Source organism: Amphiura filiformis, chromosome 3, assembly GCF_039555335.1.
Source record: "Amphiura filiformis chromosome 3, Afil_fr2py, whole genome shotgun sequence".
In the NCBI taxonomy this organism is placed as follows: domain Eukaryota; kingdom Metazoa; phylum Echinodermata; class Ophiuroidea; order Amphilepidida; family Amphiuridae; genus Amphiura; species Amphiura filiformis.
Window position 1 is genome coordinate 30,010,506 of NC_092630.1, and position 101,297 is coordinate 30,111,802.

Sequence of the window (101,297 nt, forward strand, 5' to 3'; positions counted from 1 at the left end):
TTTTTTTATTTAAATCATCTAATTTTATTAGATTTTATTATTCTTTCCTTCTTTAGCCTCGTTTTCATTTTCTTACTGTGACTAACTATAGGCTAACCCACATACTCGTAGGCCTACCTGTTTGTCCTCATTTTGTTTTCTTTTTTAATTACAGTAGGCCTACTTTTTAACACACATCTTTTCCCCGTATTTATTACGCCTACGGTCGGTCGTTCACCCGTATTATCATTCATTGCGCGACTCTGCGTCGTTTACGCGCGACACGGCGTAGTGCTGCGTTACCCGCGCGCTATCGCTGCGCTACGCGAGCGGCAGCATTAGATACGCCCGTACGACGCGCACGGGCTAGCTTGACAACTGACTTTTTTGTTTACCCAGCATAGCAACGTACCACATTTTCACTGATTTTGAGGCCAATTCTTGACCGTTTTCAACCAAATAAAGTTTAAACACGTTCCCGTATATTCATCGATCTCCCGTATGAATTTGGCGACATTTGGATCGAAACTGACGGAGCCTTTCCATGATACATAGATAGATACATAGATAGATAGATACATACAACATTTCCCTATTTATAGTAAGACTAGCTAGGTGAGTAAATGGGAGCGTTCACTAAAACGGGAGGAATTACTGAACAGGTAGAATCATTGAAAAGGTAAATTTCATTTATCTGAGTCTAACCCTCGTTAAGCCTAAGTTTCCATTTTAGCTTCTTTCTTTCTTTTTAGTTTCTTCTACATGGGCCAATTTTGTTCCATTTTTTAAAAACATTTTGCTGCTAAGCTTGCAAATTTCCGTTACCATGTTTTTTATTTACTCAATCCCGTTCCCATTATTTTCTAAATCTGTCCTTTCTTACATTTCCCTGTTGACTTCATTTTTTATTTGCTGCTTAGCTTGTGATTTCCCGTTTTCATGTTATTTATTTAGTTCTGTCCTCAGTTTAATAGCTTTTTTTTATTTAAATCATCTAATTTTATTAGATTTTATTATTCTTTCCTTCTTTAGCCTATTTTATTCCCGTTTTCATTTTCTTACTGTGACTAACTATAGGCTAACCCACATACTCGTAGGCCTACCTGTTTGTCCTCATTTTGTTTTCTTTTTTTTAATTACAGTAGGCCTACCTCTTCATGTTGTTTGTACTTTTAACACACATCTTTTCCCCGTATTTATTACGCCTACGGTCGGTCGTTCACCCGTATTATCATTCATTGCGCGACTCTGCGTCGTTTACGCGCGACATGGCGTAGTGCTGCGTTACCCGCGCGCTATCGCTGCGCTACGCGAGCGGCTTGGCATTAGATACGCCCGTACGACGCGCACGGGCTAGCTTGACAACTGACTCCTTTTTGTTTACCCAGCATAGCAACGTACCACATTTTCACTGATTTTGAGGCCAATTCTTGACCGTTTTCAACCAAATAAAGTTTAAACACGTTCCCGTATATTCATCGATCTCCCGTATGAATTTGGCGACATTTGGATCGAAACTGACAGAGTCTTTCCATGATACATAGATAGATACATACATAGATAGATACATTAAAGTCTTATTCAGATTCCCTTTTACAAATTAAGCGTACTGCTAGCCGTCCAGCGCGTATTATTTGCACAAGGTCCAATGCACACGCTTGACGTCGCGCGCGTATACGCGATGGTTAAGCTGTCAAATGAAATCTGAATAAGACTTTATACAACATTTCCCTATTTATAGTAAGATTCGCGCAGAGTAACCGCGTGTTTTAGGATTTTTTTTCGCTATATCTACTGAAGATAGGCCTAGTATTTAGAATCTCATATAGTCCCAAATTAACGCCTAACGGTAAAAGTTATAATTTATCATTGCGCACTGAATCCTCCCATTTTGCCTTCTGAATCATCATCATCTAGAACGCGTGTTAGGCAATGTTATTTTGGAACATTATTATTTTGAATGTTTTTTGCTTTCCTTGCTATCTTCTGTAGATAGCATTTAGGGCCTTGATTCATACCTCTAATTTTTTTTATTTATGTTTAATGATTTTTTTAATGTTATGACTGTCTACCGAAGATAGCAATCATGCCGGTTTTATATGAGACAAAACTTAATTTTTTGCGTACTGAATGAATCATCATTGTTTTTTGTTTTGTTTTTGTTTTGTTTTTGTTTTGTTTTTGTTTTGTTTTGTTTTTTTTGTTTTGTTTTTGTTTTGTTTTTGTTTTGCTTTTTTGTTTTGTTTATTATTTTCTTTCCTTCATGTTCCCAATAATCTTTGCTATATAAGTGCCGTTTTAAATTTTGGCCAACTTCTTCATTTTAACATTTCTTTATAGCTTTGCATTCGGCCTAATGCCGATTTTCTTTCCTAGGCGCGCGGCAAATTAATGCCGTTTTACCGGCCCCGGGATTTTGCGCACTGAATCCTCCCATTTTGCCTTCTGAATCATCATCATCTAGAACGCGTGTTTGGCAATGTTATTTTGGAACATTATTATTTTGAACGTTTTTTGCTTTCCTTGCTATCTTCTGTAGATAGCATTTAGGGCCTTGATTCATACCTCTAAATTTTTCTTTATGTTTAATGATTTTTTAATGATATGACTGTCTAACGAAGATAACAATCATGCCGGGTTTATATGAGACAAAAGGTTTTTTTTTTCGTACTGAATGAATCATCATTGTTTTTTTTTTTTTTTTTGTTTTGTTTTGTTTTGTTTTGTTTTGTTTTGTTTTTGTTTTGTTTTGTTTTTGTTTTGTTTTTGTTTTGCTTTTTTTTGTTTTGTTTATTATTTTCTTTCCTTCATGTTCCCAATAATCTTTGCTATGTAAGTGCCGTTTTAAATTTTGGTCAACTTCTTCATTTTAACATTTCTTTATAGCTTTGCATTCTGCCTAATGCCGATTTTTTTTTCTAGGCGCGCGGCAAATTAATGCCGTTTTACCGGCCCCGGGATTTTACGCACTGAATCCTCCCATTTTACCTTCTGAATCGTCATCATCTAGAACGCGTGTTAGGCAATGTTATTTTGGAACATTATTATTTTGAATGTTTTTTGCTTTCCTTGCTATCTTCTGTAGATAGCATTTAGGGCCTTGATTCATACCTCTAATTTTGTTCTTAATGTTTAATGATTTATTTAATGATATGACTGTCTACCGAAGATAGCAATCATGTCGGGTTTATTTGAGACAAAAAGTAATTTTTTGCGTACTGAATGAATCATTATTGTTTCTTGTTTTGTTTTCTTTTGTTTTTGTTTTCCTTTTGTTTTGCCTTTTTGTTTTGTTTATTATTTTCTTTCCTTCATGTTCCCAATAATCTCTGCTATATAAGTGCCGCTTTAAATTTTAATAACCATAAATAAACTTCAATCGAGAGAGATTGTGCTGAGGGAACACTCTGTGAAAAGATTGAAAATTTCACTCTAAAAAGATTGAAATTTCACTCTTTGCAGAGTGAAATTTTACTCGTATGGAGAAAAATATGTGATTTTCACTCTTGGTAGATTGAAATGTCAATCTTTTGATTGACCCGAAGAGTCACTCCCAGGAGGATTGACTTTTTCACTCTTTAGAATTTAGAGAGTAAATCCGCCTGTGAAGCGGTTTCCGGTAAAAGTTTATCACGCCTATAGTCCCAAACTTTGCATAAAAATTCTGAAAAATCGGTACAATATTAACAATTTTAGTGTTGAAAATCGTGTTTTACTAGAACTTGTGAATGTGATCTCTACAAATTTGAAAAGAAAATGCAAAATTTGAGTGATATTTACAATTATGTGCGCATGAACAAACGAGGTCATAACGCGGTTAGCAGTCGGATGTAAACACGGCGGGAAAATGTGGCCTTTTTATATAGCACTCATTTTCAGCAGACAAAAACGACAACCAACGGGCACTTAAATTTGCGCTATCTACAGTTGATAATAAAATCACACGAATCCAACAAACACCAAAATGACATTAAACAGATAGAGAAATGTAAAAGCTTTATTTCAAAGTTTGTTTCAGCGTCATACGGTATTCGGTACTTCAGATATTTCAATTTTAATATTACCCATGTAAATCAATGCAGGAGCTCTATAGACACCGGCACCAGAATCGAGCAAATTACGGCATGTCTCGACACATTTTCTTTTAGTATAAAAATCGGCATTAGGCCAACTGCAAAGCTAAAAAAGAAATGTTAAAACGACGAAGCTGACCAAAATTGCTATCTTCAGAAGATAGCAAGCAAAAAAAAATAATAATAATAATAATATTAAAAAACAAAAACAAAAAAATTATTGCCTAGCACGCGTTGTAGATGATGATGATTCAGTACGGCGCGAAGCGGCAAAACTGCATTGAACGGGGTTGTGCGCTCAGAGAAAAATTGGCATGAGGCCGTCTGCAGAGCTATAAAGAAATGTAAAAATGACGAAGCTGACCAAAATTTAAAACGGCACTTATAAATCAGAGATTATCATCTGCCTGGTTCTCTATTTTTACCTTCTTTTTTTTGCAAAAGGTAATTTTTTGGGTACTGAATGAATGATCGTTGTTTTTTGTTTTGTTTTGTTTTGTTTTGTTTTGTTTTGTTTTTTTTGTTTTGTTTTTGTTTTGTTTTTGTTTTGTTTTTGTTTTGTTTTTGTTTTGCTTTTTTGTTTTGTTTATTATTTTCTTTCCTTCATGTTCCCAATAATCTTTGCTATATAAGTGCCGTTTTAAATTTTGGCCAACTTCTTCATTTTAACATTTCTTTATAGCTTTGCATTCGGCCTAATGCCGATTTTCTTTCCTAGGCGCGCGGCAAATTAATGCCGTTTTACCGGCCCCGGGATTTTGCGCACTGAATCCTCCCATGCCTTCTGAATCATCATCATCTAGAACGCGTGTTAGGCAATGTTATTTTGGAACATTATTATTTTGAATGGTTTTTGCTTTCCTTGCTATCTTCTGTAGATAGCATTTAGGGCCTTGATTCATACCTCTAATTTTTTCTTTATGTTTTATGAGTTTTTTAATGATATGACTGTCTACCGAAGATAGCAATCATGCCGGGTTTATATGAGACAAAAAGTAATTTTTTGCGTACTGAATGAATCATCATCATTGTTTTTGGTTTGGTTTGTTTTGTTTTTTGTTTGGCTTTTTTGTTTTGTTTATTATTTTCTTTCCTTCATGTTCCCAATAATCTCTGCTATATAAGTGTCGTTTTAAATTTTGGTCAACTTCTTCATTTTAACATTTCTTTATAGCTTTGCATTCGGCCTAATGCCGATTTTTTTATCTGGGCGCGCGGCAAATTAATGCCGGTTTACCGGCCCTGGGATTTTACGCACTGAATCCTCCCATTTTGCCTTCTGAATCATCATCATCTAGGACGCGTGTTAGGCAATGTTATTTTGGAACATTATTATTTTGAATGTTTTCTGCTTTCCTTGCTATCTTCTGTAAATAGCATTTAGGGCCTTGATTCATACCTCTAATTTTTTTCTTAATGTTTAATGATTTATTTAATGATATAACTGTCTACCGAAGATAGCAATCATGTCGGGTTTATTTGAGACAAAAAGTAATTTTTTGCGTACTGAATGAATCATTATTGTTTCTTGTTTTGTTTTCTTTTGTTTTTGTTTTCCTTTTGTTTTGCCTTTTTGTTTTGTTTATTATTTTCTTTCCTTCATGTTCCCAATAATCTCTGCTATATAAGTGCCGCTTTAAATTTTAATAACCATAAATAAAATTCAATCGAGAGAGATTGTGCTGAGGGAACACTCTGTGAAAAGATTGAAAATTTCACTCTAAAAGATTGAAATTTCACTCTTTGCAGAGTGAAATTTTACTCGTATGGAGAAAAATATGTGATTTTCACTCTTGGTAGATTGAAATGTCAATCTTTTGATTGACCCGAAGAGTCACTCCCAGGAGGATTGACTTTTTCACTCTTTAGAATTTAGAGAGTAAATCCGCCTGTGAAGCGGTTTCCGGTAAAAGTTTATCACGCCTATAGTCCCAAACTTTGCATAAAAATTCTGAAAAATCGGTACAATATTAACAATTTTAGTGTTGAAAATCGTGTTTTACTAGAACTTGTGAATGTGATCTCTACAAATTTGAAAAGAAAATGCAAAATTTGAGTGATATTTACAATTATGTGCGCATGAACAAACGAGGTCATAACGCGGTTAGCAGTCGGATGTAAACACGGCGGGAAAATGTGGCCTTTTATATAGCACTCATTTTCAGCAGACAAAAACGACAACCAACGGGCACTTAAATTTGCGCTATCTACATTTTCCGCCGTGTTTACATCCGACTGCTAACCGCGTTATGACCTCGTTTGTTCATGCGCACATAATTGTAAATATCACTCAAATTTTGCATTTTTTTCAAATTTGTTTTGTTTTGTTTTGTTTTTTGTTTTGCTTTTTTTGTTTTGTTTATTATTTTCTTTCCTTCATGTTCCCAATAATCTTTGCTATGTAAGTGCCGTTTTAAATTTTGGTCAACTTCTTCATTTTAACATTTCTTTATAGCTTTGCATTCTGCCTAATGCCGATTTTTTTTTCTAGGCGCGCGGCAAATTAATGCCGTTTTACCGGCCCCGGGATTTTACGCACTGAATCCTCCCATTTTGCTTTCTGAATCGTCATCATCTAGAACGCGTGTTAGGCAATGTTATTTTGGAACATTATTATTTTGAATGTTTTTTGCTTTCCTTGCTATCTTCTGTAGATAGCATTTAGAGCCTTGATTCATACCTCTAATTTTTTTCTTAATGTTTAATGATTTATTTAATGATATGACTGTCTACCGAAGATAGCAATCATGTCGGGTTTATTTGAGACAAAAAGTAATTTTTGCGTACTGAATGAATCATTATTGTTTCTTGTTTTGTTTTCTTTTGTTTTTGTTTTCCTTTTGTTTTGCCTTTTTGTTTTGTTTATTATTTTCTTTCCTTCATGTTCCCAATAATCTCTGCTATATAAGTGCCGCTTTAAATTTTAATAACCATAAATAAACTTCAATCGCGCGAGATTGTGCTGAGGGAACCCTCTGTGAAAAGATTGAAAATTTCACTCTAAAAGATTGAAATTTCACTCTTTGCAGAGTGAAATTTTACTCGTATGGAGAAAAATATGTGATTTTCACTCTTGGTAGATTGAAATGTCAATCTTTTTGATTGACCCGAAGAGTCACTCCCAGGAGGATTGACTTTTCACTCTTTAGAATTTAGAGAGTAAATCCGCCTGTGAAGCGGTTTCCGGTAAAAGTTTATCACGCCTATAGTCCCAAACTTTGCATAAAAATTCTGAAAAATCGGTACAATATTAACAATTTTAGTGTTGAAAATCGTGTTTTACTAGAACTTGTGAATGTGATCTCTACAAATTTGAAAAGAAAATGCAAAATTTGAGTGATATTTACAATTATGTGCGCATGAACAAACGAGGTCATAACGCGGTTAGCAGTCGGATGTAAACACGGCGGGAAAATGTGGCCTTTTATATAGCACTCATTTTCAGCAGACAAAAACGACAACCAACGGGCACTTAAATTTGCGCTATCTACATTTTCCCGCCGTGTTTACATCCGACTGCTAACCGCGTTATGACCTCGTTTGTTCATGCGCACATAATTGTAAATATCACTCAAATTTTGCATTTTCTTTTCAAATTTGTTTTGTTTTGTTTTGTTTTTGTTTTGCTTTTTTTTGTTTTGTTTATTATTTTCTTTCCTTCATGTTCCCAATAATCTTTGCTATGTAAGTGCCGTTTTAAATTTTGGTCAACTTCTTCATTTTAACATTTCTTTATAGCTTTGCATTCTGCCTAATGCCGATTTTTTTTTTTCTAGGCGCGCGGCAAATTAATGCCGTTTTACCGGCCCCGGATTTTACGCACTGAATCCTCCCATTTTGCTTTCTGAATCGTCATCATCTAGAACGCGTGTTAGGCAATGTTATTTTGGAACATTATTATTTTGAATGTTTTTGCTTTCCTTGCTATCTTCTGTAGATAGCATTTAGAGCCTTGATTCATACCTCTAATTTTTTTCTTAATGTTTAATGATTTATTTAATGATATGACTGTCTACCGAAGATAGCAATCATGTCGGGTTTATTTGAGACAAAAAGTAATTTTTTGCGTACTGAATGAATCATTATTGTTTCTTGTTTTGTTTTCTTTTGTTTTTGTTTTCCTTTTGTTTTGCCTTTTTGTTTTGTTTATTATTTTCTTTCCTTCATGTTCCCAATAATCTCTGCTATATAAGTGCCGCTTTAAAGTTTAATAACCATAAATAAACTTCAATCGAGAGAGATTGTGCTGAGGGAACACTCTGTGAAAAGATTGAAAATTTCACTCTAAAGATTGAAATTTCACTCTTTGCAGAGTGAAATTTTACTCGTATGGAGAAAAATATGTGATTTTCACTCTTGGTAGATTGAAATGTCAATCTTTTTTTTTGTCTCTTAGAGTCACTCCCAGGAGGATTGACTTTTTCATTTTTTTGAATTTAGAGAGTAAATCCGCCTGTGAAGCGGTTTCCGGTAAAAGTTTATCACGCCTATAGTCCCAAACTTTGCATAAAAATTCTGAAAAATCGGTACAATATTAACAATTTTAGTGTTGAAAATCGTGTTTTACTAGAACTTGTGAATGTGATCTCTACAAATTTGAAAAGAAAATGCAAAATTTGAGTGATATTTACAATTATGTGCGCATGAACAAACGAGGTCATAACGCGGTTAGCAGTCGGATGTAAACACGGCGGGAAAATGTGGCCTTTTTATATAGCACTCATTTTCAGCAGACAAAAACGACAACCAACGGGCACTTAAATTTGCGCTATCTACATTTTCCCGCCGTGTTTACATCCGACTGCTAACCGCGTTATGACCTCGTTTGTTCATGCGCACATAATTGTAAATATCACTCAAATTTTGCATTTTCTTTTCAAATTTGTTTTGTTTTGTTTTGTTTTTGTTTTGCTTTTTTTGTTTTGTTTATTATTTTCTTTCCTTCATGTTCCCAATAATCTTTGCTATGTAAGTGCCGTTTTAAATTTTGGTCAACTTCTTCATTTTAACATTTCTTTATAGCTTTGCATTCTGCCTAATGCCGATTTTTTTTCTAGGCGCGCGGCAAATTAATGCCGTTTTACCGGCCCCAGGATTTTACGCACTGAATCCTCCCATTTTGCTTTCTGAATCGTCATCATCTAGAACGCGTGTTAGGCAATGTTATTTTGGAACATTATTATTTTGAATGTTTTTGCTTTCCTTGCTATCTTCTGTAGATAGCATTTAGGGCCTTGATTCATACCTCTAATTTTTTTTCTTAATGTTTAATGATTTATTTAATGATAGGACTGTCTACCGAAGATAGCAATCATGTCGGGTTTATTTGAGACAAAAAGTAATTTTTGCGTACTGAATGAATCATTATTGTTTCTTGTTTTGTTTTCTTTTTTTGTTTTTGTTTTCCTTTTGTTTTGCCTTCGAGAGAGATTGTGCTGAGGGAACACTCTGTGAAAAGATTGAAAATTTCACTCTAAAGATTGAAATTTCACTCTTTGCAGAGTGAAATTTTACTCGTATGGAGAAAAATATGTGATTTTCACTCTTGGTAGATTGAAATGTCAATCTTTTGATTGACCTGAAGAGTCACTCCCAGGAGGATTGACTTTTTCACTCTTTAGAATTTAGAGAGTAAATCCGCCTGTGAAGCGGTTTCCGGTAAAAGTTTATCACGCCTATAGTCCCAAACTTTGCATAAAAATTCTGAAAAATCGGTACAATATTAACAATTTTAGTGTTGAAAATCGTGTTTTACTAGAACTTGTGAATGTGATCTCTACAAATTTGAAAAGAAAATGCAAAATTTGAGTGATATTTACAATTATGTGCGCATGAACAAACGAGGTCATAACGCGGTTAGCAGTCGGATGTAAACACGGCGGGAAAATGTGGCCTTTTTATATAGCACTCATTTTCAGCAGACACAAACGACAACCAACGGGCACTTAAATTTGCGCTATCTACAGCCGTGTTTACATCCGACTGCTAACCGCGTTATGACCTCGTTTGTTCATGCGCACATAATTGTAAATATCACTCAAATTTTGCATTTTCTTTTCAAATTTGTTTTGTTTTGTTTTGTTTTTGTTTTGCTTTTTTTTTTGTTTTGTTTATTATTTTCTTTCCTTCATGTTCCCAATAATCTTTGCTATGTAAGTGCCGTTTTAAATTTTGGTCAACTTCTTCATTTTAACATTTCTTTATAGCTTTGCATTCTGCCTAATGCCGATTTTTTTTTCTATGCGCGCTGCAAATTAATGCAGCTTTACCGGCCCCGGGATTTTCCGCACTGAATCCTCCCATTTTGCTTTCTGAATCGTCATCATCTAGAACGCGTGTTAGGCAATGTTATTTTGGAACATTATTATTTTGAATGTTTTTTGCTTTCCTTGCTATCTTCTGTAGATAGCATTTAGGGCCTTGATTCATACCTCTAATTTTTTTCTTAATGTTTAATGATTTATTTAATGATATGACTGTCTACCGAAGATAGCAATCATGTCGGGTTTATTTGAGACAAAAAGTAATTTTTTGCGTACTGAATGAATCATTATTGTTTCTTGTTTTGTTTTCTTTTGTTTTTGTTTTCCTTTTGTTTTGCCTTCGAGAGAGATTGTGCTGAGGGAACACTCTGTGAAAAGATTGAAAATTTCACTCTAAAAAGATTGAAATTTCACTCTTTGCAGAGTGAAATTTTACTCGTATGGAGAAAAATATGTGATTTTCACTCTTGGTAGATTGAAATGTCAATCTTTTTGATTGACCCGAAGAGTCACTCCCAGGAGGATTGACTTTTTCACTCTTTAGAATTTAGAGAGTAAATCCGCCTGTGAAGCGGTTTCCGGTAAAAGTTTATCACGCCTATAGTCCCAAACTTTGCATAAAAATTCTGAAAAATCGGTACAATATTAACAATTTTAGTGTTGAAAATCGTGTTTTACTAGAACTTGTGAATGTGATCTCTACAAATTTGAAAAGAAAATGCAAAATTTGAGTGATATTTACAATTATGTGCGCATGAACAAACGAGGTCATAACGCGGTTAGCAGTCGGATGTAAACACGGCGGGAAAATGTGGCCTTTTTATATAGCACTCATTTTCAGCAGACAAAAACGACAACCAACGGGTACTTAAATTTGCGCTATCTACAGTTGATAATAAAATCACACGAATCCAACAAACACCAAAATGACATTAAACAGATAGAGAAATGTAAAAGCTTTATTTCAAAGTTTGTTTCAGCGTCATACGGTATTCGGTACTTCAGATATTTCAATTTTAATATTACCCATGTAAATCAATGCAGGAGCTCTATAGACACCGGCACCAGAATCGAGCAAATTACGGCATGTCTCGACACATTTTCTTTTAGTATAAAAATCGGCATTAGGCCAAATGCAAAGCTAAAAAGAAATGTTAAAACGACGAAGCTGACCAAAATTGCTATCTTCAGAAGATAGCAAGCAAAAAAAAATAATAATAATAATAATATTAAAAACAAAAACAAAAAAATTATTGCCTAGCACGCGTTGTAGATGATGATGATTCAGTACGGCGCGAAGCGGCAAAACTGCATTGAACGGGGTTGTGCGCTCAGAGAAAAATTGGCATGAGGCCGACTGCAGAGCTATAAAGAAATGTAAAATGACGAAGCTGACCAAAATTTAAAACGGCACTTATAAATCAGAGATTATCATCTGCCTGTTTCTCTATTTTTACCTTCTTTTTTTTTTCCAAAAGGTAATTTTTGCGTACTGAATGAATCATCATTGTTTTTTGTTTTGTTTTCTTTTTGTTTCTTTTTGTTTTTGTTTTGCTTTTTTTTTTATTATTTTCTTTCCTTCATGTTCCCAATAATCTTTGCTATATAAGTGCCATTTTAAATTTTGGCCAACTTCTTCATTTTAACATTTCTTTATAGCTTTGCATTCGGCCTAATGCCGATTTTCTTTCCTAGGCGCGCGGCAAATTAATGCCGTTTTACCGGCCCCGGGATTTTGCGCACTGAATCCTCCCATGCCTTCTGAATCATCATCATCTAGAACGCGTGTTAGGCAATGTTATTTTGGAACATTATTATTTTGAATGGTTTTTGCTTTCCTTGCTATCTTCTGTAGATAGCATTTAGGGCCTTGATTCATACCTCTAATTTTTTCTTTATGTTTTATGAGTTTTTAATGATATGACTGTCTACCGAAGATAGCAATCATGCCGGGTTTATATGAGACAAAAAGTAATTTTTGCGTACTGAATGAATCATCATCATTGTTTTTGGTTTGGTTTGTTTTGTTTTTGTTTGGCTTTTTTGTTTTGTTTATTATTTTCTTTCCTTCATGTTCCCAATAATCTCTGCTATATAAGTGTCGTTTTAAATTTTGGTCAACTTCTTCATTTTAACATTTCTTTATAGCTTTGCATTCGGCCTAATGCCGATTTTTTTTTTATCTGGGCGCGCGGCAAATTAATGCCGGTTTACCGGCCCTGGGATTTTACGCACTGAATCCTCCCATTTTGCCTTCTGAATCATCATCATCTAGGACGCGTGTTAGGCAATGTTATTTTGGAACATTATTATTTTGAATGTTTTCTGCTTTCCTTGCTATCTTCTGTAAATAGCATTTAGGGCCTTGATTCATACCTCTAATTTTTTTCTTAATGTTTAATGATTTATTTAATGATATAACTGTCTACCGAAGATAGCAATCATGTCGGGTTTATTTGAGACAAAAAGTAATTTTTTGCGTACTGAATGAATCATTATTGTTTCTTGTTTTGTTTTCTTTTGTTTTTGTTTTCCTTTTGTTTTGCCTTTTTGTTTTGTTTATTATTTTCTTTCCTTCATGTTCCCAATAATCTCTGCTATATAAGTGCCGCTTTAAATTTTAATAACCATAAATAAACTTCAATCGAGAGAGATTGTGCTGAGGGAACACTCTGTGAAAAGATTGAAAATTTCACTCTAAAAGATTGAATTTCACTCTTTGCAGAGTGAAATTTTACTCGTATGGAGAAAAATATGTGATTTTCACTCTTGGTAGATTGAAATGTCAATCTTTTTGATTGACCCGAAGAGTCACTCCCAGGAGGATTGACTTTTTCACTCTTTAGAATTTAGAGAGTAAATCCGCCTGTGAAGCGGTTTCCGGTAAAAGTTTATCACGCCTATAGTCCCAAACTTTGCATGAAATTCTGAAAAATCGGTACAATATTAACAATTTTAGTGTTGAAAATCGTGTTTTACTAGAACTTGTGAATGTGATCTCTACAAATTTGAAAAGAAAATGCAAAATTTGAGTGATATTTACAATTATGTGCGCATGAACAAACGAGGTCATAACGCGGTTAGCAGTCGGATGTAAACACGGCGGGAAAATGTGGCCTTTTATATAGCACTCATTTTCAGCAGACAAAAACGACAACCAACGGGCACTTAAATTTGCGCTATCTACATTTTCCCGCCGTGTTTACATCCGACTGCTAACCGCGTTATGACCTCGTTTGTTCATGCGCACATAATTGTAAATATCACTCAAATTTTGCATTTTCTTTTCCAATTTGTTTTTTTTTGTTTTGTTTTTGTTTTGCTTTTTTTGTTTTTTTTATTATTTTCTTTCCTGCATGTTCCCAATAATCTCTGCTATATAAGTGCCGTTTTAAATTTTGGTCAACTTCTTCATTTTAACATTTCTTTATATCTTTGCATTCTGCCTAATGCCGATTATTTTTCTAGGCGCGCGGCAAATTAATGCCGTTTTACCGGCCCCTGGATTTTACGCACTGAATCCTCCCATTTTGCTTTCTGAATCGTCATCATCTAGAACGCGTGTTAGGCAATGTTATTTTGGAACATTATTATTTTGAATGTTTTTTGCTTTCCTTGCTATCTTCTGTAGATAGCATTTAGAGCCTTGATTCATACCTCTAATTTTTTTCTTAATGTTTAATGATTTATTTAATGATATGACTGTCTACCGAAGATAGCAATCATGTCGGGTTTATTTGAGACAAAAAGTAATTTTTTGCGTACTGAATGAATCATTATTGTTTCTTGTTTTGTTTTCTTTTGTTTTTGTTTTCCTTTTGTTTTGCCTTTTTGTTTTGTTTATTATTTTCTTTCCTTCATGTTCCCAATAATCTCTGCTATATAAGTGCCGCTTTAAAGTTTAATAACCATAAATAAACTTCAATCGAGAGAGATTGTGCTGAGGGAACACTCTGTGAAAAGATTGAAAATTTCACTCTAAAAAGATTGAAATTTCACTCTTTGCAGAGTGAAATTTTACTCGTATGGAGAAAAATATGTGATTTTCACTCTTGGTAGATTGAAATGTCAATCTTTTGATTGACCTGAAGAGTCACTCCCAGGAGGATTGACTTTTTCACTCTTTAGAATTTAGAGAGTAAATCCGCCTGTGAAGCGGTTTCCGGTAAAAGTTTATCACGCCTATAGTCCCAAACTTTGCATAAAAATTCTGAAAAATCGGTACAATATTAACAATTTTAGTGTTGAAAATCGTGTTTTACTAGAACTTGTGAATGTGATCTCTACAAATTTGAAAAGAAAATGCAAAATTTGAGTGATATTTACAATTATGTGCGCATGAACAAACGAGGTCATAACGCGGTTAGCAGTCGGATGTAAACACGGCGGGAAAATGTGGCCTTTTTATATAGCACTCATTTTCAGCAGACAAAAACGACAACCAACGGGCACTTAAATTTGCGCTATCTACATTTTCCCGCCGTGTTTACATCCGACTGCTAACCGCGTTATGACCTCGTTTGTTCATGCGCACATAATTGTAAATATCACTCAAATTTTGCATTTTCTTTTCAAATTTGTTTTGTTTTGTTTTGTTTTTGTTTTGCTTTTTTTGTTTTGTTTATTATTTTCTTTCCTTCATGTTCCCAATAATCTTTGCTATGTAAGTGCCGTTTTAAATTTTGGTCAACTTCTTCATTTTAACATTTCTTTATAGCTTTGCATTCTGCCTAATGCCGATTTTTTTTTTTTTTTAGGCGCGCGGCAAATTAATGCCGTTTTACCGGCCCCGGGATTTTACGCACTGAATCCTCCCATTTTGCTTTCTGAATCGTCATCATCTAGAACGCGTGTTAGGCAATGTTATTTTGGAACATTATTATTTTGAATGTTTTTTGCTTTCCTTGCTATCTTCTGTAGATAGCATTTAGGGCCTTGATTCATACCTCTAATTTTTTTCTTAATGTTTAATGATTTATTTAATGATATGACTGTCTACCGAAGATAGCAATCATGTCGGGTTTATTTGAGACAAAAAGTAATTTTTTGCGTACTGAATGAATCATTATTGTTTCTTGTTTTGTTTTCTTTTGTTTTTGTTTTCCTTTTGTTTTGCCTTCGAGAGAGATTGTGCTGAGGGAACACTCTGTGAAAAGATTGAAAATTTCACTCTAAAAAGATTGAAATTTCACTCTTTGCAGAGTGAAATTTTACTCGTATGGAGAAAAATATGTGATTTTCACTCTTGGTAGATTGAAATGTCAATCTTTTTGATTGACCCGAAGAGTCACTCCCAGGAGGATTGACTTTTTCACTCTTTAGAATTTAGAGAGTAAATCCGCCTGTGAAGCGGTTTCCGGTAAAAGTTTATCACGCCTATAGTCCCAAACTTTGCATAAAAATTCTGAAAAATCGGTACAATATTAACAATTTTAGTGTTGAAAATCGTGTTTTACTAGAACTTGTGAATGTGATCTCTACAAATTTGAAAAGAAAATGCAAAATTTGAGTGATATTTACAATTATGTGCGCATGAACAAACGAGGTCATAACGCGGTTAGCAGTCGGATGTAAACACGGCGGGAAAATGTGGCCTTTTATATAGCACTCATTTTCAGCAGACAAAAACGACAACCAACGGGTACTTAAATTTGCGCTATCTACAGTTGATAATAAAATCACACGAATCCAACAAACACCAAAATGACATTAAACAGATAGAGAAATGTAAAAGCTTTATTTCAAAGTTTGTTTCAGCGTCATACGGTATTCGGTACTTCAGATATTTCAATTTTAATATTACCCATGTAAATCAATGCAGGAGCTCTATAGACACCGGCACCAGAATCGAGCAAATTACGGCATGTCTCGACACATTTTCTTTTAGTATAAAAATCGGCATTAGGCCAAATGCAAAGCTAAAAAAGAAATGTTAAAACGACGAAGCTGACCAAAATTGCTATCTTCAGAAGATAGCAAGCAAAAAAAAATAATAATAATAATAATATTAAAAAACAAAAACAAAAACAAAAAAATTATTGCCTAGCACGCGTTGTAGATGATGATGATTCAGTACGGCGCGAAGCTGCAAAACTGCATTGAACGGGGTTGTGCGCTCAGAGAAAAATTGGCATGAGGCCGACTGCAGAGCTATAAAGAAATGTAAAAATGACGAAGCTGACCAAAATTTAAAACGGCACTTATAAATCAGAGATTATCATCTGCCTGTTTCTCTATTTTTACCTTCTTTTTTTTCCAAAAGGTAATTTTTTGCGTACTGAATGAATCATCATTGTTTTTTGTTTTGTTTTGTTTTGTTTTGTTTTGTTTTTGTTTTGCTTTTTTGTTTTGTTTATTATTTTCTTTCCTTCATGTTCCCAATAATCTCTGCTATATAAGTGCCATTTTAAATTTTGGCCAACTTCTTCATTTTAACATTTCTTTATAGCTTTGCATTCGGCCTAATGCCGATTTTCTTTCCTAGGCGCGCGGCAAATTAATGCCGTTTTACCGGCCCCGGGATTTTGCGCACTGAATCCTCCCATTTTGCCTTCTGAATCATCATCATCTAGAACGAACGCGTGTTAGGCAATGTTATTTTGGAACATTATTATTTTGAATGGTTTTTGCTTTCCTTGCTATCTTCTGTAGATAGCATTTAGGGCCTTGATTCATACCTCTAATTTTTTCTTTATGTTTTATGAGTTTTTAATGATATGACTGTCTACCGAAGATAGCAATCATGCCGGGTTTATATGAGACAAAAAGTAATTTTTTGCGTACTGAATGAATCATCATCATTGTTTTTTGTTTTGTTTTGTTTTGTTTTTGTTTGGCTTTTTTGTTTTGTTTATTATTTTCTTTCCTTCATGTTCCCAATAATCTTTGCTATATAAGTGTCGTTTTAAATTTTGGTCAACTTCTTCATTTTAACATTTCTTTATAACTTTGCATTCGGCCTAATGCCGATTTTTTTATCTGGGCGCGCGGCAAATTAATGCCGGTTTACCGGCCCTGGGATTTTACGCACTGAATCCTCCCATTTTGCCTTCTGAATCATCATCATCTAGGACGCGTGTTAGGCAATGTTATTTTGGAACATTATTATTTTGAATGTTTTCTGCTTTCCTTGCTATCTTCTGTAGATAGTATTTTGGGCCTTGATTTATACCTCTAATTTTTTCTTTATGTTTAATGATTTTTTAATGATATGACTGTCTACCGAAGATAACAATCATGCCGGGTTTATATGAGACAAAAAGTTGTTTTTTTCGTACTGAATGAATCATCATTGTTTTTTGTTTTGTTTTGTTTTGTTTTGTTTTGTTTTGTTTTGTTTTGTTTTGTTTTTTTTTGTTTTTTTTTTTTGTTTTGCTTTTTTTGTTTTGTTTATTATTTTCTTTCCTTCATGTTCCCAATAATCTTTGCTATGTAAGTGCCGTTTTAAATTTTGGTCAACTTCTTCATTTTAACATTTCTTTATAGCTTTGCATTCTGCCTAATGCCGATTTTTTTTCTAGGCGCGCGGCAAATTAATGCCGTTTTACCGGCCCCGGGATTTTACGCACTGAATCCTCCCATTTTGCTTTCTGAATCGTCATCATCTAGAACGCGTGTTAGGCAATGTTATTTTGGAACATTATTATTTTGAATGTTTTTTGCTTTCCTTGCTATCTTCTGTAGATAGCATTTAGGGCCTTGATTCATACCTCTAATTTTTTTCTTAATGTTTAATGATTTATTTAATGATATGACTGTCTACCGAAGATAGCAATCATGTCGGGTTTATTTGAGACAAAAAGTAATTTTTGCGTACTGAATGAATCATTATTGTTTCTTGTTTTGTTTTCTTTTGTTTTTGTTTTCCTTTTGTTTTGCCTTTTTGTTTTGTTTATTATTTTCTTTCCTTCATGTTCCCAATAATCTCTGCTATATAAGTGCCGCTTTAAAGTTTAATAACCATAAATAAACTTCAATCGAGAGAGATTGTGCTGAGGGAACACTCTGTGAAAAGATTGAAAATTTCATTCTAAAAAGATTGAAATTTCACTCTTTGCAGAGTGAAATTTTACTCGTATGGAGAAAAATATGTGATTTTCACTCTTGGTAGATTGAAATGTCAATCTTTTTGATTGACCCGAAGAGTCACTCCCAGGAGGATTGACTTTTTCACTCTTTAGAATTTAGAGAGTAAATCCGCCTGTGAAGCGGTTTCCGGTAAAAGTTTATCACGCCTATAGTCCCAAACTTTGCATAAAAATTCTGAAAAATCGGTACAATATTAACAATTTTAGTGTTGAAAATCGTGTTTTACTAGAACTTGTGAATGTGATCTCTACAAATTTGTAAAGAAAATGCAAAATTTGAGTGATATTTACAATTATGTGCGCATGAACAAACGAGGTCATAACGCGGTTAGCAGTCGGATGTAAACACGGCGGGAAAATGTGGCCTTATTATATAGCACTCATTTTCAGCAGACAAAAACGACAACCAACGGGCACTTAAATTTGCGCTATCTACAGTTGATAATAAAATCACACGAATCCAACAAACACCAAAATGACATTAAACAGATAGAGAAATGTAAAAGCTTTATTTCAAAGTTTGTTTCAGCGTCATACGGTATTCGGTACTTCAGATATTTCAATTTTAATATTACCCATGTAAATCAATGCAGGAGCTCTATAGACACCGGCACCAGAATCGAGCAAATTACGGCATGTCTCGACACATTTTCTTTTAGTATAAAAATCGGCATTAGGCCAAATGCAAAGCTATAAAAGAAATGTTAAAACGACGAAGTTGACCAAAATTGCTATCTTCAGAAGATAGCAAGCAAAAAAAAATAATAATAATAATATTAAAAAACAAAAACAAAAACAAAAAAATTATTGCCTAGCACGCGTTGTAGATGATGATGATTCAGTACGGCGCGAAGCGGCAAAACTGCATTGAACGGGGTTGTGCGCTCAGAGAAAAATTGGCATGAGGCCGACTGCAGAGCTATAAAGAAATGTAAAAATGACGAAGCTGACCAAAATTTAAAACGGCACTTATAAATCAGAGATTATCATCTGCCTGTTTCTCTATTTATAACCTTCTTTTATTTCCAAAAGGTAATTTTTTGCGTACTGAATGAATCATCATTGTTTTTTGTTTTGTTTTGTTTTGTTTTGTTTTTGTTTTGTTTTTGTTTTGCTTTTTTGTTTTGTTTATTATTTTCTTTCCTTCATGTTCCCAATAATCTTTGCTATATAAGTGCCGTTTTAAATTTTGGCCAACTTCTTCATTTTAACATTTCTTTATAGCTTTGCATTCGGCCTAATGCCGATTTTCTTTCCTAGGCGCGCGGCAAATTAATGCCGTTTTACCGGCCCCGGGATTTTGCGCACTGAATCCTCCCATTTTGCCTTCTGAATCATCATCATCTAGAACGCGTGTTAGGCAATGTTATTTTGGAACATTATTATTTTGAATGGTTTTTGCTTTCCTTGCTATCTTCTGTAGATAGCATTTAGGGCCTTGATTCATACCTCTAATTTTTTCTTTATGTTTTATGAGTTTTTTAATGATATGACTGTCTACCGAAGATAGCAATCATGCCGGGTTTATATGAGACAAAAAGTAATTTTTTGCGTACTGAATGAATCATCATCATTGTTTTTTGTTTTGTTTTGTTTTGTTTTTTGTTTGGCTTTTTTGTTTTGTTTATTATTTTCTTTCCTTCATGTTCCCAATAATCTCTGCTATATAAGTGTTGTTTTAAATTTTGGTCAACTTCTTCATTTTAACATTTCTTTATAGCTTTGCATTCGGCCTAATGCCGATTTTTTTTATCTGGGCGCGCGGCAAATTAATGCCGGTTTACCGGCCCTGGGATTTTACGCACTGAATCCTCCCATTTTGCCTTCTGAATCATCATCATCTAGGACGCGTGTTAGGCAATGTTATTTTGGAACATTATTATTTTGAATGTTTTCTGCTTTCCTTGCTATCTTCTGTAGATAGTATTTTGGGCCTTGATTTATACCTCTAATTTTTTCTTTATGTTTAATGATTTTTTAATGATATGACTGTCTACCGAAGATAGCAATCATGTCGGGTTTATAATGAGACAAAAAGTAATTTTTTGCGTACTGAATGAATCATCATTGTTTTGTATTTTTGTTTTGTTTTGTTTTTGTTTTCTTTTTGTTTTTGCTTTTTTGTTTTGTTTATTATTTTTTTTCCATCATGTTTCCAATAATCTCTGCTATATAAGTGCCGTTTAAATTGTGGTCAACTTCTTCATTTTAACATTTCTTTATAGCTTTGCATTCGGCCTAATGCCGATTTTTTTTCTAGGCGCGCGGCAAATTAATGCCGTTTTACCGGCCCCGGGATTTTGCGCACTGAATCCTCCCATTTTGCCTTCTGAATCATCATCATCTAGAACGCGTGTTAGGCAATGTTATTTTGGAACATTATTATTTTGAATGTTTTTTGCTTTCCTTGCTATCTTCTGTAGATAGCATTTAGGGCCTTGATTCATACCTCTAATTTTTTTCTTAATGTTTAATGATTTTTTTAATGATATGACTGTCTACCGAAGATAGCAATCATGCCGGGTTTATATGAGACAAAAAGTAATTTTTTGCGTACTGAATGAATCATCATCATTGTTTTTTGTTTTGTTTTGTTTTGTTTTTGTTTGGCTTTTTTGTTTTGTTTATTATTTTCTTTCCTTCATGTTCCCAATAATCTCTGCTATATAAGTGTTGTTTTAAATTTTGGTCAACTTCTTCATTTTAACATTTCTTTATAGCTTTGCATTCGGCCTAATGCCGATTTTTTTTTATCTGGGCGCGCGGCAAATTAATGCCGGTTTACCGGCCCTGGGATTTTACGCACTGAATCCTCCCATTTTGCCTTCTGAATCATCATCATCTAGGACGCGTGTTAGGCAATGTTATTTTGGAACATTATTATTTTGAATGTTTTCTGCTTTCCTTGCTATCTTCTGTAGATAGTATTTTGGGCCTTGATTTATACCTCTAATTTTTTCTTTATGTTTAATGATTTTTTAATGATATGACTGTCTACCGAAGATAGCAATCATGTCGGGTTTATAATGAGACAAAAAGTAATTTTTTGCGTTCTGAATGAATCATCATTGTTTTTTGTTTTGTTTTGTTTTGTTTTTGTTTTGTTTTTGTTTTGCTTTTTTGTTTTGTTTATTATTTTTTTTCCATCATGTTTCCAATAATCTCTGCTATATAAGTGCCGTTTAAATTGTGGTCAACTTCTTCATTTTAACATTTCTTTATAGCTTTGCATTCGGCCTAATGCCGATTTTTTTTCTAGGCGCGCGGCAAATTAATGCCGTTTTACCGGCCCCGGGATTTTGCGCACTGAATCCTCCCATTTTGCCTTCTGAATCATCATCATCTAGAACGCGTGTTAGGCAATGTTATTTTGGAACATTATTATTTTGAATGTTTTTTGCTTTCCTTGCTATCTTCTGTAGATAGCATTTAGGGCCTTGATTCATACTTCTAATTTTTTCTTTATGTTTAATGATTTTTTTAATGATATGACTGTCTACCGAAGATAGCAAGCATGCCGGGTTTATATGAGACAAAAAGTAATTTTTGCGTACTGAATGAATCATTATTGTTTTTTGTTTTGTTTTGTTTTGTTTTGTTTTGTTTTGTTTTGTTTGTTTTTTTGTTTTGTTTTTGTTTTGCTTTTTTGTTTTGTTTATTATTTTCTTTCCTTCATGTTCCCAATAATCTCTGCTATATAAGTGAATCCCCCCATTTTGCCTTCTGAATCATCATCATCTAGAACGCGTGTTAGGCAATGTTATTTTGGAACATTATTATTTTGAATGTTTTTTGCTTTCCTTGCTATCTTCTGTAGATAGCATTTAGAGATTATTATCTGCCGACTGTTTCTCTATTTTTACCTTCTCTTTTTCACCTTTTTTTTTTATAGCGCAGCATATAGGCCGAATGCCGATTTTTTTTCGCAATATCTACTGAAGATAGGGCTAGTATCTCATATAGTCCCACATTAAGGCGCCTAACGGTAAAGGTTTATCACGCCTATAGTCCCAAACTTTGCATAACAATTCTAGAAAATCGGTACAATATTAACAATTTTAGTGTTGAAAATCGTGTTTTACTAGAACTTGTGAATGTGATCTCTACAAATTTGAAAAGAAATGCGAAAATTTGAGTGATATTTACGATTATGTGCGCATGAACAAACGAGGTGAGAACGCGGTTAGCAGTCGGATGTAAACACGGGAAGATGTGGCCTTTTTATATAGCACTAATTTTCTCAAAATGTTGTAGTCATTTTTAAAAATGTTATGCAGAATTTTGTTCTAGTTAAGATGATATCAAATATATATTTCAAAGTTGGACGTAACTCGATTGATGGCCAAAACGCGACCCCTATTTAGCACGTAAAGTCTCTGGAAAGCTTTTTTGTGGTATGTACCCTTTTATCTCAGCAGAAAAAAAAAAACGACAACCAACGGGCACTTAAATTTGAGCTATCTGCAGTTGATAGCAAAATCACACGAATAAAGAAAACAGATAAAGAAATGTAAAAGCTTTATTTCAAAGTTTGTTTCAGCGTCTACGGTATTCGGTTCTTGAGATATTTTAATTTTAATATTACCCATGTAAATCAATGCAGGAGCTCTATAGACACCGGCACCAAAATCGAGCAAATTACGGCATGTCTCGACACATTTTCTTTTAATATAAAAATCGGCACTCGAATGCAAAGCTAAAAAAGAAATGTTAAAATGACGAAGTTGACCAAAATTGCTATCTTCAGAAGATAGCATGCAAAATTAATAAATAATAATAACATTAAAAAAACATTGCCTAGCACGCGTTGTAGATGATGATTCAGTACGGCGCGAAACGGCAAAACTACATTGAACGGGGTTGCGCGCTCAGAGAAAAATCGGCATTGGGCCGACTGCAGAGCTATAAAGAAATGTAAAAATGACGAAGACGAAAATTTAAAACGGCACTTAGGCCTATAAAGCAGAGACTATCATCTGCCTGTTTCTCTATTTTTACCTTCTCCCCCTTTTTTAATAGCGCGGCATAGGCCGAATGCCGATTTGTTAATTCGGGCAGAGTAACCGTGCGCGTTTTAGGATTTTTTCGCTATATCTACTGAAGATAGCATTTAGAATCTCATCCCGATTCATTGCATCTTTCTACTCTAGAAGTAATGTTTTACATTATTTTCTCTAAATTTGTACTTCATCATGTAGCGGCGAGTTTTTTCTTTCTAATACATCAGTCCCGATCAGAAAGTTTAAAGCGATATTACAAACTCATCACATTCCGCATCTGCCTGTTTCTCTATTTTTACCTCTTTCCTCCCCCTTTTTTTTTTTAAATAGCGCGGCATATAGGCCGAATGCCGATTTCTTTTATTCGCGCAGAGTAACCGTGCGCGTTTTTGGACTGTTTTTCTCTATATCTACTGAAGATAGGCCTAGCATTTAGAATCTCATATAGTCCCAAATTAACGCATAACGGTAAAGGTTTATCACGCCTATAGTCCCAAACTTTGCATAAAAATCCTGGAAAATCGGTACTATATTAACAATAATATTGTAGTGTTGAAAATCGTGTTTTACTAGAACTTGTGAATGTGATCTGTACACATTTGAAAAGAAAATGCGAAAATTTGAGTGATATTTACAATTATGTGCGCATGAACAAACGAGGTCAGAACGCGGTTAGCAGTCGGATGTAAACACGGGAAAATGTGGCCTTTTTATATAGCACTAATTTTCGGCAGACAAAAACGACAACCAACGGGCACTTAAATTTGAGCTATCTACAGTTGATAACAAAATCACACTAATCCGACAAACACTCAGACTTGTAGTCGAGTCACTGAAAGTCGAGTCCGAGTCGAGTCGAGTCATCGAGCCCTCGAGTCTCGAGTCGAGTCGAGTCATGAAGCCTTCGAGTCCGAGTCGAGTCGAGTCATTTGAAGTTGTCAGTCGAGTCGAGTCGAGTCGAGTCAGGCCATTCTGTCGAGTCGAGTCGAGTCGAGTCGGATATATTTTGTCGAGTCATTTCGAGTCACTTCACGTTTTATATGCTCATGATACCAGCTGTCAACTTGATAGCCCAATTTGCATGAATTTGTACTTTTAAAAAAATTAAAATCCCAGTTAGAGTACATAATATTAATTTATGAATCTATGTGCTCCATCCAGTGCATTGTGGAAATCAGTACTTCAGTGCAGTATTGCCATTAGGACCCGCCATGAGTATGGGTACGGGTGCGTGTCCCGGTACGGATTTCAGGTCATGGGTAAGGGTACGGGTACGGATCCCTAGCCTTGAGTATTCAGTACGGGTCCATTCCAAAATAGGGTGCGAGTACGGCCGGGTACGGAGCCATGGGTACGGGCACGAGTATGGGTACGGAAATTGGGACTCGAGTACGGGTAGGCCTACTGGTCCAGTAGTGGTATGGAAATTGGGACTTCAAGTAGGCCTACTTGTATGGGTCCTATTATGGGTATGGGTATAAACAAATAAAATTAATCAAGTACAAAAAGAGATCAAATATTGGTGGTCATAGTGAATCTAGCCTAAAGGTGGCATATTTTGGGATGCAAGTGAAAAAACTATGTCTATGTACAGTATGGACAGCCAGACTGTGCAATACTAATTTCAACATTATATTTAGCAATGATGTAGCTTTCGAGTCTTATTATGCACATCTGGATAATTATATCCATGTTTTATTGATATTTTAAAATTCATAAACATCCCAAATTTCATTATGGTAAGAACCTCTCTATTCATTTGACTCAGATCGCTCAGATGCACAAGCCCAAGCCTGGGCACAAGAAGTAGGCCTACATGTCATGATGTGGCTGGTGGAAATGCTCACGCCAGTCAGTCACATTGCAATGTAGTTCTTCATGTGTGCAGCATGTAGAGGAGTGTATTTGGATGGGGAATAATCAAAATGATTAATAAAAGCTATAATAATGATATATATTTTAACATGATAACTTGAAATTCACCACAAAAAAGAAAGTATCTCGAAATGTTTTCCCAGTTTGCTGGTTTTTTTTTCTGTATTGATCAGTCATTGTGTGAATGAGACATGCATGTAGCATACATGTAGGGGTGTGTGCACAGGCTGTTACAATGACATGTGTGTAGCATTCATGTACATTTTGTGTAGCCAGGGCTGGATAATCAGCAATGATGGACAATGGACTTTTCCACCATGCCAAGTTTGAAGCAAAAAAAAAAAAAAGGTGGATCCTTTAGCCAGATCGACAGGCAATCATACATGTACATTGTACACACATACATATAATTTATATTTTAAGTTATTATAAAGATGCTGAGAGATAGTAAGCCCACTTTGTAAAATATAAGAATCACAATACACTGAGATGTGTGGAAGAAAACGTGCAGTTATTATTAGAAATATTAAGGTATAATTTATATTTTCGAGTCATTTTTAAAAAGTCGATTCAGCCACAGTGACTCGAGTCACAAGCCTCGAGTCATCGAGTCGAGTCATTAAATTTCGAGTCGAGTCGAGTCATCGATTCATCAACCCTCGAGTCGAGTCGTCGAGTCACCTTGCCTCGAGTCGAGTCATCGAGTCACCAAAACTCGAGTCGAGTCGAGTCGAGTCGAGTAATTTCGAGTCGAGTCACTACAAGTCTGCAAACACTAAAATGACATAAAACAGATAGAGAAATGTAAAAGCTTTATTTCAAAGTTTGTTTCAGCGTCATACGGTATTCGGTTCTTGAGATATTTTAATTTTAATATTACCCATGTAAATCAATGCAGGAGCTCTATAGACACCGGCACCAAAATCGAGCAAATTACGGCATGTCTCGACACATTTTCTTTTAATATAAAAATCGGCACTCGAATGCAAAGCTAAAAAAGAAATGTTAAAATGACGAAGCTGACCAAAATTGCTATCTTCAGAAGATAGCATGCAAAAATTAATAAATAATAATAACATTAAAAAAAAACATTGCCTAGCACGCGTTGTAGATGATGATTCAGTACGGCGCGAAACGGCAAAACTACATTGAACGGGGTTGCGCGCTCAGAGAAAAATCGGCATTGGGCCGACTGCAGAGCTATAAAGAAATGTAAAAATGACGAAGACGAAAATTTAAAACGGCACTTAGGCCTATAAAGCAGAGACTATCATCTGCCTGTTTCTCTATTTTTACCTTCTCCCCCAGCTCTATAGACACCGGCACCAGAATCGAGCAAATTACGGCATGTCTCGACACATTTTCTTTTAGTATAAAAATCGGCACTAGGCCGAATGCAAAGCTAAAAAAGAAGTGTTAAAACGACGAAGCTGACCAAAATTGCTATCTTCAGAAGATAGCAAGCAAAAAAAAAAAAAATAATAATATTTAAAAAAAAAAGCATTGCCTAGCACGCTTTGTAGATAATGAATCATGGTCGGCGGATACCGTCTTAATACGCCTAAGATAATACGCCTAACCTTAGACGTCTAAGATGCAATCTTAGACGTGTAAGGTCAGGCGTTTATCTTAGGCGTATTTAGAAGGTTTCCGCCATCCATGGCGAATACCTTCTAAATACGCGTAAGATAATACGCCTAACCGAAATACTTTAGGATTTGTACACAAGAACTTTTACAAATTATGAATTATGGACAATCCTGATGAATTTATTTACGGACAAGTATTATTATAATCAAATATCTGATTATGATATTTTAGTATAGTTTCTATTATTGTACATCATCATCGTTCGGTTTCTTTTGAGACGACAAAGACAAATTTCCAAAATGGACTTGGGTCATTGTTGTTACTAGCAGGATAACACTAGGATAACTCCCCGCTAGTGAGTAAATGGGAGCGTTCACTATGACAGGAAGAATTACTGAACAGGTAGAATAATTGAAAAGGTACATTTTATTTATATAAATCTGTCTCTTCTTACATTTCCTTTTTTTTGCTGCTTAGCTTGTGATTTATTTATTTATTTATTTAACCCCATTCCCATTATTTTATAAATGTGTTATTTCTAACATTTCCCTTTTAGCTTCTCTTTTTTTATTTGCTGCTTGCGATTTCCCGTTTCCATGTTTTTTTATTTCATTCTGTTCTCATTATTTTAGCTTCTTTTTTTCTTACATTTCCTGAATGGTTTCTTTCCTTCTTTGTTTCGTTCCCGTTTCATTTAGTTACTTTAACCCGTTGGCCTATTACTCGTACCTCTTTTGTCATTTTAAAATTTCCATTTTTCTTTTAGTACCGCTTCATGTTGTTTATACAACACACATTTTTTCCCGTATTTATTACGTCCTCTCATAGCGTGTATGCGGACGTGTTCATCCGTTATCATAATCCCGTTACCCGTCCATGTACCTTTTTGTCTTTTATTTTCTATTTATTTTCCTTCTTTCTATATTATCATGTCCACTGGTCTCTGGCTCGCAACTCGCGTGGCATTACGCACGCGGCGCTGACGCGCTGCATACCAGCTACAGTTTTTCATAACAAAAACCCCGTTTTTACCCATATTTTCACTGTTTTTGCAGCCAATTCTTGACCGATTTCAACCAAATAAAGTCCAGGCAATTTCCCGTATATTCCTCGTTCTCCTGTATGAATTTGGCGACATTTGGATCGAAACTGACGGAGCCTTTTACACAAACCACATACATACACACACACATACAACATTAGCCTATTTATAGTAAGATTCAAATGTAACATTTTGCAAATGCTCAAATTCACTTTCATTTTGGACTCAAAATTAATAGTCTTAAATTAAAAATTAAATATTTATGAAAAATTAAAAATACGTCTCAATGACCCCAATTTTTATTTATTTATTTATTTATTTATTTATTTATTTATTTATTTATTTATTTATTTATTTATTTATTTATTTATTTATTTATTTATTTATTTATTTATTTATTTATTTATTTATTTATTTATTTATTTATTTATTTATTTATTTATTTATTTATTTATTTATTTATTTATTTATTTATTTATTTATTTATTTATTTAGCAAGCACCTGGATCTCCAATCCCTAAGAAGATCATCATCACTCGGTCACCATAGACTAGTGCAAGGTCTTCATCGCTATTTCTGAGATCCAGGGAGAGTCTTGATGACAGATCATTTGCCAAATGAAAGTACAATCATAGGCATATATCATACAATTTGATAGCAAAATTGGGGCAAGCTGTCATGTGAAGAAGGTTGATGGTAGGAATGTGATTGTTCTCGGATTGTGTCCTGTACGCTATTCTTAGTTTGTCAAGCTGCCATTCACGACAAAGGGGTCAGATAACTAAAGTAACCACATTGTGGTTCAGGCATGGCTTCCAGTTTATCGTGAAACCTAATTATTTTAAGTCCTACCTTCATAATATCAGGTTTGCTGGTGATCAATGCTGGTGAGCCTTCACTGAAGAGTGGCTCAAGGAGCTATCAGAAGACTTCCATTTTATTGACATAGAAGGTTTCAAGAAAAATTGCGAAGGGTGCATTAAGATTTGTAGTGACCATGCTCAAGAGTGAGATAGAAAGAATTTGGCTAGTGCTCTTTCAAGTGCCTTGTTCTACGAACTTATTGATCGCTCCTCGTAGCTACACGTAGCTTTAAATAAGCTGCGCGTAGCTTGCTACACGTTATGACCTCGAAGGCTTCCCATATACGACGACGACTATGGCAAGCTAAGCGGCTCAGAACGTGGGACTAGCTACGCGTAGCTTCTTTCTCGTTACGTGCAGCTTATTAACCAATCAGATTCGCGGTTTTAAACACGTGGAGCTGATGTAAACATCCTCTCTCACAAAATATTACGTTGTTAAATTTTTGTAAATGAAAATATCTGTAGTATATCAGCAAAAAAGTGTATAGGTGCTATTAAAGTAATATCTGAACAGAATGATGATTGTTCTATATTTAGGGGGCTATCTTTTTCTTCGGAAGGGGGTAAGGTGTATCGGTGGTGGGAGTCGGGGGTCATAACATTTTTGATGCCGAAATAGTGAGGGCCGCAATTTTATTGACGCCGACTTTTTGTAAATTTAGGAACCCCCCTTCCGACCCATTTTACTCTCTCCATATTTACACAGTGGCATGTGATATCGCTTTCCCTGCAATATCTTTACACAGCGCTTTACATCAGTAGTACTAGTAGTTGTTGTTTGACCTTCATATCCCCTGCACCGCTAATACAGCCCGAGTATAAAGTTACTTGCTATTAAACACGGTGTAAACTTGGAAACACTAAATAAATATGCTTCTCTTGACACGTGCTGTGATTTGGCCTCCTTTACCCGTTCGTTATCTATGCTAATTCCGTAAATTAATTACAAGATAATAATTGTGAAAGAGGATACCTATAACTATACTACGCGCAGCTAACGACCCAACCACGTGATTAAATTTGACTATTTTGATTGGTCAAACAGCTGCTCGTAACGAGAAAGAAGCTACGCGTAGCTGTTCCACGCTTTTGGCCCCCTTGGCTTGCCATAGTCGTCCAGAGAAAGAGCTGCCACCTTTAATATCAGATCAGATATGGAACATGGATGAATATTTGGGAGAGGAACTTCAGAACTTCCCTGGAATATTAGCACAATGCTACGCTGAGATGGATCACGATGGCGATTGGTATAACTTTGTGCTGTTCCAAAATGAAGATGCGATACACCATTGGAGACACTCTAATGCACACCGATTCGCTGTGAGGTAAATCTCGGGGAAATGAAGGGGAAGGGGTGAGAGAAAAATCAGAGTACATGATGTTTAAAGCCGTCTTATTTGCATTCACAGCTATTTGTTACTGTATTTTCATAAAACCAATCAGTTGACATTTAATGGCATTTGAGATTGCTTGTTTATCTGCGTACACAATAAAAGTTGTATGGAATCAATCTCCAATGTTTTATCTTTCATATAATACTAAAATTATAGTTGCACCACTTCCACCGTATAAGTTCTGCGAAATTTTTGGGTCACCTTGTATTAAAGACAATAAAATCGCTTTTGTCATTACCTGGTTTAAAAGGGCATTTCGTGATCCACAGCCTCATCCCCCCCACTTTTCTCCAAAAAAATGAGATTTTTATACCTCTGGCTAAATAATGTTTATTTGCAAAATATTTCTTGCAGATTAATTTGTATAGCAAAAATATCGTCAAATTTGAATTTCGTTCTGGTATACCAGAACGAAATTACAACAGTGGCCTATGGAGCAGTGTAATACACATGATCATGCATAACTTGCAAACGCAAAATCGGAATCAACTCAAATTTTGGGAATAAGCTTTTTACGTGGATATCTACTGAGAAATGTCATAAAAAGTGGATGCTAGGATCACGAAATCCTCCTTTAACACAATATAAGTTGCTTAAATTTACACATAATAATAATCTTCGTCATTTTGTCTCTTTTGTATATTACTGTTTCCATAGTGATCTCGCACCGTACTACTATGAATCTGTGGTTATACACATGGGTCGCCTTCTTCAGGGTTTGTACAGCGATACATACCACGTAAAGAAAACTCTTTGCATCAACTACACCAGAGAAAGCACAAATAGTAAGACAAAAATTCAAAGGAGTGAACGTCACTGGAACCCCGATGATACACCATCTGCAAAATGTATATTTACTCCCTATTTGCAAAAGCTTGCAAAAGGCAATTGTTAAGAAATTGAATGGCTAAATATGCACGAGGAAGAAGCATGCATGCCTCTATGGGACAAACGACGGGCCCCGGCGACGGGCATCAACTTAACCTGACTTTGTACTAATGAAGAAATGCGAAGATCCAATCTAAGTAAACAAATGTCTGCATTATGTTATATATACATATATATTGCCTATTTATACATTTAAATAAAATCAAAACTCGGCCGGCGGTTGACCGCCGGTTCCACCCGGTTCCGTCCGGTTTGTTTAGAACAATAGAAACCGGACGGAACGGCGGTCAACCGCCGGTCGAGTTTTGATTTCATCCCTTACTCCCTATGTGCAAATGGGAATGCATAAGAACCCCAATAACTAAGATCAATAAAAGACCATTTGATTCATGGAAGCATAGATCCTGATGTATTCATGCCAAAATGACTTCCCTTCAAATTTGTTTGTTGATGTGTGTACAGGGTGTCCCTGAAAGAACCGTACCGTGGGAAACTTATTTTGGGGCAGTTTAACGCATAAACCAAACATAACTAAATAACCGATGCGGTTAAGAATATATCAGCTATCACATACTTTTTGAATTTTGACAATTCGATATTTCTGATGTCCTCTCAGGTACCACAAAAAACCCCGCGAAAACGTCGCTATCCGAGCCCTTAAGTAGAGACATTGGCTACATGTATTTCAATGGGGCTTCACTTTGTTTTGTTTTTGTTTTTTTGGGAGGGGGGTTCAACTTTTCCAATTTTTTTTCATTTCAGAAATACATAATTATAATTTGTGGCCGTACACTACGAATGAGCCGTAAAGTCGGCAAATTGTATTCTTAGTTACAGTATAAAATGTGCGTGAAGGTCGTATTCATAGGTACCTCAATTTGGTGCGACATGTATCTCAATTTGGTGCGACATGTATCTCATTTGATAGCGCCAGTCAAACACCGTTTAAACCAACCAATAATCCTATTGCTGAAGAGGATACACAAGCTTCTACCTATTTCTATAGGATCCTTAAATAGCTCTAGACTTTGGCTAAATCCTGTTCAACTGGTGGGTTACAAAGCATTTTTTCTAGGTATGTTTAACCTACAAATAACAATGAGAGGACATTTGTGAACCTCGTTGACTTGGGGATGATTTGAAATAACCGCCAATTATTACTGTTTGATATTCATTACCAGCAATGTGGAAAAGAAGACACAAGTAGCACCGAAAACAGGTACATTTTGTTGAAGAAACAGAGTTCAACAAACCATAACCACGCTTCTGGATATCGTTTGAAGTCAAATATTATATCATTTTAAAGCTTGTGATATCTATTTTCTAAACACGAAATAAAACAAAATTGACCGGGCCGACATTACGGCTGATTCGTTGTGAACGGTCACATTTGTTAAAACTTTCACGGAGATCACTGAATTGGAGTTTAACTATGCGGTGTGTACTTTCATCAAGCTGTGGCTGATAAAAATAATGACATGTAAAATTGATTTACATTTTAAAGAAAATCCACCCTTGTAAATAAATAATTGTAGGCACCTGTGTGCATTTGGTGTAGCTTTGCAGAGTTTTTATCCGTTTAGCGAACCAGGTGTGTACTTTCATCGAGTTCTAGCTATAAGTTTCGAAAAAAATGACAACAAGAATCGGGTGATAAGTATGCACTTTCAAAGAGTACCGTATACGTTTTATGTAGCTATTTAGTTATGGCAGAAAAAACGTCATATCACAAAATAGTGAGAATGTTGGTCAAACGACGAACAGTTGGTTAACATGTTTATCATTTGAAATAATCTTAATCGTGTAACCAATCGCGGGAAATATTCTTAGAAACAACAAGAAGTTGTCCTTACGACGATATTACGTAATTGGTATAATTGTAAATTTAATTTCAAAGCTTTAATCAGTTTAGAATATAAATTGTGGTGTACCCCAAGGGTAAATTCTTGGATCTCTGTTATTGTATATAAACTATAATAAATGCATGAAGGATGTTCCATTTTATTCTCTTTGCTGATTACATAACAATATTATACTCAAATAAGAATATCATTAGAAAAGTATTTTTAAAATAAGAACCAGATACAAACACAATGGGGATCAATTGTTGATACCTAAGAAAACGGAATATCAACATTAACAAGATAAAAGTACAGTATGGCAGGCAAGGATTTAGACAAATTGATAAATACGGTATGAGCCTCCTCACCATGCACTTGGTTGCTGGATTGTTAAACTACCTCGAGGCGACGGCCATCCCCCACAACACACCACCACATTGGGTTCGTTACTTTTAATGCACTCGGTGTTTCTACCGTCCCGACTCAAACGATTCTAGAAGTTGTTCTCACAAGCCCCGCCTACTTTCCCTGCCTTCTCGGCAACCCGGAAGTAACTTTTTCCATTGGTTTGTGTGGTGCAAAATGAGGAAAATACCAATATTTGGCAACGAATTACAGGAATTCCAGTCATAGATCTCGACTGAAAATGGATACATTAGGTAAGTAACACTTTCATTTATGTCATATCAAAAAATTGTTGGAGATCTATGACCAGTTTGGTAGATAATCGAGTTGAAATGTGGGCATGTTTTTGGCATGGTCTAGGTGGGAATAACAGGTTCGTACATGTAAACTCAATGGGAATCTTTTACGACTAGGCTAAAATACAACAATATTTTGTAAATTTTCCTCGTAAAGAAAAGATCGGTCAAGGAAACCTATATGAATATGTTGTCAATACTTCACTTGACCCAAATATATGATTTATTTTTGTAATGAGAGAATCGCACATGGAATTTTAGAGGGATTTTGATAGCAGTTCCGGCACCGTAGAAAAGCTGCTCTGTCATGAGCCGGAAATTCCATCATGAGCCTAGATCCTGATTTGTTTTGCCAATTGAAGCTTCTAATGTTGGCTGAATGTTTTTGATGATATCATGAAAGTCAATCTGTGACAAGATGTAATTTTGCTACGGAAAGTGCTATGACAAAACGATTTTCAGTTTTGGCTTATAATCAAGGAGTTTAATTTGATATAAAATGATGCAGTGTTTGATGGCAAAATTTGACTGAATTCACCTTTCAGGGGATGTAATTTTCTTCGCAGGGGGTCATGAATATGTCGGTGACTGAAGTCAATTTTTATGACCCCCCTCCATCGCGCGGATCATGGGCTAAATTTTTTTACGACTTCTATCGTGGGTCAAAAATTTTAGGACCCCCTTCTGTCAAAATTTTAGAGCGGAGTACACTAAACGCGTTAAAATTTTTGACCATAAGCGTAAAGAAGGCGCACGGAGAGCGCAAAAATCTTGCATTGTATAAAGATTGTGTGCACATTTTGTTCAAAAAAGTGTAAGAAAAGTTACACCAGTCGCCAGCCCTTAATAATTCTATAACCCCCTATTTTGATTGCTACAAAATTATAACCCCCTATTTTTGGTCTTAAAATTCTATGACCCCCAGTATATTCATGACCCCCCCTTCTGAAGAAAATGATAGCCCCTTATACCTATAAGGGGCTCAGCTGTGCAATAATTATGAGCCCTGGAAGGAGGGTAAAATTGGGGGGGGCAAGCAAGTGATCCGAGGGGGGGGGCAAGCAATTTGTGGCACACATTCATGGGGTGCCTTTTAAATAAAATGCTCTAAAAGGCTTAGGAAAACAGTATGGAAACGCTGAAATATGCAAATTTTCATGCTCGCTGTGCTCGCAACATATCTAGACCTTTTAAGGTTTGCAAATTGGGATCCCAAAAAATTTGGCATGTGTTGGGGGCAAAGATTTTTGGCAGGCCAAAAGAGGGAGGAAAGCGATTATTTTGCAGGCTGAGAGGGGGGCAAGCTATTTTTGGTGGGTCGTTCGGACATTTTATTACCCCCGATAATTATTGCACAGCCCCTAATATGGCACATAAATGAACCCTGTGGTGTGCAAACCGATGGTGGAGGGGGATTGGGGGCACCAGTGGCAAAACTACACTTTCATTGCAATCAAGGAACAGCTAGCTGGGGGTAAATCTGCCACCACCGCCAAGGGGGGGCTGGGGAATACAGATGCATGTGCTCATTTGGGGAAGTGGGTGGGCAAGGATTTCAAGCCAAGCCGCTGTAACAGCGCGATGCGGGGGATTGTGCCACTGTCCCAGCTTTACCCTGACACATTTTCTAAAATCCTCTTTTTCTTTTTCAGGCCTACTAAAAGGTCAGAGCTACACTGTACAAGTAACAACCAACTGCCAGACACCATTAACCAATGCCACTGTGAGCCATTTCATGTCACATTTTGCAGCGGAGGCAGATGGAAGTCATGGAACAAATGAAATATTAGGACTGAAATAATGACCGGATTCAGAAACGCACTTCAATCTCACTAATTGAAGAACAATACTTGTGTTGAAAGTCGGGACTCATAAATTAGGTGTAACAGAATGTGTGAAAATTTATTAAGATCTATTAGAAATATTCAATCCAATAGATTAGAATTCAATCTAATTCAATTTTAATATATGGGATTAAAATTGCTTAGATTGATTTTTAACCCCTTAGATTAAAATCAAATTAGATGTATTCAAATTAGATTTTTAAAAATCCATCCAAATGTTTTTTAGATTAAAAATCAAATAAGATTGAATTCTAGATTGAATATTTCTAATAGATTAGATCCAATTTTGGATTTGTCCCAGATCACAATCACTTAGAGGAATATGCTGAATTGTATTATAAAATAAAGACTGCACAAAAAGTAACGCAGCTGTTATAAACATGCCTGTAGCGTTTGAACTAATAATTGTGTTCACAATATTTCAACATAGAAAGAAGGATGATTTATTTACGCGCATTTTGATACCCCATTAGTCCAATCTCGTTCAATAATAACAACACAGCAGTGTTTTTAAAGAAAAAATACCCGAATTGAAAGCCGCGGTTATTTGTATTGATATGAAGTCATTGATTGAAACCATTGATTGCTGTAAATGGCAACTTTTAAATTTGTGGTTTTTCTTTAAAAGCACTATGTACTGTGTTATCAGTATTGAACGACATTTCACAAATGGGGTATCAAATGAGCGTAAATAAATCATCCTTCTTTCTATGTAGAAATATTGTGGAAACGATTACTAGTTCTGAACTTATAGGCATATTTCAGCTGTGTTACTTTTTGTGCAGACTTTTTGTTGGATATCTTCCATCACACAATAGAGGATACATGTAGTAAAAAAATCCCCATCATTTATTATCTATTAAGTAGGTGTGTTCAACTGTTTTGGTTTGTTGGACTTCCTTCTTCATACTTTTTTAATGAAAAAAATAGTGCTTTTATTTTTTCACTTCCTTACAGATCTCAAAATAAATTAAAACAATGATCAAAGCTACATATTCACCATGCATTTTTGTTTATTTCATGAACTCTTGTCTTTCTAATAATTATGTACCAGAGAAATAGGTGTAAAAATACATTTAGTAATGAAGTATGAGATAATGAGTTCAAGGAGACCGTTTATTTACAGTCTATTGGCAGCCACTAGTCTTTTGAGAAGGCTTTTGTTCAGACCTTCATTTGGGGGGACCCTTTGTCAAGGCCATTTGGCACCATTTGTCAAGTGTCAAGAGGAATGAAGAACACCTTGAAGTTAACAAAGATCAGGGGCACAAAGGCCTAAACTGAAAAACTGCAGGCAATGGCCCTGACTGAAATTCGAGTCCAGCTTGTGTGTTAATATGGTGCCTTCACAAAAGACTACATTGTAGCATTGACTGACATCGGCTAGTCTTTCCTGAAGGCTTTGGGTGTGAATGCATTGATGCACAGTCACAGCTTTCATGAAAGAAACAGTGTCTGCCAATAATAAACTATGAACACTTACACTCCTTTAAAAGCATTTATAAGTCAAGGGTTTACATGTAGGACCTTCTTTTATTTTAGTTTTATGTTAAGGGTTTACATGTAGGGTCTTCTTTTATTTATTTAATAAATAACAGACATTAACGAGGCCTTATCTGCAATAGCTGCCAAGTGTCATATTTTAGATAAATTATCAAAATGTCTATGGGGCAGCTATTGCAGTTAGGCCTTCTGGTCCTAAACCCTTGATTAGTGGACTGGATACTCATCATATTTACGGGATGAAGGTAAACCAGTAGCAGCTACTAAACAATTTGGTCTACAATTACTCTATCCTGCATCCGCTAATCCTAAGGTGCGCTTAGTCATAAATGTCACTAGTCCAAGAAAAAAATGGTCGCTAGTCCTAATGGCTGCAGATTTTCCATTGCTAAGGTCTTGTAAACCTTATTTATTTTGGACTTGTGAACCATTTCCTATTTTTTCGGACTAGCGATCCGTATTTTTGGACTAGGGAACCTTGGCTATACATTGGTTCCCCTCAAGTTCAGTAGTGCCGCCGGTGCATATTTTGTTGGGCGCAGTATAGAATTACGTGCGTATAGTTAATTGTGTAGCAAAAAAAAGGGTGGTTCGTGTGGCGCAGCCATGAAAAGACATTGACGTCACTGCTGAATTTGAGGCAAACCAAAGAAAAGTGCCTAGAACATTTCCAATAATTCCATGCAACTTTTACAGCCTGTAAGGAACTATGCATTACGATTACATCACATGATGTCAGAGTCATTTGTTGAGGTCCTTATTATTTTAATAATTGGAGCAAACATTTACTAGTTAGTTTATGCACCACATAAATTACTATGCAAGTATTTAAGTTCTCATCAAATGTTCACCCTCCAGAAAAGATTTTCTTCAACAAATTTAATTGTTGACATAATGTTGGGAAAGTTTTCAATGCATGCGAGTGATAGCCCTACTACGGCCTTTTGACTGTGGTGGTCCAAAACCATGCTATATCGTAAAACCTGGCTATATCCAGAGAACTGCTAAACCCAGACTGCTAATTCCCCCTTTTGGGTGGAGCGGTTAGTGGGTTTTAGCAGTTCTCGGATATAGTGTGTTTAAAAAGCCCTATAGTACGGCTAGCGAGTGATGCGACAGATAACAGATGCCAGCTGTTGACTTCCAAACCATCATCCTCTTTTTTTTTTGATCTTACCTGGATCTAATTGGAATAAAATAAAATAATAGCCAATGATTAATTATTACACATTATTATCAGGATTATGGTATCTAGGCTGTTTGTGTGCCTTAAGGGGGTACTACACCCCTGCCCAATTTTGTGCCTATTTGTGCATTTTTCTCAAAAATTATAGGGCATTGGGGACAAGTAAGATATGTATATTATAGGGGCAAGGACTACAACTACTGCACTGGAAATTTTATATCAGCACAGACAACAGTTGTGGAGTTACAGTCAAAAATGAGGGAAAACCAATATTTGATCAAAAAATCAATAACTACTTGCTTTGAGTTGCTGAATTTTCAGTACAGTAGTTGGGAGTCCTTGCCCCTATACATATCTTACTTGTCACCAATGTGCTATAATTTTTTGTAAAAATGCAAAAAATAAGCACAAAATTGGCCAGGTGTAGTACTCCTTAAAGCCTTAATGTACTATCTTTTTAAATTTTTAGATTTTCCTTCCAAAATGATAAATTATTGTAGCAGAGTCATGATATGCTATTTCAATAGGTGTGAGGTCAAAGGTCATAAAGTCAAAAGTAGTCACTTGCAATCATTTTGCAATTTTAATTTTTTTTTATGAACTGTGAGAGCGGAGACAGATTTAAAGCACTAATCTGTAATTTACTAAGTCTACTAGTCGTGCATAGTTTCATGGGCATAGCCATCTTTTTTAGTAAGGAGGGCAAAATAAAACTTAGGTGGTACACAAAAAAACTCTGCATTGCAAAAAAGTTGCATCATACAATTATACATAGAGAGGTTGTATGTCTTTGAGCTTCTAAAAAGGCTTTATTGGGACGTATACATAAAAATTTCAGTATTTTACACTATTTTCGGTCATGATCAGGTTAATTTAGGCAGAAAAGGGTTCCTTGTCCCTTTTCTTTTCTTTTGCCCTTCTGATTTTCTCTTTTATTTTTTTTTTGTCAGAGGGGCACTTTCATTTCATATATACCTGTCGTGCCTGAGAATTAAATATAGGAACACATAGGAATAAGGTATTGGCATTTTGTGTGGTGTGCTGCACCCCCTTGGCTACAACTTTGTAAATGAAATTACTTACATCCTCCTCAATAAGGAAAGCTGTGCTGTTAGGTTGCAGGTGCTTTGCTTCAGCGTGTGTTTATAGTTCAGATTTTTGGAAGATATGCCTTGCTGAATGGACCTTTCGTGTGCCAGTTTCTGGAAAGACAATTGTAATTAAAGCCATTGTAACATTTGCTAAGGGGAAAGCCCTGAATATTTTTCAAAATTCTGTTTTTACACGATTGCTTTGTAAACATATAGTAGGCCTACATACTCTGCAAAAATCAAGACTTTATGTTTGCTCACTTGCTGTGGGTTGGGATTGAGACTGAAGATGAAGTCAAAATCATATTTTCCTATAGACGAATCAAATTTCACGCATTCCTGCACCTTAATGGCGGCCATAGCGCATGACGGGGACCAAACTATCTCACCTAAAATGTGAAATGATGCGCCCTTGAAGGATATTTTAAACTGCATTCTACCACCCGTGTTACACGAGACAAAAGAATGATGACAGTTTACAACACAAAAGAATCTCACATCAAATTTTAAGCGGGTTTAATCCACCCAATTGGGCACTCACAACACCTGTTTGGTGCATGCAGGGACCCTAATAAGGCCAAATAAAAAAATAAACATGTTTCACGCCCCTCCGCTTCCTTTTTGAGGTTTCTTCAAATATATTTTTATTTTTTGAAATTCGGTTATAACTTTTCAAAATATATGTCTAGGAAGTTAGGATGCTTTCTATAGCCTTGTTAAGATACAAAGAAACACGTTAGGAAGGTTTTGTGATCATTTGAGGGGTGTAACTCTCCTCCTTTTTCCAGGCATTATTGTATACGCTAAAACACTGAGCTCTAAGTATGGCTATTTACACCAATTTTGTGATAAAAATAGAAAATAAAAAGACCCTCTTCCTCCTTTTTTTTTCGAAAACCCGGACGTGAAACATGTTTTTTATTTTACTTGGCCTAATGGCCGACCAAATCCTGACCATGACTTGGCTCGTTGGATTCGTCTATACTATAGCGAATCCTCACTGCCAGTTAAAATTAATGTTGTGTCGTTTAGTTTTACTTGTGCATTAAAAAAATTAATGAGTTATAAAAAGAAACTCACCTTGCAGAGTCGAGGTACAAACAACACACCCAACATACTCAGCCAGGAGAACGGTATACACATACACGACATACACTGTATTGCAATGATCATGAATGTACAGTCATGACAGTGCATGAACAACAGATCTGTGTGATGCAGTGGAGAATGGGACAAATCTCGTCATGTTTTCGTGTAGTCCGAGGTGCTCTGACGATAACACTCCGATCGCCAGGCAATCTACGTGTAGGCCAGTGGGACAACGAAAACGCTACGTGAACGAGCTAGTTTTCGTGGTATATTCGATGTCCGTGGCCTTAAACTGTCCTTATCCATCATGTCATTTGCTTCTCTAAATATTCAGTGAATTGAATACTAATATTACTATTGCAAACTAGTCCAAGCACGTCGCTAAAATGAGGCAAATAATTCGATTTTCGCAACTGGATACTTCTGTCAGTGTTATGACTGTCGCAAAAACAGCTGATCGAGGTCAGAGGTGAAATCTGTCAATCAAACTACTTTCGCGCATGCGCAAATGGCACACCTGAACTTAGGGAAATATTTTGCCGAAGGCATTGAGGTGGTGTGCCCCCACAACATGTCATGAGGTGGAATAGCCTACACCCCTCGAGCCACCCCCCCCCTCCCTCCTGCACATGAACATTGCACAACCTGAAAAGAAAAAGTTCAACTTGCCGCCCCTTCCTCAACAGCTCGAAAAGGTTGACCCAATTTTTTTTTCGGTGGTTTGAAAAAGTAAAGAGAAAAAAAAAAGAAGGATTATAGGCGCTAGCGCCTATAAAGAGCAACACATTTTGATGTATAGTCCAATTTTTTTTCACATTTTTTTTATACGTTCTCAAATTTTGTCCGCCCTTTTTTCTTTACTAATTCTTTTTGCCGCCCCTTCTTCTTCCGCCGCCCTTCGTTTTGCCGCCCCTTCTTCTTCCACCGCCCCTTCGTTTTGGCCGCCGTTTTGGCTTGCGCCCCAAAGCCCCGCCCCCCCCCCAAAAAAATACGCGCATGCTGTGTCGATGTGATCGGAAGCGCTTTTGCAATTCGGTCCTAAAATGCAAGTTGTCCCGGTATTTTTCGAGCCAGTGGAGCAAACTTGTCTCCCCCTCCCGCGGGGGTCCCACCTGCCTTCAGCAGTTACGGGGACTATTAAAAAAAAAAAGTACTACACTACACAGATCTGCAGTAGATGTAAGCAATGCACTACTTCATCAATACAACGATCTACAGTAGATATAATCAATACATTATCTCATCAAAAAATACAGATCTATTGTGTGACCACTCCTCTGAGAACATGAAGTAAATAGGGTGTCCCAAAAGTCATTAGACACATAACTCACATAATAGGAGTTATGATGGATTTGCGAAGTTCTTTCACTGTTGTGAAGTAGTTAATTTCAAATAATTTGAGACCAAACTTGATAGATTTTTGTAAATCCAAAAATTATGTCCCCCTTTCCCCACCGTTTTCACAAAATACTCAATGCCAGTTAAATCATTTGTTGATTTTGTATGTAGTCTTTCAATGTCATATCCTTTTAATAATGAAATAGTTTTGACAAAATAATGATAACATTATTGGTTATCAATATATTCCCCGTTTTTTGTCTATCTAAACTAACAAAATTCAAGTATTCACTTTCTAATTTAAAGTCATAATGTACGATCTTATAATATGAAATTGGTTAATTTTTTTCAAACCTGACTTTTTGACATATTCGTAATATTTAAGCTTACTTACATATGTCCCTAACACCTAAATGGAATCAGCCGAAGGGCGTATTTTCAATAAATAATCACCTTATGTCAAGGTTGGTATCTGTTAAATTTAGCAAAACGCACCGTTCATATAGCTGCAAATTACCAATTTGTTGCAATCTGAAATTATTTACAAGACTGTTTATGTCCAAAAGAAAAGTAAGGGTCTAATAACTTTTTGGGCACACTCTGTTATTCAACTCCGAAATTTTGAAATATTGCTCATTGATATGAACACAACCAACACAAACATGTGTTTGGCTTTGGTCAAAACTTTTTAATAACATCAATGTCCGGTTGGATATTAAGGTCATGGAAAAGTTAGAAACACAATAACATTTTAGGATATTTTCCCAATATTATTGTCAAGTATGTTTTGCAGACGTTAAAAAATATTTGGTAAACATGGTAAACACTTGTGTTGTACAATATAATGTTATTTAAACATTTTATACCCTATATAATCCAACGTTTAAACTTTTTCTGGTAACCTGTTTTTTAAATCGTGTCAAACGAAATGTGAGGGACCTGAGATCATCCAACTTAACTTTGTTGAGACAATGCTGATTTTTTTTATTTAACCTGGTGACTATATAAGTTATGTGTCATATTTTCATGACTATAAAAGCTACGGCACAGTTGGGAGGATAGGCAAAGTTTTCTTTCTTTCTTTGATGCACACCCAAAATGATCCATCCAACCAAAGTATTTGATCCAACTGTGGCGCCGTCTACCGTAAGTAAAAGTTTTGTTTACAGGCGTTTTTAACTTGTAGAGAAACGCCTAAAGCAAAACACCCAAAACATTATAAAGAAAGTGCACAGAACAATAAAGAATTGAAAACTAACTTATCTGGAATATTTAAAGTACACATAACACTTTTACCAACAACTTAATTGCAAATATTTTAAAATGTGTGATTTAGATTTATCTCAGTATCTAAATTTTAGAAACACCGCTTGCGAACAGCTGAGCCGAGATGAGTGACTCGTCTGCTGAAAATATGTTTCCTGAAAAATGTGTTTTTTGAGGAAGTGACAGGAAATGTTGCGGCTTTAAAACTTACTTTATATGTTTTTGATACAGGTATGATGAGGTGTGACGAAACCTTTTTACATTTTCTAGTATTTATGGCAGTCCACAGTCTTAAGCTTACCGGCGACTGGTCAAAGTTGCTGAATTCAACAGCCGTACTTGGTCATGTTGGTTCAAACCTTAGATTATTAATACACAGATTGGAATTTTCCATGCCTGTGCCCTCTAAGCGTACTCGAATTCAGCTGACGCCGGTGAACAGTGTTCAGAGTCAGACCTGGCGACATCGTTTATCTTACGTGCGAAGTTTCTTTTGTGTACGCTCGTGCTGTTTGCGCTATTTTTGAACATGTAAAGGTAGACGTTCACTATTCGTATACATGTATATCTTTATTGGTAGAGAAAATTATGAAAATTGTGAAGATAGGATATCCGGGCCCTACTCTGCCATGTTTGGCTGAGTAACAGTACATGAACACAGCCTTTTGTGCCTATAAAATAGTCATGTCATGGACATGTGTAAAGCTGAGTTTATACTCATGCTTACTCAAGAACTCTTGGAATTTGCACACGAAAGTTACGCATTTGATGCTGGAGTGCATTGCTATCGTTCTTTGGTCTGACAGCAGTGCAATTTTTTTGCACCGGAAATTATTTATTCTGTTATTAAATGTTGAAATTTGGATGAAAGTCATTTCGATGAGTCAACTGTATCTTTTGAGCAAGATTTGCCTATTTTGTCAATTTGGACCTAGTCTAAAATTAGTCTAAGCTGAAGTGTAATTTTAGCAACATTTGTCTGTCATGATCGGCTGTGTTTACTTCTGAACTTCCATTGCTTTACACGTTGTCATGCTTCAGCGAATCCGACTAGATTTTGAATACAATTGGTCTCTAGCCTAGAATGTGAAGTTAGCAGTGACGGTGAGGAAATTCTTGGCTAGACTTCTTGAGCAAACTCATGCATGCATGGGCTCTACTCTCATGGTAGACTGTTTATCCTTGTCGTTTACAAGTACAGCTGCGCAAGTTATGACTTATGTGTGTAATGTTAGTGAATATTGACCGACTAGGCCAAAAAAATGATTGTTTGCTTGTCCTCCACAACTTTTTCAGAGATGGGTCAGTCAGTTGGGAAAACTTTTTTGCCCGGGCTTTTTTGTTTCCCGATTGCACTCCCAAGTTCCTACCCTCTTACTATCATCGACCTCACTTCCTACACTTGTCTTACTTTCTGCCACTTTATACACCTCAAACAAAATATTCAAAAACTCGATACCAATAGGTCGTAGATAGCACAAACCACAAACTAAACTTTTTTTAATCCTTGTCATCAGACAAGTACCGTATTCGTCCGAGTATAGTCTCACGTTCGAGTATAGTCCCACCCCCCATTTTTCGAAAAATTCCAGAAATTGTAAAAAAATATAAAAAAATCAAGATGTTTTGTATTTTTAATATGAAAATTGATAATTTGTATTCATGTCATACTCTATTAATGATTTCAAAATGCATTCAAATTCAATGCATTTTGAAATCATTAATAGAGTATGACATGAAACTATTCCAGATGTATTCCGCACCCCCTATGGAAGACATTTAAAAAATACAATTCCAGCTGGAATTGAGATGTGTCTAGAATTCCAGCAGTCATTTTTAGCAAAGATTCCGGCTGAAGGGTATGGAAGACATTGAGATTAGGTGAAATTCCGGCTGCTCCGGCTGCTATATATAAACAAGAGTGGATTGTGAGAGGCCATGATGTGCCTATGGAAGACATTCACATTTCTTAATATTCCGGCTGGAAAATGGTCAAAAATGCTCCAATTCCAGCAGAATCTTCACTTATGATCACCATCTTGATTAACGATGAAAGACATTTACTTGAATTCTGGCTGGAAACAAAAATGTTCTAATTCCAGCTGGAACCCTATGAAAGTGTCTTCCATGGGTTTTTCCTGACATGTGAATTCGCTGTCAATTTAGCCCCAAATTCGGAAGTGTCTTCCATAGGGGGTGCGGAATACATCTGGAATAGCGCAATGCAAATTATTTATTTTTATATTAAAAATACAAAATATCTTGAATTTTTTTTTTTTTTTTAATTTTTTTTTACGTCAACCATGAATGATCCTAGCATCTAGGTCTAGGTCCAGGGACACTCCAAAACCGAAAAAACAACAACTAGAGGGTCTATACTAACACCTCATGGTATCAAAGATTGGTAGACATAGGTATCGAACTAGACCATTTTTCAAATCGCTTGCTCCTAAAACCAGTATGTACATGTAGGATTAATTTTGCACACTTTTCTTTTCAGGTAATCAACTGGCTTGATAATGTTGGAGTTAACCTGTTGTTTTGATCTTGAGAAGGATATTGCCCAAGTTGTCAGATCACAAAGGGATCCTGCAGTCAGGAAAGGTTAGCCATGCTCATACCTGCTCACACATACATATGTGACATGATCAAGAGGAATGAGTCGGATGTTGCTAATATTGTTTTTGAGATATTGGCAAAAACCGTATTCAAATTCTTTTGTTTTATATTGTTTTCAGCCATTGATAAATTGTTCGTAACCAGATGTCCGATTTTGATGGGGTTTGCATCAAAATGTAGCATTCATAAACTGCCAGAAAATGATGTAAAAAACTTCTAATTGAAAATTGCTGACATGTGACTCATTCCCCTTGATCATGTCACATATGTCAAGATTCTGGTTATGTCATTGTTAGACAGGAGTAAACATGTGCGATACTTAATCATCAACATTTATTTATTTCATTTTAATCAAACAATTTCCAGAATTGGGTTGTTTTGCATGTATGTATGTTCAAATATTGGATCCACATACAGTAAATTATAAATACTGTACAATAAAATGTTATTAAGGCGGGTCAAAAGGGAGCATAGCATAGCGGTGTTTGCACTCAAGCATTGAGACAAATAAAGCTGACACACAAAAGGAATATTATGGTTAAGTTGTAAAGGAGATACCAAAGGGTGTCATTCCCCGGGTCATTTCCGCTCCATGTGCATGATTTTTCTTGGGAGGAAGGAAATGCTAAAATTTTGTTTTGATATATTATTGGCCTTAACTCAAGAATCGCAAGACCTATGGAAATATAAATGTGATTATTGGCTTACTTGACTCATCTCCTAATGCAGACCTGAAACTCGTCCTCTTTTAAGCTGATGTCCTCTTTTTTATTCCTGAAATTTACGCATTATTTGTTATTTTCAGCCCAATTTGAGCTTAGCATGATTCCACTATTTCCCTCTTTTTTTTTTGCATCATTTTCCTCTTTATTCACAAATGGTCAGTTTCATGTCTGCTAATGGCTTCCTTGACTCATTTCTGTAAGATCAACATACCATTATTTATCTTAAAGGCACATATTGGAATGTCATCTTTCCCTGGGTAAGATCCGACACCAGGCCAGCCCACAGCCAGAGGATAACATGAGTTGGCTTGTTTCACCTGGAAGGCAAGGATAGTCTTGCAAATATGGGCTAACTTCCCTCTGTGCCATCCAATATGCCATATACAGTAGGACTACAACTGGTATCTACTGTCAGTTTATACTTCTATTTCAACATCTTTTATTTTATATGCTCCTTTAAGAAGTACACTGCAGTTTTTTTAGTGAAATGGCTTGAACTGGAAGAATATACATTTGTAGCTTCTGCCATCCCACTCATGACTCATCTTTTTGTACATTATTATTATTCTGTTGCAGTAAAACCAGATGAATCCATCACTATAAAAATAGTAGGGCAAGAAAGATACGATGAGTTATTATATGTATGGAATGACATCTCACCGATCACCAAAGAAGGTCCTGAGGTAACACTAATTGGTCTCTATGAGCCAGCAAAACAGAAGCTTTCCGTAAGTTATCAAGATTTTACTCTGTTCCATCTGATTTGATGAGCTAAATTCAAAGAGATTAAACTGAAAGAGACTCTGCCACGTTTGAGTGTCGCTCATCATGGTGGGCAAAATGGCGTACCTCCGGATGATTTTAAGTGTGTGCGTGTTTGGGTTCTACTTGTAATGTTTTGTGCGGATAATGCATACACACAAACCTTATAACGCTCTAAGCTTTAGACACAAATTATAGCTTTTGATAATAATTGCTGAAGGTACACTATTCTGGTATCCATGCAGGACAAACTAAACTCAACCCAGAAAGTATCGAAACGATTATAGATGGTCAGATATATCGGGAACTGAAATATATAGCAAAAACTTAGTTAATGTATATAAAGCGCAGATTTCTCTTGCGCATTTTGATACCTCTTTTGTTGCTCTACGATATCATTTGGTCGAGTTATGTGCGCTTGAGTGGCTTCAAGTCGGATTTTGAAAGTTGCACTTGGCTTCTATTCAGTGATAGACAGTGATGGTGGGCACACCAAGTATTGAGATGTCAGCAGAAAGAGTTCATGAGATAAGTCAGAGATAAGTAAAGGGTAGCAAGTATTGAAGTTGGAAGTCGAAGGAGTAAAATAGAGTAAAGTTCATGGTAAAGTAAACAGAGCACATCGGTGTCCTTTGTGTTGATTTTGTGTATGTGTGTACACGACGAACGCATTTGGCTTGAATAGGAGCCAAGTACAACTTTCAAAAGCCGAATTGAAGCCACTCAAGCGCCCATAACTCGACCAAATGATATCGTAGAGCAACAAAAGAGGTATCAAAATGCGCAGGAGAAAGCTGCGCTTTATATACATTAACTAAGTTTTTGCTATATATTTCAGTTCCCGATATATCTGACCATCTATAATCGTTTCGATACTTTCTGGGTTGAGTTTAGTAATATGGGGGATTTACCATGCACTGGTGAAGAAGATCCACAATGCTGGAAAAACAGTGGAGCGGAAGCGAAAGGAGTGCCTTGAAGGATGGAGAAAGAGAGTGAGACATCCATAAAGTTTGACAACTGTGCCTTCATCGACCACGATGGGCTGATGATGATGATGCACCGATGTTACTGTGATGCATTATATTTCAGGCCATTTTTACGCCATTGAAAAGCATGTAATTGTGTAGACACCCTTTTCAAATCATTTTTGCCCTGGATTGGCTGCCAGGCCCCAAATTCCAAATGTGAGGGCTTTCTTACTCCGTTTTGAAATTATTAGCTTGACAACAAACAGAAAATACTGCACAGTAATACTTTTTGAAACAAATCATGTGGTTTTTTATCCCTTCAGATTCTCTTCATCCATGAATTGGTGCTGGATGTTATCAACTGCTCAGTAAATCAAGAATTAACCATGATAGCGTATGTGGTGCGAAATAATTCAACCATTCCATGTCCAAAAGGAAGTGAAAGCTGTAAGTATAAGAGTCTGAACTCTAAACTCTGTATGTAATCTATTCCATGTCTAATTTAGGAAGTGAAAGGTGTAAGTATGTATAAGAGTCTGGACCAGCAAACACAAAAATGTTTATAAAACTTTATAAAAGTGGTATAAACTTGTTACGGTTTTGGTAAAAACGTTTTCATAACATATAAATGTTGGGTTACAGGTCATGCAAATGTTTTTAAAACGTTCTATATAAAAAATGCAGCACCAACATTTTAAAAATGTTGTCAAAATGTTATAGTAAAATGTATTTTGGCAAACATGTTTGCAAAATATTTGTTAACATTTGAAAAACATTGTAGAGTATTTTTTGTAGCAAGTTTTCAAAAATGTTTTTGAATGTTATTAAAACATTTTACACCCTTATGACCTTTTTTTTATTGTCTGTAAAACATTTTGTAAACGTTTGTTAGGAAAATGTAAATGTGTCACAATTTGTTTCAATTTTAACTTTATTGTGCTACTGCAGCTAACCAATGTAATTTTGTACTTTTATTTTAAAGCCATATTGTAACATTTGCTGAGGAGGGCACCTTCAAAATGTTTTAAAATTCTGTTTTTTACATGATTTTAATGTACTTTAGTAAACTAACATAACCTCTAGACATTAAGTGCTGTAGTTTTGTGAAAATCGGATATGTTATTATTTTATTTTATTATTACGATGGAAATATTAGTCGAACAGGTACATGATGTTCATAACACAGTATGTACATGACGTGTGGGATGGTCATACACACATCAAAGGACCGTACCATAGCACTGCAGACAGAGTGACATGCATTAGCGTCATCGGTGCTGGTAGTAAATTCCAGTTTTCTTTGCTTTACCTCAGTTGTTGGGCTCAAAATTAAAAGGGGACATATCTGACAGTAAAAGCTAACATTTTATGGAAAAGAAATCTATTTTTTATAGAAATGTTACAATATGGCTTTAATTTACCAGATATTTACAGAGCCTATCTAGCTGAGATTCAGCCACAGCATCGGATATTTGATCTCAATGTTGAACGTAGTACACTACTTAGAGTGCAGTTTCTATGGAATAGAAGATCCGCAGATAGAGATACCTCTTCAGCAAGTAGGGATAGTAGGCTACTATTCTTCTTACATAAGGAATGTAAGTGTACTCATGTGTAGAAACAAGAATCATTATATCATGGATACATTGGTTCGGTTCAAGTTTGGTAGTGACGTAAATACTTTTGCGCCGCAAGCGTGCCAACAAACGCCCTTGTATGTATACGAGTTCGTGTTGAAAAATTAACTTTACGCACACTATTCGATACTGCGGCCAACGAAATATGCACATAATATACACTACTGAACTTGGGTTGAACCAAATTATAGACAAATGTGACCCCTCAGCACAACTGAGCCCGGATGTCGCCAGTGCCACTATTGAGATATGCTCCATCGAACTTAACAATTAACAATAGGAAACAAAGGATTTATTGACTGTTTTATTGATTTTCACTACTTAAATGTCAAGTACTATAGACATGATATACATCATTTTAAAGCTAATTTCAAGCAGAATATTTTGGTTGAATATCTCAAAAATGATGATTGGCGACTTCAGGGCTCAGTTGTGCCGAGGGGTCACAAATGTGTATGCTTGAAAATGCTTAATGCAGCAAGACAGATTTCCTGAATATAATGGTAAACACTTTTTAGAAATTGGTGCAATTACTTTATTGGCTTTTAAATCCAAAAATATAATAGGCCCATCACCCTCCCTTAAAAAGTTAAAAGGCTACTGGTTCCCCCATAATTCTAGTACTCCTTTACAAGGAAGTCATTGTGAAGTTAGTAGGGCAAAACATTCAAGAGACCATTATAGCAATTCTCAACACTTAGTTTTTGGATAAAATTTGGATGGGAACATTTTTGTAGAAAAATCATATAAAGTTTGTTTTTTTAATAACCTTGTGGCAAGTTGAAAAAGCTGAAATCCTACCCTTTACAATGATATACAACTGTCCTTTTACTAATAAAATGGGAGCGGAATGACATGGGATCCAGCACTATTCCTAAATGATTTCTAATTGTTGTCACAAATGGTACAGACAAAATGACCTGCATGCTTCACACTTTATGGCTTATAATTGAAGATGTGAATTGACTTAGATTAAAGTAGTGTGTTTATGTTATTTATACAATCTGATGGGTTCTGGACACATTAGCGCCAATCCATCTTGAAATGTGTGTGTGTGTGGGAGGGTGGGGTGGTAATTGTCCAGAATTGCCAACAAGTGACTGAAAAAAACTGCCATTTTGCCGAAAGGTGAGGGGGGGACACATCCCCCTGTCCCCCAACCAATGAATTGACTCGCCAAGATTTAAAATGTTATACTTACTCTGTTTGTTTTAGCCATTGGACTCTATCAGTTGTCATTAGCAAGAATGGGTGACAAGAGAGTGGTAAGTAACGACTAACTTAAGTAACAAAAAATAAACTCAAAAAGAATCTGAATCTAAAATGTTCTGTTTGGTTTCAGTTTTTTAAAACATTAATTTTGATTGCTCCTGCCTCCTGTGTAGTACATAAATCTGTGAACAACATTCCAACTTTAGTGGATTTCAGTTGAACGAAAATTTGTGAAATTTAAGAGACTTATGAATTAGGACAGATGTCCTGTGTAGAATTGCTATTCATGACCATGCAAAATTCATCTGAAGCAGGGTGTGTGATAAATATTTTAGACACCAGCTAAATAACACATGTTACCAGCTAGAGACACAGGGACTTTTACATACCCAACATACTACCATTCTTGTTGAGAAGGTTGAATATTTGCAAACATGGACTGATCCAAGTTCCAGTATATAATGGCCTGGGCATATCTGTGGTTGGCCTCTGCAAAATTTGTGTTCAAATTCCGCAATTTTCAATATTTTGAGAAAAAAAGACCTTTTCCTCATTTTTATTAACTAAAAAGTGCCAGCTTCCATGATATTCCATGCACAAATGAACCTGTTGTGCATCCAGTACATGATAGTATGTCATAAAATGTAATCGGGTAAGTAGATTAGATATGGTTGCTGTTTTATCCCCTTTTCATATCTGCTGACTTCATTAATGAATATTATTTCTTTTTAAGGTTATGAGTGGTCCACCAGAAACAACATCTCTCATGAAGAAGTTCATCTGGGCTCAGTGGGATGCATCAAACCAGCGACTATTTGTGGTGTTTATCAAAGCTAAACAAGGAGACGACAGAATACCTCCTGTGTTGAGATGCCTGGAGTTCAAGAGTTCCATCAGTTCACCCTACGCTAAAACGGTTGGTATTGTGTGAGAAAATAGTTGCATTGGGCTGATCCATTTGAAATCTACACCCCACTGAGGACGATTTAGGAATTGCAAACAAAATAGTCTCATTTGAGATCACATTATGTACAGTTAATTTTATATTACTTTCATCTTTCATGGTCTGTGCTGTGTGCCGAGCATACACGAACATAAACACAGAAGTGATGAACAATCACGCTGATTGGCTGATCAACGATCTTGACAACAAGACCATTGACCCAATCATTGTTGCATAGAAGGGGAGGAGACTTTGCACTTCTATGTGATCGCCTATCACTAGCCCATACCAAAACCCCGGCAGTAATAAAATGTTTACTTAGGATTCAATCATGTTTCATCGTTGTTCATCACCGTTTAACAACGATGCGGCACGCGTCGTCTGCGTGGTTTACTTGCCAGCGAGGGCAGCTTTAGCTGCCCGTAAGCGCGCTAAGTAAACCACGCAGACGCTGCTGACGCGAAGTTGTTAAACGGTGATGAACAACGGTGAAACATGATTGAATCCTTTCAACAACGAAAAATGCTAAAGATCGTATAATTCACGATTATTTCACGGGGAAATGTCAGTTAATCATTGTCACTAAGCCTTACAAAAACTTATGATTTCTCTATTAATATCATTAATAAAACTACAGAATAAAACGGCAAAATTTAGCCGCTATCTGAAAATACTGAATTCAACTTGTAAGCTAGCATCGCCCAAAGGTTCCAGGCATGACGAATTTTACTGGCGCTCTCGCGTAACGCTGTAGTCTCGCTTCGCGTCAGCAGTATACGCTACAGTAAAAGTGTGGATTCATCACAAATTAACAACGGTTGGCTCCTGTACAAAGGTATAGGAGGAGTTGTTGAATGTAAATTCAACTAAATTCCAAAAATTTTCAGCTGAAATTTAACATAAAACTTGCAATAAATACTAGCTGGAATAGGTGCAACAGGTATTGAGATGGCAGTGTAATCTTCCACAGGGGGTTATGAATTGTAAATGGAATAGCCAATTGTTTCTGGTGCATGACCTCATAACAAATTGAAAGAGTATCGAAAAAAAGAAAACATTTTTACATGTTTTCATTAGTGTATCTTAAAAAGGCAAAATTTTCCACCCTACAAGCAGGAGGTTTTTGTTTTTTTACCTGGCTTGAGATTTAGGGATTCAACAAGGTTACGCCGTTGTTCATCGCGAATTAACAACGGTAAAGACGGGTTTATTTTGCGAGGGCAGCTTTAGCTGCCCGAGCAAAATAAACTCCGCCTTTACCGCTTGTTAATCGCTGATGAACAACGGCGATACCTTGTTGAATCCCTTTCAACAACGACACTCACTTTTGACACTATTTTAAGCTTCAAAATCACCAAAACAACCCAGAAAACAAGTATTTGAGGCTGTTTTTAGTTCTGGCAGAAAGGCTGCCTTTTACTTTTTTCTGTCGTGCAAACATGTTCTCAGCGATGGTAATTTGCATGCGCGTATTTTGTTTATCCGGGCGAGTGCATTATGCAGTATAGGGGTGGACAATATTAAAGTCATTAATATGTTCAAAATTCAACAAATATATTTCGTTTATTTCACAGTTTCACGTTTTATTACGTTTTGATTACTAATACAGTCACATCTGTCACAATACAATTTAAATGTTAACATCACATAAAAGTTACAGCAATTAAAATGAAATGCTATAATAAAAACTGACCCCTCTTGTCATTAATACTGGTGAAGCGATCCATGTAGCAATGCACGTACATGTGCTGGACAGAATTTTTGAATCATGCAGCTCGCCTATCACTCAGCCAGCGACATGAGGAACGAATGTTATCATTGAAATGATAAAAAAAAGGATTAAAAAACACATTTATTGATTGGTAAATAATCTTTTTAAAAGGTTTATGATCATTGCATCGAATCTACGCCAGATTTCATTCACGAAAATGTTGATTTGCACCCTGAACATGCTGAAGAAGACAGAAGAGTGCATCACTGCCAATGACTGCATGAGCATGTGAGTGCAGTGATTTTTTAAACGTCGCTCAAACATGTCACTGGCGCTGAGCCTACTCTACGGATGTATTTGAATATCACCGTGTTTTTGGGATTTCAATTAATGTTTGCCTTCAGCCTGAGGGATACTGGAAATCGATTCATTTACTTGGAAATAATTCATTTTTGCATTCATTGGAGCTACAACAACAGACGAATATACGCTCATGACAGTGCGCATCATGACAGCGTGTGCATACGTCCAAATCAATCATGTCATGATGGCATGCATGCATGTGTAGCCTACATGGTCCAGACTAGGTCAGGTCTAGTATTATAAAAGGCACAGCTGGAAATATTACACTTGACTTGGAATCCTACTCATAACTGGAAATATTATGGATTACTACTTTGGATATTTCTGAGTCATACAAATTTCATTTGTGTTTGTAAAAGAAGGAATGATGCCAATGAATGCTCCTTTAACATGTTCAAACTTCAACTCATCATGAACTTCAAACTTCAAGGTAAGCTATCTAAACACGGTACCTATTTTTGTTCATTATTATTAACATTGATTACCACACTCCCTTTGAATTTACAACCACTGAATAGGCCATGTGAAAGTGATGAATGTGGTGTGATACTGATGTGCTGGTCAGCTTGTTGGAACACGGCACCTGTACTACTACTGCTAGTGCTAGGTCTTGGTAGTAAAACTGGAAATGCAGAAGTAGGCCTAGCTGTTGGCTGGTCTATGGACATTGTTTCAGGTGCCACTATTTCATTGCCAAGTGCTAATTGCAGTGCGTTTGATGTGGCTCGCTTCTGGTTTGCGTTGATGTCTGTACAATAGCTACGTACACTTGCCTCTGACCTATGACCACTGACAGCCATTATAACCCTAGTTTCAAACCCCGCATCATTCAGTGACCTGATTGTTGTAGCTCTCACACTATGATTGGTATATATTCTGGAAAGTCCAGCCTCCTTACTTATTTCTCTTAACATTGAACCTAATGTATTGACCCCAACAGCTTGTTTGGTATACCATACATCATCACTCGCTTTGAACTTATCCCTTGGCCTTTGAAATAAACAATCACTCTCGGGCGAAAGCTTACTTAAATACAAATCCAATGCTGCCACTGGACATGTATCAGTTTTTGTTTCGTACATTCTCTTCATTTTGGTTTTCCCCCAATACTCTCTTCGCCACCGGATGATTTTTGGTTGCCTCATTATATGCCATGGTGTAGTAACGCTTGCCGCCCCGTGTCATCTTCTCGTGCTATAAAAGAATCCTTTCTTAGTTCTCTAAGCCCTTCAGAACCCCTTCTGCAAAAATGAAATTCTAAATAAAACCATACCAAGCGTTGCAGACTTCTTGGGTCTTCTTTGCTGAGTTTCTTGGAGGATAGCATTTTTTGTAAGTCACCATTACTTATTGCTGGATGTGGCTCAGATACATCCAGACCAAGTCTCTTGAGTCTTTTGATTACTCCCATGTACACATGGTTTGCCGCATTAAATTGAGGATTACTCTGAATGTTAATGTTTCTGTTAAAAGGAGCACTATTCAAGTGTCGCTGTAAAGCTGACCGTAGCCCTCTGTAAGTTGGCAGTGCATACATATTCCCATTTTTCTGACGAACAGCACCGTAAAACTCTCTCAAAAGTTCAGCAAGAGCGTCGATTGGTAGTAATTCAAAATCAGTTGACAATTCCTTGCTTTGGCACCAATCTATCAACAACAATAAAAAAAGAACAATACGCTTGAAAATTACAAGATGTTCAAACAATTTGATCCATTAGGGCCTACTAACATGACTAAGCTAAATGAGTTTATAGTTAAGCTTAAGCCTAGGCCCGAGCATGAGAGGCTATATGCTAGGCCCTAAACTCTATTTACTTTTCAGTTTTTCAGGTCATTAAAAATACATTTATTTAATGGTTTATGCCTACCAACCAGCCTGTAGATGAATGAGTTTAGGCTGGTGGGTATTGGTATCTTTTCAGTTTTCAGCAGTTCATTCAAACAATACATTTAATGATTTATCTTGATCAAAATGTAATAAAATAGAACAGTATCTTGGACATTTTATCAAACATTGTAAAATCTATGTACCTTTGAACACCTTCACTCCCCATTTCGATTTGCTCTCTTTGTTGTCTTCTCTTCCCGATCACTTTCAATTTTGAGAAGATCTTCTTCTGTCAAAATCTTAAACCTGCTAGTGCTAGCTTGTTGTTGCATCTCAGGTTTGGTTTCCTGTACAGGCTGGTCTAGGCTTGGACTTGTAGCTGCTTGCTTCTGAATCTCAGCAGCAATACAAAGCAGTAGCATATCGTCTTCCTCCTCCATCATCTTCTCTATCACCTCTCTGTATTCTTCATCAAGCTCTACCTCTTCGTTGGGGTCAAACCCCAGAAGAAATTCAGGTAAAGGATCTTCGACAATTTCGACGGGTTCCCCGATACAGCCTACAAGCTTTCCACTTCCGGGAACATTCCCCTGCTTAATATCAAGGATTTCACGCATTTTCACAAGTTTATCTTACGAAAATAGGCTACAATTCAAGATAACAAGTTGAACAACAAAGTGATTCACACCAGACGACAAATTTTGAGTTTGGATTTTCCGCTGGCTCGAAAGCAAGCGATTTTATTCAACTGCAAAGCTTGTTGGTTTAATAAGTTATATTACTGTTATCACTATTTCAGCTTATTTCTAACAATTATTCATGTTCACTTTCAAGATTTTTATATAAACAGTACTGAATTTATGTTATGTTTAAATTTAGGGACAAATTTGAAGATTAAAAGTATAGCTTGAACATGGGGTAGATATTGGAACGAACAGCACTGCAGCCGGTGCCGGTATTAAAATCATGCACATCGATAAAATCACTGACACTAAAATTCAAACACGGTATCTTGGGACCCGGTCGTGGGAGGTTTGCTTTTAAAAATCATTAAATTTTAACGCTATATTTTAAACATCTTTTCGTGCAAAATACGTACTTCTTTATTTATTTATACCCGGGCTGAATATTTGTACCGGGTTTGTTTTGTTTATTTGTATCAGAACAAGGTCAAGGACAAGCCCGGTCATGGGTTTGTGTGCGCATATTTTTGCTCTGTGCATGTACAGTTGACCGTACAATCGCCGTACTCGGGCGCAGACATCACTCGCCACAAGCATACCCTCATTTGCATACACAAGTGTGGATTCATCACGAATTAACAACGGTTAGCTCCTGTACGAAGGTATAGGAAGAGTTGTTGAAATTACAGTCTCATTGAGAAGGCAGCCTATCCAGCATGCCGTTCTGCATTTTTTACCAGTCTGACAACAATTTAATGAGCCACTAGGGGACTGTGATATTAGTAAACATTTGCTGCCAAATGTGAAATAAGCAAATTTTAAATTTCTGCTAAAACAACTTGCAAAGCTGTCCATTACTGCAAGATTTGTCAAACTTGAACATGCTGGCATGAGCTTTTGGCATTCATTTTTCTTTCTGTTGTGTCTTTTTCTCTCCATTTTGGATACAGATGGATTTAACACTGCCTTTTCCAATTTACTTGGATGGAACACAGTAAGTTTTTAATAAAACCATCCCATGTGAGTTGTCTACACACTTTCACAGTTAATATTTAGATTTATATCACTCCTACATAAATTCTAGACAGTTAGTTGGTTCATTACAATTTGATATTTTCCCCATCAACCACCTGTTGTTTGATAGTTTTGACCACCCCCAAAGATGCATTGTGATGCTTATGATATGTATGGAATGAGCCTCTTTGCCTTGGTCAGACACAATATGTGTAATGGTATAGGGAAGAAACTGCTCCTTAGCATTATTTGTGTGAGAGTTATCTCATGGACTTGCAAATTAAGTTATGAGTTAATTTGGATAAAAAAGTGAACTAAGCCATGACAGAAGTTGCTGTTGTGTTGTAAAATATGAAGTATTCTTTAAATGTTATTGAATTTATGTATGAGTTATATCTTATATTTGTGTAATTATTGAAATATAATCACTCGGTGAAAGATGGATTGTTCCATTCCATGAGCTGGAGCGGCTCATGTTTTTTTTATTTTGACCATCACACTAATAGACAGTTACTATTAGTCTCAGATTGTGCATTTTATATATTTAGGTATATTATTAGTTTGAGCCCTTTGCACCCCCCTTGTCAGCTACCATATACAGGTCTGTTACAGCTGAAATTTAGCAATACTGAATATGGTATATATTTCCTTTTTGTTCCTAGGGAAGGATACTGTGATATTGGCATGAACAGAGTCATCTCAGGTGAGAAAAAAGAGAACATTTTTATCTCTAAAACTCGAACTGAAAATACAAAATGTATAATTCATACTAATAGGTGGCATATTCATCCATTGCATGGTTCCGCTATATGCAAGGCAAGCCTCAATAGACAACTTCACATGATTTTATATGACTGGTTCAATTCCCATTCATACGTGCTGCCAGATCGAGGCTCTTCTTGCATATGGTGGAACAGTGCAATTGGCAAATAGTGCTGTGAGCATAGTTAATAATTTATCCCAAAAATTTTGCTCAATTGTAAAGCTTTAAGTAAAATCTGGTTTACCGAAAGTCCAAATGCTCAAAGTTCTTGCGTAACCTTTTTACACAAAGTAATTAAAAAAATAAGACAAAAGCAAATAAAGATATCAAATTGCAAGTTTATGATCATTCCCTATTTTGTCTGTCTGTCTCACTCAATCTGTCTGTCTTTGTTTGTCTGTCTCAAAGAGATTAGACCCAAAGAGTAACGACTCAAAATTGTTCAGGCATGAGAATTTTCAGGTTAAAACCTGAATTCAGGGTTTTTTTGTTGTCCAAATTTATGCAATTTTATTTATTTTTAGCCCGTTTATAGGTCTTTTTGGCCATTTTCACACTACTTTTCAGTGTTTTTTTACACTGTTGAGTTTTTTTTTAGAATAGTTCATTCTCATGCCTGATTATTGTTTGTGTAATGCTATGGTAAACTCACTATTTTAGTTTGTCGTTCATGAATGGCAAATACTGTAAGCCTGTATTTATCAGTTAAAGCTTACATACAACATTAATTGGTGTCTTTAAGTGTGAGCATTTCAAAGGTTTGCGCATGCAACACTTACACCACACCTATTTCCACATTGTGTTACTCCCAGGATGCAAACAATAATGCACTTTCAATCAAAGTTTGCTGGTCGCATAGCAAAATGTCGCTCATGGCGGAGTTGGTACTCTTTGGTTCTACCTCATTTGTCTATCTGCATCTCTCTCTGTCTTACATAACACATTTATTACACCTTTAACAGATAAAGCTCTAAACATGGAAGTTATCCTGCAATCAGGTGGCTCACTGTGCATTTGCTATCAACATCCAGTAAAGAAACACACTCATTTCCAGTCACATCAGGATACGCACAAATCCCACAGTGAAGAGACGGTAGATATTAGTTACTCCGTGCTAGCTGTGCATCATATGAAGGTGTTGTATGGCAGTGCGCTACAGGTGCCATGGGATAGGGCTGTTAACACCAAGCTGTACTTCTCTTCAATGGGTAAGTGAACATTGCTTATATATATCGACTTCTCAGTGCCAGAAGTGGATAAGTGCAAAAGCTGCTATGTGTAGATGAGTACAATATATGCTGTGTGTAAATTGCCAAATGTTCACAGGGCAGCTATTGCACTTACCCACTTCAGGCACTGAGCAGTCAATATGATCAGCAAGGAACTGTGTTTCAAGTGTCTTTGAATTTCAGACATGCTTACACTAACTCGAAACTTGATGTAGATGTTATTGTGTTTCCCTTATATAACTTAGGTGGATCATTCAGGATTTAGACACTGTTGTCCATGTACGTGTACAAACAGTCAGACTTTACCCTGATCAAAATTGGTTATGAAGGTTTTGTAATACACTGCATCTGCCCTGTGCAATTTAAATGCAGTAATTAAGGATACATTTAATCATTTTGCTTCTTAGTCAGTGACTAAACTGAGGACCACTTGAACCAGAGGTAAAAAGTACTGTGATTGCATTTCTCTATTTTCACAAGCCGCATCCTACATGAAGATACATTGACAGGTTAACGCCCAATAAATGTCGAAAAAATGGTACCCATCTAAGAAGCTAATGTTAACCGGATCAAAATGAACTGTTACATGTGTCACCCCTTACCAGAGAGGCACACTTGTTTAAAACTAATTCGCTTGTTCAGGGCTGTCAACTCTCACGCATTGGCCGTGAGTCTCACGCATTTGGTCACTTTCTCACAGTCTCACAGTCACAGCCCCCCCCGCTTTTCACATTTTCGGCGCCGTGGCTCAAGTAATCATGGTTCAAAATGAACATTGGAGTCGGCAAATCCCGGTATGCGTCTGTCTCACGCCAAGCAATTCCAAAAAGTTGCTTGTTGACGATAATATGATACCGCTGGATACATAGTAGCCTATGTACTATGTCTCTTTTTCAGTGGCGGTGCCACAGGGGTGGGGAGGGTGGGGGAAATGCCCCAGTCAGAACTCTTTCCCCTGTTGCCTCCCCCCCAGTAAAAACCCAAAATTACACAAATGTCCACTTTTTACAGCAATTTTGCACACAATTTGTTAATTTTGCCCCCCCAAAAAAAAAATTCACTTTGCCCACTCAATGCCCCCCCAACAAAAAATCCTGGTGCCACCACTGCTCTTTTTGCATATATTTACTGAAGAAGCAGACTTGTTTTAAGACTATTTGTTCTTATTGATAATGATTACAGCTGGATATATACTAGTCTATGCACCAGGCCTCTTGTTGCATCTATTAAATGTCAGCCCAGATGCAGAGCCATGTCTATGTACTAGTCTGTGCACTATACCACTTGCTGCATCTATTTGTTGAAGTAGCAGACTTGTTCAAGACTAATGTTCTTATTGATAATGATTACAGCTGGATATATACTCCCGGTATATACTAGTCTATGCACCAGGCGGGGCCTCTTGTTGCATCTATTAAATGTCAGCCCAGATGTAGAGCCATGTCTATGTACTAGTCTGTGCACTATACCACTTGCTGCATCTATTTGCTGAAGTAGCAGACTTGTTCAAGACTAACCTTCTTATTGATTATGATTACAGCTGGATATATACTAGTCTATGCACCAGGCCTCTTGTTGCATCTATTAAATGTCAGCCCAGATGTAGAGCCATGTCTTCACATAGCTATACCACAAGCAGATATTCCAACTACACCAATAACAAGCGATAAGGATATAGGAGCACAGAGCCAGAATCTAACACACTTCTCAAGAGAACGAACTGCAAGTCTAAGTGGCAAGTGATAGCTTATTTTTTCAAATAATTTTGGGACCCATATTTAATTATTATTTATGCTGAGAGGGGAGTGTAGGGAGAAATGAAATTTTTTCCAGGAAATGATGAAAAAAAAAGGCGCAGTGATTTATAGTGCGCTACACACAGGCACAACGCCTATTGTCTGTCCAAATAACTTAGACACCCGGTTTTTAGGATATATTTCGAAAAGCATTTACTTTGGCAAAAAGTCATGAAAGAAAAGTTGCTAAACACGGTCAGTACCTAACAGAAATTATTAGTAAAGCGATGAAAAAATATTCTTCCTTGTCTACTTGTATTCAATTTTGACCGATTTACAGCAAGATATCTGGGTCCAGCCGAATATTCCTAATGACTTGAAACTTTTGATGGGATAATCTATTTACAGTAAGGGGTGTTTGAACATTGTAATCATGCATATTGATCAGTGATGCCACCCTTTTTTCTTTGATCCTTTTACTAATTCACAATTATGGCGGTCTACTCAAATGCATTCAACAAAAGCATGTTTGCAATCTACCGCGAGAGGTCGTTTTACACACATAACAATACGATCAAATAGGTTGATGACAATATTTGATTGAATGGACTGTACTGTGCCATGATTTCGGTGAAGGACACCGGTTCAAATCCTTTGTTTGGAGCCAATCAATAATTTCAGTTGGTTCATTATAACAAATGATAGGGCAAGTTACTATGCGTCTGGAGTGTATTGTGAATTATACTCCTCACCAATAACATCAGAACATTCATAGTGCATACAATTTGTATTTTCTTGGAATTGGGCCAAGCCAAAAGCATGCACAGAACAAGATTCAAATACCGCGCCGAATTGTTGTAATTGGTTGAGGGACAGCTGGGATCACTGAGTCAATACACTAAGAATAAATATGCCAATTAGAAACACTGTCTGCATTTTATGAACTGAATTATATTTTTCATTTTTATAAAAGGTTTTTGGTGAGGAGTATAATTAATTTACTATTCATCCATTCACTATCCAAAATCACAATACCTACAAATCTGTGTAATGAGACCTTCCAAAATAGTGGTACCCAACTTCTACCAGATTATTTTTAAAGTGTTGAGAAAAACCTTCCAATTTCAATAGAATTTGTGGTAAACTCTCACTCAATGCTTTGGAAACACAAAAATCCCGTTAGGTCTCAGCGAATGTTAAAGCAATGTTATAACATTTTCAAACAAAATAGATTAGCATTTCTTTGCCATAAAATGTTAGCTTTTACTGTCAGATATATCCCTTTTATTTTTGAGCGAACAACTACGGCAAAGCAAAGAAAATTGGAATTTACTACCAGCGCACATATGCCAATCACGTACCACTCCTTCGGTCATGTAGTGGTTCGACCCGCTGTTGTTTATATCACCGTCCCTCACGCCGTGACGTACTGTGTGTTATGAACATCTTGTATGCGTTTGACTAATAATTCCATCGTAATAATAAAGCGCTGAATCAGCCTTTAATTCAAAATCACGGATTTTGACAAAACTACAGCACTTTTTGCAGGGTATATTGGTTTAATAAAGTACAATTTAATTCTGTAAAAAAATGAATTAAAAAAATTCAGTGAGGGCGTCTTCCTCAGCAAATGTTATAATATGGCTTTAACACTTTTCTTTCATGACTTTCTTTGAAAGTGGATATTTTTCCAAATAAGTAACAAAAACTGGGTGTCTAAGTTAATTGGACAGACAATAAACGTTGATCCACAAGCGGCCCGCATCATTCCATAAACCATTTAACAACAAATCAGGGACTTTACTGCTACAAGAGCGCACACACTAGACATTCCACAATTAGCCATCGCAACCAGGATCAGCTCCCCGAGTTTCGTACGGGTTACAACAAGACAATTTGCAGTAAGTTCCTTGTCCAGGGGAAAGCTAACACAACATTTGTGTTTTAAGGGAGAACATTTTAAAAGAAGAAAAAAGGAAAACATTTTAAATGAGAAACTTTAAAAATCAAGGTTCAAGTGAAAATGGGGTAATTCAGAATTTAGATCTGAAAAAGTGTGACTTCACCTATTCCCACCTGGTATTGATCAGTCCCTTACCCCTAAAACAGAATAAGAATTTCCTATACATGAGTTGCCTTGTGATGTCATTGCCTAGCACTATGCACGCGCATCATCACAATTGCATTGTTTTTTGCCTGTTCTCGCCACATCACAATAAGGCTATTGAACAGTGTGGTGGTTGTGCGTGGTTGGGGGGGGGGAGTGGGGCGGCCAAGATTGACTGAATTTTGACGTTGTCATTGGTTTTACACGTAAACACAAAAATGTCTCAAATAATTCCAAAAGTGTATGCATGTTATCAAGCACTATTTTATCAGTCTAAATCCGTTGAGGTTCGACAATGAACCTCATTGTGAAAAGTACTGGTTTTTTAAAATTTTTGTATGAATAACATACGATATGTTATGATATATACTGAAAATTTCCCCCATGTGTACCAATGCGATTACATGGTGTAGTGGTTAAGAATCTCGCCTCCCACGCAGAGGGTCCCGAGATCGATTCCCAATCCTGGCAATGATTAACATTTTTTCTTCTTCTTTTTTCTTTAAATCTAAAATTCTTTATTTTCATGTGAAAATGTATATTGCACTGGGAAATATATTTTGTGCATTTTTTTTTCTGTAATGGGGCCTATAGAGCTAAAAACGCACTTTGGCTCGGGAAAAAAATAATTGCGCCCAACGTGCAGGCAGTGTTGCCGTCATATTGTCTGTTTTGTTTACGCTTTTGGCTGTTGCCACATTGAATAATGTCGTCCACCGTCGTCTGGTGGTTGTATGTAGTTTGCTCAAGCATATTAATATACCAGTCCCTTGCCTTTGTTGATAAACATTGAGGTCAAGTCATCTATCATGTCTATAGCCTATTGTAATGCTAAACCTGCCACATTGGATTATCTTTATTATTTTTTGTCTTGGCAAGTCAGTGATGTCAACGACGCATTGAGGCATCTGATGCTTGCGTGCATCTATGTTGTAGTGTCTTTAAACGCATGCGTGTTAAGCCAGCTCTTTGAGTGAATGCACAAAATTTGAAGATCACTTGATGGCAAAGGTAGATTATCTTTTTCGGTTTTAGTTTATTTTACTAACAGATCATGAATATAATATAAGAATGGACTACTAGGAGATGTATGACAGACTTATTTCCAGGGATGAGATTCTTCGTCTGATTATACTGCTTCAACCTAGAAGTACAAACCAAATCTGTGGCATCAAGGGTTGTAGCTAAAAAGCGTGACGCATAAAGAGCGTTGTGTGCTCAGCAAGTACAAATCGCGCAGCAGTTGGCAACCAAAGAAGCATTTACACATGCATTGCACGGAAATAATTATTCTCATACCTCCAGTTTGCAAGGTCTATTTACTTTGTACTTCTGATTTGACGGACTATAGAGGAATTCCTCCTTTTTAAGATATTCTTCCCTGTACAAAAGTACAGGAGATTAATTAATTTTCTTCCTTTTTGGTGATTTTCATGTCTGTATTCCTTATTTCCTTATCTACAGGTGGTTGCATATTTAATGGCAGCTCAGGCAGAGCATATAGAGTGAATCTGAACAAGGAGAGAATCCCTCATTTTCTGGATGATGGCATGAGTCAATCCCTGAAGATAGCTATTATACATCTTGTCTTGGTGCATCTAAGGGACCAAACTCTTCTGAAAAAAGTGAGATTTATAGGTTAATACATGCTAGGGTGATTCACAAAAAATGAAATTGGTATTTTTCAACGGGACCAGGGACAGACTTAAGTTTCAGTTTTCTACTGGCCCTCCGGGCCAGTGAAATGGCAAATCTAGTGGCCCTGCAATAAATTTACTGGCCCAGCTTTTTCAATATGTTCTACTGCAAAAAAACCCACCTTTTTTGTCGTTGTTTTGAGGGAAAAATTTTTAATCATTTGTCATCATACAATGTGTATCATATCGCAAATATCAAAAAATCAAAATTATTTGATATTCCTCGTTTTCAAAATGCAATTCGATATGTGGAAACATCACTATCCGAGCCCTTAAAGTCAAGCAAACCTTAACATTTTAATTTGTTTTGTACTGAATGTACTCAATGTAGAGAGTGTAGACACTAACACAAGTTCAGTCAGTAGTCCTGCCTTTTTTAGTTCCAAAGGTTTCAAATAGGCGGTATTTGCGGTATCGCTATCATCATCAGATATAATTATGTACCGGTAGCGCATGAAAGAGCTGGAAGTAGTACATAGGCCTACTATCATCGTAAAAAGCGGCCGTATATTTCCAACTAGCAACGCAAGAATAAGAATATAAATATTGTAAAAAAACAAAATCATTGAATAAAGATATAAATTTCAAGTGACAGGCAGGGCAGAAAACTGTAAATATGACCATAACTGATATCTTGTCTCGTAAGCGTTATATCAGGCTCAAAATCTAGTGGCCCGCCCGGCCAGCATTGTTGGCAGTTTACTGGCCCAGCATAAAATGCACTGGCCGGGCCACCGGCCACTGCTTAAATCTGTCCCTGAGCAGGACACCCCTCATTTTGTTCATTTTGATAATAAAATCATACCTGCAAAATATGGAAAAAAATTCAAAAAAGTTTAGGGGGTGCTACCGGTCAATGAACTTTTGTACACAAAGTCAATGGGATTTATGAGCCATTTTCTTTACAACACAAAAAAGCCATGTTAATTTTCCCTGATTGTGCCAAAAATATTTGATCATAGTGTGAGTAATGTCCTTAAAATAAATGCTAAAGAAAATTGTAAAAATGTTAACCCGCTTTCCAGAAAATTGCATTTTTGTGAAAACTGTTACATTTGGGGCAAGGCAGTTGCTGGAACAGCCAAAATATTATGGTACTTGGCTAATATAAAGTTGTGTTTATGGGGCTCTAGTTCTTTCTTTTTTTTTTAAATGTTTTTTTTTTTTTTTTGTTTCTTTGTTTGTTTTTGCTTTGTTTTGTTTTTACTTGATCATGATTATGTGTTGTTTTGTTTTGTTTTGTTTTGTTTTGTTTTGTTTTGTTTTTGTTCTGTTATGTTTTGTTTTTGTCTTGTTTTGTTTGTTTTTACTTGATCATAATTATGTTTCCTATATTGTATTTTGTTTGTTTTCTCAGAGCATGTAGGTCTAGTGTAGAAAACTCAAGATGGTATGATTTTTTCTTTTTGTCTTTGTGTTTTTTTGTTGTTTTTTATTGTTTTTGTTTTGTTTTTGTTATGGTTTTGATTTTTTTGTTTTGTTTTTGTAGTATGTATGTCTTAATTAAATTAAAAGATTTGCTGTTTTGTGTTAAATACGTTATAAATAAGTTTATTTCATCAAAGTTTCTTTATTCCGGTCAGGGTATTTTTGTCGATAACACTTCACAAGTTGTAGAAGATATTGTTTCTGTTGTTCATCATTTGTAACGAGCTTGTTGTACTCTTCCATCAGGGCCACTCCTCTTTCAGCAAGGTCATTCACCACCCGCAGATTAACCACAGCCCTCTTACTGGATTGGTAATCCTCATTAGTGTCCCAGTTGTCAACACCTGTGTCTAGAAAGCTGTGTGGAAGATCCATTATTTGGAAAAAACGGAGGGTGTTAGATGTTACAAAGTCTTCCAGTCCCTTTGATTGGACTTGCGAAGGATCTAATACAATCCTCTTGAGAGGATCATCTTCACTGGTAGTGTTTCTGATAGCTCTGACCATATTTTCCTTGGTGGCAGCAGACACATTATCATCAAAGAAGGCCAGAGCAACCAACTCTTCTGATAGGTACCAAAGATGTCCTAAGATCTTCTTCATGGCAATGGAAGCAATCTGATGGTGATGTGCCTCATAATCCTTCAGATCATGAAGAAGTTGCAAATCATTTCGAGGAGCCATTGGTGGTGATGAAGCAGAAAACCAATATTTGATGTAAATCTTCACTGTGAAAAGGCAAATATCTCGTATCCCACTCTCATCTTTGGTTGTCAACTGAAACTGATGTCTGAACATCCAAATCTTCAGTGAATAAATCGCCTTTGCCATCCATCTGGCACGGTGGAGTCCTGCTGGTGCTCTAAAGGAGAAGGTGCCTCTTGGAATGGTACCACCCAGGAAAATTATGGTGAGTTGCAGCAGTTCCTTGTAATCGTCTCAAGTTGCTGCACAGCAAAGGTGATGATACCTTCAACTACACCAGTGAGCTCACCAGCCAGCATATCATCTTGCACTCCTGTGATGTAGTCCAGTTTGTTTAATTTGGTCCACGCACTCCTGAACTTTTTAAAGATCACAATTTCAGGTCCTGTTGATGGAGGTAGTACGCTGGTGACAACAGCTTCCAACATAATCTCCAGGATATGATGACGACATGCTAACCACAACATATCCTTCTCCATCTTTTGCTCAAGAAGAATGCATGCACCTTTCCTTAAACCAGTGTTTGCAGCGGTGGTGTCAAAACACATGCACTTAAGGCGACTGCTTATTCGCCAAGATTCAGCTGATTCATAAACTGCAGAAGCTGTTGCAAGACCAGTACCTGCATTTAATTTGGGGACATTTAGAAGTTGTTCCACACCTTCACCAGATACGAGTATTGGCAGCCGATCAACAGTCTCTCTTCCTGCTATATCTTCCAAAATCTTCCCATCCCAATGAATTGTGAGTGGAACTTCTGGTCTAAATTCTGCCCTTAGTTTTGATGCTATGTCCTGTCTATGCTTCATTCTCGTCCTTCTGATGGTAGAATAGCTGCAACGATATTCTGATGGATCACAACCAAGGCTTTGAATCGTTGGGGTTAACACAAGTGCAGCACCTCGATTGCTAACTTTAGCCATGTCTAAACACGCTGACAATTTGGAATTTACAAAGGTTTTACTCCTTTTAGAGGGTGGGCTCGATGAACATCCAGGTATGTCATCTCTAAGATCAGGCTCTTCTTCACTCTCTGTTTCTGCTTCTGATAAGGATGTAACCATTTTCTGTTCTTGGACTATCTTTCCACTCGCATATTTTCGCTTTAGTGTCTTTGCATCATCTCCAATGGACTTCTCTTCACCTTTCTTTGCAGCCTTAATGTCAAAGAGCTCTTCCAAACCTTTCACCCATCCCTGCTCCTTCTCTTCTAGCGTCTTGGTCCGTTTGCTTTTGTTTTCCTTATTCTTCTTAAGTTTCTTCCATTCTTCAAAGTCTGTCTTCACTTTCTTAACAACATGGTGTTTCATTCTGGTGGGCACTCCAAGACACTTCCAGACATCAATAAGATCTTCTGCAGTAGCATGGATAGCATCTTTAATGGCAAATCCCAAGTTGTCTTTGTAGTTCATAAGAAGAGCCAATACCTCCTTCCTTGATGGTAGCTGGGTAGATTTGAAGCTCTCTACTGGATGGCCAATTGACCAAATCTCAGTTGACTTCCTCGTGGTCCTGGGCTTCTGGGTAGGCGGCTTCAAGCTCGACATCTTACAGAGCGTGGATTTGGGTAAATTGAATTTTTGGGATGTACTTTTGAAAAAAAGATTCAAATAAAATTATAAAATCTGGAAACAAAAGGCTGAAGTGAAACAGATATATTTGTAAAACTGTAATATGTACTGGGGTGTAGGAAGTTGTGTATTTGTATGTGTTTTTGATGTGTCAAAATGATTGAAATGTATGTAGGTTTGTAACTGTAAATTATGTTATTCAAGTGTTGAATGTGTGTAGGTTTGTAATTTTATGTAAGTGTAGTGTAATGTTTAATGTGTAATCCAGTAGTAAATGTGTCTTAGCCACTCTAGCTCTTGTCACAAGTACCTTGCACAAGGTGTAGTTTTGAACTGGCCACTATCCAATGTTGTGACCCCAATTTATATACATTTCTTTTCAACCATGGTGAATCTAATCCTTCCTGTGGTCATTCAATTCAAACAATACAAATCTTCATCAGGTATGGCCATAATGACCACCCCTGATACAGATGTATGGATTTTGATAGTTACTATTACATAAGATTTCAAAAGCTGGTATCACCATTGGGGTAAACTAATATGTGAAGAATTTTAATCTTTTTTTTATCAACAGTTCCGTTCAATAAGGTATAAATTTGGGGTGCCTGGTGGGATTCAGGGATATCCCAGGGTATTCTTTTCTTGAGCTACACTCCCTCTGTCACTTTTGAAACATTTTTTTATTATTACAGTCAACTATGAACTTTAATTTGGTAAAACCCATGTTTTCACAAAGTTAGGTATATCATTGAACATTTACTTCAGTTTTGCAAGCCTGGTAGACTTTTTAGGCCCTGAAATAAGCGTTTGAAATTTTTGACAAAAAATCCCATTGACTTTGTGTACAAAAGTTCATTGACCGGTAGCACCCCCTAAACTTTAAATATTTTGCAGGTATAATTTTATTACCAAAATGAACAAAATGAGGGGGTGTCCCGTTGAAAAATACCAATTTCATTTTTTGTGAATCACCCTAATACATGCGTATCACTTGTTGGGAGTGAAATTGTACAAAATAATACACACGTACTGAGATGTTGATGCGTCTAATGCACGAGCCCAGAAGGGGAGAGTGCATTAGACGCATCAACATCTCAGTACAAGTGCATTATTTTGTGCATTAATTTCTCGAGATTTCTGAAATTTCTCGAGATTTCTGAAATTTTCATAACAAAATGGACGCTTAAAATGTTCGAAAATGCAAGCAAATATGAATGTATCAACCCGCAAGTAAAATGAACACATTCGAAAGTACTGCGCATACTACGCGGAGTGCGTGCCCATGCAATTGTACAACATTTATACACAGCTAGTAATTTACTAACGTTTGCTGTGATTGGTTCTCACTATCTAGGAGTGTATGAATTTGAAACTATGCATAAAGGTATATTATATTTCTCCTCACCTGGTGGTTGGTAGTGGCATCAAAAGGTATCTCTGTATGCGCAAATAGTGTTTTGATTATGCTGCCTTTGCATGTGAGTGTATTATGCTGTGATGAGGAAATTGGCTATACACAATACAAGGTTACGCTACAGGTACCTAAACATGCAGTAACATCCTTACCAGCAGAGAAGAACTGTGGAAGGTGTTAAAACCATCCCCAATCACTTATTTTCTGGATGAAAGTTTACCTCTTTCTCCTATGCAAAGGAGGCAGGAGATAGGATTGGTGGAGCTGTGAAAATCTTTTGAATTCACACTTTCATAATAAAAGTTGCATTATGTGCGATTGTGGGATGACCCTAACCTGTTCTAATACCAAAAATTTAATCTGATGTTTTGCCAGTTTTGTCCATTTTGGTGAAATAGGGATGTATATGTAGGCAGCAACTGTCTATTAATTACATTTTTGAGGCTTTTATTTTGAATTTAATTGTGAAAATGAAACCTCACAAAATATCTCCTGCTACATGTATACTGCTAATGCTGAAGTATCTTTAATGACCCATAGTAATAGTAATTTCCATTTTCCAGATAATGGAGCCAATATTAGCCAAACCGACCAGTCTTGAGTTGAAAGAAATGATAGCTGAGATCTTAGTTGGTTCAACATTTAGCACCATACGTCGACAGATTGAACGAGACGAGGCCCTGCTCTTGCCATTTACCAATACAGACCCTGGTAGAAGTCAATTTGTTGAGGTAAGGTCATTTGAAACATGAGTCAGTGAGTAATGCTAAATCATAATGGAATAATAGCATCTATATTCTAGCGTGGTTGCTTGCGTGTACATATACGGCACGTTGATCGTGCGCGTAAAAGTATGTACACACATTAAGTAACACTAAGCTAACACAGAACACACTGAACTTCAAAGTGACTCACGGTAGATATAATTATATAGACTATACCTTGCTTATGACCCAGGACTCAGCGGCACAAAGACCTATGTCCAATAACTGCTGTATGAAGGATAGCATCTAGATTACCTATGACCCAGGACTTAGCGACACAAGACCTATGTCCAATAACTGCTGTATGAAGGATAGCATCTAGATTACCTATGACCCAGGACTCAGCGACACAAAGACCTATGGTCAGTAGCTGCTGTATGAAGGATAGCATCTAGATTACCTATGACCCAGGACTCAGCGGCACAAAGACCTATGTCCAATAACTGCTGTATGAAGCATAGCATCTAGATTACCTATGACCCAGGACTCAGGGGCACAAAGGCACAAAGACCTATGTCCAATAACTGCTGTATAAAGGATAGCATCTAGATTACCTATGACCCAGGATTCAGTGGCACAAAGACCTATGTCCAATAACTGCTGTATAAAGGATAGCATCTAGATTGCCTCTGACCCAGGACTCAGCGACACAAAGACCTATGTCCAATAACTGCTGTATGAAGGGTAGCATCTAGATTACCTCTGACCCAGGACTCAGCGGCACAAAGACCTATGTCCATTAACTGCTGTATGAAGGATAGCATCTAGATTGCCTATGACCCAGGACTCAGGGGCACAAAGACCTATGTCCAATAACTGCTGTATGAAGGATACCATCTAGATCAGGCTTCCTCAAATAGATTTGTTGAAGCGCCACATGAAATAAAAAGAAAACTGCAAAGCGCCACTCAATGGCTGCTTGAAGTCGCCGGGGGGCATCAGAGGGGGTTGTCCCTCTGAAGCTATCGATTTTTTGAAATTTGAGGTGCAAATGACGCCATTTGGTGCAACATTTTGTACTATTTTAGCCTGTCTTTACAAGGATAACATGGGAATCGCATTATTAAATGTTGAAAATATAGAATATTGGAGATATTCCTGCAAAGTTTGATCAAAGGGTTTGATTTATTTTTAGATTAAAAAAAAAAAATTAAAAAATCTAAGCGGCGCCGTCGCCACTGGAAGCCACGGCGCGCCACATGTGTGCTGCTGGCCGCTATTTTGGACTCCTGATCTAGATTACCTCTGACCCAGGACTCAGCGACACAAAGACCTATGTCCAATAACTGCTGTATGAAGGATAGCATCTAGATTACCTATGTCCCAGGACTCAGCAGCACAAAGACCTATGTCCAATAACTGCTGTATGAAGGATAGCATCTAGATTACCTATGACCCAGGACTCAGCGGCACAAAGACCTATGGTCAGTAGCTGCTGTATGAAGGATAGGATCTAGATTGCCTATGACCCAGGGCTCGGCAGCACAAAGACCTATGTCCACTAACTGCCGTGTGAAGGACAGCATCTAGATTGCCTATGTCCCAGGACTCAGCGACACAAAGACCTACCGTATTGTTTGTAATAAACGCTCCCCCTCGAATAAACGCCCACCTCCAAAATTTCTGTGAAAAATTGACAAAAATGCAAACATTTCCATGCCATATCGTGTAGGTAAGCTTAAAACTTGCATCAGTCATGTCAGTCACGATCGCTAAATTGAATGGACAAAACCTATTATGACTCAACTCCCATGCATTTCATTGCCTAATTATGGTAGAATTTCACTAATTTCATGCACTTACATGTGTAATTTTGTTGTATTTCCCACGAAAATATCATTTTCCGTGGGCGCCGCCATCATGTATAGTCGTAAATCCCTCCTTTTAATAGGAGCACCATCGGGAAATTGAACCCGATTTGTAAGCTTTTTTCACTGACAATTCACTTCCAATAAACGCCCCCCTTTTGGAAAAATGCAACACCCCCAGGGCGTTTATTACAAACAATACGGTATGTCCAATAACTGCTGTATGAAGGATAGCATCTAGATTACCTATGACCCAGGACTCAGTGGCACAAAGACCTATGTCCACTAGCTGCTGTATGAAGGATAGCATCTAGATTGCCTATGACCCAGGACTCAGTGGCACAAAGACCTATGTCCAATAACTGCTGTATGAAGGATGGCGTCTAGATTGCCTCTGACCCAGGACTCAGTGGCACAAAGACCTATGTCCAATAACTGCTGTATGAAGGATAGCATCTAGATTACCTATGACCCAGGACTCAGTGGCACAAAGACCTATGGTCAGTAGCTGCTGTATGAAGGATAGCATTTAGATTGCCTATGACCCAGGACTCAGGGGCACAAAGACCTATGTCCAATAACTGCTGTATGAAGGATAACATCTAGATTACCTATGACCCAGGACTCAGTGGCACAAAGACCTATGGTCAGTAGCTGCCGTATGAAGGATAGCATCTAGATTGCCTATGTCCCAGGACTCAGCAGCACAAAGACCTATGTCCAATAACTGCTGTATGAAGGATAGCATCTAGATTGCCTATGTCCCAGGATTCAGTGGCACAAAGACCTATGTCAAATAACTGCTGTATGAAGGATAGCATCTAGATTGCCTATGTCCCAGGACTCAGCAGCACAAAGACCTATGTCCAATAACTGCTGTATGAAGGATAGCATCTAGATTGCCTATAACCCAGGACTCAGCGGCACAAAGACCTCTGTCCAATAATGCTGTATGAAGGATGGCGTCTAGATTGCCTATGTCCCAGGAGTCAGCGGCACAAAGGCCTATGTCCATTAACTGTTGTATGAAGGATAGCATCTAGATTGCCTATGACCCAGGACTCAGTAGCACAAAGACCTATGTCCAATAACTGCTGTATGAAGGATGGCGTCTAGATTGCCTATGTCCCAGGACTCAGCAGCACAAAGACCTATGTCCAATAACTACCGTATGAAGGATAGCATCTAGATTGCCTATGATCCAGGACTCAGCGGGACAAAGACCTATGTCCAATAACTACCGTATGAAGGATAGCATAGATTGCATAGTTTGCCTATGTCCCCGGACTCAGCGGCACAAAGACATATGTCCACTAATGAGGAATAGCATCTAGATTGCCTATATCTCAGGACTCGGCAGCACAAAGACCTATGTCCAGTAGCTGCTGTATGAAGGATAGCATCTAGATTGCCTCTGACCCAATGATGTATGTCTATTGTCTAGTAGCCGTCATGCATATCATTAACATTTGTTGATGACTAACATCAATATCTAAGGCATATATTGATTATCATTTATAATTCTTTCTCAAGTGCTGAAATGTAACATAATTCTCTTTCAGGCACCTGATGGGGAAAGGTTAGCAAGCTTCAAATCAAGCCTATGACCCAGGACTCAGCGGCACAAAGACCTATGTCCAATAACTGCCGTATGAAGGATAGCATCTAGATTGCCTATGTCCCAGGACTCAGCAGCACAAAGACCTATGTCCAATAACTGCTGTATGAAGGATAGCATCTAGATTGCCTATGTCCCAGGATTCAGTGGCACAAAGACCTATGTCAAATAACTGCTGTATGAAGGATGGCATCTAGATTGCCTATGACCCAGGACTCAGCGGACAAAGACCTCTGTCCAATAATGCTGTATGAAGGATGGCATCTAGATTGGCTATGTCCCAGGACTCAGCGGGACAAAGACCTATGTCCAATTACTGCCGTATGAAGGATAGCATAGATTGCCTCTGACCCAGGACTCAGCGGCACAAAGTCCTATGTCCAATAACTACCGTATGAAGGATAGCATCTAGATTGCCTATGACCCAGGACTCAGCGGCACAAAGCCCTATGTCCAATAACTACCGTATGAAGGATAGCATCTAGATTGCCTATGACCCAGGACTCAGCGGGACAAAGACCTATGTCCAATAACTGCTGTAAGAAGGATAGCATCTAGATTGCCTATGACCCAGGACTCAGCAGCAAAAGACCTATGTCCAATAACTGCTGTATGAAGGATAGCATCTAGATTGCCTATGACCCAGGACTCAGCAGCACAAAGACCTATGTCCAATAACTGCTGTATGAAGGATAGCATCTAGATTGCCTATAACCCAGGACTCAGCAGCACAAAGACCTATGTCCAATAACTACCGTATGAAGGATAGCATCTAGATTGCCTATGACCCAGGACTAAGCGGCACAAAGACCTATGTCCAATAACTACCGTATGAAGGATAGCATAGATTGCATAGATTGCCTATGTCCCCGGACTCAGCGGCACAAAGACACATGTCCACTAATGAGGAATAGCATCTAGATTGCCTATATCCCAGGACTCGGCAGCACAAAGACCTATGTCCAGTAGCTGCTGTATGAGGGATAGCATCTAGATTGCCTCTGACCTAATGATGTATGTCTATTGTCTAGTAGCCGTCATGCATATCATTAACATTTGTTGATGACTAACATCAATATCTAAGGCATATATTGATTATCATTTATAATTCTTTCTCAAGTGCTGAAATGTAACATAATTCTCTTTCAGGCACCTGATGGGGAAAGGTTAGCAAGCTTCAAATCATCAACTTTCAAAATGGGAGCTCAGGATAGTATCACCAAGGTATTAAATTATGTACTTAATATTTGTTGAAGTGTTGTTTAAAAGTTAGGAAGTGTGTTTGTCTGACTCTGGAATGAATCATTGTGTGTCCAATTAGGAGCTTAAATACAGGGTTTTCCAAAATTATTAGCATCCATGTGACAGTTTCTATCATAATTTGGAAGTTTTAGTAGCCTGCCAACATGTTTGACATAACAGTTATCATTTCCTTAACTTTATTACTCAAGATCCATCTTTCAACACAGGTATAAAAAGTCATTATTATCAATTAAAAGTAGAAGGTTGAATCCACAAATGACCAAAATTCCAACATACGATTCCCTTAGACTTCTGTTTTTTACAGTGTGCCCTCTTTTTTGGGACCTGGGAGGAACACACCAGTCAGGGTGGAAAAATCAATATCAGCGGATGAATTTACGGGTACTTTTCATAAAAACTAAAATAATGACACAATAAAATGTCATTTGTGCATATCATGTTACTCTGAAATTTGCACAATTGTGGCTATAACTTGATATTGCTTGGTATTTTTCAGTGATTTTAAAGTATCCTTTTCAGATGGCCTACAAGAAAATAGTCCCTCTTTTTTCATGTACACTGTACTCCTCTTGTTCCAACTCTTCATTTGTGTATATTTTCCCCCACTTAGTCATTCTTCATTACTTTTAATTCACATACAGAGGGATATGAAGGACCGTAGAATGAGTGTGGATGGCAGTAGTAATTTTTGGGAGATGCTGGATCAGCGAGTCAGAAGTCTTGTGGTGATGGGCAAACCACATCCAAGATTTAACACCAAATCACTACGTATTGGACTACATGAGAAGAAAGAGCCATCACAATCAAATAGGGGTAGAGCAGTCACAGAGGTTAGTAAAGTGTCAACTATAGAGTGGTGTGCATACATAATAAGCCTTGTACATACATACAACTCTCTCACATTTAGTTATACAAGTGTGCAAGAAAGTTATATGTGGTACATAAAACACTCTCGTGCACACATTATTAAATTTCTCTTTAATAAATTGATTTGAAAGAAAACCTTTCTTTTTAAAATTAAAATTTGTCTTTATCCTTTTGTGCATTAACATTTTGGTTTTTATCTGAGGTTTGAGTCTGAGTAAAACACAAAATGGCTTCAGCTAAATGATGACCAAAATGGTTCATATGGCTTTCTCGTACCAACTTGATGATCTTTGTGATCTATCGTTATTGTGATGTTAGCCACCAGCAAAGAGGTTAGAACCAAAGAGTATCGACTCCGCCATATCTTGCTTGCCGCTTACGGAGGACAAAAGATATTGTGTAACCAGGGATGTAAATCTTTTCCGGAAATTACAGGAATTCCAGAAATTTGGCAAAAAAATAAATAAATTAAAATGAAAATTCCCCATTTCAGGAACTGGATGATGATAATTTATCATAAAAGAGCAAAAAGAACCCCTTTTTTAGGAGGAGGTGATACCCTACAGCCTATTCCCCAGACAAACCCACCTAATTATAAATGTTCAATTTAGGGGGCCCTCGGCCACCTGTCCAAGGACAAGATGGATTTTTAGGAAATGGATATGTTGCCCATTTACATCCCTGTGTACTTCCAGATTATTTCACCATGAGCCGGGTAATCTTTGATTTAAAGTAAAGCCAAGAATTTTCCGCGTAGCGGAAATTCCGTGAAAATCGCGGAATTTGAAGGTAAAGCGGAAAACGCATTTCTGAGAAAAAAATAAAAAAGATAAGCAAAAATGACCTAGAAAAAGAAAAAGAAAAAAAAAATTGAAAATAAATAAATAAAATACTAAATGAAATGGGTCTTCAAAATTCATCAAAATAAAGTAAAATCTGTCATAGATTTACCATTACAACGCCTGTCCTACCTCCCATTTCAGCTCGAGTATCCCACAATCCTTTTGCGCGCCCGACTAAAAATAGCTCTTGGGGCTTTCCCGACCTTTGAACGTAAGATTCTTGTGAAATTTTATTATGTCAGAAATGTGCTAAAATTACAAAGCGGAGAAAAGCGGAATTTAGCATTTGTAAAGCAGAAAATTCTTGGCTTTAGATTTAAAGTGCATGTTTGTAACGCTCAAGCTCAAAGACGCATGTTGTCATTTGATTTTAGGCTCTTGTTGATAACTGCTGGAGGTACACTATTTTGGTCTCATGAGTAACAAACCAATATGGTGGATTACAATTGGGGCAATTCAAAGTTGGTACTTTTGGGTCTAATCTATTTGGTCATCAGTGATTGTGGTCATGCTTTACAGGCATGAGAATTTTCACACTTTTGCCTGAATTCAGGCAGTTTTGTTATCCAAATTTACGCATTTTTATTTTTTTCAGCCTGTTTTGGGCCTTTTAAGGCGGAATTCACACACTTTTTCAGGCAGTTTTCAAAAAACCATTTTATTCTCATGCCTGTAATTAAGCTCTGCAATCTTACTGAACATAACAGTAAAGATACCAAAGTATTTCTTAATTTTTGTACTTGCAGCCCATATTTCCAGCTCCAGCCAAACCCAAATCACCAGGTCTGAGCTCATCTCCATCAAGTCCATCTCTGTTCAAGAAAGTGGCAGCATCGGCAAGGAAAGTGATGTCATCACGCAACAGCAAGAAACACATCAAGGCGAGAGAAGAGGATTTCAGAATCTTGGAGGAGACATCTCATTCTGCACCGGATGATATACAGGAACAGCTCATGGAAATGGTAAGATTATTTTACTGAGGTACAAGCAGTGGCAGCACCAGGGTTTTTTTTGATTTAATGGTTCTAATTAACTGGAGGAAAGTGGCGGGGGGGGGGCAAAGCTCAAGTTTTTAGGGAAATGCCCTCTCTGCCTCATGCGGACCAGCCACTTCATTATAGTTTTGCGTGTCGCTTGACTGACACATGCTTTTGTGAACTTATGCAGGCGTAAAGTGTGCCTTCATTGATACGTGCAGTAACAGAAACCAAAGAATTCTCAGCTGATCCAAGATGGTGTGTACGGTCGAAATCCTGGTCATCAATGATGATTTGATCTGATCTGTAGACTCCCCTGGTTTTTCCTGGACGTCATGGATTATTGCTTTATTTATGCCCGGCCCTCGACCAATCATGCGCTGTTATATATAGCGCATATGTATGAACATCAATTATGAAGCTGTTAACCTATTTATATTGCAGACTATGGACTCCTTGTCTAACCATATGAAAGTTTTCATGCCGTCAGCCAGTAATGATAAACTACTCAACATAGCATCCGAGTATGTCACATGCCAGTTACAGCAGTCCAAATCTCTTATCATGGCCATGATGAATGCTACAGGATTCCCAAATCCAAGGAATAGGCACAATTTGAAAGTATCTTTGTAAGTTGATCGATGAATTATATCATAATGTAGAATTAAAAGTGTAAAAAGCAAATATTTTGTGGGAACTAAGTACAATATATTGCATAGATGTGGAGAAATTGATTTTAATTAGTAGGCTTGTGTGGTACTCGGTAGACCAGATGGATTAATTACAGGACTGGTTCATTAATATTACTAAGGCTATCTGATACAGACACATTTGTAGACTAATCAAAACAAGTTATTGTGGAATGTTGCAACTTACCAAACAATGTAGATCTTTTGTTGGTTCTAAATGGTTGAGGACTTCTTCCTATTCACCCATTGCATGGTTCCGCCATGTGGGAGGAGATTCTCAATCTAGCAGCATGCATGAATGGGAATTGAACCAGTCATATAACATTCCGTAAGTTATGTCATTCTTCCTTTCATGTCATGCCAGTTTGGCGCTCTCCAATTGCATCATGGCGGAACCATGCAATAGGCCAATATGCATCACATGGTCTTCCTTCATGGGGTTATATACAAGCTGGTACTTTAATATAATATCTTTGGCTGATTCATAGGCTAATCATAATATCAATTAGAGTGATGCGCATTTGTAACAATGACATTTTTCTGCTAATACTTATACTGTATATTGCTACAGGTTAACAGCACCACCAGAGCAAGGTCGAGAGATGTTTCAGCTGGTAGAGCAGTATTTCATGGCAGTACAACAACTCAGCTACCCCTTACCCCCAGGTCAGATTATGATTTGAATTATGGGTATTTAAGTGTTATATAATCCAGACTTTATCCAGTTTTGACTGAATACACTGACTTTCAGAAAAGAGTGACACTCTCTTGCTCTGATTGATGCGAGCACCCTGTTTAATGAGCAATATACGCAGAGCTTTGTGTTCCTTTCACAAGTCACTTTGCGCTGACCAATGCTTTGACGTGTGATCGCCCAGTCTGTTGTTTTGATTGTGAGATGATTGAATTAGCCAATCAGAACCCTACTCCTGTGTTTAGGCTGTTTATGCTGTCAAAATGTAAACAAATGCTGTTCTTCTGTGCCAGCAAGTGTAGGTCTTCAACAAACCTGAAACTTTTCCTCTTTTTAGCTGATTTCTTCTTTTTTTTATTCCTGAAATTTACTCATTATTTGTTATTTTCAGCCCAATTTGACCTTTTTAAGCATGATTTTGGGCTATTTTCCTCTTTTTTAAAGCATTTTCCTTTTTTTTCTTCACAAATGGTCAGTTTCAGGTCTGCAACAACATTCTACAGTATAGTGATAATATGTATCTGCAAATGTGATGTGATCAAGCAAAATCAGTCTGAAATCGGAAATATTGATTTGAGATATAGCCAAACAAAGGAAGTGTTTCCTATTGTTTTGGAAACTCTTTATCTTTTGAACTGTCCAAAATCAATGGGGTTTTATGCAAATTGTAGCTTTGCAAATGCTGCTTACAATCCTATAAAAAAACTGAAAATTGAATATGTCCAACTTCAGACTGATTTTGGTAGATCACATCACAAATTGGAATGATGTTTACCAGTCTATCATTTCCTAATGTGTTTCAACCCATTTTGGCCTTGATTTATTGTAGCTTCTCAATATGTTACAGGTCAGCAAATATAACTTCTTCTTAAATGCTGTTTCCAGATCCATAATCCTTTTCAGTGAAAACTGCACTTGCAAAACCTAAACCTCTATACCTTTGCACAAGTTGACACAAATTGTCATTACACAGCCGTGACGTAAGTCACGGCTGTGTCTTTTTTCTTACAGGTTCATTCTTCTTACACAGCCGTGACGTTAGTCACGGCTGTGTCTTTTTTCTTACAGGTTCTTTCTTTCTTTCTTCTTTCTTCTTCTTTCTTCTTCTTCTGTCAACCATTACATTTGCTCTAGCACTCACATGCTTACATCGATTTTGACCTAACTTGATCACAATGATCATTGACCATGCCCCTACATGTCACATGAAACTTGTGGGGTCAAAGGTCACGCAGGGGTCATAGGGGTCAAAAACGTGATTTCAACTAAAATGCATCTTCTCCCACAACTTACGTGAGGACAGTGACGCCACTAGCACACATGCATTGTTGTCATCCAGTGTCTATATGGTGTACACAGATTTGGGGTCAAAGGTCATTAAGGGGTCACTTCGGTATAAAACGAAATACCTTCAAAATTTTTATTAGCTAAACAAAATATAGGGCAGTAACGGAATGTTCACATCTGATTTGCAGTTACCTAATGTATATGTGATATTTTTTTATATGGGTCAAAGGTCATTAAGGGGTCACTTCGGTATAAAAGCGAAATAACCTTTAAAATGCATCTTCTCCCACAAATTACGTGAGGACAGTGACGCCACTTGCACACATGTATTGTAATTACCTAGTGTCTATAGGGTGTACACAGATTTGGGGTCAAAGGTCATAAGGGGTCACTTCCGGTATAAAACGAAATATCTTCAAACAATTTTATTAGCTAAGAAAAGCGAGGACAGTAACGGTATATGCACACATAAATTGTGGTTGCCCAGTGTATATGTGGTATTTTTTAATTTGGGGTCAAAGGTCATTAAGGGTCACTTCGGTATAAAACGAAATACTTATAAAATGCATCTTCTTCCACAAATTACGAGGACAGTGATACCACTTGCACACATGCATTGGTGTTACCCAGTGTATATGGGGTGTACACAGATTTGGGGTCAAAGGTCATTAAGGGGTCACTTCCGGTATAAATCGAAATATCTTCAAAAAAATTTATTAGCTAAGAAAAACATAGGACAGTAACGGTATATGCACACATAAATTGTGGTTGCCCAGTGTATGTGTGGTATTTTTTAATTTGGGGTCAAAGGTCATTAAGGGGTCACTTCCGGTATAAAACGAAATACCTTCAAAAATTTTTATTAGCTAAGAAAAACAAAGGACAGTAACGGTATGTTCATATATGAATTGTGGTTACCCAGTGTATATGTGGTATTTTTTTATTTTGGGTCAAAGGTCATCAAGGGGTCACTTTCGGTCTGAGACGAAAAACCTTCAAAATGCCCCTTCTGCCACAAGTAACATGGCATAGTGATGCCACATGCAAATGTACATTGACACTAGCCAATGTCTATGGGACTTTCATATATTTTGGGGTCAAAGGTCAATAAGGGGTCACAACACAGCTGTGTTCGTGGTCTTAGACTACAGCTAAGTCTAGTTCTTTCTTCTTCTTCTTCTTCTTTCTTCTGTCAACCATTACATTTGCTCTAGCACTCACATGCTTACATCGATTTTGACCTAACTTGGTCACAATGATCATTGACCGTGCCCCTACATGTCACATGAAACTCGGGGGGTCAAAGGTCACGCAGGGGTCATAGGGGTCAAAGACGCGATTTCAACTCAAAATGCATTTTCTCCTAAATATAACGTAGGACAGTAATGCCACTTGCACACGTGCATTGTAATTACCCAATGTCTACAGGGTGTACACAGATTTGGGGTCAAAGGTCATTAAGGGGTCACTTCCGGTATAAAACGGAATACCTTAAACATTTTTTATTAGCTAAGGAAAACATAGGACAGTAACGGTATGTTCACATATGAGTTGCAGTTACCCACTGTATATGTTGTATTTTTTTATTTGGGGTCAAAGGTCATTAGGGGGTCACTTCCGGTATAAAACGAAATACCGTTAAAATGCATCTTCTCCCACAAATTACGTAGGACAGTGATGCCACTTACACACATGCATTGTTATTACCCAGTGACTATGGGGTGTACACAAATTTGGGGTTAAAGGTCATTAAGGGGTCACTTCCGGTATAAATCGAAATATATTCCAAAAATTTTATTAGCTAAGAAAAACATAGGAGAGTGATGGTATGTTCACACATCAATTATGTTTATCCAATGTATATATGGTATTTTTTTTTATTTGGGGTCAAAGGTCATTAAGGGTCATTTCCGGTATAAAAGCGAAATACCTTTAAAATGCATCTTCTCCCACAAATTACGAGGACAGTGATGCCACTTGCACACATGCATTGTTATTACCCAGTGTCTATGGGGTGTACACAGATTTGGGGTCAAAGGTCATTAGGGGTCACTACCGGTATAAAACGAAATAACTTCAAAAAACTTTATCAGCCAAGAAAAATATAGCACAGAGACGGTACATTCACACATGAATTCATATTACTCAGTGTATACGTGGTGTTTTTTATTTGGGGTAAAAGGTCATTAAGGGGTCACTTCCGGTCTGAGACAAAAAACCTTCAAAATGCCCCTTCTGCCAAAAATAACATGGCAAAGTTATGCCACGTGCACACATACATTGACATTAGCCAATGTCTATGGGGGTTTCATATATTTTGGGGTCAAAGGTCATTAAGGGGTCACAACACGGCTGTGTTCGTGGTCTTAGACCACAGCTAAGTCTAGTTACACAGCCGTGACGTTAGTCACGGCTGTGTCTTTTTTCTTACAGGTTCTTCTTCTTCTTTCTTCTTTCTTTCTGTCAACCATTACATTTGCTCTAGCACTCAAACGCTTACATCGATTTTGACCTAACTTGGTCACAATGATCATTGACCGTGCCCCTACATGTCACATGAAACTTGTGGGGTCAAAGGTCATGCAGGGGTCACAGGGGTCAAAACGTGATTTCAACTAAAATGCATCTTCTCCCACAACTTACGTTGGACAGTGACCCCACTTGCACACATGCATTGTTATTACCCAGTGTCTATGTGGTGTACACAGATTTGGGGTCAAAGGTCATTAAGGGGTCACTTCCGTATAAAACGAAAAACCTTCACACATTTTATTAGCTAAGTAAAACATAGCACAGTAACGGTATGTTCACATATGATCTGCAGTCACCCAATGTATATGTGGTATTTTTTTTTTATTTGGGGTCAAAGCTCATTAAGGGGTCACTTCGGTATAAAAGAAATACCTTTAAATGCCTCTTCTTCCACAAATTATGTGGGACAGAGACACCACTTGCACACATGCATTGTTGTCACCCAGAGTATATGGGGTGTACACAGATTTGGGGTCAAAGGTCATTAAGGGGTCACTTCCGGTATAAAACGAAATACCTTCAAAAAATTTTATTAGCTAAGTAAAACATGGGACAGTAACGGTATGTTGACACATGATCTGCAGTCACCCAATGTATGTGTGGTATTTTTTTATTTTGGGTCAAATCTCATTAAGGGGTCACTTCCGGTATAAAATGAAATACCTTTAAAATGCATCTTCTTCCACAGATTATGTAGGACAGTGACGCCACTTGCACACATGCATTGCTATTACCCAGTGTCTATGGGGTGTACACATATTTGGGGTCAAAGTTCATTTAGGGGTTACTTCGTATAAAACGAAAAACCTTCAAAATTTTTATTTGCTAAGAAAAACATAGGACAGTAACGGTATGTTCACACATGAATTGTGGTTACCCAATTCATATGTGGTATTTTTTTATTTGGGGTCAAATGTCATTAAGGGGTCACTTCCGGTCTGAGACGAAAACCTTCAAAATGCCCCTTCTGCCACAAATAACATGGCAAAGTGATGCCACGTGCACACATACATTGACATTAGCCAATGTCTATGGGGTTTTCATATATTTTGGGGTCAAAGGTCATTAAGGGGTAACAACACGGCTGTGTTCGTGGTCTTGGACCACAGCTAAGTCTAGTTCTTCTTCTTTCTGTCAACCATTACATTTGCTCTAGCACTCACATGCTTACATCGATTTTGACCTAACTTGGTCACAATGATCATTGACCGTGCCCCTACATGTCACATGAACCTTGTGGGGTCAAAGGTCATGCAGGGGTCACAGTGGTCAAAAACTTGATTTCAACTAAAAATGCATCTTCTCCCACAACTTACGTTGGACAGTGACCCGCTTGCACACATGCATTGTTATTACCCAGTGTCTATGTGGTGTACACAGATTTGGGGTCAAAGGTCATTACGGGTCATTTCTGGTATAAAACGAAAAACCTTCAAAAATTTTTATTAGCTAAGTAAAACATAGCACAGTAACGGTATGTTCACATATGATCTGCAGTCACCCAATGTATATGTGGTATTTTTTTATTTGGGGTCAAAGCTCATTAAGGGGTCACTTCGGTATAAAAGAAATACCTTTAAAATGCATCTTCTTCCACAGATTATGTATGACAGTGACGCCTCTTGCACACATGCATTGTTATTACCCAGTGTCTATGGGGTGTACACAGATTTGGGGTCAAAGGTCATTAAGGGGTCACTTCTGGTATAAAACGAAAAACCTTTAAAGGCATATATTGGAATGTCATCTTTCCCTGGGACAGTAAGGGTATGTTCACACATGATCTGCAGTCACTCAATGTATATGTGGTATTTTTTTATTTGGGGTCAAATCTCATTAAGGGGTCACTTCGGTATAAAACGAAATACCTTTAAAGGCATATATTGGAATGTCATCTTTCCCTGGGTAAGATCTGACACCAGGCCAGCCCATGGCCAGAGGGTAACATGAGTAGGTTTGTTTCACCTTGAAGGCAAGGATAGTCTTGCTAATATGGGCTAACTTTCCCCTAGGCCATCCAATATGCCATGAATTAGTAGGACTACAACTGATCTATACTGGTCAGTTTATACTCCTATTTCCACATCTGTTAATTTTATATGTGCCTTTAAAATGCATCTTCTTCCACATATTATGTAGGACAGTGACGCCACTTGCACACATGCATTTTTATTACCCAGTGTCTATGGGGTGTACACAGATTTGGGGTCAAAGGTCATTAAGGGTCACTTCCGGTATAAAACGAAAAACCTTCAAAATTTTTTATTTTCTAAGAAAAACATAGGACAGTGACGGTATGTTCACACATGAATTGTTGTTACCCAATTCATATGTGGTATTTTTTTGTTTGGGGTCAAATGTCATTAAGGGGTCACTTCCGGTCTGAGACGAAAAACCTTCAAAATGCCCCTTCTGCCACAAGTAACATAGCAAAGTGGTACCACGTGCACCCATGCATTGACATTAGCCAATGTCTATGGGCGTTTTCATATATTTTGGGGTCAAAGGTCATTTAAGGGGCCACAACACGGCTGTGTTCGTGGTCTTATTCGTGGTCTTAGACCACAGCTAAGTCTAGTTATTTATTTATTTTTTCTTTACCCAGGCTTCTACACACTGTTCACTATAGCTGGTTTCCGCTGCCTAGATCGACTCATGTTCTTGCAGTACTTAGATTATGGTGTACTCCTTACAACGGAAGAATTTGTATCAAGACTCTTGAAGGATGTTCCAGATGATAGTAAAGAGAATGTAGAAATCAAGTATGAGATTATCACAAGGTTACCAAGGGTAAGGAAGTTCTGTAATGAGTGTGTCATGCCCCCATCACACTTAGGGCGTTTCAACCAATGAAAAACCTTGATTGTGTCTGTTTGTCTGCAATGCGTGTGCGCCACGCCGCTCAGCGGCAAGTGGCAGGGTAGTATGAAACCAGCATCAGTGTTTCAAGACTTGATAAAAAGAAGAGAATGAAGAAATCAAGTACCATCATATCAAATTATCAAAAGGGTAACTGATTATGATTGACTCCATGAGGGTGTCAGATTACTTACCTCAACTGACTGGGAATTTTGTTACATAACTGTTGAACAGTCTTCCAGTGTGTGTAACAGTAAAGGGCATATCATACAAGAGGTCAAATGTGACGTGTCATGTCAAAAGGAGACACTTTTGGGCAGGATCGTAAATGGAGAAATAGCCAAAAATCTGCTGGTGTGTGATTTTTTCACAATTTGGGTTTGTTGCTAATTTGTGATGTTATTAATGTTAAAAATATTGTCTGATAGTTTCAGACCGGAATGTAACTGGCATCTTGTATTTTTTGAGACATTTTTTAAGTTAATTCCCACTCTCAACATTGTCAATAATATTTTTAAAGGCCGATATCTCAATTTCCAATTTTATAATACCATAACTTCCGAACTCAATATCTTTGCTTAGGATTGTCCAAATTCATTTTGAAAAACGGCGTTGTGGAGCAAAATATCTCTATATCTAAGATATGTAAAAACCTCAAAATTCATAACCTGCCCAAAAGTGTCTCCTTTTGACATGACACGTCACAAATGCTGGTAGCATTTGCACAGTCGCTTCCAGCATTCGTGGCTAGCGATGGAAAGCTAGTCTAGCGACAAAGTTACCTTAAGGTGGCTGTGTACTCTCAGACATGCATGTAGTAAAAGTGCAATAACTTTGTAAGTATTCACATAAAACATATAAAAGTATACATTTTTATGAAGGCAAGACATCAATAAATCTTAATATAAATACAGATTTGGGGTAAAACAACAATTTTGAAGAAAATCACAAAAAGTGAGTTTTTGGCAATATTTGTTAGGTACATCATAACAAAAAACAGTCTTTCCAAAATATTTTATTTTGTTTTTAGCTCAATCTTGAGGCTCCATTCCAAAAACGTTTTTTTTATTTTTTTGATATTGGCCTTATTTTTTGAGATATTGACCATATAAGGCATCTAAATGAACTTTTAAAATTCAAAACGCCTATTTGCACAAAATGATGCCCAAAATCGGAAATAGACCAAAATATAAAAAAATGAGAAAACCGTTTCTTGAGTCGATCATGCTTTTTACGATGATCATATTTGCTTACCTATAGATGCTGTATTTATTGAGTTATCGTGTACCTAAATCGTCATTTTACCGAGAAAATGAACATTGAAATAATGGCCGTTGAAGTTTAAAGTGGTCACATTTTGCACTTTCATCGAATCTCACAGGAGAATGCGACAGTTTTCGTTTTTGTAACTTATATTACGTGAACATCGGGTAAATCCACAGCCCTTGAGAAGTTTGAGCGAAATCCATTCATAACTTGATATTTAAATCGGGGAAAGAACTTGAAAAAACCCACATTTTATCAGCTAAAAGCGGAGCCATTTGACCACTAGGTTTTTGTGAAATCAGTGCTTCCGTGGTGTTTCCATAAGATGCGCCGCGCAAGCGAGATAAGCGTCGCGTATCGTCGCGTATTTGTCGCGTTAACAAATTGCGCGATACGCAACGCGATGAGTTGTTATTCTTGTGGCGTGTACCTTGCTGGTACAACAAAGATTTTCTTTCCTTTTCAATTTCAAACACGAGTGGAATAGTGAAATAAAATCCTTAAAATATTGCAGTTGGAGTTTACAAATCTGGATTTTCATTCCTTGTATTTATAAAAAACATAACAAGGTACAAATATATCAAAAAAACTCAATTTTGAGAAAGAAACAATGGCTAGAGTACACAGCCGCGTTAAAGTCAACTGCTTGCGATTTGATGCTAGGGCTTGCTAGCAAATCATCGATCAGATAACAGCAATCGCTTTTTTGAAAAGTGACTGAAGTTTCATTCACAAAAAAACAACCGATATGCTCATTGCAATTGCTTAGTCTGATATGGACCATGAGACAGAGAGTTGCACATGACAGCAGAAATGAACAGGAGTATTTCATGATCCTAGCATCCTCTTTTTATGACAGTTTTCAGTAGATATTCACAACAAAGCTTAATCACAAAATTTAAGTTGATTACGATTTTGCGTTTGCGAGTTTTGCATATTGCACTGCTCCATAGTTGTAATTTTGTTTTGGTACACCAGAACGTAATTCAATTTGACAATATTTTTGCTAAACAAATTAATCTGCAAGAAATATTTTGTACATAAACATTATGTAGCCTGAGGTCTCCAGTGATATAAAAATCTCAACTTTTTTTTAATAGAAAAGTGGGAGGATGAGGCTGTAGATCACAAAATGCCCTTTTAAAAGATAGATAAATCTTCAACATCTTGCAAAACAAGTTGAAGCATGTTAAACTTTATCATTTGCTGATAAGAAGGTAATTCCTCTGATTTGTTATTTTACAGCATACTGCTTTACAAGTTTTAGAGCGATGGGATCACCCTATCAGTACACGATTCCTGGCACAACAGTATGTAGCAGATACATTAAAAGATGGTAAGTTGAACGTGTGTAAATATCTACCTTTTAGTCCAAAGATGTTTTATTGGGAGAGCCTGATGGGCCCCTCTGTAATTTCTGATGGACACATGCCCAAATCAAACATCTGAACAGATGTCACCATGTTGCATGAAGGGCACTGCTAGAACTTAGTATGAAAATATTTCTTATACAGAGTTCAAAACATGGGACTAACTAGATGATAAGTCTCCTTGGCAATAATATTATTTTCTCAATTTGTACTAAAGTCTCTAAACTGCCTACTTCTTTGTCAAGCCCTGATATCCATTTTTGTAATACTAAATATGTTAGTGCAGCATTTTATGGAATGGTCTATGACATGTGGAATGGGAGCACAGTGACGATATTATGCATTAAAATTTCTTTCTTTTGTTGTGGATGTTTTTTCAGACACTGGGCGTGACTACAGTTCTTTAAATTATGCAGGCCAACAAAGACGGGAAAGTAGTAAGTATTTTTTTAATCCTTTGTACATTATTTAATAGGCTGACCACACTATTGGCAACATGTCAGTGTATAGATGCTGACAGAGATCAAATCTGATGTTATCCTTGAGGGGTGTGGCAAGTATATCTGCACTAAGAGGGTACCGTGCATAAGGTGACCCAGATCTAATAATATATTAGGTCAATTAGCAGGACAACCAATCATAGCATGTTCCTTCTTTGAGGGACAGATGACACCAGACGCAACATTTTGAGTTTACCTCTGCGAGCAACTAAATACCTAATTAGTTGTGGAACAAAGAAACCTAACAAGAAAGGTATTTTACCATGATTTAATTTCAATTCCATACAAACCAATTGCAAGTAATAGAGCAAGTGTCACAGCCATTGCAAATCAGTGTCAACATTATTTTCCTGATTTAACTTTACTCAAATTCATCATACAAATGCTTGAAAAGATCACTCAAATATATGCAAGTTTAAAAATAAATCCACAAGGTGTATTTATAATGGAAGGGGTGCCAATTTGGTCTATAGATGAGGTGACATGTGTTTACATTTGATACGCCCTCTGTTGGTCTGTGATCAAAACTGTCAGGCAAAAAACACTAGAGTTTACATGGAAGAAGTTGATTTTTATTCATTAACTTTGGTTTCAAAGCAAATAATACTAAAAATTTTATCAATCTTGTTTATAAATGCATCAAGCTATATACATAATATCACACAAAACTTCAAAGGTTTTTAAAAGTTGAGTTTTAAAGAAATTTATGTGGTCTGTCATAGACACTCCTATGTTATTTTGCCTGCTTTGAAACAACAGGGGGCGGTCTGAATGTAAACATGTGACATCATAGGTCAACTCATCTATACAGTTCCAAAAATAATAAAAGCTTAATGATGTTTTGTGTGTGTGTCGTAATTTTTTATAAATACATCCTTAGCTTTATTGCAAATTAAATTTTCAATCTATACTTTTTTTACTCTTAATTCTTTTTATTAGGTGAAATAGAGGAAGATGAGGATAGCATTGCTGGTTCTTTCCCACCACTGTCCACACTAATGAAACTACTGGAAAGCAAAGGTATGTCAGTAAATTAATTAAAACTGGTACAGTCCCCTCTGATCGCAATGTCCAAGTTGTGAGTACATGAGTCAGTTCAAATAAGTGTGTCAGGACCAAGTGCGTCAGCTCAGGCTGCAACTACTGCTATTTATGCAGGACAGGTGGGGGTTTGCCATCGCTCTAACTGGATCTACAAAATAAAGCTGCAAGAAATGGCAAGAATGTTAAATAAAATCAAGTTTCTGTCAATGGTTAGAGCTACTCAACCTTTCAAACACCTGTGTTTTATCATCAGGCAATCTGGCACTATAATATAATACAGGTAGCTGCTTTGTGCCTGCATTTATGGGCCTCCTTTAAGCGTGTGTACGGCTACGCTTAGAACAAATGCCCATTATTTGAAGCTATGCCTCAATGATGTCACTGACTTGCCAAGTTCAAGGCTCTTGCCAAAGATATCATTACAGAATCAAATGGCCTTGTTCATTTATGCTGTTGTAAATCTGCCATATTGGATTGTTATAATGGGGACCAAACATTGTGTACCTGTGGCATAAAAGCACAACATCAAATTATAATTGTCATCACTAACATTTGCGCAGTACAACACATGCACTGGCAGAATGTAAACAAGCACATACTTTAGATCAAAGTGTGCAAGGTGTACGCCAAAATGGTCTTGATGAGATACACTATTTTGCCTTCAATGAATAACACACAAATGTGGTAGAGTGCGGACCTAATTTAATCTTTGATGTCCACATAGACAAATATCAAGGGGTCAGAGCCTTTTAAAGGCCCAAGTACAAAAACATAATTTTAAGATACGGGTATTTTTGTACTTAAGGCCTTCTGGCTCTCACACATTTCATGCATAGTGTTGCACTTAGGGCTTTACATTTTCACTGATTCAGTTTCTGTGGCTATAGCTTGATTATGGCTATACAATCATAAAGTGCCAAATGTTGCAAGGATTATTTTGGTACCAAAATCTTATTTTGGCCAAAAATGCATTTAGGGCCTTTTGGCTCTAACCCCTCGATATGCTGTCTTTGTGCACAAGGATAAATAATGTGTAAATCGTATGCAGTGCTCTATATATGCCACAACTGACTTGTTGAATGGTAGTACGATAATTTGATATTTTTGTGTTTTTGTCATATATCTAGATCCACATGTAATCATTCGAAGCAATAAAGGATTGCAGGAGGACGCACCACAGAATGTGAACATTGAGCCTAGGTTTGTGGAAAAGGTAGCATTGCAGAACACCGTCAGAGATTATGGCAGAGAAAACCTCAAAGACATCTCATTCTGAGTTGGATCAGAAACGCCTGGATTTAACTGGTGGACTGCGATTTTGAAACTACTGTTCCAATTGCATATCAAAGGGTTCTATATCTACCATAACTCATAACTCATAAAGGCTAATGGGTACAGGAAATCATTCAAAAGGAATAGGTGGCAGGAAAAAGGCACTTTAAGGCTGGTCCATGCACTTGATTTTGATGGTGAAAGTCTCTGTTATGAGAGCTAGCTGGCTACAACTCTGGCCTTGTAAATCACTGTTACAATAGATTGTGTGTATTTAGTGGGTTTGGACCTTTAGACGCAGCAAAGGGAACGGTCCCACATAACTGAAAAGCAGATTGAGTGTAAACCTGCAGTCATTAACAAGGGCAAATTGGGTCACATGAAGTATGCAAAACAAGATTGATATGCTCGCCCGGTTTACTCAATTCACTACAGTAACTGAAGAGATTGGATACAAAAACTCAATTTGAGATATTTGCAAATATCAAATATAAAGAAAATAATAAGAAATTTAAGTAACTTTTGATCATAATTTCCAAAATTAACATTGGAATTTGTCAAGTAGGGTGTCAATTTAAAGCTAGCATTGGTGGCTGTATCTCAAAAATGTGTTTTGCATCAGAAATCTTCAAATGTGACACGATCAAGGGAAATGAGTCGGATGTCGCTAATATTGATTTTGATATATTGGCAAAATAAAAGAAAGTGTTAAAATTCTTTTGTTTTATATTGTTTTCAGCGATTGATAAATTGACATAACTTCACAAAGAAAAGTCCTATCAACATGGGTAAATGTCCTCTTTATAAACATGTGTAAAAGTCATTTTCAACCAGGGCCGACATGTGACTCATTCCCCTTGATCATGTCACAAATGCTGCACAGTATTGGAACAGATGCAGGTTTTCTTCCTGTCACCATATATTTTTCTAAGCGTATTTATACCTTTGGCATAAATGCAAAGGTACACTATGCCATGTGTGATTTTTTAAGATGAGCAATTTTACAGTCAGCCCAGTGCAAGAAACAACTCCATACAAATCAACACACACACACAGCATTCATAAGGTTTTTAGCATCATTTTATTATTGATAGTATGGTTTATCTTTATACATTCATTTGCCTGCATACATGAAATGTGTATTTACAAAAATCAAAATATATACACATAAAATTGTATTTTTTATTACAAACACTCATGTAAAATACAAATTAAGTTATGTACAAAACTATAGTGTCATATAAACTGTAATGTTTTATACAATCGTGAGAAATATCACCACTTGGCAGGAAATAAATATTTCCATATCAAAACATGTAAGAAGTGGGCCCAATTTCAACCTTAGTGCAGTGCAAAATGAGCCACCAAAGTATTAAATCATACTAAATCAGAATCATGGAATTGCTGACTTTCTAAAGTTCTGTAATACAATCCATGATTTTATATCGTTATGAATTTGGCACTGGCAAATATCAATTTGTCATGTTATGCCTGAATTCTCTGGAATTAGCAAATCAGGCAGCTTGGTACTGTCCAGATAACTATCCCTGTTTGTCTTTGGCTCAGTTATCCCACTGATCACCATTAAATATGTGATATGCTGCCCTGTGGCTCTTTACCAGAGATCCCCGTTTGCTAATTCATACATAACATGAATTTAACAAAAAAAACGACCGAATATTTGACGGTCCGCCAAACTGGTAACGATATGAAATTACATGACAGTTTTGACACTATACTATTTTTACTACATCATAGGTTTTGAAACTGGGCACTGTTTTATAGATGAGTTGACTTCTGACGTCAATGCCTGGCAGTATGCGCAGTTGCGCACGCATCATCACAATTTCCATTGTTTTTTGCCTGGCAGTATACGCGCGCATCATATTTTGTTCAGGGCTTGTGTTTTTATAACTCACACCACATCACAATAAGACTATTGAACAGTGGTTGCATGGGTTTCACTCAAGCATAAAGATTTGCCTTTGTTGATAACATTGAGGTCAACTCATCTATACTTTAAATGATTTGACTTGCCTTTAAGCTACATAGATTTTCCTGCCCAGTGACGATGATATGTAATAATTATTTTTTTCAACAAAATTCTCTGGACGGATGCAATTAAATCTGGACGGACACAGTAAATGTTTATGCATTGGATTTGCATAAGTGTATTGTACATACTTTTATGGGAAAATATTTTGCCACATTTAAAAAAATTCTTTCAAACTCCTAGAACTGAAATTTCAACTTTGCCACCTAGATTATCTGTGTTCAGTTTAATTGCTGGGCACCCAGGCATTTAGCAAGTGACTGTGGTACTAATAAAATAAAACTTGTGGACCCATATGACTACATAAAACTTGATTTAGAAGGTTGACCAAAACTTTTGCAATATGTTCAATTCTTACATCGTTTGATTGTAATAAATTTTGTTTTATACAGTATTAAAGACTGTTAAAGAAATAAATGCTCTATTTTAAAATGCTTAGCATTTGTATACAATTTTTGTGCAATAATAAATGAGAACAAGTAAATTTGAGTATCTGTCTTCATTGATGAGTCTGAAAATCTTATACAATAATTTGACTTCAACTGCATAAACATGTGGGTGGCAATGTGTTATCAAACTCCAACATACGGCAGTTTCAAACTTGTTTTGTAAAATATAGTCCCATAGAACAACTGGCTGTGTTTTCCTCCCTAATTGGCAATGAAAATAAATGGATAAGGCAACGAAAAAAGAAAACTCTGTTCTATGGGCCTGACCGACCCAGATTTTGAAAATATTGGGAAAAAAATGTTTCCTGTACAAATGAATGCCGACCGAAATTTCAGGAACAATTTTTTTTTTGTATCTTCAAATTGCAAATTATTTACAGATTTTGGTGATTTTTTGGGTCATTTCCAAAAGGAAAAAAAAAGGCCGGCCGACCAATCCTAGTTGAAAGGTATGTCCGCCCGTAGAACAGGGTTTCTTTTTTCGTCACCTAAAGGATACTTTTTCAATCTTCACATGGTTAAGGGGCATTGCCTATATCTATTGTATTATTAGGCTATTCCATTTAAAATCCACACTACCCCTGTGTAAGGATTTAGCTGAGGTCTACCACAGAGGGAGTAAAAGTTTTGATTAGAATAGACAAATTGGGTAACTTCCATTTGAAATGCTCACTCCAGTTGTGGAAGATATAGGTAAAATCATAACACATGGGGAGTATGGGTTTCAAAATGATTAACCCTGACCAATTACATTGGAAAAACATACTCCCCCTGTGGAAGGTATTTCCAAAATCTTCCACAGGGGTAACATCGATTTCAACTGGAATAGCCCATAATTAGTGTTTGTAAGGTGAAATTGAGTAAAACAAGAGTGTTTTTTCATACTAATAATAGAAGTCTACCCACCTGAATATGTTGATACAAATACAAATTGCATTAATCTACCGATTATGCGAAACACAAAAACCCTCTCACACAGAGATTTTTCTGACCTGTCCCTAAGACCGACCTATCGGCGCCCTTTGAGTTGAGCGCATGCGCAACAATCCCTGTTCACTCCCCACCGCCCAGAGAAATAACATACCGCAAGGGGTTAAGGAGGCGGGATCAACATATTCAGGTGGGTAGACTTCTATTATTAGTATGAAAAAACACTCTTGTTTTACTCATACTTATACATAGAACTACCCACCTTCAATGTTGATACAAATACAAATTGCATTAACATTGACTAGCACCGCTAATAGGTGGTAGAGGTGCGGTCTGTTATTTAGACGCGAGGTCAGGAAAATCCCATTTTGCTTAAAAAGCAAGATACCAAGAAGATTGATTAAAAAGCAAAAACCCTGAAAATTGCTTGAAAAGCAAAAACAAGAATTGCTTAAAAAGCAAAACATAGACTAAAAGACAATAGGATTTCAAGAATGTCTACAAGTAAAGTTATTCAATACACTTACGACCTGGTCATTCCTGAAAACAAATAAGGTTAGACAATCAATGATTAAGACATTAATGCTAATTGTTATCTTACCCTTATTGTCTGTTAGTCAAGTCCTCGTCAAGACTGCTTTAGCGAACTTGACCCTGGAGTCGCCCCTCTCCGACATTACGCAGATATGTATCAGTAAACGAGAGGCGGTGCTCCAAGATATAGTTTCGCAAATCTCGTTCAGAGTGACCCCTTTCTGCAATGCCCACGAGCCTGACCCTGCTCTAGTAGAATGTGCCGCAGGGGCACATGTTCCTTCGAACGCTTTAGCATCTACTATGAGCGAAACCAACCATCGTGCTAGTGTCTGTTTCAAGCTGCCTTGTTAGGTTTAGCATGGGTTATAAAAAGTTGGTCAGTCGATCCCCTAATATTACTGGTCCTATAAATATAGTGTTCGATAGCCCGCACAGGGCACCATAGTCTATCTTCTCGCACGGATGACTTAGTGCCAATCCTCGGAAGCAAGATGGACCCGTGTTGAAACGCTCTGGCTCATTTTAGCTATGAAACCTACTTTAAAGGTCATAGAGACGCCATTGCGTGAAAAAACAAGAGTTTTGAACGATAAAGCTTGCAATTCCGACCACGACGGCCGGTTGCTAGCGCTACCAAAAGACCGCTTTTGAAAGTGATCTCTCGTAACGTGGCAGATTTCATCGGTTCATATGGTGCTCCTTTGAGAAGCTCCAAAACTTTGCTTAGATTCCATGCAGGAACGAGTCACGTTTAGGGGGACGAGAATTGTACATGCCATTGAGGAGAAGACGGATGTAGTCATTCTTATATAGAGTTGATCCGTCCTCAAATCCCCTATGGATCGCTGCGATAGCCGATTTATAGTTGCTAACTGTGGCTACCTGTAAGCCAGAGTCGAACACTTCCGTGAGGAAGTCGGCTATCTGAGACTGAGTTGCTCTGGCAGGAGAGCAATTTGTCTTTTCGCACCACTTGTAGTATCGACCCAGACGCCCAGAATAGATTCCAGTGTTGAGTCTTTTTCTACCGTGGGCGATGAGGTTAGCAGCTTTTGTGAAAAGCCGCTCTCCTCGCAGCGTTGCCTGATAACGCCATGCAGTTAACCTCAGATGACCCAGCTGAATGGTCGGCACCACTGTCTCCAGATCCTGCTGTCTCAGGAGGTCTGGTAACTGTGGAAGAAACCGAGGTGTACCTATGAGAAGGTTCACCATGGGCGAAACCATAGATGCCTTGGCCAAAAGGGTGCTATGAGTATTATGTTGCAATCTTCGCTGGCTATTTTCTGTATTACTCTCTGTAGCAGCGAAATTGGAGGAAATCGTGAGGCCGTCATTCCTCTCCAGTTCAAGTGTAGTGCGTCTACCGCCAGTGCTCTTGGATCTCGCATCCTGGAGCAATATACTGGTAGTTGGTGGTTGCTTGCTGATGCAAACAGATCCACTGTCGGATAAAACATTACTCGGAAGATGGTTTGGACCACCTGAGGAGACAGTGCCCATTCTGTCGGGCCCCCACCTCGACCTCGAGAGAGGTCGTCCGCTAGAATGTTTGTGACCCGGCTATGTGGATAGCCTTGAGTGACATTCCTCGATGGTGACACTTCTTCAACAAGCGAAGAGTGTGCATGCACAACAGGGGAGATTTTGTACCTCCTTGTTTGTTGATGTATGCTACCACCGTCGAATTGTCCGACTGCACTATGAACTTGCAACCCATCAACTGATCTCGAACGCCTGGATCGTTCTTTCTACCGCCCAGAGTTCTAACAAGTTGATGTGAGACTTGGCTGCCGTTGGGGACCACAGGCCCGAAGCCGTCTGATCCTGAATATGACCCCCCAGCCCATCTTCGACGCGTCCGTCGTGATGGTAAGTTGAGGGAGGGGGCAGGAAATCTGACCCCTATGTTCAGGTTGGCCGTCGTGGACCACCACTTGAGTTTGTCGCGGATCAGTTCCGACATTGGAACCATCCTGTAAACTGAGTGGCAACTGGGTCTGTAAACGCCAGTAGGTGCAGCTGAATTGGTCTCATATGCATACGACAATTCGGCACCAGGTCTACTAGACTGGCCATGAGTCCTAACACTCTTAGCCAAGCAGTGGCTGGAGCGTGACTTTCTGCACTGAGAATCTTGACGCATTGTATTATGTTCATAATTCTCTCCGGAGAGGGCCTGGCCAGGCCCTCCGATAAGTGCAGACGGGCCCCCAGAACCTGGGGAATCTGTGTCAGGACGAAGTTTGATTTCTTCACATTTATCACAAAACCCAAACTCGCCACGGTCTCTTGAACCATTTTTATATGGTGCAGAGCCTCTACCGCGAATCGACTGTATATCAGCCAGTCGTCGAGGTAAACGCACAGATTGACGCCCTTTCGTCTGAGATAAGCCGCCACTGTCTTTACTATACGAGTAAAGACCCGTGGGGCTGTGGAAAGACCGAATGGAAGACATCGAAACATGTATGTCTGGTCTTTCACCCTGAACTTGAGCCATTTTTGGTCGTTCGGGTGGATGGGTACATGAAGGTACGCATCTTTCAAATCTATTGACGTTGCCCAACAATCTTTGATTGGACATGTCAGAACAGTTGCCAGAGTCTCCATCCTGAATCTTCGTGGTTTGATATATTTGTTCAATGGTTTGAGATTCAGGATGGGACGCCAGTCTCCAGTCTTTTGGGAGCCAGAAAGAAGCTCGACCAAAACCCCCTTGAAAGGGGGGGAAGACTGGGACTATGGCATTTTTCTGAAGTAGATTTGAAACTTCAGACAGCAGTACCTGCCTCTGAACTAGAGAGGCTGGTAATCTTGTCTCCCTCTGCAGGTTCTGCGACGGAGGGTTGTGGTAAACTCTAACTGATAACCCCTGCTCACTACCCCAAGCACCCATGAGCCCGGGCTGATGGATTCCCATGCCCGGGCGTATGACTGTACGCGGCCGCCCACCTGTGGGGAAACCCCTGGTGGAGGGTTCACCAGTAAAGGTGAACACGCGGCCGCCGTGCCCTCAGGTACGAGACGACTTTCCCCGCGAAGCGCATTTTGCTCTTGGAGGATTGCCGCCCGCTCCTGTGCCTGCTCTCTTCTTACCCCGAGGGGCGGAAGAGGCGGCGCTGGCAGGTGCTTGAGCTTGTGGCGCCACATTGGAAGAGGCTTGTCCGGTCACCTTGACTTTGGCCTGACCTCTTGACCTCCTCTTCCTAGACTTGCCTTTCTGGGTTAAAGACGAAGTCTTTTCCTGCAGAGCTCTCTTGGGTGAGTTTAGTTGCGAGTGTATCAACCACTGAACAAAACCCATCACCAAAGAGTGAGGCTTGTGCCACCGGAGGCTCTTTCAACTTTTCTGACAAGTCTTTGTTGAAAACGAGATTCAACGAGGCACAAGCGCTTCTCCCGCTTAAGTAGGACTGCTCTGCGAGTCAGTAGCATAGATTCCTCCATGATAGTAGAGGAAAGCTTTGCCGCTAGCTCACAATCCCGATAAAGATCGGAATCCTCCCCACACAGCTCCTTCACTTGATGACCTACACTCGAGGTCAACAAAGAAGAAAAGGCTGAAAGTCTGGTAGATACTCTGAGAGAATTATCCACCGACTTTAATTGTTCCTCCCAATATGGGGAGAACGATTGTGGGTGGTTCTTATTCACTTGGTGAGGTAAGAACTTAGCAACGCCCCCTTCTATACCTGGGCACCGGAACATTCCGTTATAGTCCTTCTCAGACACACGGAGCGTTTTCCGTAGGGTCGCCCTCTATAAGACAAGGATCCACGATGATCTCCTTTCTTATCAAGAGCCTGCCAATAGCCAAGTATTTCGCAGGAAGAGTGACACCAGATAATGTGGGTAGTCCACTACCTACCCCCAGGCCTCCTAGAAGGACGCTTGGTCTCCTCGGTTACCTCAGGACCATACGTCAAGTCTAAGTTACGAGCTAGACGACGTAACGTGTCCGGGGTCTCCTGCGGAAAACCGGGTGGTATAGAATCTACCCCACTAGACGCGTTGACTCACTTGCGCCTCAGTACGGGCCGGAGGAAATGACGTCATATCAGGTGACGTTCCCTCCTCGCCAGAGTCTTCCTCACCCTCACTGGTATCTGAATCCGACCCAACACCGATCTGTGATTCATACTCCTGTGTTTCAGAAGTGTTTGTCATGGTCGATCCTCAGTGTAACCTGATAGGAGACCCGACATAACGCCAACTGAAGGGGAGGACACGCCTGCACCTTGCGATGCATTAGGTGTCACTGGGAACGAGGCTCGCTAGTTACCGTTATCGGTGTCGACCGCCTACTCGGCTGCTGTCGCACTGGTACCGACCTAGGTGCTCTACGCTCCCTACCCGGCAACCAGTATTCTGAACTTGAGTCTGTCCAAGTCCGAACCTCTGCGGGTTAAACCAAGGAGGAACACATCCCCACATTGCTGCCGGATTCATCCACGGCCCAGCATTGGGGAAATTCCCTTGATTAACGGGTATACCAACTCCTGGCACCCCCATGCTTGTTGCCACTGTCCGGTCTGTGGTACAGTAGTATACAAGTTGGGATTGGGCGCCGGTTAGCCAGCGGTTGGCAACTCTCGACCTTGCGGGAAAGTTGAATGACCGCTGGGTCCCTGCTGACTAGTTGATTGATAAACACTAGTATAACCTCGAGGATTATCGACCGTATTGGGAGAATCCGAGGTCAGCGCTGCTTGATTGAACACTTGATGTAGTGTACTTGGGGAGTTATTCATCATTGAATAATTCGACCCATCAAGCATGACCCTAGGTGATCGACTATCAAAAGGATGAACATCCTCTTGAGACCGCTCATGAGTAACTTGAGCAGTCGGATCAATACCTGATGATAATAACTTATCAGGGGGCTCGCCCATGTCCACGCTACCCTGGATATCCCGGGTTGCATGTAACGGGGTGCCAATGATAGGCTCGAGGTAGCACCTTCCCGCATCTACCGATCCTTTCATTACTGATCTAGTCTCGTTCACGGGGGACCCCGTTACTAGAAATTGGGTCTACCACTGGCTCCGCTTTCTTTCGAGAGGTTTCCCCTGTACTCTCGAACTAAGCCTAGTGGGTCCCTTGTCACTTTCGGGATCGCTCCCTTACTCGTGGCAACACTAGATCCTGGCCCCCGTGTTCAACAGAACATACTGTTTACTAGCGAGAGAACCAGTATCAGATCCTCCTATTTTCCGGGGGTTATTCACCCCTGTACTAATGGGTAGATCTTTGGAACCAACCACTTTCCGGGGTGACCCCTGTACTCATGAGTAAGTTCGATGAACCCTGCACTTTCCTGGGGTTTCCCCTGTACTAATAACTGGGTTCATTGTATCGAGACCAGCTGTGTTCCCCGGCACTTGCGCACCTGTACTAACTGCTGGTCCCAACTCTGACATTTTCTGTGGCACTACAGTCGCACCCCTACTCGTGTCTGAGCCTTTAGACCCCAATTCAGGATTCCAGGGGGAACCTGAACCAGAGAAAAGGGCAGGAGCCCTAGCATCGGTAGCCCCCTTGCCGCCTAACTTAAGCGGTAGCGGGCCTCCTTTGCTATCACGCGCCCGTTTCTCAACTAACTTACCCGACTTACCACCTTTTGAAGGTCTCTGCTT

The 101,297-nt window shown here is 37.6% G+C and overlaps 1 protein-coding gene across 1 annotated transcript; it reads left to right on the plus strand.

Annotated features, from left to right (window-relative positions):
* The first annotated feature begins 45,419 nt into the window (after positions 1–45,419).
* Positions 45,420–92,385, plus strand: LOC140148334 (gamma-secretase-activating protein-like). Its single transcript, XM_072170251.1, has 22 exons — positions 45,420–45,520; positions 46,837–46,988; positions 48,317–48,440; positions 49,418–49,591; positions 50,846–50,895; positions 51,576–51,758; positions 57,321–57,364; positions 58,047–58,087; positions 59,110–59,355; positions 60,917–61,111; positions 64,684–64,844; positions 70,601–70,768; positions 75,377–75,451; positions 76,132–76,320; positions 77,946–78,161; positions 78,621–78,805; positions 79,437–79,531; positions 85,984–86,168; positions 88,749–88,839; positions 89,254–89,310; positions 90,313–90,393; positions 91,545–92,385. Exons 1-22 carry the CDS (start codon positions 45,436–45,438, stop codon positions 91,691–91,693), a joined length of 2,946 nt encoding a protein of 981 aa, XP_072026352.1. The 5' UTR covers positions 45,420–45,435; the 3' UTR covers positions 91,694–92,385.
* Positions 92,386–101,297: the final 8,912 nt, after the last annotated feature.

Excerpts from the sequence above, each read along its gene's own strand:
- LOC140148334 (XM_072170251.1), top strand. The coding sequence starts at position 45,436 with ATGTTGGAGTTAACCTGTTGTTTTGATCTTGAGAAGGATATTGCCCAA. Across the intron at positions 48,441-49,417 it reads TCCAAAAGGAAGTGAAAGCT|ATATTTACAGAGCCTATCTA; the intron begins GTAAGTATAAGA and ends TTAATTTACCAG. Across the intron at positions 59,356-60,916 it reads GCTGTACTTCTCTTCAATGG|CTGGATATATACTAGTCTAT; the intron begins GTAAGTGAACAT and ends TTATGATTACAG.